Below are 133456 nucleotides of genomic sequence, written 5' to 3' on the forward strand. Positions count from 1 at the left end.
TATATTAACAACCTCCCACCTGTCGAAATCGACATGTTTAATTTAGAGGTTTGGTGCGCATATTGCTCTGAGTGCATTTTGGGGTCGCTGGTAAATGACAGATTATTCACATTTGCGTGAGCCTATGTAATCCGATTCCGCTCCAGTTCATTCTGTGCAAACCTCATGTCGTCATACTGTAGCCTACTGTAGGAGCGCTTCAGCCTCGCGCAGGCATGACGAAACGCCCGCAGAATCATCCAACCCAGATGCACTTTGCACGGCTGTGGATAATGACGACAGCTGTAACAGAGTCACATCATGTTCAAATAACTACATCATGTAACAATACGTAGCCTGTTTATTTGTTTTCTATTGCTTTTTTTAAAAGAATTATTATTATCAAAATTTCTATTATCATAATTATTTTTTTTTTTATCAGTAGTAGTGGTAGTTGTAGTAGTACTACTATAGGCTATCACTTTACATCACATGTGTTTTTTTCAATTTATTGGAAGCATCCAACTCAATATAAGTAATAATATTTCACATTCCACAATCAAAAAGGAGCAGGGAGAGAAAAAATCTACCTCCTCAAAATGAAAATAAAAATAATAAATAGCTTAACATAAAGTACAAGTAGTAATAGTAGGCTAGGTAGGTCTAGTAGTATTATTAGTACTCTATAACGGTATTGCTGGTCTGTTATCTTGTCTATTTTTCTTTCATCGATTCTGAATCAACTTTTATTACATTCTAATATGTCCTTTTCCTTTTTTCTTTTGTTTTAAATGTTGTTGTAATGTGTATTTCTTCGCCTGACCGCACGTGAATCACTTTGAACTGCCTCTGTGTTGAAAAGGTGTTAAAGAAAAAAAACTTCCCTTGTCGAGTCGTAAATGGTTGATACTTACGCTCTTTTTATTCTTTTAATTTTATAAATTGTTATTTATTATTATCATTTCTTATGACATCTGTAACTGAGGCTGAAGATAATGACGATGATGATGATGTGACTCTCATCGTAGCACTCGCTGTCTCCTCGTCGCCTCCATCGACTCGCTCGTCGCTCGACTCGCTCACTGTACACCAAACTCGCTGCGCTCTGACCACTGCAACTTTTGCAGAGACTCCTCACTCCACAGACATGTCGCACAATAGCTGAAGTGAACCCGTCACCGCGGCTCATCATTCTGAGCCTCCGGAAAAGCAGCCCTGCAGGTGGGATTTTGGATCGCGCAGCCTCCTCCTCTGTCGCTCCCCCTCGCATCGGAACCTAGGATTGAAAAACGCCTGGATATGAATTATGAGCATTTCCCTCACTAATGAACTGGGCCAGTAATGCAGGAGACTGCTGCGACTCTCTCTCATCAGTGTTTCAAGATGGCAGATTTTCATTGAGTTTTGAACAGAAATCTCGCTTTATTCTTTTGCCATGAATAACAGAAACCCTTGCACCGATGGCCCCTGTATACGAAGGTAAGATGCTTCTGAAAATGGGCTGTTTTTTCTCTCTCTCCTTGTGCGGAGCTCTGTCACTGAGCCTATACTGTATCAATTGTGATACGGATTGAATTGCGGCTGATACGGAAAGAGATGCGTTGCACCTTCCCCTGTTTCTGTCAGAAACATTAAACATAGGCTATAGGCTGTTTACATTATATTGTCCACACCAGAGGTATAGGCTGTCAAATTGCCCGCAGCTCTGTGCATTAGTGCTGTCGGTCACAGTTACAGAGTAAATACTCGGATTGAGCTGCCGGTGTGTGTCCGTTAACATAGCGCCGATAAGGCAGCAAACCCTCCCGAATAAGGTCAAAGACAAGCGTTTGTTTCCTAAAGCATCTGGTCTACGTGTTGTAAATGTTGTGTTGTGTCCTCGTGTTTGTTCCTGGTACAAATTATCGCTCTGCTTAAAGACGGGATGAAAGAAAGGTCGGAGACCGATCGGTGCGAGTCTCGCCTCTGTTCACTCTCATTCTGTCCGATTATAACACAGCGATCTTAACAGCGACTGACTTTAGATCACTGATCGATCGATTCCAATGCTTTTTATTTATTCTTCTTCCGGAAACCAAAGGCAAGCTTATAAATACGGCGTGTATTCGCTATCGCTGCAGTATTGCTGTGACTAATCCAATTGAGAGAATGCTACCGCACGCTTGTTTGCTGTCATACATGCTTTTTTCTTCTTCTTCTTCTTCTTCTTTTAATCTAAGAGAGTTATTCACAGATAAACAATTTGTTTGCTTTGCAATGTCCTTGCAAGGTGGGTTATACATGTTAAACAGTGCAAGCTGCTCACACTACGATCCGTGCATGATCGGGGGTCTGTGGATATGGTACAAGTGCAACTACACTAATAGTAGCAATCAATGAAATACTGTGATACATCAAGGACGTTAGTGTAATTCGATTTGATGTAATGTTTTGTGAGATTTTGACTTAATTTCTCTGTGGTAATGCACTTAGTTACTGTAGAGAGGCTTTTCTGTCATACAATGAGACAGATAACCTTTAACAGCATGTCCAAAGGAAACAGAGCTTTACATGCTCATCAGAAGCGTTTGCAAATTGATTTGTAGCACAAAGCAAATGATGACCCTTGATGTTTCCAATATTTATTTTCCAGCAGCCTCATGTTTGATATCCTCTCGTCTACTCTATAGTCCCTCTGCTGGTGTTAAAGGGAACCCCTTCTCTACTGTTGAAAACTACCATTGAGAAAAATAACTATTGAAAAGTAATACTACACGTTTTAAAGTGGCATTATACAAAGATCTCATGCAAAAGTGGGCTCTAATATGGATATTTAGGTTATATAATAGGCTGCTATAGAAGATACACTATCATGAACAGCAATACGTTTGCTACAAACTCCCCACTAAGTGCTGTCATGTCACTACAATATTGTAGAGATTTTTCCTGAGGGGTGTTGAAGTTCTCAGGCATAGCCGAGACGACGGCGTTTCAACATGAAAAGGAAAGTTGAAATAAGACTCCTATGCAAAAGGTAATTAGTGTAAATTACATTCCCCGGCTTTTCCCCATCGCCACGGAGAGGAGGAGAAAGGAAAGAGAAAGAGGCGACGGGGGGAATTAATTACCTTGCCCGTCCTCTTCCGTGTTGGAGGGGCCTGTTATGTAGAGCAGTCATGGAAATGACCGAAGTCTACGGGGGGAAAATAGGTTTGGGGGGGGAGCCTTCACGTAAACTGAGACCGGCAATTATGGTGATCACTCACCCTTTGGTACAGGACAACTAATAACTTAAATCTATGTGATTAACTATTGCTTTTGATAGTTTAAAGTTGAGCTTTACAGTAGACCTGGTTTCACATGCATAATCACTTATTTGGACTTATTTGTTTAAACACAGTGGAGATTTTCGGTAATGTTTATGAAGCTTGTTGTGGTCATTCTTGTGTCCTTTTTCCTTCTTCTTTTTTTTACGTGTTTGCCTTTGGTCCGTCTTGGCCCAGACAGAAAGCCATAAGGCGGGCCAGGGCAGCGGCCTGATCACCCTGGGAGCCTGGTCTCATAACCCAAACTGACACCTTGATGGATGTCTGATGAACGGAGCAGGTCCAGCAGCCCCCAGCTGTGGAAAAGCTAATATTCACACACCGCCAAACCCTGCCTGCCCCTCTTCCCTGGCTGGATATTGGTGTTGTGGTGTGCTCATGCCTGCGTGAGCATTTGTCTCTATCTGCGTATGTCATGCACACATGTGGCTTCACCCATTTGTATGGCAGGCCTGCAAGAGGATTAGGCAGCTGCGAGGCCGGGCACCAGGCAGGGAGGCAACTTCATTTGCAGATCTGCCTCTCACAGGTCAGCCAGTACTATTCCAGAGAGGATTCTTTCATTCACGCCAGGAAAAACGGACAGAGTATGACTCAGAGGCTGCTGCTGACGATGATAGCGGTGACAGGCGCTACAGCATCACAAGGCAGATTAATGTTTTATCCATCCACGCGGCCATTATGTGTTAATGCGACGTTGAACAACCTCGCGGTTTCCAGGCATGGGGAATGAACCTTGTCTTGTTTGAGGGGAAGTTACTCCTCTGAGGACAGAAGGACAGACTTTCTCAGAAACTGCCCTCAACTCTCTCCGTCCTGTGCCCCCCCCCCCCCCCCCCCCCCCCCCCCCACACACACACACACACACACACACTTGTTTGGACCCGCTTGATTGATATCTTCCTCACAGGCTACGACCCAGGCTCAGGCTCCAAGGTTGCAGCTTTTTAAAACTTTGATTAGAATTGCAGGAAGAACCCAGGGGGCCTTTGGGGGCCGCTGCCGGTGGCAGAGTCAGGGGAACCGAGGAGGGTCTCTCTTCCTGGCTGTTATGACAAGCAGGGTGGTGTGTTTAGCTCTTCAGCGTCCACGTCGGAGAAAGAGAGAGGCCCGGGGGGGGAGGTTAGCTAAACAGTTGAAAAGAGATGCGGCGATATTTTAAATAGCTCACAGGAAAGAACGGTCATCACTCAAATCCTGTACTGAAGGTGCAAATCCTTGTAGGTGACATTGAAAGTGTTTATCTCCTGTTTTTGGCTGTCACTCAGCGGCGGTTTTGATCTGTTTGTTGACCTGATGCGTGGCGCCATGACTTGTTTGGAAGGCGGTTTGCTCAGAAAGGGGTTATGAAAATGGATAAGCTGTCTTTACAAGTATCGCTTTTGCATTATTCAAAGCTTCCGATCTGAAAAGGAAGACAAATCCAGTGTTCAGGGATCCTTTGTCCTATTGATTTGTTGAAGCATTTAGTAGAAGAAGCTGAAGCTTTGGAGGGAGATAGAATGTGAGTTTTGTGTGAGATGAGGTGTGTGCGTGTAGCTCTCAGCTGAAGACAAGGGAATATGTGAGCTCTCTGATGTGCTGAAATAGTTCACAGGTGTGAACAGAGGGTTTTTGGAAACAGATGACGGGGGGGGGGGGGGGGGGGGGGGGGATGTCAGCCTGAACTGAAATGACAGGTTAGTAGAGGCCAGTCTGACACAGGAGGCCCAGCCTTGAATATGAGCACAATACTTCTGGCTATGTCAGCAGGTTCAACTTTTCATATACTCTTTTTAGTAAATTTCTCTGGAGTGAAACTGCCTCTAGTACTCCAGCACATTATTCTTCTGGCTCTTTTTTTCCTCTTCTTCTTCTTCTTTCTTTTAGCTTGGAGGAAATTCAATTGAGATGCAAGGGGACTTTGCAATTCTCATTTTCTCTTCAGTCAGTAAGCCTCCTGTTTTACTGCTTCTGCCATATGTTTCAGACCTCTCTCGGAAACAACTCTGAAAGCCAGGCTCCGCAGTCCTTGAAGCGGGAGACCACATCAATTGCTGACATGAGTTGGTTTTTATCGAAGGGGGTGGCTGGCTGGGATGGAGCCTCAACCCTGTCGACTGCTTACACAAGGCATTTCCATGTTGGTTGTCATGCATGTGTGAAGGCCTCTTTTTCTCCCTGCACTGTTGTTTCACACTGTGTATGGTGTCAGCCTGTGTGGAGCAGCTGCCTCTGACTGCTCTGACTAGCAGTGTAACGACTCCAGGCTCTGTTAAGTAAGGAAACTAGTGTTTGCTCTCTGGCCTGTAATGTAAAAGTTGATATTGATTTAAGTTGCAAATATGTGATATCTGCATTTAAAATGACAGCACTTGAATGTCGTGAACCGGTAGAGCGGGTTGTCCTTTAATCACAAGGTTGGCGGATCGATTCCAGGCCCTGCATGTTGCTCAGTTTCCTTGATCGAGTTGCTGAACCCAAAGTTGCTCCTCTGCTCCTAAATGCTTAGGATGGGTTTAAGGCAGAGGTAAAATATCATGCATATCATGATTTCAGGTTTTGGATTTGTAGCGTTTTGGAAACCTCGTTCTCAGTAGGTTGCCACATTACCTAAAAAAACCTTCTTGTATTTGAGTATCAGCAGAAGAGACAGAAATAGATGAACGTCCCTCTTAAATCTAGATAACCTCCTCTTGCTAAAAGTAATGTAATAAGCGCTCTACAGCGAGGATGAGAGTAGCATCTGCTGAAACGTGCTGAGAGTCCCTGCACCTTATGACACATCCATTGCTTTGATCTGCTATGAGAGCCACGGTTCAAACAAAGGTTCACTTTTACTGCTTCTCAACACAGCCCAGAGTGAATGAGGCCTTTTGTTAACTTAGCCCTGCTAAGCAATAATTACGCCGGGAATCCTTTAGCATAAAGGGCACTTTATATGCTGAGGGTGTCACTTTTTATTTTTTTTTAAATATACAGTATATTTAAGTGAGTCATTTTTCACAGAGCAGCACGAGCGTGGTCTGCATTTTACTCGCATGCCATGTATCGCTTGCTCACTTTGCAATCATCATTCGCCAATGACCCCTCCAATTCCCACCCCCACAGCGTTTCCACGCCCCACCCCCACATCCATCCCTTATCTGTCCTTCCATCCCACTCTGTTTGTTGATAAGCCGAGAGGCCATTGGCCAGCACACATGGTGCCCATGTGACACTTCAGCAACAGCCTGATGGCCAGATTGGAAGCCCCATGAATGTATGTGTGTGTGTGTGTGTGTGTGTGTGTGTGTGTGTGTGTGTGTGCGTGTAATTGGAGGCTGGTTTGAGAAGATGTCTAACTACTGTAGCTTTTTTGTTTTCCCTAATCATGACTCCTCCCACCCTAAAACCCTCCAACTCCCCCACCTCTTCCTGCCTGCCCCCCCCCCCCCAGTTGTCTTATTGCCATCACTAACCCCCCCAAACCAAACCACCAGCTTGTTTGTGGCACACATTGTCCCAGGTCTTAATCCTATTGTTTGTCATAGTGTCCCCCCCCCATACTAGTCCATTTGACATCGCACCCTCTGGAAGAGAGCTGCCGCTGTTGGCTGCATTTATCACCGGCTATTTTGGCCTTTCAACTTGACACGTCACATTGCACATGCACTCGCCAAGCTGGTAGCAAAAAAACAAAAAAGTTGAACAAAGCCTTGAATGTGGTGGAAAGACAGCAGCCGAATGTTGAGGGCAACTGCCACACTCACAGCCACTTCATTGAAACAAAAGATCCTAACCGTCTCTATTACACGAAGCTCGGAGTGAAAAATGGTTTGCAGTTTTTAATCAAGCCTTTCGACACACTTGTCTTCCGAGTGAAGGAGACAGGGAGGGAGGGTGAGGATGGAGAGTGTGTAGGGGCAGATATTGAAATAAACTGTGAAGGACGGAATCATCCAGATTAGGGCACTGAGGTTGGCGTTTTTAGGGTATATGCTGTCGTATTCCGGGACGTAGACGTGGCTCTGCCATGTCCAGCCAACGCGGACTAACTTCCGATGCCAGCCCCATCACCACTCCTGGCTCCGGCCCCTCTCGGTCATGGAAGGGAAGTGGAGCGATGGGTGGCTGCTGGCGGCCCCTTCACAGATGGCTGCAGGTACAGCGCTACGCTTGGCTGATAACCAAAGGACTTCAAAGCTCAGTCGACTAGCGCTCAGGCCCATTTCTTTCCAGAGCCAGGAGGCAAAAGGCACAGAACAGAGAAAGGGGGACCGGGTTGGTCAAAAGAGTCAACAGGCGTGGAAATGAGCAGCTTTAGCCTTCTCCTTTTTCTCCGCTTGCTTTCTATGCAGTATGTTCTTTCTCGCCTACAGTCGTCTTCCATTTATCCTCTTCTTTCTCAATCTTGCCGTTGTATTTTCTTTTTCTCTACATGCTGTGATATTCTCATTATTCTATTACTGTGAAAGCAGTTGTGATGACACATCCCCACGCTAGCCAGAAATGGAAATAAAAAGTGACGGTCACTGTTACAGATAGCCGCCCCTCCCTCTCAAGTGATGTCTTTTTGTCTTAATTTGGTTCCGGCCGGGCATTCTCTTAGGAATCCCGTATTGTCTGTGAAAATATTAGCTTCACGATACGATAAACTAGCAAGTCACACATCCAGACGAGCTGGAAGTGTCGAAATGTGTTGAGAGGTTTTAAGAGTTATAGTCATGAAATGTAATAGAATTGTCTCTATATCTATTTGATATTCACAGAGAAAATGATTTCTTGGTTACCACTGAAGGCAGGATACCATCCTTTTATGAGCTTTTAAAGGATAATGTAGAAGGAGAGAAAGAGGGAGGGAGAGCGAGTGAGAGAGATGTTAAAAAGTCATTGATTCAATTACACTATCTTGTGGCTCCTCTAATACCACTCCAGTACTGGCATGAGAAAATGCTGAATGTCCTAGCTGTAAGACATATTTCCTCACAGCTGCATAACCATCTCTGAAGACATTTAGTAACATTTAGTTGGAGCATAGGTGAACGATAATGGTTTGGTTTTGGCAGTTTGGACCTTTTTTATTAGAAAATGCAATATTTAGAAAGATTTGAAGACATGGTTATGCCTATTATTTTATTCGGAAATTCCAACCAAGCGCTTTTTTCAGCCATTGTATTTTAGTGCACTTAAAGTTGAAGCATGCACTGTTTGTTTAGCTTTGAAGAACTTTAGTGCTCACAAAACAGAAGCAAATGTGATATTTAGCCCTATTCCAGAAAATGTTCCTCATAAACTCCTCGTTTAAGAATGTTCTATTATAAAGTTTAAGCATGTATTCATGCTAAGCTCGACTAAACATAATAATTATTATTATAAATAGCATGTTATTATTATAAATAACAGTGCCTGTTTATGTTTCTGGGCCTTAGTGTGTTGCAGTATAAAAAACAGGCTGCACACCTTTTAGATCCACTTCAAAGCTTCAAAGCCCCAGGCACCATCATGGCCAACCAGCAGCTCAGCCTGGGAGCCTTTTGAACCGACCCCTCAAATCAGCCTGAGAGACAGACGCCCAACCCGATGTCCCCCCTAAAGCCTTTAGCCCTGAACCCTCAGGGACCTAACTGACGTCATCTGGTAAATGGTTGAGTGTGAGAGGCTGCAAGGGTTTGAAATGGTATCAATCCTAAAACATGTTACGTTTTCACTCCCTGATTGAACGTCTTCCAGGCTCTTGCCTTACGAGACGAGAGGTATTAGTCAAATAATCTATTTACTCGGTTTTGTCAAAAAAGCTTCAACCAGCAAAGTTAAAAGAAAATGTTGATGATTAAACCAGGTGTGTAATAGTCTCTGCTTGTATTCCTCTGAATCATGTGTTCAATTCTTAATGTTAATATTTCTGTGTAAATTGAATATGCCAGGCCAAACACCCATATGCCGTCCTCTTTGTTTACCTCTTTTTAAGTCTCTGGGCTTCCCCTGGCAACCCCGAGTTTAACGTCACAACGCTGTGAATTGTGGGTAATTCCATCGGGCAAAGTCTGCAGCAATGCAGACTTACGGAAAGTGTGCATGGAGGGCTCAAAATGTCTTCGAGAACCCTCAAGAACTCGACAATTTGACAGTGGGACAGCCCTAGTCCTCATGGACTTTGCGGGACCTCAAAAGTCTGTGAGTCAGTGAGTGTGGACTTTGGGCCAGATAGTGAGAATGGCAGAGAGATGAGAGAGGGAGGGACAGAGATTGAACAAGTAAGGGAGGGAGGCAGTGGAGCTGGTGTGGGGAGATGAATACCCTCTTGTGGGGGCCCATGGGCCTCAGGGGCACTGCCAGAGGTCAGGGGAGCTTGGGAGGCGGGACGGTTAGGAGGTGTGGGGGGTCAGTGGTCTAAGAGGGATTTCGGTGGTGGTCTTGGGGTTATATCTCACCCCTTGTCTCCTTTAACCTGTCTCCTCCTTACATCTGCGATCAACGGCCTCCTGCGAAGCGCCCACCCCTCGGCTCCCATGACGGAGCCCAGCAGCTGCTAACACACAAACATGTTCCCACCCCTCCATCACTTTTAGAGAAGTTGGCCCAGAAAAAGGACAGAAGTTGACCTTTAGCTATGTGGACCTGTTCCTCTACTGCTTCAGAGGCGTCCAGGCCTGGAAAGTAGATTTTTTTTTTTACCTCATTAGGTCTCTGTGGGACAGAGACAGCGTGTGAGGAGGAGGCCTGCATTCATAAGCATTAAACATAAAGTCGTTTGGACACAAACATGGCAGCGTTAAGTGGCATCCATCTCAGTAACATAAACTCATTCAGATCCTTTCAACATTTGAATAGCCTGCAAAAACATACCCCGGACCAGGCTAACGCACCACTAGCATTTCTATCTTTATTCACAGTAAAGCATCTTAAAGGAAGACGAATCATTATTTACTGGCTTCCCGCAGGTCATCCTTTCCATCTGTTAAAATCCCTCTCAGCTCAGCTGGGAGTTTAGAAACAGCTCAGACCACAGGAACAAAGTTCTTATGGTAGATGGATCTTGTTTCATGTAATTAACTAAACAAAGTTTGTATCATTAAGATTATAGTCGTGAAAACCAACAACTCTTCTTCTCCTCCTGAAGGGGTTTACCTTTTATGCAAGCCAATTCAAATGTGTACTCCTCATACGCTCCATGTGTGGGTGTTAAACTGATGGTCAGAATAGCCATTTCCTGCCTGGTTTTGGCTGCTATTTGCGACTGCGAGGACGCTGTAAATATAATCGTCTAAAGCCATGATTTTCACGCTGAATCAGACGCAGAGGGCTGAGTTGGCTCGCCATATTTATTACCTCAGCTCTATGGCCAAAAAGACTCAACCCCCATGTTTACGACACACTGTCAGTTGGATTAAGGACACATATGCTTTGCTAAATTGGTATGTGAGCATGTGTTTGTGTGTGTTTTGCTATAATCTTTTAAAAGCTGTTTGAATATATAGCATGGTGGGCCTCCTTACTTTGTCAAAGACAGAACGAGAGGAGCTGCAGAAGGAGAGAGGGTTAAAAAGAAGATGATGAAGGGAGATTAGGAGATTATAACAATTTGTCAAGCGTGTATGTGGATGAGTCACCTGCAGTATGAAGACAGGAGTGCATGTTGAGGCATTTTAGCTGGAGAAAAAAAAGCATCTGTTGTCTAAATTAGTCTGATCTGTGGCCTTAATAAGCCCTGAGCAGCAACTTCACACCCCCCACTGAAATACCACACAGTCCTGTCGCCTGGGGAGGCATGTGCACCATCTCCAGCTTGTATTCGATAGCATTGGGTGGTGGAGTATACTGGGGGAGACAGGGGAGCAGAAGGCCAACTGCATGTGGGGGTTATAAAGAGCTCTGATGTGAAATGGATAGAAGTTGCCGGTTTCCTCCTCTGTCTGCCGTCTTTGAGGCGGTAAAAAGTGGGCTTCATGCACCAGCGTCAGCACTAATCATTATCAAACACACTGACTGGCCTGTGTGCCACAACTTGTCATTCAAAAATACCCTGAGCCATCCTGGTTTCAAGCTGACAATTTGCAAGTAACTGAGAGCTGAAAATAACAGCTAGGCATTGGTAGAGTTTTACCAGCTGTGCGTAAAACAAACAAGGAAACAGTAAGAAATCTGCAAAGCATTTTCTTTCATGAATATCTTTTCCTAGCAACTCTAGACTAAAGTAGACATCCCTATAAGTTTGTTGTTTGAGTACAGCTCTGTTTTGGAAATACAGGAAGTGGTGGCACTGCCTATGTGTGATTGGTCCTCAGGCGCCTGGTCAGGTTGGACTGGTTCCTCTGTTCCAGTTCATCGCAGGGTTTCAAAGGAGTTAGCATCAGTTCCATCCCTCCGGGTGTGTGTGTGTGTGTGTGTGTGTGTGTGTGTGTGTGTGTGTTTTGGGGTGATGGTTTTATGCATGTTGTTACAACACAGCTACGGTTTTAGAGCTTTGACAAATAGTTGAGGAGGTCTTAAGAAGCACTGATAGTCATTAAGTTAAACACATGTGAACACACACATGTGGAGTCTCAGAAATGCAGAGTTGCACATCTGTGTGGATACGCGCCTGCTGACACGTGCACACACATCTGCACCCATGCAGAGAGCTGTGTGTGCGGTGTTGGGTGCCTGCCTGGTGGAGCAGGACGGGCATTATTGCAGCTGTATCTGTTTCTGAATATTAATGCAGAAACAAACTATGATCCCCTATTTCAAGAACACACCCAAAAAGTATGCTGCTCCATGGAACGAGGCAGAGGGGGCAGGGTGGAGCAACGATGCCGTCTCCTCGAAACACCGTCTACGGCAGTGCTCCCTCCAACTGACATCTTTCCCTGCAACTGTCTCAGTCTGTGCCTTCAGTTTTTCATGCCTGCTGCTGTTTGACTTTTCTTACTTTGCACTCCAAATCAATAGTTTACGAACTGCAAATTCTGCTCCAAAAATATAGTCAAGAGAGAAAACTGATGAACTCATTTAACACTTTGAATTTGATAACCATATAAGTGGAGTTATAACAAATCTAAACTGCACAAATATTAGGCAACCCATACACAAGTAACTAGGGATCATGCAAAATTAAAATTGTGGTGGATTATTCCATTTTTTTAAACATTTTTAAAAATTCCTGTTTGCCAGTTCATTGTTTTTGTCAGAGACTATAATCCTATTTTTTTTGTCCAGGGAGAGGTTAGATCCTTTGGAAATAAAATCTCGGAAATCTCATCCAACCTCATTCTACTCCCGTAGCTAACAGGAAGCTAGCTCCCCGTTTTTTGTGTTTGCAGGCATGTGTGTCCAAGTGTGAACATCAGCCTCATTGTATTTCATTTTGTATTTTGGCTTTTGTCCTTCACTCGCTGAAGCGCCATCCTTTCAAAACCTCAGGTTGCGGTACATTGCGAGGGCAGCAAACAAGGCCGCCATTCACATTCACACTAAAAACCTCATAATTTGTCTGTACACTGTAGCGCAACACAGTCGGCACGCAACTAAATCCATACTGCACCGGCCCCTCTCAAATCAATTTGCCATTGTGCAGTCTTCCCACATTGTACTCATCTGTGTGTCCTCCCCCATTGCTGTGTGTGTGTTGGGGTTACTGTTTCTTGCCTGCAGTTCTCATATGTTGATCTCATTATAGTACATTGTGTCCAGCTGTCATTGTTGCTCCTAATGACATAAGAGGAAGCGTGGTGTGGCGGGGCGTTTCTCGCTGTGTGTATACGATAAGCATTCTGGAGAACGGCTGCTTATCAGGTGCGTGTCCCTGCATGGCCCTGCGCTGTGGTTGTAACTGTAGTCAAAGCAGCTCGGCACGATGCAGACAGTGGATGTCAATGGTAGTGCAGTCGCGCCGCGAGTTAACAGGTGCGGGTGGGTTATGGTTGGTTACGTTTTCAAGCCACCTTGTTCTCATTTTATGCCGACATACGCAAGAACTCTGCGCAGAACAAATCGTTTTTTCTGTTCCACATTCTGCTGCAGCAAGGGCATTTATTACAAGGCCTCTCTCTATCTGTCTGTCTATCTTTCTTTTCTTTCTCGGTGGGGAGGAAGTTGGGTGCTGTGCTTTGTATACTTGCTACACTCGTGATTTGATTAATAAGAAATCCAGCTCAAGTAGAGCCACTCTGCTACCCCTTCCTCCTCCTCCTCCTCCTCCTCCTCCTCATCTCCTGTTCCTCTCCTCCACCCAGTGCTTTGGTTCACCGCCTGGTTAGGCTGACCTGGCAGTATAAACAAGGCAAATGTTTTTCTCACTCCAGCCATTTTATGACCACACTTACAGCGTTAATGGCAGCCTCCTTATCTACCGACAGTTACCCAGGGGACCCAGCTTTTGCAGCTTTACTTTAGATTAGAAATGTTAATATTTCAACTCAAACTACACAAGTTGTCATTGCTTAGTTTATAAAAGAGAGTTCATAACCACCACCTCAACGGATGTGAACGTGTGTGGCCGCACGCACCCCTTTGTGTTAGTGTTCCTGTGTGCTTGTGTGCGTCTCTTCTTGCTTATGTATCTATGCATGGGCATTTGAGCAAGTGGTGGCCGAACATGTTATCTCACAGCTAACACAACATGTTGTATCTTTGACTGTTTGCTTCCAGGAAGGGGAGAGTTGAGGGAGTGTCACGTTTACAGCAGGCATGTTGCCGTTTTACGAGCTGAGAAGTCCTGTATGTCTGTCAAACGGCATTCACATTTTCCTCTTACGCTGTCAGTATGCTAGACGGACATTTGCCCTCTTTTGTGTGTTTGTAAGAGAGCCGAGAGACATGGCGTGCTCATTCCAACTGGTCAAATACTGTGGTCAGGAGGAGCATAAAGGCTGATGGAGCAGCAGCCAGCATGACAGTATCTTCCTGTGAGCTGGTCTGATGCATTATTCTATAAATAAGCAGTGATGAGAAGAGCTAAAAAGGCAGACAGGAAGGTAAATAGTGGTGGGGGTGAAAGAAAGAGAGCGAGAGAGACTATGCAGTGTCAAGCTCCAGCTCCCCGACTGAGGGCAGAACTCAGGCAGGAGGCAGCAACTCAACTCTAGGCTGCTCTGTGTGGACAATATGTTCCTCTTCAGTGGCGAGTTCCCTGTTGTGTTTAACCCCAAAGACACTGTCCCAGTTTGTTCATTAGTGGTTCTGTTAGCCATGATGTTTATCTATATATGTAGATGCATATACAGATAGGTGACAAGTAAGATAAGCGAGTTGAGTTCATCAAACTTCCAAAAGAGGGAATGTCTTTGGAAATATCACGTTCCTTCTGAGGATTTCCTTGGAGAATCTATAACAGGGTGAATTGAAGCACCTACCACTTTCCTAAGACACATTACATTGGTCTTTGTCCTCCATCTGTATGTGTCAGGGTGTTCATAAAAGCAATGAAGGTGCGGCAAGTATAGTGCTCCAACACCCAAACAGCAGCGAAGGGTGAGATAATGCTTTGTCTAGACAGTCAGAAGTCATTTCATTAGCCAGCGATTTGGGCCTCTCCCTCCCTCACCTTCCAGGCCTGCAGACACTTGGATGTCCAGTAAAGAGACAGGGTCATCAGAGCGTCTCGGTCTGTGTCAGCAGCCATTAGGCCTCAGGAAGTAGTCCAAATATATCCAGGCCAGGGATCATCGACCAGACAGACCTGACTAGGTGATGTCTGGGGTATATATTCCAATTTATAAGCCTGTTTTTTTGTATTTATTTTTTTCTCTCAACCTTAAATCGTTTTTAAATAATGATTTGTAAAAAGCACAGGGCTTTGAGAAGAGGCATGGTTGACTTGAATGATAAGCAGGTTTTTGTATTAAAAGACTATTTGTAATTACAAAGGACTCTTTGGTAGGTTTGGTGGTGACTAAAGGCGTCCTCATCAATACTCTGTGTCATGTTGTCAGCGGAGTATAAATGACGGGCTTAATAAAAGAGAGCAAACAGAGGCAGGTCACAGGCTAGAATGTGAGGGCCACTCGTGGCCCCGCTCTCCACGCTCTGTTGTCCTTCCCTCCGTTTTCAGTCCATCTCTCGCCCTCGGATGCCATGCAGAACGGCCCTGATCCTCCCAAAAAGAAGATTAACGAAGCCCTGACAGAGAAGTAATCTCTCTGAAAACATTGACTCCTACCATTTCAACACGCTGCCTCTAAACATTGGAAAATGCCTCTCTGGTATGCTTAATTGCAGTATGCGGGACACACAGTGTGCCTTTAGGTATGCTAAATGGAAAGCCTTGGCTACTGAAGGCATTCCAACATTGTAAATGTGCAACAATGGACCTTTACAATTTTATACTTGGCAGGTTCAGAAATTCAAATAAACTTCAAGAGGAAATTTTCAAGGGAAGGTCTTTAGCGCTGTGTTGTTTCTGACAATGGTAGAGAGGGGTTTGGTTGTTTATTTTCTGATCATAAATATGTTTGAACTTCAGTTTGGATGAAGAGTGATTCATGAGGACTGGAGCGGCTTTCCCAATGAAGTATAATTGTTCACATTGTTGCCTGTGTATGTTGTCATGAGATAAAATTCCAGCCGTTTGACCTCTTACTTTTGGTCTATTTAATTACTTATCTGGGTTCTGCACAGGGCTCTAAACTGCGACGCTGTTTGTGCAGCCTTGAGTTTTGTGGCAAAAACCAGCTGTGCAGAATGTCTTTATAAGTCAGAGCTGAATTTCAAGAATGTCCTATTCATTTCCAAACATTTTTGTCAGCTTTGTTTTAGAGGCTTCACCAGTTTAGGGGAACATGTGTGGCCTTCAGTTCATTGCACCGTGTAGGCAATGTCAAGTGAACTCTTTGACCAAAGTGCTGAAACTAACAGAGAGTCAATGAGTGACTAAGATCAGGGTTGGGGAGGAATTCATGTGATGCTAATGCAAAGAGCAGCACGCCTCGATCTGGCCTTGTACAACCCAGAGCTATCCATAATCCTGCTGGCAGATATTTAATGCTGGAATTTTCCATAAAAGGAACAAGCCAGCTCTGTGTCTGTCCATCCATCTTTGTGTCCATCAGTCTGTGCCTGTGATTATCCTGTCAGGCTCTCCATCACACACTGTTGACGATGCTCTATGACACAACCCATCATTCAAATTATTTTTAGTGTAACGTCCAGGCACAGGAATTGGTAATCCAAGGAGTGACATCTGGCCTTCAGGGCTTATGTGATTAGCAGAGAGCCTTGCCCCTAATAGCCTAGCGGACGATCTTCATTACCTCTCTGGACTAGCCTACAGGACTGGTCATGAAGTGACTATGCGTGGGCACTAAAAAAAACGAAAAAACTTGATGATTGTTCAGATTACATATGTGCAGATGTCATAGTGAGGCTTAAATAAGTCTTTCAGGAAGCATGGAGGTGCTATGCTACATCAGCTACTGCACAACACCCACCAAGCTTACAGTGAGCCCTCATAATGTGCACTGCATCTTCAATCCTGCAGCATTAGGGCTAAGACCAGATGACCACGCAGATAACTAGTAAGTCCAAGCAAGGCCACAGAGCGACGAAAGAAAAATCTAAAAAAGGAAGAGGGAGAGAGGTTAGGAGGGTTAAAATAAAACAAATGAGGCAAAGTATAGTGGAGGACTGCCAACTTCCTACTGAATTAATCATCATCACCACTCAAAGGGCTAATAATGACAAAGTGACCAGGCATGTCCCCTCCTCTTCGCTTTCTGTCTGCAGAAGAGAGCCCACAATTATGGAAGTCCTCCCGTCTTGGAGGGAAATGCTTCTCTAATTATCTTTGAACAGAACAAAACTTCCCAGCTTTCAAGTAGTCTATTAAACACACAAAAGCAGCATGTTTTTCCTTAACAGCAAACGGTTTGCATGCATGGATTCTTCTAGCGTTTGTGTGCGCATTGCGACCGTGGTGTTCTTTGTATCCTGCATCAGTTGATCAACAGCGAGGCCTAATTGTGTGGGCGTTGTTAAGGCCAGGTGGAAGCTCTTAGTTTGTTAGCAGTAAACTAATTTTGGGGTTCTGGAAACTGTTTAAACACAGCATTACTACAAGACTTGTATAATCTTCCTTGTGCTGTAATAATCATGTCAATGTTACAAACAAGCCTGTTTGCAAAGCGAGAGATAAAGAAAGGGACTATTTTTGGGCCGTTGTTTGCTTGGAGAAGCTTTTGCTTATTCTGAGGCAGCCTGTTCCCAGGAGTTCAGAGCACAGCCTCGCTGCAGTTTTGCTTTTGTTTTGTTGTCTTCGGGATCTGTAGTTGAGAGGGAGTTCAGTGCCCCTCTCCTGTTCTCATAGTTACTTGACCGAAATGTCTTCCTCCACCTTCCCTAAAATGAGTAATTGTGTACCAATAAATGCAAGTGCTGGGTTGTGTGGAGGGGAAGGAAATTGCAATCACTCAGACTTTTTTGTGCGCCTGTTTTTGTGTACTGTTTTGTGTTGCTCCGCTTTCTCTGTGGAGTGACCCATGAAAGGGTGCTCTTTTAGTATTCACTCAGCCTATTTACTTTGCTGCAGATGGGAACAGTGGGGAAATGGCATTTCCTCAGCATGAACCAGTGGTTTGAACAACTCAATCTAAACCTGCTTATCTTTCTGCTAAACATTCTGGCCTTTATTTATGTTACATAACAATATCAGAAACAGCATAACATCGTGTAAAAAGAAAAAAACAATCCCTTTCCCAGCAGTTTTATTGATGCAGAGATAATAGTGCTTTGAATAGAAATACTTTAATGCCAAAGCAGCAAATGCTTAATGACATTTTGAAGGTAATTTAATGCTTGTTAGTTTACTATGATGTTAAAGAGTTCAAGAGGTTAACATGCTGACGCATCAGCATTTACGCTTGGTGTTTTAACGACCTGCTCTGACCCGAGCTGTCTTTATTTAAAGCTACTGGCTACCACTCGTGTTTCAGACACTCTCAATATCCTAACCTCTCACTTTCATCCCCCTCCTGTCCTCTTTGCTCCTCCCCTCTGCCCCCCCTCTCGTCACAGGTATGGCCTCGCAAGTGCAAGCGTTCTCCCCTCACACTCTCCAATCAAGTGCCTTCTTTAGCGTGAAGAAACTGAAGGTGGAGCAGAGTTGTAACTGGGATATGACAGGGTACGGCACCCACAGCAAAGTCTACAGCCACAACAGCAGCAAGAACTTGTCGGCCGCCATTGGCCCCCTCGGCATCAACAGCTCCCTGCAGGTCGCCAGCTCCACACTGCCCTACGAGCAGGCGCTCATCTTCCCAGCCAGCGCGGCCCACATTGTGGTCGCCTCAGCCAGCAGCACTTCGGGGGCCGTGGGGTCTCTGCTGGGCAGCGGGGGTGGAGGCAGCAGCAGCAACAGCAGCGGTGGTGGAGGCGGCGGCGGTGGCAGTGGTGTGGGTGGAGTGGTCGGTGTTCACAACCTGACACGCCGCAGCACGGTCAGTCTCCTCGACACCTACCAGCGATGCGGGCTTAAACGCAAAAGTGAGGAGCTTGACAACAACAGCAGTGTGCAGATCATTGAGGAGCACGGCCCACCGATGATCCAGAACGGTGCAGCCAGTGGAGCCACGGTGGCTACGGTGGCCACCGCCACCTCCACCGCAACGTCCAAGAACAGCGGCTCCAACAGTGAGGGGGACTACCAGCTGGTGCAGCATGAGGTGCTCTGCTCCATGACCAACACCTACGAAGTGCTGGAGTTCTTGGGACGGGGAACCTTTGGACAGGTGGTCAAGTGCTGGAAGAGGGGCACCAACGAGATCGTGGCCATCAAGATCTTGAAAAACCACCCGTCGTATGCACGGCAGGGTCAGATCGAGGTTAGCATCCTGGCACGTCTCAGCACAGAGAGTGCAGATGACTACAACTTTGTGAGGGCCTACGAGTGCTTCCAGCACAAGAACCACACGTGCCTGGTGTTTGAGATGCTGGAGCAGAACCTGTACGACTTCCTCAAGCAGAACAAGTTCAGCCCCCTGCCGCTCAAATACATCAGACCCGTTCTACAGCAGGTGGCCACAGCGCTAATGAAACTGAAGAGCCTGGGGCTGATCCACGCTGACCTGAAGCCGGAGAACATCATGCTCGTGGACCCGTCTCGACAGCCCTACAGGGTCAAAGTCATTGACTTTGGCTCAGCCAGCCATGTGTCAAAAGCTGTCTGCTCCACTTATCTACAGTCCAGATACTACAGGTAAGAGCTCCAGCTTTGAAATGATAATTGTATTGTTGTGAAATGGATATGAGAAACTTGATTTAGGCATTTTATGTAACATTGTTGATGAATAGAGGAAATGGCACAAAGAGAAAGAGATATGTCCCTCTGTTTGTTCCTGTTCATTTTGTTTGGATGATCATTGTGCTTTCTGCATCTTGTTTGATTTATCCCAGCTTTATTAGGAATGTTTCCCTGGTTGAGCTGATTATTTGGCCAAACACCCAGATTTGCTGCCAGCCTTATGAGCTGCTGCTGATTCTGCCTTTCCTGTTAGCTTATTTACCCCCGTAGTTAACCCCCCTTCCAATGTGGGATAGAGCAGTAAAACTCAAAGGCTTGCTGTGTAGCCAGCTGCTTATTGTGTTTAGTGTGATAAAACAAGCATGTTGTGGTGTTACTTTGAAGATTATCAAAGGCCTGTTTAGTTCCTCCAGAACTTGGTGAAACTCTGGTAAAGATATGACGGGCCGCAGGAAATATTTGAAGCGATGATTTGTTTTAGTGTCATGGAGAGGTTCTGGGGAAGAAAGTGCTTTCTCCTGATTTTGAAAAACTTTCATTGAAGAAGGGCACCAATCGTGTGGGATGGCAGCCTGCCCTGGACCCTCAGCCCCCCATCACCATAGCTGGCTCCCATTTCCCCCGGGATAGAGATGAGGGGTCAGCCTGAGTTCTCCTGTAATATGTGCCTGTAATCCACACCAGCGGGCCCTGCATTAGAACCAGATGAGTCTCTGGGAAGGCCTTTTTTTTCTTGTCCCAGTACTTCTTGAACAGACGTTTTTCGCCCATACCAAACAGCATGTTTAAGCTTCAGTGGAGGCAGCATGGGGGGAACAGTGCGCGGAATCAAACAGTGTCCATGTTCGTACTGAGATGAGCTTTGTTTGGTGCTCAGGCCTGGTGCTGAGGCCGGGGCCGAGGGAGAACAGGTGTGTGTGTGAGCCATCATACCACACATGTAAAAAACACACATACACCTATAGACGAATGCCAGGTGGTGGCTCTGCAACTGTGCATGGTGTAGATTCTGTCGAGAGAAGTTCAGTGGATTCTTAGTTTGGTTTTGTCATCTTTACTTTTTATCACTGGTGTTTTAAATGTGCTACACTGAAGATCCTTGTTTCCTGTTAAAACAGGAAGCTGGCAAGATTAACAGTATAGATAACTTTGAGTGAACAGTAATGGGATTTAAACTGCTGCGTTCGGGAAAAAAAGAAATCCTCAGATCCTGATCTTTTATCACATCTGACAGGAGTATTATTTTATCTGAGCTATAGTGTTTATCGAACTGTATTTTATATACACTTCTCCCAACTGTCTCTTAAAACTACAATATATCAAGGTCCCTCCATGGGAACGGGATTGTTTGTGCCAACAGGGCAGTGCTGTTGTATCCGTTTAAGTAGCTCATCCTGAAGTAAACACCACTAGTAACTGTTGTTGCTCCTGGGCTGCAGGTCAACATGCAAGCCATAAAGTGTTTCTGTTTGTTTTCTCGGGGAGTGACGAGTGGAGGGGAGCGGAGAGATCATCCCTTCATTTCCTCTTGGCAGCGGAGGAGGCGAAAGAAAGACTGACATTGACCAGAAAATTACCCACCAGCCACCTACACCAGTTTCTGGCATTGGGAGCGGTGTGTGTGTGTGTGTGTGTGTGTGTGTGTGTCACAGGGTTTTCTGCACCGCATAATGTTGTGCACGTACAGCATGTCAACAACAAGAGTGTGTTTGATTTACCAGGTCTCATTGTGAGGAATGAGGCAAGTCTTACAACTCAATTCAAAGAATGAGCTCATGGGAGAGGAGCACTCCGGGTGTCTCAGCATCGCATGCCGCTTGGGCAACAAACAAACTTGGGCTGCGGGTAGAGTTCATGGTGAGTTCAAAAGCTTAGAGGTGAACATCAAACCATCTTTGAGGATTTCAGATGAGAAGATTGCAGGATAGTTTCTGTTTCTGCAGACGGTACGTTTACAGGGTAGAGATTACATACAGGTGGGATTTGCCAGCTCCAACCTGCTGGCTCTGTGTTACTCTATATCCCCCACGATAGCAAAAACATCCCCCCTTTGTCTTCTTTGATTTTTGTTAAATCAAATATTGGACTCTTGTCTTGGTGCGCTTAAGTTTTTCTCGTGAGCCTTGTTTTTGGTTGATGAAATAAAAATGACATGCGATATGGTAAGGACGAATTGTGATTGTCATTCTAGGCCTATTGCAGACATTATACATACAAAGCTGTTATCACTCGCTTTGGTCGCTTACATCCATGTGGTGGGAATTTTGATATCCCTCACACATGGCTGTTTGCATTTTGGGTGCCATGGATAGCGTTGCATGTGCTGTAAGACTCTTGCAAATGACTTATGGATTTTCCACAAGGTTGACTCATGCAAATTAAACACCAGGATTCAAGGTAAACAAGTGATGTGCTATTTGCAAGAACAGCTCTCAGGGCGCTTAGAGTTTCAACTTTGTTCGCTTCAGTGCTTAGCGAATACTGGCTCATGTAGCTGAGCTCATCTATCCTTGTCAAATAGGCCTGTCTGTAGCACTTCTACACTCGGTGCCAATGTACTCGAGTACAGCCTTCCACACTATGATTTGAATGTATTTTTACCTTACCTACCTGTGTGTTCTGTTACGGTGTCTCTTTATCCTGTTCTTTATCATTGTGAGGCGTTTACGTCCTCAATACATCAACTTGTGACCCACCCCTGGTCCCACTTCTTTTATCCTCCCCTCCTTTCCTGCCACCCTGCTTGCATCTTGCCTATAGCTAATGATGTCACAGGTAAGCCGGCTAGTCAAGCCTACCCCGTGCCAGATAAAGGGATTATTGTCTTGTCCCAGTTGGGCATGTTTGTCCTATTTATCTCATCAGGTAAAGGCCATGAGATGGGTGTCATGCAGCAAGACATTATTTAAGTTTATGTTGAGTTTCCTGAGGCAGTGCAGCTGGCAGGAGCCGGGCTTGTGGTGGCTGCTGGTAGAGGCAGTGATGTGAGGAGAACTTGCTCTCTCCTGGACCGTGAAAAGGCCTTGTCTTTATTGTAAAGGGACGTTATGTATCCAGTAGAGCTCTGCATGGTTGTGTAACTGAAGCTGGTGATTGGTCCGTACCTGTGACTTTCAGACACGTCTACAAGCTAAGCCTAACCGGAGCCTAATCTGAACCCAAACCAATATTATACTAAAAAGGTTGGTTCATGCTAATCACAAAAAACAACTTTGGGAAACTGACAATCCTTCTATCACACCTACTTTGCATGGCTCCTGGCCAAGGTGTGTAGAGGTGAGAAATTATGCAGAGCTCTTTTCATTGTTACTTTTTGTGTGTGCTAATAGTGCGACACTATGAACAGCTTCTTGGAGAGACTGTCTAAAAGCGTGCACCAATATTTGAATAATTCATTATCGAGTCTAGCCCCTCTCTTTTCACCCCTCCTTCGAGTGTGGCTGTTCAGAACAGCCGAACAGATTTTGCCTTCATTCCCATAGTTTTTTTTTATGGCTTTTTGCCATTATCGGATGGACAGATATTAGACAGGAAAGAGGGGGGACAACATGCAGCACAGGGCCACGGATTTGAGCCCTTTTTCCGTACACATACAGACAGGCTTTCTCACAGTGGCAGTCTTCAGAGTCTTTTCTATTTGCGACAAGACGGAGGGAAAGAGCAATTTACTATAGTAATTAATCTTGATATTAACAACCCGGAAGCCTGAAGCTGTAATGCACATATTGCACATATGTCACCACCTGCCAGCCGGTACCTGCACACATCACAGACTTCAAACTTACATGTGTGAGAAGCCTACATGGTGCATACACTACAGCAGTAGAGGCTTAGGAATTGTCGGTGAAAGGAAAATGAGTCAACATTGTCTGAAAGGGAGGAAAGAGCTTGTTGATGTCCCCAGCGATCTGAAGTGGCCAATGTCTGTGTTCTCTCGACGCTTATCAGTGTGCAGCGAAAGGCCTCTGGCAGAAGAGATCTTAATGCATTCAGATGGAAACTTCACAAAAAGCTCAGATTATGGAACTCTTCGCACTTTACTTTTAGAGCCTGTGTCTTTTTTATTCATGTTGGCAGTAAAAATGGGTGCAGCTGATGCTACAGCAGGATCTCCGACACCGCCGGGCTTATGTCGAAGCCTTAATAACTGATGAAATATGTATCCGTCTCCATCAGGGGTGGTGCAGTCGCTGCTCGGGAGTTGAGGCGGCTGAGTGTAAGACGAGCCCCTGCTCCACCTGTCTATCTATCTCTCTATCTGTTGTTAGCGTTGCACAACCAGACAGACAGGGCAGGCGTTCCAGCACATTTACCCTGACTCCGTGCGAAACATCTAAGTTTTTTTTTTAATGAATGAGGTTGCTTTTAGTTACTGTTCTGTGAAGCGTGTGTTTCAAGTGTGTGTGCCACAGATGGAGAAAAAGGTAGGTAAACGCCAGGATCGGGTTGCCACAGAGGAAAGATGGATTAGAAAAGGACGGAAAGGCAGATGCGCTCAGCGGCAGCTGCGCCGTTAGTACTGTAGGAGTTGTTTATGTGAAGATCCACGAGAAAGTATCTTCCACTGGAAGAGAAATGGGAGAAGAGGGTTGAGGGACGGAGGTGGGTGGGGGGTGTAGAAGGTCGTTGTTTTGCATTCCTCACCAGCACCTGGAACAGGGCTCTTTCCCCCCCAAGCCATGGCAGATTATTACTAATGCAGATGAGCTTTCATTAAGTTCAGCCTGACTGGGTGGCTGCTGTGGCACGTTGTGACTTTTATGATGACTTTCTGGTTGGTTTCGTTTTCTTTTAAATGTAGCTTTATATTTCCATCGTGTGACCACTCAGGGCCTGGGCCATCCTGTTGTTGTTGACAGTAATTGCAGAAATCATAGGCCTATACTAAAAGAAATACCCCTAAAATGGTAATTACTGCTCCCTGCATTCACTTCTGTGCTCTTTATGACAGTCATAACACCTTAGTATGCATGACAGAATCCTAATAACCTGTTTCTCATTTATAATTTGCCTCTGGGCAGCTCTTCCATAGTGTCTCAGCGGAGCAGTCGGCAAGCAGGAGACATGTAGCGGCTAAGCTAATTAACTGCTGGTTGTCAAGCATATGCATTGGAACATATACAGTAGTCAAGCGCTTACAGTCATTTTGGCAAATAACAAATGAGAATTATTTAACTCTTAAGGAAAAAATTAACTTGGTACCTAGCTCATGGATGCACCAATCAATACACTCTGACAGGCTACCCTGGGTGTGTGTGTGTGTGTGTGTGTGTGTGTGTGTGTGTGTGTGTGTGTGTGTGTGTGGCTCCTGTGTGTGGTGCATGTGTTTGTGCACCCCTGCTAGTGTGGGACTGTGTGCTCCTACGATAAGACAGAGCTTTCTGAGTTTCACCACATCGTTTCATCCTGGCTACTTGTCTTTGTTCTCCTCCGCAGTTCAATTTCCATACATTTCCCAGGATATTAAGCTGACGGAAATTAAGCTGCCTTGATAAAACACAGTGAGCTGCCCACTTAAGCTCAGGGAGGCTGCTCTATATTGATTGGCTCATTTGAAACATAGGATTTTTCCTCACCTGAGCTTTTGAGGTGGGTAGCAAATGTATGGAGATAACTTGCTCAACCTTAAAGGTGTTTGTCGAGTCGCTGCATAACAGCGCAGGCTAACGGAGAAAATGGAGTGGAAGGTCATTAAAATGTCCAGACTCAACCGTGGGGTTACGACCGCAGAACAATGGAAAAAAAATTCTCACTTGAGTCTGAAAATCATTAACTGAACAGGTGAAATTTCCCTCAGCACTAGTCGTATATTAATTTTCCTGCTTGCCACAGATTTGTCTTTCTTTTCCGAAGTCAAGCACCAGTGGGATGGAAGGGTGATGGCTGCCATCAGCGGCTGACTGGCACAGGTGCCCCCAGGTTTAAATAAATCATGAGACCCCCTGCTGATCCCCCCCTTCCACCATTCCTGTATGCCCGCCATCCCTCCGCAGGGAGCTCCAGAAAGGGGGTAGCCCCCACCGCTGCGTGCTGCCTGGGCTCTTTCCCGCCCTCCTTCCCTTTCTCTTCTTTCCCACCTCCCCTCACCTTCCCTTCAAACCCCCCTCACCTCTTCCATCCACTTGCATGAATATTTAAAAGCTAGCACCAGGATGGAAAATATGCAACAAGGGCGATGAAGACTTGCGAAAGGAAAAAAAAAGAAATTCACGGGGAGGTCATGAGAGTATTGATGAAATTCAGAGTTGTCCAATCACAGAGGGAGAGAGTTATAAAGACAGAGAAAAACAGCGATTGTCGGAAAGAGAGACAGACAGAGGGCAGGAGGGACACTAAAGAGAAACTGATCCAAACTGTAGCTGTCCAGCTGGGGAGGGCATTGGGGGGATTGGCGAGGCCCGGCAGGGACCTGCAATTGGCTCCATGCTGGCTGTGTGTGTGTGTGTGTGTGTGTGTGTGTGTTTATAGGTGTGTGTGTGTATTTGGACTGACTGCCACTTTGACAGAGAATGCCTGGTGTGCAGAGGCCCATGCAGGCTCCCATGAAGTTTTCAACAGAACAAAACAGATGCATTTGTTTTCTCAATTGGAGGAATTTGCTAATGTGCATATACAAGGGTAAATAGTTTGGCTAATTTGCAGCAGGCAAGTGGGCAGAGCTCTCCATCGCTCAGCCAACCAGCTGGGGCTCCTGTGTAGAGGGAAAAAAGAGGCTTTGATGACCCCCCCCCCCCCCCCCCCCATCTCTCTCTCTCTCTTCATTTAGTATCATCCCTGGCTCCACACAATAACTTGATTTTCCTCTAACTGCCATTTTAACGATTCTATCCGCTTGCTTTTATGTCCCGCCTCTCCCTCCCCTTTGAAGGTGTTGATTGTGTTTGATAGAAGACACTCGATATCCCAGTTAAACATAGCTCATATTCATGGTGACAGTTGTCGCTCTATAAAAATGTTGCTATTTTTCATTGCAGAAGGCTGAATTAAATGAGGCTCTGTTCTTACCACGCAGGCTATTTTCAGCACCACTCATAAAGTCATAAAGCAACATCGCCATGTGACTTTCAGATTCCAATTATTAACGCCTGACTTTTTTCACATTTATGGTTTTCCAGACAGGATCAGAAATGTTTTATAAAATAGATTTTGCTTTAGTGAAAGGGGAATTGTGAAAAGAAAAATGTATAAAATGAAACTACAGTCTAAGTCATGGCAACAATAAAATAGTGTCTCAGGTTTGAAGATACATAACACAGCCCTGACGTTTTTTAACCATTTAAGAAATGTATGGGTCAAAAAAAGAGCGAGGGAAGTGTATCAAATGACATTTATCAACACAAAGGATCTGATGTCGCTATCTGTTATCATTGTACAGTCGTCTGGGGTGAAGTCTTTCATTGCAATCTTGTTTAGATATCATAAGAAAAGGCTGTTTCCACAGAAATCATCAGCATCGTCATTCTTTTATTGACCTTGTGTCTCAGTGAACTCCTCACATATGGACGTCTCCAGGGTTTTTGAGGATGAGCCAGAGCAGCTTTTCATAGAAATTGCTTTTTTTGGAATATAAAGGCCACTCAAGATTCTGTTCAAGCCGTATGCTAGTCATAAAACAGGTCTGAAGCAAATCCTATTTCACCCAAGCTTGATAAATAATTTAAAATGACTAATAGTGCCTTGTGACAGAGAATGTATCGCTGTGGTGTATCAGATTGCGGCGGTTTTGGCCTGAGGTGTAATTTGTTTGGAAAAATAATTACTCCTGTATTGGATCCTGGTTAAATATTAAAAGGGTTAGCATTAGGAATGGGGCAGGATATAAGGGTGTTTTAGTCGACTTCTGTGCAAACCCGTTGCTTTCGACATCACGGATGTATACATGCAGCCACAAATGGGGAAAAACTGCTATATTTACTTTTATATTGAAACTGCTACATTGCTAAATTTCACAAGAAAGAGAGACGCAAACTAATGAACTTCTCCTGTGTGCTTTGCCACCGAGCTTTGAAGACTAATCCCAGTGTTTTATGAGCGGGGAGCGTCGGATTGTCTGTTGAGTTCAGCTGGTTATTGAGTGCACAAGCTGGGAGGCACCAAAGAGCATTAAGACGCTATATATCAGCCCACAGAGGAAACCAGTAAAAAAAAAAAAAAAAACATGTTTCTGGGAGATTTTAGATAACGAAAAGAAGAAAAAGCAGAAACAAAAAGAACTGAAAAAGAAACAAAAGAAGAATAGGCAAATTAATCACTTTAAATGTGAACAGTAGCTTCTCATCCGTACCGGACAATTTGGCGTGCACGCATGCATGTGACTGGCTGATAACACACAGAGGTTATGTCCTGTCCCGATACACACAACCTGTTCACATCCTCAAACCACCGAATGGCCCCACAGGATCGACTCTTTTACAGCATGTTGGAGAAGGTATTTGCATAATACACACACACATATACAGTAAACACATGCTCAGGGTTTCTCCCCCGACCTGCTATCACTGAGCGGAGAGAACACGGCATCGCAGTGTGTGTTATCAGCATGGACTGGACATAACTCACATCACCCCTTTAAACGCGGCAGTGACGTCAGGGAGGCAGCGTCACCGCCACACAGCCTTTCATTACAGCCAGAATCTATATATCATCAAACAGATGGCTTCTCTTTTAACAAGGACAGTGTTGTTGTCTACGCACAAACCGGTGCCTCTGCAGACGGGACAACTGAGGCAGGGTCTGGAAAGATGAGATCTGGCTTCACCTTATTAAAAGCTCTTACTATAACTGTGTGCTCCAGGTCTCGTCTTTCCAGATCCTGCCACAGTGTTGCCCTTGTACGCAGCGAAAGGGAATTAAATGCATCCCCCCATCTGTGGTTCTATTTATGATGACATTTACATATACATACTGGCTTCAAGCAGACTCTATTTGCCATCAACATTCATACCATCCCTGAAGCAGAATTTCATTGTTCATTCACCAACACTACACTTTGACTAATCAACAGCAACTGAGGCTTACATAGTGGATACAAAATGTTTTTTGTATGTATTACATTGAAGGCTTGAATACCTTATGCAGAAATCAAGGTTCAGTATAGACATCTTACACAAATCCATTAACCCCAGATCCTGCACGAGCGGCTTTCAACACGCAAATGAACTACAGCATAATACTCTCATTTGAGTGGGAAGTGCATCTAAAACATCCTTGCACCTTTTAAAAAGTGTATACAGACCTTTAGTCTGTTCTGTGTGTTTCTTTGACAACATGAATGAGGAACATTAACACACATCATTTCACGTGACTTCTAAAAAAGAGTCTTTCTCTGTTGCGGGCCGTCGCCATAGCAACCAACACTCTTGTTCCAAAATTGTTTGTGTGCTTCTGAAGGTGCAACACCTGAATTAGACCGGGGCTGTTTTGATCTGCCTGCCTGCCCCAACCAACAGCTGTGTACTTTAGGGACGGGGAGGGCCCTTGAGCCACACTCTCATCTCGTTGCTATTGTTTGCCCAGGTGGGCCAGGGAGCCACCCCCCCCCCATCTCTCTTCGCTGCCCAGCTCGTTCCCTCTCTCACTCTCGATCTCTTCCTCTTTCTCCCTCGCTTCTTTCTGTCTTTGTTCCACAGGGACCTGTGGTCCAACTGAAGCTCTCGGTTACACAAAGAAACCAAATTGGCTTTCATCTGCAGCCTGTTACCAGCTGTGTGCATTGTGCGTATGTGCTCCCTCTCAGCGCAGAAAAGAAGTATAGATTTTACCCATGACAATGTTATTATTATTGGCTTTGAGTCATAGCTCTTCTCGCAGAAAGGTTTTCTTTCTTCTTGCAACTCCCGAGTAGATTTCTAATTTTTCTGATTCAAGTCTTTGGTGTGACTTTGCTGTTAAATTTGCTCCCAGAAGCCCATTCTCCACTTCCATCCTGGGTCAATATGTGTGCCAAGCTCTTGACATAACACACATAGGTGCTGGAGGAGCACAACCCCCCCCCCCCAAAGGCCCAAAGTCCCACACCAGCCCTGCTGTTCAATGTCACCATGGTGACAATAAGGCTTCAAGTCAGACACCAAGATGTGGTTTTTAGGTGTGCTCGTTCACCGTCCCTGCCGAGTGTGTTTGAGAGAGTAAGGAAGAGGTAGAGATGATCTTTTTAGCATAGCAAGACATTTCTGGCCTTGTACACAGCAGTAGAACAGCTGAGAAAACAGCAGGGTACTTTCATTAGTGATCCCTGCCCCTATTCCCCCTTTCCCCTCTTTGCTTCTTTTTACATCTTTCCGTCCACCGTCATCCTCCCTTAACCTCCCACCCTCCCTCTCCCCTCCTGTTTCTGTCCATCCCTCCCTTCCTCTCTCCATTTCCTTTATCCTGACCTCTGTCCCTCACGCATATCTGCCTGGCATTTCAATCATCCCATCCAGAGGACATATAGGATCACAAAGCTTCATCCCTCTCAGCTGGCCATAAGGGAACAGAGCTCCCATATGTGCCAGTGTTCTATTTCCTCATACAGTCGTTGGGTGTTTGAGCAGAAGCTTTGCATGAGCACGTTTCTGAACATTCAACAAATCCTGGACTAGTGAGAAGCTTTGAAAATATAGGATACTGAAATCGTTTCATACACATGCACAGAATATGTTATATGGCACAGAGGAGCTGTGGAAAAAAGTGTGAATATGGGTAAATACAGCTCTTGAGTAAACAGGTGGTTAAGGGAAAGGAGGTCAGGTACTTATTGTGCCCTTCTTTGTGAGTGCGTGTGTGTGTGTGTGTGTGTGTGTGTGCGCTAACAGGTGTCTTACAGTCAAGTATCTGTACCCACAAGCATCACAGACACCCTTGCTGTGACAGAGTTAAGGCTGCTGCTCTTGAATCAGTCAAAGGCAAGCGTTGCCGCAGGAGGAACGAGTTTAACAGACTCCTTGAACTCATGTGCTCGGGTCTCTCGCTCTCTTTGAATGCACACTGCAGCTTAAATCAATCATAACTACAGCACCTGTTCTTCAGAAATGCCGGCATCAGTTTAAAAGAAGGCCTTGTTTGTTTGTTAATCCGTGTTTTGTTTACCCTTTCTTCGCGGGAGCAGGGGGGAAGGGGGAGAATGGATGACAAAGGGCAGTGAATCATAAATGAGTCGAGGAGAGTGTTTTTGCACTGCAGAGGCTCAGTGGGACGGCACCAGCTACCTGTCACATTTATATCTTCTCTTTGTTTTCAGCCTGAAAAAAAAAAGCTTCTCTTTCTCCTTTGCAAGCCCTACCAAGTCATGATTTATGTAAAGGAGCCGTTTTGTAGGTCAAATTGCATAAAGCTGACTGCTGAAGCATCTGAGGAGAAGTCATAACAGCCCTTTTGAATATACTGCAGACAGCTGAAGCAGGGCAGACCCTGGACCAGAGCAAATCATTGGTCACGAATGTTGAGCCTGCGTACAACAGACGATGACCCTCAGTCTGCTCCCACCACATGAGCCCAGCTTTTTTTGAAAAGGTTTATTTTACAGCACGTTCAGCACAATGTGCTTTAAGAATATATCAGGATTTATAGGTTGTATCTGCTCGAAAGAGAGCGAAGCAACTGTGTTCGTTGAAACATTCTCCAAGTAAGTACAGCAGCGTGCTGCGACACACCTCCCGCCTCCTTTCTCGTTGTTAAGCCGGGAGTGAGGAGTGCTATTTGCATTACAAGGTTCCTGTGGAGCAGAATAAAACACAGACAGAGCTGTGAGCAAAACGAACACTCTCAGGGTGGCCCTGCGCTAATTGCAACTGGGGTGCATTTACTGATTATAGTTAAGTGGTCCAAAATGGTCCCCTGCTCTCTGTTACATTGACCCTCTCCCTCCCCTGGTGGATGCGGTCAATAGCGGGCCTGTTGAGATGCCTTTCCACTGAGGGAAGAAAACAGGGTCCAATCATGCTCTGCATCCGTGCTTCATCTCGGAGCACACGGGGAAATTTGGAGGGAGGCAGCGCTGATTTTAAATCAGAGTTTATAACAAGGTGAACAATGGAGTGAGGACAGCAGGAAGCAGCAGGCTGCTTTTTAAAAAAAATAATTGACAAACATAGATGCTAAATTGGATCTCCCTTAAGTGTGAACGATGACTGAAAAAAGATTCAACACATTTTTTGTTCTTAAACAAGCTGCAAACATTTTTTTTTGTGAGCGCATGTGCAGCTCATGACTATTTATGTTGCCTGCAAAAACATGCAAGTGTGGTTAAAATGGAAATTAATGGCATGCAAAGTGGAATGTAAATGTAGCTGCAGAAAGAGGAGGGGGGTGGGGGGGGATTAAATCCTCGCTAAAGACTCTCGAAGGTTGCATGCATTGACGGGACCAGGTCAGTGTTTCGTATTCCCTCTCCTCCCTGCTGCCTGCGCCGTAACAGGAGGCCCCGCAGTGGGAGAGCAGGCCGGGGGTGATATAACAGCCACTGGATCACACAGGCTTTGATCTCCCCTCTGGGTTCCTGAGCGTCTATGGGATAGACTTTAGGCCTACTGATGAGGAGGTGGAGATCTCATACCCCCTCTAGTGCCGGCTCGCTAGCAGGTCTCTCTTTTTTAACCACACCGAGCATTTATTTAGGCCTGGGTGTCAGTGTGATGTTTCTTCTTGGTAGTACTGGTGAATTTGTTTGCAATTTTCTTTATTTTCATGCATAAATATATATATAGAGTGATGCTAAAGTTCACTGACTGGCTTTTCTTGAAACATTTGGTTGAGCTAAAGAGGCCATCTCTTTCTCTCCTGAGGAGTTATTTCCTTCTAAATGTTTTTCTCAGAGGGGGTTGGAGTCTTACAGCAGGTCTAGTGTTTTACATAACCCCAACATAGTGATGTAATCCACCCCCCCCCCGAATGCTGGTGTCAAAAACACTGCGCTGTGTCCCTCCAGCCGTTCAGTCTGCCCTGTGTCATAATCTCTCTCATGCCTGGCCTGATCCCGCTCCAATTTATGTAATTAACTGATGTCACTGCTCTGGATTGCTTGCAAACACAGTATCACAGCCCCGATTTCCCTAAAAGTAACAGATCCTTGAGGAACCTGTGGTCTATTAAGGCTGTTATTCACATAGCTTACAGTTATATGAGGGGGGATATTAAATGGACGAAAATAACAAGCCCCATTACATAAACATGGAGAAGTAATTGGGGTAGAAAAATAAGTTTATTTTATTATAAGAAATAGCAAAATTACTATGTGCCAATTAGAGGGTGAGTGCTTTATGAGTTTGGCTTGCTGATGTAGAGGGATTTGTGTGTGTGTGTGTGTGTGTGTGTGTGTGTAAATGGGTGCATAGAGTGAGAAAGGGGTTAGCATTGTGTGACTAATAGAACACACAACCTGTGCTTTTAGAGCACAAATACTAACTAGAGCACGTAACAGCCAGGCTCTGCTTCACAAAAACAACACAAAAAATCCTCCGATCATAGCTGGGTGGGACTCCTTTTGTTTGTGTACTTGGCCGCCTGTTTGCACTCCTGTATGCACATCTGTGCGTACAAGCACAAACAAACATCCAACTGTGCTGGATGATTAGATTTCCAGGGCATGGTCAGTGGCTCGTATGAGCTCATGCATCTTTACAGTGCGAGGGAAGGCAGACGTTCTGGCAAACAAGCAGACCTGACCTACAAACAGTCAGACAGACGTATAGACAGACGCTTAAGCCAGATAGACCACCAGGAAGACGGAGAGACAGGCTGGCAATCTAGCAGATTGGTAAGAAGCAGACAAACGGACCTACAGACAGATAGAGGGCAGGGTCTGGCTGCAGGGAGACACAGGCCCTTTGAATGAACATTTAGGTTAGACAGACTGGGTGAGTGTGTCAGGCTTTGCGACTGCCCTCAGACATAGATCAAACATAGAACCAGCCATCCAGGACACGTAACTTTGCTCAAGGCCCAGTGTCGGCCCTCCTTACTGGGGCGGGGGCTCTGCCTCAAGCCCCTGAATGGAAGGAGAGCCAAGGACGTCTTCTGAAGTTTCCATGGTTGCATATCTCAGCTAGATCCAGCCTTGTTTGTTTCGCCTGCAAACATGCTCCACTGCACCGACCCACATTAATGAAGCGCTCGCAGACTTAACCCTTGGGTGGCCAGCTAGACGGCCAAACTAGCACACATTTGCATGGCACAGACGGTGCCATTTATTCTGTGTTCTCATTTCATCGCCGGCGTGACATTTAGGCTAACATGTGATGGGAAATAAGCTTGGTTTGTGTTTCCTGTGTCCCATGCACCATGCCTGATGATAATGAGGGGGAAAAGGCCAGAGGAGAGGGGTGGGGTCAATATGCTAATAGTGGGTGTACATTTTGATGCCTCTCCACCAGCATGGAGTGGTTTGGAGAGACAGGCTATCATTCTCCACCTCCTTTCCCCTCATTATCCCCCCGCGTCTCTCTCCATCTCTGTCCTCCCCCATCCCCTGCTTTCTGCTCTCATCTCTCTCCATGCCCTTCACTATCTACTTTCCTCCATTTCTCCCCCCTTGCTCCATCTCCCTCCTGGTGCTCCTCCCCTGCAACCTCCCACCCCCCTCCGCCAAACGCCTCCCTCCCAGAATATGAGATACATTTGTTTTCCTCCGCCAGGCAACGAGAGTGGGACGCGTGGCGCGCAAAGTGCTGATGTGTTGGTTTCTGGGTAATTATAACATCCCTCGGTCTCCAAGAAAACTCCAAACTAATGTTTAATTTGGCTCTGCGCTCAAAGGAAGCCCTCCTTTGTTATTGCCGTGGCAATTAGCTGGAGCTAGGGCCCAGGCATTTCCTGTGATTGTTGTGATTTGCATAGAGAGCGAATCAGAGAGAGTATCAAGACCCTATACCCCTCTTCTCTCACTGCCATTACAGCCACCCACTCCTCCTTTCCTACCACTTTCACCCCTCCCTCTATCCCCCTTGCTATGCTGAATCTCCATCAGTGGCCTAGCAACCGAAACTTCAACCCCTGTGTCTGATACCTCTGTACACTGTGGCCGATTGACAGTGGGGGAATTGACTAACTGGAGAGCACCAAAACAATTATTTAATTTTTTTTTTTCCCAAGACGAAAGTGTCAGAGGGTCCCGTGTCTCTTCCCTGCTCGATCCCTGATGGTTATCCTCGAGTTTTAGCCGAGAGCTCCTCATTACCTGGCTGTTCGTAAAACCAAGCTGGTAGCATTCCGCAGAGGACGGCGCTAATGGAAGTTGTTAATTGAAGGTGTAAACATACTGCGTGTGTATAAAGATGTCACGCCGGCTCCGTGCATACTGGACACACATGCATGCATGCAGTGTTTTGAATGTGGTGCAGCAGCATGGAGGCCCATGTGTAGTTAATGAGATTATCAGTCAAAAAGTAAACAGTAGATGTTGGTGAACGTGCTATTTGTGTCCTGAGGGGAAACCATTAACTAGCATCGCTGCATCACAGTGGCTGTTTGGTTCTCTGCTCTGTCCAGATAAGAAACCCACCAACTGTTTAATCTCAGAGTGAATGCAGCTGCCATCTTTTTATGACAGCATCGGTACCGCGTGTCACCGCTCTGAATGATTCACAATTGGCATGCATTATTTTATTAGCGCTCATGTCATATTTGTTATTGCTGAGTACTTTTGAGTCACTGGATTTTAGTGTGTCTAACCTAACCTTAATTAACTCCTACACAACAGTCCACCTTTGCAGCTTTGCTAAGCTTTCGTTTCATTAGAATACCTGAATGAATTTGCATCGCCTTATCAGCACCTGCCTCCGTGTCTACGCTTACTATAATAGTTCCGCTGTGTGGTATGATAGCCGCATTGGCTCCGCTGCTTCTCTCTTGCGCTCTCATCACATTATTAGAACTGGTATTTTCCCATTTGTGGGTTTTGGTGCTGAGAGCTGTGGCTTCAGGGAGTCTGTTTAGTGGAAAGAGAGAGAGAGAGAGAGAGAGAGAGAGAGAGGAAAAAAAAGGAGATGAGAGAAAGCAAATGGTAGGCAAGGAGCTAATGGCGAGATAGAGGGTAAGCTGTAGGGGCTGTTAAACCTGAGGAGTGGCTAATCCATGAGACGGCACTCTGAGCTCATCTGTTCTGGACTGGTGTGGCATGGTCGGCGAGTGGCACATCCTGGGCCCCAGCAGTCAGACACAGCCTCCTGATCTATATTTCAAAGCCGAGAGTAGAGAGGAATTCAGTAATGAGCTCCCATCTTCCTTTTGGTAGAGGAAGACTCTCTTTGTGGAACTAATTGAAAGTGGCATGTGGAGCGCCGGGGAGCTCTTTGGGGGCTGTGCCACGTTTCAAGGGATGTGGAGAGATAAGCCTGCACGGCGCTGTGGCTTTTGTGTCACAGGTCTGAAATAAACAGGTCTCTTCGAGGAGAATGATGCACTTTACGTCGGCGATTGTGTGTGTGTGTGTGTGTGGCGGGGGGGGGGTTGTTTTTGGGTTGTTGATGTGTGTGTGTGTGTGTGTGTGTGTAGTCTGTTTTTGTCTACAACAACCTGTGTCCATTGCTGAAATTACACCCCCACACGCATTCAGCATCTCTCCTTCTCCCCCTCCCCTTTAATAAATCTAGTTTTCTGTGTCAGCTCATCAGAGATACGGTGTGTGTGTGTGTGTGTGTGTGTGTGTGCAGACACGTGTGTGTTGTTTGGGCTCTCTGAGCGCAGTGGAGGAGCGGCTCTGACGGGAGATGGGCTTTCTCTATTACAGATGTGGAAATGGCCCGAGACGTATGCAGTTAGACTGATAGACTGCTTGGCATTTACTGAAATGATGAAACAGAGCCCCGGCCTTAACTATTTACAGACACACACATATCCATGAACACTAATACACCCACCCAAGTGCACACTCACATTCAGAGACATGCCAGTTGGGGATATTTTACTGGGCTTGTCAGGTGTGTATATTCTGCCTTTTTTTGTCCAATTGGCCTGCTGTATATTGTTTTATTCTCATTTTCATGGAGTCAATGTGAAACTCGTGAGCAGAATGGACAGGCACATGTCGCTGAGACTTCTTCATCAGTTTTTTTTCTCCTAAATGAAGCTTTGCACATGTGCTTGTTCGCTCTTGTTAGAGGAAATAACTTGTTAAAGTACATTCTGATGCTGATATCTAATTAGACATGACTCAACTATCAGTCGACTCATTCTCACCTTTAATTGATAGTTAAATGACATTCACCCTCGTACGTCACTGCTGATCAGGTATACCGAAAGAGGAGGAACTGATAGAGACAGGGTGTCTCATACCTTTATTTATTGCATTATGAGGTCTGTTTCATATGTCGACTGCTGTTGCTGTTCGCTGGTAACAAGATAGCCTCGCAGTCACAGATGAAGTCATTAGATTATGTAGGCTGTCTGCTGACATGTATTTTTACCCTTGTCGACATGGCACACCTTAAAAGAAACCGCCGCTACAGGAGAATAAAACCATATTCGATAGCAGCAGAATTCAAAAGACCTCATTAACATTCCGGCAGCTCTTTGTCGTCTTGATCCACCGGTGTTTTGCGGCCTCAGCCACTTCTATACAACCTCATCATGTAAACCGTGTATGAGCCGATGGGAGTGAGGGCAGGACAAGTTCTCCTTTCTCGTCCATTTGAGCCACTGATGCAGGGGTGAAAGAAAGATATGTTCTGTTTTTAGGGTGTGTAAGATGGCGAGCAGCAGAAGGAGGGAGGAGGGGGTGCTGATGGTGAAAGTGGAGCCAGGGAGGCAGGGAGCAGCCCAGCTCGGTGCCCAGCTGTGAAGCTGCCCCTGGGGCTTTTGGAGGCTGTGGAATGTGGCTGATGTGAGTCTGGGTTTGGGCTGGAGATAGCGAAGGCCCGGGGCATGCAGCTGTGAGCAGTGATGTCTGGGAGAAGGGTGTGTGTGTGTGTGTGTGTGTGTGTGTGCACATTCATACCTACATGTTCAAAGAAGGAGAAGAGAGAGGACACAGAGAGACAATTTGCGGTGTTATGTGTTTTTGCCTCTGTGTGTACTCCAGCTTTCAGCCATGTTTGTATTTACACATGCAATGTTGTTTGTGACCCTCTATCTGCCACAGCTGAGGCCTCATCTCAGGGAAAGGAAGGACATTCGGACTCATTTCCTGTTTGAGGGTTCAGGGCACGCTTTTTCGCCTCGCTCACCAGAGACGTCTGGAATGTGAGACAGAACCAGATTACAACAAGCTACCTCCCTCAAGGATTGGTCGCTTTGCCAGTCAGCTGAGAGCAGCTTTGTTCAGAGGGAGCCTGTCAGGCGGAGATGACAGCTAGCTTTTGTTCTGGAGATTTCCTGTCCTGTTCTGGGCAAAGGGTCGGTTAAAGTGCATAGAGGAGCCGTAGCACCACTCCCTTACCCCCCCCCCCCCCCCGTCTCCTCCTCACGCCTTCCCTTTTTTCCCGCCACTCGAATCCCCCACTGGTCATATCTCCCACCCACCGACCAATAACAGTGCCCTGTGAGTCTGGGAGAGGTGATCTGATTGGCTGTGTCGGGGGTGTCTGGGAGGTCAGAGCTGTGTTCGTTTCACACTGTGTCCTTTTGGACTCCCTCCAGCAGCACCCTCAGAGCACTCACACATCCAGCGGAAGAATGAAAGTGGAGAAAGGGGAGGGAAAGGAGGAAAGAGGGAGACAAATAGACGAGAAGGAGAGAATTCCTCTGTACACAGCCTTCAGTGCGATATGATTTCTTGCCTAAGAAATTGTAAATGTGTCATGTTTAGCACTGGTTTAAAATTCACATTGACTCCAGCAGGCTCCTCCGGTGCTGCTGCTCCACAGTCATGCGCTAAAACTGTCTGTTGCCTCCAACTCGACAACAAAAAGAAATATTCAGAGCCAGAATACCTTTGTTGTGAGTGTGCATGTGTGTGTGTGTGTGTGTGTGTGTGTGTGTGTGTGTGTGTGTGTGTGTGTGTTCAGTGAGAGGGGATGGTCTTCCCTCTGGGCAAGGTAAGCCTAGACAGGAAAACACCTGGCTGGTTCAGGAAGGCAACCATCAGTTACAGAGCTGTCACAGGACATGCATATCTGTGTGGAATGTTTTTTATCGCATGCAGACCATGATGAAAGCATATTTGTTATCTGCTCTGTGGTATTTCTTGTCATGGAAAAAATATCTCAGCATCCTTGAAAGAGCTGAACTATCATGTCTGTCATTAGAGTCCCAAGAGCAACAGTCTCCAATCTTCAGTGGTGCTATCACTTCTTTTCAGACTTTATCGTTTGGCTCGTAAACATGACCTTTTCTCCCTGTCTCTATCTTAGTTTATAGCTTTTTAACTTGAGGGCAAAATAGAAACCAATGACTAAGAGGAATTTGACTTGCCAAGGCTCCACAAAAACACAAGGTGCTTTCCATTCATTACTCTGTTTTCGGCTGAGGGTATGTTTCATGGTCGTTTGATCAAGAAATAATCAAGACATCACCTTGAGCTGTGGGAAATTATGATGCACATATTTCACTATTTTATGACATTTTATAAACTAAATAATTAATGAGTTGATAAAAAAACGGATTAATTGATAATGAAAATGATCTCTAATTTCAGTTCTAATTCTTATCAAGCTAATCAGAGCCAGCAAAACCTGTTTCCAGTGTTTAACTCGTTGATTGGAGGTACTATATTAACCCTCAATTGTCTTTACAATTGCACATTGAATCTTGATAAGTCCACCACAGTGATACTTACAAGGCAAAGCCATGACAATACATTTATGTCACTCCCTTGCTTAATCAGACACATCAATGTATCTAATTCCCCCCCCCCTCTCTGTGCCTACACGGTGGACATAGCAATGTGATAGCCAGAATAGATCAATCCGAGTCAAATTACATTTTAGATAGAGTCAAAGCTGTCTGCTTTCTCCTTGAGTGAGGCCACAGCAGCAGAAATAACATTGCCTTTTTTGTCCACAATAATTGAATCTTCAAGTATGGCTACATGAAAAGGATAATGCCGTATTGATTGTTGCTGTACAGTAATTGTTTTCCCTCAATGCACAACGTATGGCATATTAAACGCCAAGCATGCCTTCATTGTTTGTCATGGTAGACCGTAAAGGGGACGGGCGAATATGATCACTCTCTATGTGACAGAGGCGAGGAAAAACAATGCATGGGTATTGTCATAGAGAGGTGATTAACTGTGACTCCACTTACAAATGACTGCAGGGCACTGTTGCTTGGCCAAATTAATTACCTGTCAATGTGACTGATTGTTTTTCAACTGAAGACATCTCTTATTATTATTGTCTGCTCTAAAAATGGAGTTGAAACTGCATTTCACCATGCATTGGCAACATAAACATTAGCAGAGTTAGAAGCCAAATGACGTATTGTGCACCTGTGTCTGATTCATATGTGGCTCAGATAGAGAAATGCTTTATGAGAAAGATCATCTGACTCTAATTAATGTATGCATGCACATTAATGTGTCTGATACAAATGCACACATCTGTCCCCTTCTTGACATGGGTTTTTCTCGTCCAAGACTGATCCTGACATGAGCAACTGCTGCTCTCACTTGCAAGTCTGAAAACACAACACACACATCTCTAAATGTCCTCTTAGCAAGAAGACGGTCTTCTGACGAGGCTATGAGCGAAAGGCCTATTCGTCCAAATTCCTCACGAAAGCCTTAATAGTCCTGCTGTTGTTTGTCTACGTGATGACATTTCTAATTCTTGTCAGGAAAGAATGCAGCATGACAAACGGCGTTAAGAGTGTCTGAAGGCCCAGCAAGCAGGCGGCATGCTGGGGCAGATCGAGGGACACGAGTCTGAGGAGGGAAGATCGAAGGCTCCACCTTTCCCAAAGGACACTCCGGAGGGAATTAGTGTGTTTGGGGATCTATTTATTTTCTTGTATGCTTATGTGATCGCTGTCATGCGCGCAGGATGTTAATCGCGACAAAGGGACAGGGTGGGTCAGTCTGATCTGACCACATTTGGGTGACAGTCAGTCTGTCCTATCCACTCTCTAATTAACCATGAGTCTGCTGCACTCCAGGGACTCACACACACGTACACCACAAAGAACAGAGAGCCGCACAGATAGACCGGCAGACACTGAGGCAAGCACATAAAGACGGTTAAGGCTGGGGAATCTCATCCTGGAGGACTATCCCTGTGTTAAATTTTAGAGAGAGGTGGGGAGCCGCTCTATAGGACCTGTGTGAGCTTTAGTTACAGCTCTCTGAGGCCCTGTAGCTTGTTGTGAGGCAGCGCAGCCTTGGGCACCGAGAATTCATGTCACACAGAGTAGAATTTGATTATGCAGGAGATGGTATTACTGCCCGACTGGGTGGGAGGAAGGAAGACGGTAGTCAAACAAGATATGGTGATAGAGAGTGGGAAGGGTGAATGGGGGGGATGGGTGGAGGTAGAGAAGTGCAGCGCATGCCGTACTGTATGTCAGTGCATGCCGGGGTGGGGGTACGATGGAGGGGAATTTTGCAGTCTGCCTTGCAAATCTCTCCCCCATGTGCTCTTTCACTTGCCCCAGAAATAAGGAACTAGTCAACCAGAGCAGCGTTTGTGATTGAAACTGTGCTGGTGCGTGTGTGTGTGTTTTGCACGTGTGTTTGTGTGTCTTGAATGGCAGGGAGACGTATGTCATTACGGTAGGACGGCGCCCCCGTGGCTCCTCGCTATATGTTCTCGGGCGCCACATTTCAAATGGATTTTCGGTGTCTGTTGTTTTACCACATACCCAGTATGTACGGCTCCGCCAGCCAACCACATTGATTGTGGCCCCCAACCCCCCCTTTTCTCTCCCCCACTATCAATAGATCTTTGTCTCAGTCCCCCTAAATCAACAGAATGGGACATATCAATGCAGAGTCTTGCGATTTCTTGCTCTGGACTGTATTGGACTAAAGCAACTACTGGAGGAAGCTAGACAATAAAACGACTATAAAGCCCATCAACCAGACAGCAGAAAATACAGACAAACCGCAAGAGAGGGAGACAGACAGACAGTCCGTCAAGCAAGCAGATGAGATTGTGATTGGTTTGGCCAGCAGTTTACATAACTGTCATGCTGGGCTCTTTGACTGAAAGGCTGTGACAGAACAACACGATAGATATATACAGTCTGTTCTGCAGTTTCAGCCTGGGCTGTGGGCTGCCCTGCTGCGGCTTGCCCTGTGCTGGACAGGATTTAAGTCCAGCTCAACGAATCCCTCGTACACTCTAATCTGCTGAAGTGATCAAGGCTTTGGTTTTAGCATCCCTCTGCCACGAGCGGACCCAATCTCATCAGCCCGACTGACGGAGGCGTCTGCGGAGTGCGTCCCGCTGCCCGCTATATGCGGCTTTCGTGTCTGTTTTGGTGAACGTCTCGGCCGAGGCGGCAGGCTTGCCAGCTGGTTGACTGAGTGACTGCATGTTAGAATGTGTTACATCGTCTGTCTGCATTTCTGCCATTAGTTTAGCTTCACCCACTCGTGGCCAGCTCTCTGTGTGACCCACATATTTCCTCTGAGCTTGTTGACAGTGGGGAGTATAGAGACTAACAGAGAATGAGGGTGTGATGGCTTCATTCTGAAGGGGTCAGCACCAGATTTAATATTTTCCAAGAAAACATGTCTCTCTTGTGAAATATAATTGTTTTGCCAGAATGTGTTATCCATACCTATTTTTAAGTAATTGTTTAGAGATTTCACTAAAGTCTGATTATCATGGAGCAAGGCTGCACATGCCTGAGGGTTGGGTCAGTGGCTGGTAGACTGGCCTAATACTGTCTGACTGTCAGTCTAATACCCTAATAGGGCTGGAGAGACTTGAGGCTCCCTCTCTGCGTCCCCTACATCTTCTCTGCAGGCTGTCTGCTGAGCGGAGAGCATCACTGTATGACAGATACCCATCATTTACTGATCGCAAATCCTTCCCGGCACTCTTCCCTTTGACAAGAGAGGCAGAGGGGACAGAATATGTGTGTGTGTGTGTGTGTGTGTGTGTGTGTGTGTGTGTGTAGGTAGGGTGGCTGGGTGTTGATGGAGAGGGCATCCATCTTCCATTGTCGTGCCCACACCAACATCTCCATCTTTCCCTGCCTCATCTCCTTTCTGTCGTTTCTCCCTCTCCTTCCACCTCCAATCCGTTGAAAGAGGTTTGTCCCTTTGACCCCTGCACCAGGCGATGGGGGTTGGGGGTACAGAGGGTACTGCGGGGAGCGGTGGACAGCCCGCTGGCTGCAGGTGGAAATGAGATGTATTACTTATAGGATCAGCCGCCTGCTGGAAAATAATAATAACCACAAGAAAGGGGTAATTACCAACCAGGAGCAATGAACCGCTGCATAGACGTCTAAACGTACAACTGAACTGCGTTGTAGCTACGCTTCATTGTTTGGTTTTTGTAGTTGTTAGCGTTGCTAATGGAAACTTTTGCAAGCAGAGGGAGAAGAAAGAGAGAGGGCGGGTGTAAAGGGGTACCACACTGCTGGGGGGAGAAAGTCTCCATAGCAGCAAATGTATTGCTGGGCCAATAAAACATGTGTTTGATGCTCTGTGTTACCTAACAGTAAATCTGATACGTTATCTAACACTGCTATGAACACAGCACCATTTAAAAAAAACAGCATAGGGTGATGCCATGTGAGAGAATGTGACATATCCCGTGTGCTAATATTGACTGTGCCACGCTTCGACAACAGGGCTCCATGTGCCATGCGTACCGCGGTGACAGGGGTGGCCCTCTGCCCACTGAAGAGTTAAATGTGCGATGGTGAGACTGGGAGAGTGAACAGCTACAACCTTTGAGCATTAAAATGCTATCTAGCTCTCAGTTACAGTTTACTCCCTCTGTACTTCAGGTTGTGTTCAATCAGCACAAGCATACAAGCAGCTGTCATATTTCATTAGCCTGCTATGATGCATTTGAGGTGCTGCAATCACAGCTTTTGTTTGAATTGAGATTGCTCATATGTGTCTGCAAGTTTCTCCGTTGCTTTTTGCATTAACAGTCCCATTGACCAGTTTTTGGTGATATCGACCCCTCCCTTTGTAAGAAACACCCTCTCTCCTTCTTTCCTTCCATAGGCCTTCACGTGCCTTGTTGTAATGCATTGCTAGAGCAACAGGGATACTTTAACAAGTAATACAGTGACAGCCTCGTCAGCGCTTTCACTGTGCCTTTTTCTGAGAGCGAGAGAAAGGGGAAAAAAGTGTGAGCAAGGCCTGTTTTCAGGACCTTGAGCACCAGGAATGTCGCCCCTGCTAAGAGAGTGAGACAACATTTCTCAAGGACTTTGTAAAAAAAAAAAATGTACCTTGTCCAGATACAACCCTCCTCCTTTCCACCCCTAAACCACCTGGACCACACAGTCTCTAAATTTGAATGCAGTCTACAGCCCCTGCCTAGATAAATGTGCTTACATGATTACTGCCATGCTTTGCTTGTGTGCAGTGCGGCATTTTCTGATGCGATGGGAGCAGGTGGAGCGGTTGGAGAGGTGTAGTGTGTACTGTACGTATGTGTGTGTCTCGGGTTGGGGCGGGCTCCCGCGAGCCACAGGTGCACGGTAGGGGATGTAGCTCTGCACATTGATTTCACAGTCAGCGACCACCGTGCAATATATCTACAAAAGTGTTTCTCTATGGTGCGTCTTCAAAGAGGTTTTGGAGGAACTTTTGAGGGCATGAATATGTAGATGAGTTGCCCGCGGGAGGAAGGGAGTCATTCACAGCACCAACCCGAGCCTTTTACATTAGGCAAGGAAGTGTGGGATGGAGAGAGGGGAAGAGGCAAAGAGAAGGAAGGAAAGGGACAGAGGACAAGCAGACAGAGGGGACAAAAGTTAATGGCAGGCTCTTTTCTCATGAAGTGCTTTTTCCTTTTAGCACTGGACGACTGTCTCTCTCTCTAACCAGCACTATGTCAAAACACTGCTCTCAAAATACCCAGCATACGATCTTATTTACCTTCGGTATACATGCTGCTCTTTACGTATAACTCCCTGCCTGCCTGTTGAATAAAACATAGTTGCATTATGAAGTCTTCGAAACAGAAAGGAAAGAGATCAAACCCATTACCTCTGACTGGCTGACCCCTGTATGTGTGTGTGTGTGTGTGTGTGTGTGTGTGTGTGTGTGTGTGTGTGTGTGTGTGTGTGTTTCGAAATGCTGCGGGGGTCCAGGGATCCATCAGTCTCCCGTCTGGAGCCAAGCTAAGGGAAGGTCAGCCTGATGGATACATCCTGACATGCACACAGCCTGTGATGTCAGCAATGTGGGCGTCTGCGCCTATGCGTCCGCATCGTGTGTTCATGTGTGTGTGTGTGTGTGTGTGTGTGTGTGTGTGTGTGTGTGTGTGTGTGTGTGTGTGTGTGGGCTGGCAGGCCAGCCAAGCGAAGGCACAGTTCAACAGAGCAGAGGGCGGACAGGCGAGCAGGGGAGGGGGCGCTAGCCTGGCCTCGGCGCCCTAGTTTTAGGGGTTTGAAGGGGTTTTTGCTGGCAGTGGGGCTTTAAGGAGGGGGTGGATGGTGAGGCTGGGTGAGGTGTAGGGGTTGGCTGCGATGGCAGAGGGGACGGGTGAAGGGGCTGAGGTGTAGGGGTGGGCTGGGGTGGCAGAAGAAAGGCTCCATTCATGAGTCGTGCCATCTCTGGCTCCCAAGGGGTCTGGGGCTCATCAATGACCAGGCCAGCTGGGAGGATGTCAGCATGCAGACTCTCTCCCTCCCTCTCTCTCCCTCTCTCTGCCTCCCTCACCCTCACCCATCTCACCCTCCCTCTTTCTTTTGTCAGGGGCCAGTGCTGTCAGAGCCACTAGCCCTAACACTGAGGCCTCTCATGCAGTTGGGTCCCCATTGAGATCCGGAGAAAGCCTCTGGCTAGCCGGTGGTTTGCACACCGTCTGTGCTCTATTTGACATCTATGGTCTGCGGCGAGACGCTCACCACCAACCGAGGAGGAGCACTGTCTGTGGTAGTCATGCCAACTGGAGATGAGCTAGGTGGGGTGCAGCTAAAAGGGTGATAAATTGGCATTGTCAGCTGAATGTAGCACGCTCAGATGGTGTATCCAAGCACCTTGATTATAGAGATTACCAGGAGGCAAGGATGTAGTTTATAGCCATACTAGTGGCTCTATGGATGGTAATGTGATCCCCCGGTTTTCCTACAGTGCCACCATGAGGTTCACATTTGTGGCTCAGACTGACATGTCACAACAACTATTAGAGGGCTTGCCATGGAATTTGGTCACTTTTGTAATTGGTTATTTTTGACCAAGTACTTAATAACATGCCAAACTAATGGTCACCTGACGTTACGGTGACCATTTTACCTGCTCGACATCAGCACAGTAGCCTCGCCCGAATTTTAGCATGCTAATAAAGTTTGCCTAACTATAGCATGGCTATGGACTCTTAATAATGTTGTTCTGTCTTTGACCCATGAAAATCACTGATGGACAAAAGAGTAATTTCCTATGAAACATTACTCTTCTGGTGTCCTTTTTTGATTTTAAACAATTAAGTTAAGTCTTGATATACCCCAGAATTCCTTTAACCAAATAGTCAAAAACAAACAAAAATGTGACAACTTAACATCTGGCTGCTTTGTGTGCTGTTTTTTAAACTTTCAATAGAGATTAACTATGACATCCCCTCTAGCATCGAAAACTGAAATGGCCCTATCTGCATAAATTGTCATTCTCATGTGCTCTGCTACTTTACGAAGGAAAGGGGGACAGGAAAGGAGCAAGGTTTGTGAGCTGCGCAGATGTGTGTGCTGTTTATCACTGCCAGTGAAAGGCCTGCCTCAGCAGCAGCTGTGGGGCGCTTTGCATGCGATGGCAGCAGTGCATTGGTAGGGGCAGATTTGCATTTGTGGTTTCATATCATGAGCTACGACGTTACTCCCTCTCTCTTCCTTCCTCTCTTCATTTGCTCTCTCTCTCTCTCTCTCTCTCTCCCTCTCTCTCTCTCTTTCTCTCTCTGACTTTTGCTGAACGGGAGGAGCTTTCTATGAGAGGCAGAGGAGCCATGAGAACAGCCTAAGTGGAGCATTGGAGCATAACTCAGGAAGGCTCAGGCTGAAACGGATCCAAGCATAACATCAACACTAGCAAATGTCACCATCACACTCAAGGGCAAAGTCCATGTGGTCATGGCACACAGCTATACACACATGAATAGAAACATTGCACTAAAGCCGAATACCTAATTCTGCTCTAATGAAAGTACATTCTGTCCGTTATGAAAGCCACCTTTCTTTGACATTTAGTGTGAATTACATACCATGATGGTGACTCATGTTTGAAGTGACTTATTAGTTCAGTGTCTTGGTAAAAAAAGAAAAAAAGGGAAAAGTTGAAGGTGCTGGGGTCCGCATGTGTCCGCTGGAGTCACCGTGATCTGGAGGACCATCTGATGAAAGGGTTTCCTGTGGCTTTCATCTCCACAATGTGTTTTGATGGGGATCATTTTCTCGCAGCTGAGTCAAAAAACAGCTTCATGTTGTGAGAACAGCCTGTGCATTCTGCAGCTCACAATGGCTCGTACACATTTTGGTTTTCCCAAAGTCAAGAGAACGCATACTCACACAAATAATGCATGTTTAGTGTTTTTGTGTAGGAATGAGTCCTATTTAGATGACAAATGCAGCACAGAACTGCTGGGCTGCTGCAGTACATTGGTTTCATTATATCGTTTGAAATATCACATAGGTAGAAAACACAATATATGTGATGATGATGGAGTGCTGCTTGTTTCTATTATCAACGTCTACACAGACAGCGTGACAAGCAATGAGTTGAAAGTACCAACAGTGATATTTGAATATATAAATAGAACACAATCTTCACAAACGTCTCTATCGTACTGTGTATGTCAAGGAGATGTTGTCATTAAACTGTTATTAAAATGATTTGGCTTCTGTCTCTGAAGACTTTAAATTGACCAACTCCAAAGGAATTCTGGATAACAAGATGGTTAAGTGTGTTTATTAGCGTGTGCATTCCTCTGGTTTGATTGAGCACATCTCCTGCTTGAAGAGCACTCCTATAGTTTACTCATATGTTTGCCTCTCTGTGTGGTGGTCTACCTGTCCACATGTGCGTACAGCTGTTTTTGTTCCCTCTCCCTTATGGCCACTGTGAAAGTGCAGCTATTCTAGCAGGCTGTTATGAGGAGGATCATGCTGACCCCAGCCCTGGTCTCCATCTCTTTCCTACCTTCGGCAGACCTCGCTCTTCCCCGTAGCCTCATAGCAGGCTCCTTCATTCCTCTTTGGCAGCCTCTTGATCGACGTCTCGGCTCATTGTGTGTGAAGGTGTCTTTGTATTGGTGTGTAATGGTGCCCTAAGATACTGTTGCTAGCGTGTTGTATTGGCTTCTGTTCCACTGCTGCCCTCCAGACCCCAATAACCACCTTTTGTGACAGGAGCTCTTCACTGAGCTCCTCGCTGCTCCCCCTCACTTGCTTTATTTGTCTTGAACTCTCTCCGTCTTGTTCCGGTATTATTTTTCTTATCCAGCATCTCATCGTCTATCCTCGTGGCGTCTCCTGCCTTTCTATATTAGAACCATCTCAGTATACAATGACTCGCCTGTACCCTCTTTTCATTTTTGCTTTTTTTGTCAGCGAGCAATGAATAGAGGGCACAGAGCTACAGTTGGAAATTAGCTTTTAAGTATGCGAGGTATGTTCATTAATTCTCCTCCAAACCCCCCCCCCCCCGAACAGGCGTATAAAGTCCTTTAGCGGACCCCATGCTGTTTTCCATACTCTCCGTTTCCCTGGTACCTACAGTTCCAACGGGACCGTTTCTCTCTCTGTGACCCTGCCAGAGACCGCCCCGGCTTAGGGGGGAGCGCTAGTCTAGTTACCATGGTCACAGCAATCAGCATTGTCAACTCAGCCATGAATGATAAACTTTCCAAGATTAGCCTTAAGATCCTGTGATCTGTGTGTCATGCTGTTAATATGTTATTAATACATAGAGAAGGATTTCCGTTTCAGCAGTTCAGTCTGGATTGAAAGTTATAGAGTGGCTAAGTCTCACCAATAGGTAAGGTGTAAGACCAAAAGCGTCTCCCATATGTTGATGACAGCCAGACAACCTCTTGAAAGGGCTTTGGATTGTTAGAGAGCAGAGTCACTGTGTTCTTGGTTATTTTAAGCCCCATCAGAGACGTGAGCTCACAAGAAGTGTATTAGTCTTTCTGACAGGATATAAAACATGTTGAATGGAAATTGGCAATTGTTTCGGACTGCGGTGCTGCTCAAATAACTGAAGCAATATTTCTTCTTCTTTTATCAAATCATAGATATTTATCTCCTCTTCCACTGAAATGGTCTCTTTGTGCATTACTGTTAAGAGTGTATGTATGACTAGGAAAAAGCCAGTGTCTAGGAATTAAGCGCTGGCATTATTAACTGAAATGCAGCCCACTAAAAGCCCGTATGAAGCTCATTGCATGCTCCACAGAATCTTTATGTTTTTTTTATTTTAGCTGTTTTTTTAATGGCATAATTGCTTCCACATTGCTTTGTGGCTGTGGACCGGGGGACTCAGTAAACATACCGTTCTACCTCTAGCAGAGCTCCTGCATGTTTATCAATCAGTTATCTGCCATGTGGCACCTTGAAAAACTGCTTAAACAAGTGATATGATAAAAATGACGACCTACTGCACAAGGCTACATTGAGTGATCAATGTTAAGATATCATAACAGCCTTCAGACATTGAAGATTAATGGATTGATTGATTGTCTGTCTTGGTGTGGAAAAGTGTGTGTGCGTGCAAAACAAAATGTAATCATCTGAGTGTTTGTTGTCCAATTTGATCATATTGGCTTTGGAAACTCTGCAGCTCACTCCTACATCAGATTATTTCATCTTCTGACCTGTGTGTACTGCGCTGGGCTTATTTGTCTGAGTCCTTGTCAGTCACAGCACAGCTGTGCTCGGTGGGGCCTTATACATTTATGTCTGATTTCTAACAATACGGTGTGTTTTCTCCATCCACAGGGCACCGGAGATCATCCTGGGCCTGCCGTTCTGTGAGGCCATAGACATGTGGTCCCTGGGCTGTGTGATAGCCGAGCTCTTCCTGGGATGGCCCCTCTACCCCGGAGCCTCAGAGTTTGATCAGGTAACCTATGATGATCGCTCGGACCTCCAAGCTGTCTCCTGACCTCTGTGCCACTCATAATTGTGTGTGCTCAAATAATCACGACTCTGACTTCATGTGCGGTTGCATTTACGTATATGTATATGCATTTGCTCCGCAAGTTAGCGCTTGTGAGTGTGTTTGGGAGGGTGGGGTGCTTCTCCAATCCCCCTGACAGCCCCTGATGATTCTTGCGCAGCCTCCCTGTTTATCTGAACAGATGCCACAGAGCCACTTGTCCAATTAGCGCAGGCCCTGTGCTCCAGAGCAAGACATTGCCGCGTTCCCCCTTCTCTATCAGTCAGACGAGGCTCAGTGGGAAAACCTTGAGCAAGTTGTGCTCCATCACTGAACAAGCCCGCCTGATATTTCACAAGCCCGAAAACTTTGCAAAGTGTCTCATTTACAAGTCTCAAATCAATCTGAGACTCTTGAGTTGAGGTCATGTTTGGGTGCAATGCATATCGCAGCCATTTAAGTCTGGAGTAGTTAATTTCAGCAAAGATCTTACATCTGCCGAAAGAACATGAATCCTAAAGTTTTAGCCTTTTTTTTTGGTCATTGGTGGTATTCACCGTGCTCCCCAATTCAATACAACTTATAGCTCAATCATGCATATGATGTGAAAAGTCTCACGTGCATTTTTTATCTTCTGTCTTTCAGATTCGGTATATCTCACAGACACAGGGTCTGCCTGCAGAGTATCTGTTGAGTGCGGGGACAAAAACCACCAGGTTCTTCAACAGAGACCCCGACTCCACCTATCCTCTCTGGAGACTTAAGGTACAGCTGGAATGATAGAGATGCATGCGCACAAACACACAAATGCCTTCCGGTAAAGCATCAAGAACATCCTTCTAACAGCAGGTGATATTTTTGCCAGCAATACCTGTCATTAATATTTGACGACACTCTGGCACACTCTTGTGTGAGGCCTTGACGACCCTGGCTATAAAGAAAGTCAGAGAGTAATGAGAGCAAAGTGGATCTCTGTGGGAGGATTTGTCAAATGGAGGCCCGGCCTGATGAATCCGGCTCAGAGGGTGTCTGCTCCAACCCCTTCCACTGTCCCTCCATGTAGGCCACTCAATGAGGAGGTCCGCTCCTTTCCTTTTTACCCTCATTAACTTAAATTGAACTTTTGTTCTGCAGGGTAGTGATGTCTTTACAGTGTCTGATCCGGCTGAGCCTAGGATTTTCCTTTTCTTCTAAGAGCCTAGTGCGTTTGCTTCCTATGAATCCCATTAACACACCATGTTAATTGCCCTTTAAATGAAGTCATATAGCAACATAGAGTACATAGTGAATGCTCTCGGGTCAGCTGTCCATGAGCTTTTAGCAGTTGTCAGGTAAAAGGTGTGCAACCTTTTCATGTTTTTGCTCAAATTTAAGAATTTCTCAGTCAAAAAATGCATGATGTATGTTTCGTGCTTTGGAGGCCTTTTTTCTAACACATTGAATAAGGGGCTCTTTGAGGTCCTGAAGATAAGAGGTGACAGCAGCATTGTAGGGAAGACACCGACCCGACACCACTGCTGTAACTAGTCTCTTTGCTTTGTGGAAAATCAAACGTCAAGGCATCCTGACCACTTTTTTTCCATCCCGAAGAGTGATTGCTCAGCTTTAATTTGACCTTGCCATGTGTTTCCACGTAACAGCAGCTGCATCGCTTTGCTGACTGTAATTAAAAATATCATGTGTTCAGTGAGCTGGCTTCTAAAGTCAACCTTTGAAAAAGAGTGATCGCCTGTGTTCAAGTGTTTAAGTGAAAGTGTGTCCATGTGCACTTGTGTGAAAAGCGTGTGTGCAGTTTACATTCTGCATGTCATCTCAGTGATATAGCGTGGGCCTCCACATGCCCCCCCCCCCCATCTTCCCTGGCTGTTAGATGAGTGTTTGTGTGCTACCCCAGGGTTGCTCGGAGGGCAAGCCGAGTCCTGCTGCACATCAACAACAAGAGGCTGTAATGAGCCAAATGTAAATAGTGCGTTTCCAGAGGGGAAGTGTGATGTGGATTTGAGAGGAACATCTGCTTCTTGTCTCCCGCAGACTCCAGAGGACCACGAGGGTGAAACGGGGATCAAGTCCAAGGAAGCTCGCAAGTACATCTTCAACTGCCTGGATGATATGGCGCAGGTATGCTGATTCAGTAACACAAAGCATGACTCTCTCCCCCACGAATCGTACCAATAGATATATTATTTGCCTTTGCTCTGTCTTTTGCTTGAATGACAACCACCTGTCTCGCATTTGAAGCTTCAACTGATGAGTCTACCCAGGTCCCAGGTCAGTTTGATCCATCACATCCCGAGAATTATCCATCAAATATTTGAAATCTTTTAAAATATTTATGCTGCCAAGGCCTGATCTCCAGATGCAGTGTAGCTCTGCTTCTATATGGAAGTTTACAAAGTGAAAGAAAAGCAGCTGTTCACTGGAACCCCTCCTCAAATCTGCCTCTGCTCTTCATTTTGCTTAACCGCTGTCAAATAAGCTACAGACATTTATGCTGAGCATGTGGTAAGGGTGGTTAATGTATATATATATATATATATATATATACAGTTTGCTTTCTTATTTAAACTGGAGTGAGTGTTGTGGCTATGTTTTCACTTTGTATGTCTATAGTACATGTACAGTAAGTATGTAGACGACAAGGGAACAAAATATTTTACTCTCGCACACACACCAGTTTTTCAGACCAGCTCAGTGGGACCCGCACCATGTTGTGTCTTCATGACTCAGCTGGTTAGCCCCTCTCTCCCTGCAGTCCTACATGTCGCCTGTGGGAATCTGCTTGTTAAGAAGCTCATGTTTAACCCCAGGAAGTGACTTACATTACAACGAGACTTCTATATGGAAAAGCCCTGCTACTGAATGCGGCTACATCTAATGTCACTTTCCTCGATGACTCAGCGTGAAATTGGTCTCTCCGCGGTGGGAAAGTTCACATGTAGCCATTACATTTTGATAGGACGTGCCTGACAGGGAGATGATATTAAGTGTTGTTTTGTTCACCCTTACTTGGCCAAATACCGGTTCTGCCGACAGATATGGCAGCGTGGTGGAAAATTACACTGTTTTTCCCAGGGCCCCTTCGAATCTGTGACAGTACTCTCATGTCATCATGCACCTCGATCCTTCCTCTGATCCTCTGATAATGACGAGCCAAGGGATAAGACTTAAGCAGGTGAATTATTTCTTTTTGAAAATGGCCGACTTGGTGCCCAACCAGGAGCAGCTTCTGGAGACTGTCCATGTGGATAAGTAGTGACTTAAGTGATGGAGACAATTATGGTTGTCCAGTAGTGCCCAGGGCCGTTGTCAGGCCTGTCTGGAATAACATGCTGTCGGCTAGGACATGATAGTATCGCTGCCCGGGCTTGTTGAGTTTACAGCGCACACACACACACACACACACACACACACACACACACACACACACACACACACACACGCAGTTTAATGAAACCAACCTGCACTGGTATGATATCCCCTGGGTCATCTCTGTCTCCTACGCTTCAAGCTCTGTGTCCCATCTTTCTCTCACTGCAGCAGCCTGATTCAGCTTACCACAAAGGCGATACAGCAGAGCTGCACAAGCTTAATGTGGGAGAAAACTGCCTATTTTGCCCCATCTCACTATCCTCGGCCATATAAACAAGTCAGCATTGTGGACATCTGTCTCCGCGTGTATAATGGATGATGTAGCTGAAGGCCCTGAAAGACAGAGAGGCTGGGTGCCAGGAAGAGATAATGAACCTCCTCTCAGTCGTGGGAAATGTGGGGAGGCTTTAGTCACAAGTATATCTAATTTGAGTAAATCAGAGACCAACTTAGAGCAAATGCAGGATCCTGCTTGAGGCCTGATGTAGATGGAAGGAAGGCCTCCTCGAAAAATGCATTTGCTTTGATCTGCAATCCTTCAATATCTCGGTTGATAGGAGTGAAGCCATGGCAGCATGGCCTTTACCATGTCTTTTTTTTTTTTTTACAACATACACTTGCAAATACACTTTCACTCTCTTCTGCTATGCTCTTCCCACTGAATAATAAAGTTTATGGGTAAATCTGCACACGTCGTAGTGCTGTGCAGAAGACAGGCCTGCATCCTGCATGCTGAGCTCCACACCTCCTGAGGCGTAGCCCGGTCTGTCTCACTGCTCGACATCTGCCATCCCTACCCTTACTCCAGAGTGGCATGTCAGTGCTCCCCACGGCACAGATGTGGCTCCATAAAGAGCCGTCGACATACAAAACACGCAAGGCTGACCATATTTGTTGTAGCCCCTTGTCTTTATGTTTTTTTAGTGGCCTTTTTTTGATTTTCATTCAAGATTAGAGAATGTCAAATGTTCTCTTTTGCTGTTATTGAAAGAAAACGAAGCATGAAAATACATTTTCTATCGAGTAAATTCACATATCTTAATTTAATGGGCGATAGGAAAATTCCTTTTCTGGCTTCCGCTTCGAGCCTTCGAGTCTGATTATTGTGGCACCCCTCAGCCAACTCCCACCTGCTACCCATGAGCAACCAAACTGTGTACATTTCCCAAAGTCATCTCTTCCACTAGCAGAGGACGACGTGATTATGTCTCACCTCATTCTGCAGATTATTCCTTTATCACAGCCAGCGGAGGTGGCAAGCAGAGAGGAATGGTTACAGAGCCTGAATAACCTGCATAGAGAAAGAGAATTGAATCAGATTTGCAGTGTTGACTGGCAGCACATCTGATAGCCCCTGGAGCAGGCCTACAGATAAGCGCTGCGTCTTTATTAAAAACAGCCCCGCTACCTCTGCATGGCAGTCACAATAAACAAGGCTGCCTGTCTGCTGCTTCTGTCCCCGTCTCTGTCCTTGCACTGCCTGACAATCTGCTTGTTCGCTTAAACCCAGACTAGCTATATCACGACCTTGTCCCACTTCCTTCACTACCTCACCCCACATGTAAAAGCAAACCCAGTCCCCAGAGTTAGTCCCCTGCCTAACAAATCAATTCCTGCTAGTTTTGTGGGTTTTCATTAGAGCAAAGAATCTGCAGAAATGTGCTGCTTTGCCCCGTGTTCATCCATAACCCAAGCTGCAATACAGACGAATCGACACAATGTTCCAAGGCAGCTTCCCAGAACTGCTTCAAAACCCTATTTAAGTTAAGTTGTCTCGTGTCAGCTCTCTAAGAAGCTCTCACAAAATGGTGTCCTTTAAGAACGTTTTTATTTTTATTTTTTAAGGACTAGCCAATGGCAACATTTATTGGGTTCATGTTTTTGTTTGTTTTCACATCTCAGGAATAGATAAAAATCTCAGCGACGGCGCCAGGAGGTATTTCAAGTGGTGCTAGAAATACCAGCGCAAATGTTTATAATGTCACTAAGGTGCAAGGTTATCACCGGGTTCTGTGACACTCACACTGACACCCTAACTGATGAGGCCTTGTGAGTATTAATAGGCCCCTCTATGGGAATAAGTTGTGGGAGAGATTTTTTTTCTCTGTCGTCTGCGGAAACATGAGAGTCCTTGAATACTCAATCAGGCCCTGTGCTAACATGCTTGTGTGTCCGTTTTCGTGCCTCCAGGTGAACATGACGTCGGATCTGGAGGGGACCGAAATGCTGGCAGAGAAGGCCGACAGGAGGGAGTTCATCGACTTGTTAACCAAGATGCTGACCATTGACGCGGACAAGAGGATCACCCCAATCGAAACGCTCAACCACCCCTTTGTTACTATGACACACCTCCTCGATTTCCCGCACAGCACACAGTACGTACCGAACGGGCCTTGTTGTTGTTGTTCATATAATTATCATTCAAACATCTGCCGCTGTCACAATGCGCAGCACTCATTCCTGCTCCCTCCCTCTCTGTCCCTGCAGTGTGAAGTCGTGCTTCCAAAACATGGAGATCTGTAAGCGCCGTGTCAACATGTACGACACAGTCAACCAGAGCAAGACGCCCTTTATCACCCACGTGGCCCCCAGCACCTCCACCAACCTCACCATGACCTTCAACAACCAGCTGAACACTGTGCACAGCCAGGTAAAACCTCACTCATCAGTATGTTGGGCAACCACTGACAGAGAGAACTTTTATGCCGTCGGATGCAAGTATGTTAATTATTTTAGCTATGGTTTACGGCATTTCCATTGAAAAACATGGCATGAGAAATGTAGTGTGGAATATTTATCAAGCAAATGTATATATATATATATATCACAATGGATAATTAATGCCGAGCTGCCTCAGGCCACAAAACCAATGATGCGTCTTGCTTACAAACCCGGTGAACTGCTGTCTTCACCAAATAATTGTATTTTAAACGCCCAACTGTCAGTAGTTAAACAGCTCAGCAGCCCAAAAGCGGCCGTTTGTGTCTTTGTTCTATTTTTCTCTGTCCGTTCTTCCTGTCTGTCTGCATGTTTCCATGCTTACTTGCCTGCCTTTCTGCCTTGGTGCATGTATATCTGTCTGCCTGCATTTCTGTCTGTGCCCCGGGTCCTGTGGGATTGTCACAAAGTGCTGATTACACACATGACAAGCCCCACTTCCTGCTTGCCTTGCATTCTGGGGCTTTCAGGCCTTAAGAATCCCTTTACCAGGCTTCCTCTCCCTTTCCCTCCTCTCACTCCTGTCCTCCGCTGTCTTCTCCTCTTTCCTCCCATTTCCCGGGGTTGAGCCTGTGGTGCTTTACCGCTTCGTTCCCGTACGGTCTGTGAATCGAAACTGCTGACTTTTGGCTTATACCGGAATCACCGAGCTTCGTGTTGCAAGGTTCTCCAGATTGTGCTTTGTTACAACTCCTGCTCTCTCTCCCCCACCCCTCTCTTTAGTAAACAAAGTTCTTTATCACCAACTATATCGAGCCAGCTCACACTGTGTAGCATGCGACAAAAACCCCATCTTGCTGTGATTTAAATGGATTAACATTCCCTCAGCTTGTCTTTTCTGCTCGTGGCTCTCAGGGCATATAAACAGACTTAAGTTAGTGATTTATTCAGCTCGATTCATTTGCAAGGCTGGAATGCATCTTTGGCTTGTATTTTGCTGCTTCCGTGCTTGTTTATGATGAATGCCACAGTGCCATATTGATTATGTTCCCTCCCCTGGTGTTTATCGAACACGCTAAAGAGAGCAAATGAAAAATGAAAGCGCTGTCTCTCTATTTCCCTCCGCCCCTATGTGCGCTTAATGAAAGGGCTAAAATTAGACGGTGTCTCGCGGAGCAAATACTACTTACGAGATGAGCAAACGGTGTCTCTTAAAAGCATTTGTTTGTATCTAGGATGTTCCCAGGCAATCTGAGTATTCCACATGTCTTATTAATGGTCAAGACATGCTGGAGTTACCTAAGCTTACACAATTATATAATGACTGCTGGCTGGGAAATATTACTCCTGTCAGGCATATTGATTTGGGGGCTAGACAGTGAAGCTGTGACATGAAATGTCAAGTTTTGCTGCAGCTCATTATATTGGCTCATTATAACTCAGTTACATTTACATTTAAACAGTCTTAGTAATGTGATCTCCTTATGCCTTTAACACTCATCATTTAAGCGCGATAATACGGAAGATGTTTATGCTGCTGTGTGGTTTGTTGTAGCTAAATTGTGTACTGAGACATAATCATTTCATGTTCAGTATATTGTCACCAGAAGTCTAGACATTTTTACCCAGTAAATGCTGTAAATGATACCCGATTATCAAAATCTCGGTCTAAATGTGCTCTGGTGGCATTTTGCTCATTGATGGTTGATTATTCTACGGATTGTAGCATTGATTGCATCTCTCCTAACATTCTTTCCCTCCCTCTAATTAATCAAATCAACAGTCCGCATATTTTAAGACACTTTCAAATCAGTCGTCCAATTTCCTTATCCTTCCATTGGCTCTGATCTCTTATCTTGATCTGGAGGTTGTTTTGCATCTTTGTGTGTGTATTGTTTTTTTTTTTAGAATACTGTTATCGTTCTGTTTTTTTTATTTTTATTTACCGTGCCTGCTGTTCAACCCTCCCTCCCTGGAGCACTTCCACTTCCCTGTTGTTCCCATCAGTACCTCCACTCTCATGATTTTTATTTTGGTCCCATCATTCCTTTAGGCCACCAACCTGGTTCCCTCCTCCACCAACAATGCCACCCTTTCCTTTGCAAGTCCTGATGTCTCCATACTAAACTACCAATCTGCACTCTACCAGCCCTCCGCTGCCTCTATGGCAGCCGTGGCCCAGAGGAGCATGCCCCTGCAGCCGGGGCCTCCTCAGCTCTGCGCTGCTCGGCCCGACCCCTTCCAGCAGGCGCTCATCGTCTGCCCACCTGGCTTCCAAGGTAAGGACGTTTGACCAGTCAGTATGCATTAGTGTGAGTAAACAGAGTGGAATTTGTGGTCTGTGCAAAACCTAAAATCCCGGCCATGAGCGCCTGCACTAGAACATGACATATGGATTAAACACGACTAGACATTTATGTAATACAATACATACAGCTCTGGAGTCAGTTTTAGTTCTATCTCAGACAGTCTATGCACAGACAGTCACTTTTTGTCATTTCGTTTTGCAGTTTTGGTCTTGCACCATACAGGTAGAGTCAATCGTACCATAAAAACTGTCATTCCATGATAACTTGATGAGGCAATTAGTCATTGGAAAGGAAATTGAATATGTTTGTGTAAGGCTTACTCACCCCCGTTTGTCTCCTCTGTGTTTGCGCTGGGAGGGCAGAAAAGCTCTAAGGCATTATTCTGTTTGTTTATTTATTCTTTTTATGGAATGGGTGATAAAAAATCCATTATTAGAAGCTGTTTTTATACTATTGCCATGACTACTGTTTGTGTTTTTCTAAGTGCCGTTTCTATATTCGAACACAGAGCAGAGGGGTTTTGACATCTGTTGAATGCACATAAATCAGTGTGCAAATAAATCATGTTGTGTGATCTCTCGCTCTTAATGCTGCAGAAATGCATGATGTGTTTTTATTTTTATCAGTGACTGTGTTTTGTTGACATCCTCTGTACATGGGCTTTATTTGTGCACAGGGCTGCAGGCGTCCCCTTCCAAGCACACCAGTTACTCTGTGCGGATGGAGAATGCTGTTCCCATAGTGACGCAGGCCCCTGGTGCCCAGCCTCTGCAGATTCAACCTGGCCTGCTTACACAGGTAGAGTATCACAGAGAATGAACTAATAGAGTTTTTTGGCTCTGAAGACTAACAGTACCTTTCCGACTTGGAACTGCCCGCATTCAAACAAAGCTCTCTGCATTCTTTTTTTCATAAGCCTTCACTAAGAATAGTATCTATCGATGGAGGCTGGAAATCACTCAATGTTCCTGCCCCTGCCCCTGCTGGCAGCTGTTTTTTTCCTGAGCGCATTCAGGCCAAGCTCTCCTGTGCATTGCTTCCTGCCTCTCTCTCTCTCTCTCTCCTCTTACTCTCTCTCCCCCTCGCTCGCTCTTTCTGCTGTCCCGCTCTCCTGGAGGCTGAGGCTGCCATGGTCTGATGCACACAAAGGCAAGAGCCTTTCACACAGAGAAGGCCTTCACTGGAGCCTGCACAGTGGGGCCGAAGCTTTAGCTGCTAATATACAGTTGTTGGAAGTAACAGGGAGTGACTATGCATCACTCTCTCTGCACACACACACACACACACACACACACACACACACACACACACACACACACACACACACACACACACACACTGTAGACCACTTCCATCACCACACCACCTCTATCCCTATGGAAATTTCCATGACGGCTTTAAATATCCCTGTGAATCCAGGGAGTTTGAAGCGCTCCCTTATCTCCAGTTAATCATGCAGTAGGCAGGCAGACAGGCAGCGAAGCTCTGTGTGTGTGTGTGTGTGTGTGTGTGTGTGTGTGTGTGTGTGTGTGTACGTGTGTGTCTGTGTGTGTGCGCCTGTGTTTCTATGGTGGGTTAATCTGTCAGATACCAAATGGTGATTAGCTCCAGGGCTGCTTCCAAGTCAGGCGCTCCAAATTACAGGCCTCGGAGGATCCTGGGAGGTCAGGGGAAGCTTGGATGAGGCTCTGCATGACCAGAGAATTCACAACATCACCAGATCCATAGATATGATGGCTCAGTCAGAGGCAAAACGAATTAAAGCGTCTCCGTGTCTTTAAGGGAAATGTAAATTTCATGACCTGTTATATCAAGTGTGGCTCGCACATTGCTGCCCTGCTCTGCACGTACTTACCTCTGTCGGCACACATGTTAAACAAAGACATGCAAGAGTTAACGCAAGCAGATGGTTTATATAGGCCAGCGAGCAGCACACCTAATAACTAGGTTTGTGGTGTATTTATTCCTTTACGGTGGGAGGTCCCATGGGCGCGGACGAGTTGTCGGTCGCATTCTCCCGACCTGCGCCTTCACCCACCCACTGCTCACTGCTACCCATGCGCCCTTTGCCCACTTTGGACCCATGCAAGTTTAGCCCTGAGCACCCTGGGCGAGCAGATAGGGGGTAGAAGGAAGGAGGCTCTAAGCAGGGAGGCAGGGAGACCAGCAGGACCTTTATCTGGAGCAGGAATGCAGAAAATGTGGAAACAATTGGGGAGTGAGAGCTGGGGCTTTCAAAGCCCCGAGGTGACAAAGGGTTTTCACCCGGGGAGTGTAGGTCGAGGTGGGAGGCGGTGGGCCGCTGATAGTGATGGTGTACTCTGAGAAGAAAGAAATGGCCTCTTAACTGGGTTACCATTTCAGGGCAGACAGGCTGGTTACACAACGCAGACGCCGAGTGAGAGAGGCACGTAGAGTGCCGGGAATGGAGATAGAGCGAGCAGGAGGAGCGGGAGATGGATGGATGTATTACAGTCTCTTAATGGCATGTTGATAAAAGGCCTTGGATGTGGTCTTAGATGTAAAGACCATCTCCAGCTCCACAATGTTCCATTAGAGATGTCAGTCATCAGTGCACAGACAAGGCAGCACCGCTGGCCTGCAGATGCCCCCTGCAGCACTTCAACCACAGGCTTGTTGGTTTGGACTTTGCAACCTGCCTCAGACAAAAACAATTCCACTTCCACAAGCCTGCAGCCGGAATACAGAGCAGAACAGCTACTTTGTATCAGAATATAATGGAAACAGACAGCGCACAGCAAATATGTGAATACAAAGATAAAGGTTAAGATAAAGTTAAAAGATGAAGGTAAAAATAAAGTTACCGTAGCAAATACACAGATTATCTGCTTTGCATTTTGTATGGTGCCTCTCTGTCTCTGTCTCTCTCTCTCTCTCTCTCTCTCTCTCTCTCTCTCTCTCTCTCTCTCTCTCTCTCTCTCTCTCTCTCTCTCTCTTTGCCTGTCTGTCTGTGTGTCTTTCTCTTCCTCTATTTAAACGTGTGTGTGCTGCAGCACATACTGATGCTGTTGTAAATAGATGTGCAAATGGTATTAAAGGAACAATTCATTAGCCCTGACATTAAAGTGCTAATCAATAGAACTGCATTAAACTATTAGGGTTACACACGCAGTAACACACAAACACGTTCAGGCATGCATGCACGCACGCTCATCTTGGCACATCTTGGGGCACATAATGCCGGATACTCCTCCTGTTCTGCATCAGAAATACAAAGTAGCCTCTTTCACAGCAGCTTGAATAGGCCTACGAATTTAATTAGAACACAGGTTGATTTGACTCAAGTCAAACACATAATCACACTAACACACACACACACACACACACACACACACACACATACACTCACTCATATGAAAGCAGACAAAGAAAAGAGCTGCTGTACATCTTTATTAATTCCTGGTCTTATCTCCTTTGTCGATGGATGTCTCCTTGAAGCTGGCGAAGTTCATTTTACATGCCCAGTAGCTGGTTTAGACCAGCTGTTATGCACTTTGGAAAAGATACTGTAATTTATCACAACACCCTCAAAACTAATCAATGAGCTCAATGAGTTCCCTTTGTCCCTTCATTTATTATGCTTAAATGAAAAGACTCAATCATGGGTGACTTTGCAGTCCCTGAAAGACTTCAGAAAACAAATTAATAAAATGCATTGCTTGGTTGTTTTGTTACACAGCAGCTGACTGTTTTCCCTGTATCTCCTCTCTCTGTCCTTTCAACACTTCTGGTCTTCTCCCCCCCCTCCCTCTTTGTTTTTCCCCCACTCTGTGTTCTCTTCCCTCAGCAGGCCTGGCCCAGCGGCACCCAGCAGATCCTGCTGCCTCCAGCCTGGCAGCAGCTCACCCACACCTCAGTCCAGCATGCCACTGTCATCCCCGACTCCATGAGCAGCACACAGCCTCTTGCCAACTGGAGGTGAACAACACTGCTTTCTTTCTTGTAACTGCTCCCAGCCAGGCTTAACTTGATGTCAGAATATTGTGGCCTACTATTGTGGACTACAGTTTTTGAATCCACCTATCTTCTCCCAAGGATTTAGCTGGATAAATAAATCTAACTGGTTGACATGTGTCACTTTAAAGCTTCAAGAACAAAGCACTTTTATGAAATCAAGTTTATACACGTAACATTCGGGGCAAGACTGTAGGTCAGGGCAGACAAATTGATTTCAAAGGCCAGCAGTGGTTTTATGGCTTTTATAGGTCAAAACGTGCTATAGGAAGATGGTGTAGCATAAGACTGATTGACCGTGGAGCCTGCATCTCCCTGACAGCTTGTCCTTTATTGTCAATGAATCACAGTCACACACGTGAACACCGGTGCTTTTATAAGAGCAGATTTACCTCAGGGAGATGGGATATATGTACATGTAGAGACATCAGGTCTAGTATAGCCTGTCACGGCAATGACTCGATAAATGGATGGCTAGATGGCAGAAGCCGATCTGCAGGGATAAGGACGATGCAGGTATATATTGTGTTGCGGAGGACTGCTGGGGCCATGTATGCACAAATTCATTCGGCTCTGTCCATCTGTGACCAGACGCTCACCTCCCTGTCCCTCCCCTCCTTTACTGTCCAGTGGCAGCTCTGTTGTCCTCAGAGAGACGATTGGGAAAGTGTCGCACTTCCTCTGCAGAGCTATCGCTCCACAGCTGCTGGTGTCAGCTCCTCTGCCCTCCCTCTTCGCTCTCTCCGCTCACTTGTTCCCTCTCCTGCTTTCGTTCTCTTTTGAAAAGTTATCTGCTGCCACCCGCTGGCTTCTGTGGGAAATACTTGTCCCTGTCTTTCTTTTTTCTCACCAACGTTGGGTTTGATTATCCTGATATACCAATGTATTTTTCAGCGTGTCTTATTGTTGTGGTCACGTGAAACTGTGTTATGTTACAGGAATCCCCATCCACATGGCAGCCATTACAATCCCATCATGCAGCAGCCAGCCTTGTTGGCTGGCCACGTCACGCTCCCAACCAACCAGACGCTCAATGTGGGAGTGGCACACGTTATGAGGCAGCCCTCGACCAATAACAACTCCACTTCCAAAAAGAACAAACAGCACCAGATGTCTGCCAGGTACTGATTCTAGACTTATTGTAAATCATCCTAATGGCCTCTAAAGATAATCACATTAAGGTCATGATGTCTCACAGCTTTTGATCTACAGTGTCTGTGTATTTTTCCCCAATGTGACCCTCAACCCTCTTCTCTGTCTTTCAATAAGGAACATGTCTGCCTACGAGGTGTCGTCCTCTCAGGCGGTGCTGTCTCCACAGCGCTCCAAGCGGGTGAAGGAGAACACACCTCCGCGTTGCGCCGTGCTACAGAACGGCTCGGCCTCCAACTGCCCGCCCCTGCAGGGCTGTGGGGGTGGCGGGTGGGGGGCTAGCGAAGCAGAGCAGGCTTCCAGCACCACCCGCGACCACCAGCACCAGCACCACGTCCCCAGACAGACCATCATCATCCCCGACACGCCCAGCCCTGCAGTCAGCATCATCACCATCAGCAGTGACACGGATGAGGAAGAAGACCACAAACAAAAGAAGAGGTCAGTTCTGGGTTTTAAGGGATTCATGTGGTTCTGTGTCGCTCGGTTGATACAAGCTCAGAAGTTTGCTTGTTATTGCTCATCCTCATACAGTGAATTGCCACTGAGGTAAAAGGCCTGCTGGTGTGTCTTCACTATATGAACCTTCACAACAAACACATCGCAGAGGGCCAAGACAGAAAAAAAAAGAGACCTCTTTTGAAACATGTCATGCGTCTGCTTTGACTTAGCAGGATAGAGACATGTTTTCACCAATACCAGTAAAACTATTGTAAATAAGTTATCTGTGTTTTCTAGTATCAGATGACTATAAAAGTAATTTGATCTGAAGTCATAGAATGCTAATGGGGCCATGCAAGGCCAGTGGTAATTACTGTGGCAGTGGTACTTTGTGACCATGGATCAAATCAATTGTATAACCGTGCACTCATCTGACAACAGAAAAGATGTGCCAAAGACAAGTCCTGTATGATGTCCTCTACTGAAACACAAACTAAGCAATCACAGTCGTAGGAGAAAAAAGAAAGAAAGCCAAGCAGCTAGCAATTGTAACAATAGATTTATATACTGAAAAAATAACTCAAAAGTATGTTTTGACGCACATCATAAGGTTCAGTACTTGGCAGCAGCATATAGTCTACAATTAAAGAGAGCACGTAGAATCTGATCATGAAAAATACAGAGAAAACATTTAAGCATTAAACCAGCATATATCATAGCATAACATTGATTGCGTTGAGTTTTGTTTAGTCACAGAAGTTGTTCTCTAAGTAACTTTCCTCCCTTCTGTTTCCTCCAGTTCCTCTTCAAAGCAGCGGAAGAATGTCATCAGTTGCGTGACGGTTCACGATTCACCCGGCTCCGACTGTTCCAGCAACAACAGCCCCTACACTGTGGAGTCCAGGCACCCCAACATCAACAGCTACGACACGAAGACCACCATCCTGGACAACTACAACAATGGGAACCCCCGCACCATCATCATTCCACCTCTCAAAACCCAGAGCAGTGAGGTCCCAAATGAGTGTGAGCGCCTGATGCCAGGTAAGAGACTGTGACAGATTCCTCCCAAAACCTGAAACACAGCCTCATGCATTAGCTAGTAACCATTCCGTTGTCATGTATTGGAGCTACTGCTTCCCAAATACCAAAACTTGTATCCTCTCCTGTGCAGAAGCAATGAACCATCAGAATGCAGCTTACAAGTTCAAATCCTCCAATGGAGTGGTGTCTGGCAATAATCACCTACACGGGGGCGTTATTGGAGGCGGGTCCTACCGACAGCAGCGCTCTGGGCTACACTCCCTCCAGCAGCAGCCTCTCAATCTCAGCCAGGTATGGTGAGCGGGTGAATAAGTGTGTATGATATGTTTAGAGGAATAGTGTATATTGTATGTACATTATGTATAGCTTATTTTGGGGGATAAGCTTTTTCAGGTTCTGTTTGACGAGACGATCGATACCACCCTCATTGTCTGTTTGGTAAACATTGGCCGGTCGCCTGGCTATGTCCAAACAAGATAATTTCCCAAAATGTCAAACTATGATTATAATAAATTGGCAAACTTACCCAATACATTTGTGAAAGTGTTTGTGACATTCAGCCGTCTTGTCATCTCCTCATCCAGGCCCAGCAGCATATGGTAGCTGAGCGAAATGGTCATCGGCGCCAGCAGGCCTACATCACCCCCACCATCGCCACTCAGGCCCCGTACTCTTTCCATCACAATAGCCCCTCTCACACGGGCAATGTCCACACGCACCTGGCTGCCACACACCTACCCAGCCAGCCCCACCTCTACACCTACACAGCCCCTGCTGCTCTGGGCTCCACCGGCACCGTGGCCCACCTGGTGGCGTCGCAGGGCTCAGCGCGCCACGCAGTCCAGCACGGAAGCTACCCGCCAAGCATCGTCCACCAGGTCCCGGTCAGCATGGGCCACCGCGTGCTGCCCTCGCCCACCTTGCATCACAGCCAGTACCAGGCCCAGTTTGCCCACCAGGCCTACATCAGCGCTTCGCCCGCCTCCGCTGTCTACACTGGATACCCTCTGAGCCCCACCAAGGTCAACCAGTACCCTTACCTCTAGAGAAGACACTGACTGACACTGGAGAGCCTGACCCAGCGCTGCTGCTCCCCCCCCCCTCGAAACCCTCTCGCCCCGAGCCCCGTCGGCATCCTAAACATCCTCTCCTCGACCTCAGACATAAACAGAGACAGAGGAACATGCAATCCTCATGAAACTGTCACGTATAACTTGAAGATATAACGACAGAGAGAAAAGAAGAAGAAAAAAGAATTCACAGCCTCTCTAGAAGGGAAAGATGGGGATGAATTTCAGAGGGGTACAGTTCAAGATGTTTTCTTTACATTTTTTTTTCTCCTGAAAGGGCCAGTTTTTTGCATTTATTTGTCTATTCTTCACTTTACTTTATGAGGAAAGTGATGTCTCATTAGTTTTACAGGGAAGTTTGAAACAGGCCTTTTGGAACAGTGGAGGCTTTCTGTTTCTTTTTTTCTTTCATTTCCCCCTCTTAAATTTGGGAAGAGACTGTTGAACAGGGGTTACTGACTGGAAGTTTGGAATCCCAAGACATTTGGGAGAAGGTGAAATACGGAAACCTGCTGCTCTTCAAAGAAAAAAAAATATTGATGGCCTTGAACTGTCTTAATATTTCCAAATCATTCATGGTGTGGGGAGAAAAGAGAGGCAACTCCCCCCACTCCACCTTCTCCAGCCGAGGAGGCTTCTGGAAATATAACCAACAGAAGACAACAAACTTTTTAGTGTATTTATAGATATTCTGTTCCTTTATGTTTCACCTTTATGACGATACTTCAGTTTTAGCTAGGTGTCTTAGTTGGGCCCCGTTCTTAGAATGTAGCAGTCTGCACCTACTTTGTTTTTTTTTTCCTGATACCAATAGATTTATTTGTTCCTCTTTTTTCAATGTGATTGCACAAAGTGGTTATAATAACATAGGCATGTACAACGTGATTGTCTGTGTGTGCTACTGTCAGCCATGCGTGTGTAGTCCACCTCCTTAAAACTCTCTTTCAGTCTTTAGGTTTTGACCATTGTTCCCTCGTAGTGCCTTACAGATATAACGACACAGTTTACTTGGCTTGGATCCTGAAAGCCACAAGAGACTATTGCGATATGTAGAGAGACATGTTTCCCTGGTTTGACACCCTAGTCGGGGCAGTTGTAGCTCTCTTCCAGGTGTAGGCTCAGCCCTTGCTGTTTCTTGTCCTTATTGACAGCGTACTATAGATGATGAAGATTAATGTCAGAGTTGATATCACGCTGAGCTATTTTATTATGTGTGCATGAGATAACTTGCCTGGGGTACTTACCAAAGTCATAGATAAATTCTTGTTACATTTTGTTCTGGATATTAATGTAAATATGAAAATGTACAGTATAGCTGTAGCCGTAAACCTCTATCACAGTGGCACCCAAATTGTGTCTTTAGTTTGGAATATATTTGTTTTGTTCTTTTTATAACCACACAAGGGAATTCATGCATCGTGACAACGGAGCAGAGATATTAGCTCGGTTTTCATGTACAGGGAATGAGTTACAGTACAATGTTTGAGACACAGTAGAGGTCGTTTTTTTAAGGTTTAAAGCTAGTCCGAGAGAAGGGCCTGACAGAAAGTTATTGTTGCCATGAAGGTGGGTCTGTGAGGCTCGGGATAGCCAGGCTGCAGAGGAGAGCGAGAGTATCGAGGGTTGTTCGAGAGAGATACTGTGTAGGCACGAGGGAAGGGGCTGTTTGAAGGCTTAGGGTCAGTTTAGGTAGGGACTGTGGAGGGCAGGGTGAAACTCTCTATCTTAAATGGGACTAAAATGGTAGCAAGTTGGCATTGAGCAGGTTGATAGTGACACTGAGCCCGGGTGGTTGGTAGTAGGCCGAAGGGGGCACTACTTTACCGGAATGCACACTTATAATTCTGACATGAATCCTTTTGTGGTCGTCGATTGTTGCTAATGTTGTAATTGCGAGTTATTTGTTGCGCTTGAGGTTTGGGTAGCATCTCAGAGCTGCAAGAACAGAACAGAAGGGAAATGCCACAGCATACACCTGGAAGGGCACCTTGTGGACAATTTGTTGCCACTGTCCATTTGTCTTCGAGCCGGGTACACCACAGACATCGCCACGCCAGCCGAACGGGATACCTGAACACTTAGAGAACCAATAGGGCTGTCACTTTGTGTGTTTGCTGCTTGATTTAACAGACATCTTTTTTTTTTTTTTCTTGTAGCCAATGATACAAATAATCTCCTCTGTTTATTTGTCCTCTTGAACGTAGGCAGATCAGTACTGCTGGTGGTTTAGTGAAAGCCTTCCCCTCTCCTTCATGGTTTGCCATAGTACTTGCATTTGAAGTGATTTTTTTTTGTTTTTTTAACTTAACATTATCTTGAACTTTTTGACATGGCTGTAGTACATATTGTGTTTATTTTTTAGAGATTGTTGCAATAATTTTTGTGGATGTGTCTTTTTATGATATGTCAGGCTCATTTCTATTTTGTAACCTGGAGGTTGATGTACAGTAATGTTTAGTATTCCGTGGAGGTGGGTGCACCTGTGTAAAGTGTTGCAACACTGCTGGTGATAGTAAGTGTTGAGTTGATGATAACCCAATGGGGCCCTTATAGATAGATGCTTTGGCTTGAGGGGGCAACAGCCAGGTTTGAAATACAACGATCTCTTAAAAAAAAGAAAAAAGAATCACTTGACGGGCCCGAGTGGTTTGTCATCCTGGTACTTTCCCCCCTTCAACTCTCCACTCCCCGTCAGCTCCAGCATGCAGGCCTGAGGTCCGGGTAGTTAAAGATGTGATTACATAGTACGTTGCTGGTTACATCATTCTTCTCTGTTCTGTTGTTGTCTTTTTATTTTATTTGATTTACTTAATTTCCTCTAGGTCATTGGGGCCTAAGCACACACATGCATAAGGGAGATATTTATCCATTGAAATCTGCTCCTCTGTTAAGAGACAGACTACTGAAACATTCCACTGTTTGAGGGAATCTGGCGTTACCCATGCTGCACTGCTGTCCTGTCCCCTCTCCTGTCAGCATGGGGATAGCGTTGTCACACTTGGTCTTTTTTTTCCCACTTCTCCCACCAAAGAATTCAACGGACCGATCATGTACAGCACAGCACAGTACAAGCAATCCTCCACAGCTTTGCTAGAGCAGCAGACAGGCAATAACTTTTGGTCTCATCTTTAAACGCTTCATGAGTAGTTTTGAGGACATGTCGTTTTACCCCCCCAAGCAAATGCATGTTCACAAGGACGATTTAACGTATTTAAAGCATACAGCACAGTAATCAATTTGTTTAGAATCTGGACGTTCAACTTTGGGAAGAGCTGTAGTCTGTTTTAAAGCTTGTTTGGTTACTCATTACTCCTCACACCTGTCTAGGTTGAATGAGCAACAATTTGTCAAACCTCTCTCCAAATTGATAAGCCAGTTGTTGTTGTTTTTTTTGTTTTTTTTATGTTGTTGATGTTGTAGCTTTATTGGTGTTGTAAACTAAAAAGTTTGTTTTACATTAGCGTGCCATGGAATAGAATGACCTGTAAAAATGAATTAATCAAAAATGTACCAACTATACCTTTAAAACCACGGTCACCCGCACAAAATGAATGTAATGTGTGACCTGCGACATCTGATATGGCTTTAGATCTTTCTCAGTGGGTGACCGTTATCATTTAATTTCTACACCGTAAGTGGCCATGCATGATGCAATAATTATAGATCTGATCTCCAGCAAAATCCCATGTAAGAGAAGTAATGTAAAACTACTACTATCCTCACGATTAGGGGATGTCAAATAATTGCTATTTTCTCAAATGAAAGATCCAATTAAGAGAGGCCCTGTATGCGTAACATTGTGGGAAATGACTTGATGTGTATGATACCTTTCTCTATTACTCTGTTTCACATAACCAATGTTTTGTGTTTTATAAAAAAAAGGGGAATCAGAAATGTGAGCATTAACGTAGATCGAGTGACCTTACAATTACCAAAATGTGCTTAAGTAGAGTGTAAAAATGTTTTGTGTTGTTGAGGTGAGCATAGCCTTCCCAGCTAGCGACTTTCCTGTTAGAGCACTGCCTTCCAAATAGCCAACAAAACCTCCAAAGGTTCATGGTGACATTTAAAAACTAAATAAGGCAGTGTCTCACTCTCTGTGAAGCCTGGCGTTCTCCTATAAAATACACTCAAACTTCCAGCTTTGCTCATGGTGTTATATCGATTCCTCCTCCTCCTGGAGCTGTGGAAACACTGGGAAACATTCCTGAGAGCGGGGGCGCACAGTGCCACACTAGTCTTCAGACAAACTCCTCTAAGGTGACTTGGAGAGCAGACAACCCGCAACATCGACCCGCACAAGCTTCAGTGTAAACCGTTTGGCAAAGTTGCAGCTGCCTCCCAAAGTACACGAGTCAGGGAGAGGTGTTAGGTGGATTAATCATGAGCTGATGTACTCTCTGTCGCCAGGTAATTCATAATGTAGCCACACGAGCATTCTTAAAGCCCTTTCGGATGAGAGTATAGGTTTTTGTTTTTTTTGTACTTTTCGTTGAGGAGATCTGCTCCTTTTGCTGGCTATTCCTTGGGGGAATTCAGGGTGAGGTGGTCAAGGTTTGATGCCATCACTGATAGAGGGTGTCAGGGGATCAAAATGAATGAAATTAAGAACCAAAACTGATTGAAATACGATTGTTTTCCTGCTATCTTAATTTATTCTAATTTATGTAAAACCAGGCAAGGATATGGATCCTTTTGTACCACTTTAAATCCCCCAAATTGCTGTGTTGTAAGATCTTTGGTCCTACTTTACATAACTGAAAATGTAGCTTTTCCCATCTTACTTTCAGAGAGATTTCTAGCCAAAGATAGTTATTTTTGTGGTGTTAATAAACGGAATCTAGAAGTGGTAGACCAAAGCTACATTCAAAGCCAGATTTGCCTGTTTACACTACAAAAATATTCATCTAAAGCTAGATGTCATGTCAAAGTCACAATTCCTTTTGGGTACATTCTCAAAATTGTAAATTGCTCAATTTCTGCACAACAATACTCATGCAAGTGATTTATCAGTTTATTTGCATTTTCTAAAGACCTAAGAGTGCATCAAACCCTGACCCCCTTTTATTTCCATTGCTGTATGGTTTCTCAATGGTGTAAAATCTCATTCTTTGTCGATAAAGCTAATGTGTGCTGCAGTATTTCCTAGTATACTTCTCTGTTAATTGTCTTTTCTTATTTACTTTTGTTTATTGGGGTGTGATGTCTCATTATTTCAATCTTCTGATCTGTAGCGTTCTATGTATACCCTGTTCCTTAGCCTAATATTATTAAGTATGTTATGAGAATGGATATTTTACTGGCTTTATAGAATGTTTAAATAAATATAATAATGACAATAAGAAGAAGGATTAATTAAACCTCCTAAGAAGTTGAGTACTTGCTACTAAGCGCTTGTGTTACCATTATGATGTTGTGTGCTTCTCTTAATCATTTTCGTTGTAGAAAAATGGAGTGAATTTATATTAGGCTTCGAAAAAACTAATGATAGCATTGTAAATTTTACAGGAGGATTTTAACAGACAAACAGCTTCGTCAAATAGAAGAATATAGTTATTTTAATTGTCCTCTTTACTAACTGTAGGGTGAGAAGGGGCTCGCGTTGTGGTGAACTATGTTATAGCTTGTTATTCACTGTTACTTTTGATCATTTTTTCGGTCTCCGAGGTGAATCGAGTTATTAATGAGAATTTGTATGCTCACATATGCATATTGTATATGTGTAGAAATGTAATCACACTTTGTCTTGGATTTACATTAAACTGTTAAGTCACGGCACCGGTCTCCTGTTTTCTACTCTGGTGTTTGCATGTGTGTGTGTGTGTGTGTGTGTGTGTGTGTGTGTGTGTGTGTGTGTGTGTGTGTGCGTGCGTGTGTGTGTGTGTGTGTGACAGTGCTTGAGGTTTGTTGTGAGTGCCTTAGCAACTCTTTCAATACATCAGAAAGGAAATAAAAATAGTCAATAATGCAAACATACTACACATTATAACTCCAAAAGGCTATGCACGCAGGTGTTTTCACCTATTGTACTTATACACCAGGTTGAAGTGGCCCCAAGCAAGAGATTGAATCCAGCAGTGGAAGAATGTTCTGTTCACGAGTGTAAGTCAAAATACAAATACCACTATCTAATAAATACTATGTAAAAATACAAAATTATTGAAAGTCATGCTACATTTTTGTATCAAATACCAAAGGCGCTCATGACAGAGACACACTTACCGTGAGTGCTATATATTATATTTTGGGATCGTTAATAGAAATGCATTCATTTTTAAGTAGCATTTTATTCTAATAATTAGTCGAGGTAAAACTCCTTTTATTTATTTTACAGTTGGGTTGTTACAATATTTTGCATAAACTCATCATACTGTATGTTTTTTTATGTAAAATATTAGTCTGGAAAGTAACTGTCAAATGTATGTCGTGGGGTAAAAAGTACAATGAAATATTTCCCTCTGGAATATAGGAGAGTAGGAATAAAGTAGCATAACCTGATACTAATCAAATAAAGTAGAACTTCTTCTAAACTAAACACTGTGGTTGAGTTAGTTACATTCCACCATAGGCTGGCAGCTCCAAGTTTTGAAAAGAGACATCGACATTTTAGGATTTTTTTCTGCATTATGCCATGGCGCACACAGTACCAGCTACAGGTTCATCACATCATTGAAAGCCAAAATGATTTAACATCAGTGAACGTTAGTCTTACTATTCTACCACCAGGTGGCGGTGTGCACCAGACTGTTGACGTCCATTATACTGGCACTGACGTGATTGGGTTGAGCTGAACATCTCCATTTATTTTCAACCAGAAACCCTTCCTAAGCACGGTGTTTGCATCATATACTTAAACCGTGCAGGCTATTTGAGATTTGGGGCTTTTACTTCCTGACTGAAATCATGCAGACGAAGTGTGCATCATTGTTGTGTCTCGTCAGAAACGTTCTTAAATAGACTTATAAATGCTGATGGTATTGTAAAGTAATAGGCACAGGACCCGATAACCACTCGGCTGCACCAACAATGAAGTGGTGCCACTTTGATTTCTTTGGGTAAACTCTATTCAGCCAATAAAAAGGCTGGCATTAATATGGCCATCCGTGGCTATACCTTGATAAGTGCATCATCGCATGAGGCAACGTTGCCGTGGAAGCCGCAGACGCCAGTCGACGAGGACCAACCTAATTTTAAAAGCCCACTTTGACATAAATGAGCCGCAGCCAATGAGAGCCGGTTCGATAAATTATAAACTAATCAGATCAGCCAGGGGGCGGGACTAACCCAATCCTCGGGACGGGAGAAGGTAACTGTTACCAAAAGAGTGTCAGATGAAAACCAGCTACGAGCTCGTGCACACTACGTTTACACTGAAATAACTTCAGACGCAGGCAGGTGGTTACATGAAGGTTTAATGACGAAGCCTCACAACGAATTTAATTTCATCCACGGATATTTGTCGTAACCCAGACAAAGGAATTAATAGAGTTGGAGCTCCTTTTTTTTTTTGGTAAGTCTGAATGCGTAGCAGTGAGCGTGCTGACAGGAATGGCTGGAGGAAAAGGGGGAAAATATCCTGTTATCTGTGCACTCAAAGCTAGCTGTGGGAAACACGACCAAAGTGTGTGAGCTAACCCGTATGTAGCATTGTACTGTAGCACTGAAATGAGAGATATAACCTGCTTCATCTGTCGAGCCTCACCAGCCACATGACCGTGAAACTTGCAAGTAATGAGACGGGATGTAGGACAAGAGGCTGAATGTGTCATGATGAGAGAGAAGGGAAGCTAGCCGTGCAGTCTGTGCTGCTGCTGCTCTTATTCACCACGTTTATATGTGTAATAAGAGTTAGTTAGGTTGTTTAGTTCATCGAATGGGATAATAATACTTACTTTGTGTTTATTTGACTAATATTATTAACGTTAATGACTGGCCATGTGCTTCAAATGTGTTGGGTTGCTTTCACAATGTTAAAACAAACCCCCAAAATGTGTTTGTTTTTTATGCCATTCTACTTCTGTCGAAAGATGCATATTCTGTTAAGAGTATTGAGTGAGAACGCAGTAAAACAGGATAAATATATTTTTTTTCAAATCCATAACAAACATATTTAATTTTAGCATCCAAATTATACCATTCAATCAATTGTTGAAGAAAGGCTGAGTGCACTGCATTGATTAGGCAACATGTAGATAATAATATAATAAAATATATCAATGTCTATTTTCCTCTGAATCATTCATTTTCAATTCCAGAAGCATGACCTTCCGGCTGACCCGTTTGTCCCTGTTATTACAGGCTTTACTGGTGTTCATTAATGTGCGCATTGAGAGTGTAACCATAAATAGAGTGAGTGTGATTATGGGGTTCTTCAGTCGTTGTTTCCAGTTAATGGCTGATTAATGAGTGCTCAAGCAGTAAGAGAAAATGTTGTCACACTGTTGCTCTTTTGTTTTCAACAGTCAGTCTTCACTGAGCACATGTTATGGAAGGAGGGGCCTTAAACTGAACCAGGAGACCAAACCAGGCAGCCCTGAAGTAACCCAAACCTCAATCGTCTCTCTGGGAATGAATCTCCTCTTCTTAATTGGATGAAATGCCTTGACCACACCCCCCGCCGCACCATGGCAGGTTTAGTCTCCTCTGTGGGTTTGGTGGTGATGCTCGAGGCTCTCATGCACGCCTGTGGCCGGCGTGCAGCGTTTCTGGGGATGACGGTGTTGGTGACGGTGATCGCAGCTGACTCACCTGTTGCAGGTAAGACAACACCTCTTTTCGCTGACTCGCACAACACGATCCACTAATTTTGTACCTCGCGTTGCATAAACTGTCACAGCATCTTGTACAGCATTCAGTTAGCTTAGAAGCATTGACGAGTAATAGAGACCAAGTCCATTTCAAGTTGCACAAATAAAACATTAATGTTTCAAATTTTAGTATAAGAGGTGGCAAATAAACAAATGTTAAAAAATAGTGACTATAGTAAACATTTGCGGTACAGTAAGGCCCACATATTGTAACACTACCCAACACTTTATGGTGTATCACTTAATCTAACTGAATAGCTACATAGATTGCACTTGATTGAAAGTAAAAATGGATGCTACGTAAAACTGCTGAGTGTGTGTGTGTGTGTGTGTGTGTGTGTGTGTGTGTGTGTGTGTGTGTGTGTGTGGCATCCAGGATCCATCCAACAACGGCGTAATCAAGATCTTTGTCTTGATGGATTAGTTTCTGCTTTCTCTTGTCCTGAGAACTGGGTTAGAGAAACATCAGAAGCTTACAGCCATCCGTCCGTTCTCCACACTGCTTGTCCAATGCAGAGAAACAGCAAATTGCTAAATTGAACCATCTTCCTTTTAATGTTTTTCTTGAACCTTTATTTACCCTGGGTAGGTTGCTTATTTTCAGCAATAATTGACATGTTTACACACTCCCACATCAAGGAGACGCTTAGAACAACCGCAGTCTTGTTTGTGGGCTTCTGAGCAGCTGCGCTGGTGGTGTGATTATGTGCCTTGCTCAAGGCCAATGTAACCAGCGACCTTCCAGTCATAAGATTGGCGTCTTAACCCTTCAGGCCACTGTTACCAACTCTTCTGCCTAAAGCTTGTCATCCCCGTAATACAAAGACATCATAGATGACACACAGCCTGCAGTTTGTTTTGCGAAGTCGACGTCGGGTAGTTCACCTCAACATGAACAAACTCATGTCTTGATTTTCATGTAAACAAAGTCAGGGCTGCTGCGTCCTCTTGGATAGCGGACGTTCATAATTAAGACGCTTTTGATTCTGGATTTTCATAAGAGGTGAATTGGCTCGATCCCCACAGCACACAGTCTGTAGCGTTAAAGCACTTTCCAGTAATTAGGGAAAGAGAAAGGGTCTAAATCTATCCGCTTGATGGGTGTTTTCCTCAGGCTTACTTTTATACATAGTGACATGATCCACACACCCATCCCCCCCGACCCACTACACACATTGCCCCGTGAAAGGAACACATATTAAGAGCAACCAAAAACTCATGATATCACATATAATAGGATTATGTAGTAAATACCAGGAAGAAAGCTTTGTGCAGGAAATCCGGAATTAGTAAATCTTAAATTCTTACAATGAACAGCCACAGCTTTTTTTAAGTTGACAACCATCGATGTGGGCAACCAACTGTCTGCAGTTGACCGCTGATCCATTTGTCAGGCCCAAATAAAGCAGCCCAAGTCACATTTCTGATTTTGTTTGACTAGTGACTGAGTGTAGGAAAAATACAGCTACGCCATAGTTTATACTTTTGCACAAGTGGGAAGTTTCGATCATTTTCTCAAAGGTATATTGCCTCCTGTTTCTGCCATTTTGCATTGTGATGCATGCATATATATTGATTTCCCAAGTTTTGTCTTTATCTGTCGATGACTGTAGCATGAGACGTAGGATAACGACTTCACTTCTTCATTCTTCTCCTGGCTTATTTAGTCGGCGACTAAAACGTGTGCTGATGAGTTTTGTATTCAGAAAATGTCTCAGCCTGTGTAGTTGAATGGGCACACATTTAGTTCCTTAAATTGTTGTTGGAGTTATGCTCCATCTCTTATGAGAACCTGTCTTTTGCTAAAGCAGAGAGGCTGGTTTTATTGATATTTCCACATGGCTTTGATGACCATACTAAGATTAATGCAACATTTTTATGATCATGTCATAGACAGTTTTCCTTTGGAAGACTGCAAACCACAAGAGAATACATTTATCAGCTATGGTTAAGAAACTGTGTGTCTTTTTAAGCACTTTCTATTATAGCTGCTCAATAACAACATCAATTTAAGAATAATAATTAAAAGAAATACACTAAAACAAACATTTTTCAATAAGAGCCCGTTGTTTATCAAGTCTTACTTACAACAGCTACACTTCAGGAAGTGCTACCCTGAGCCTTCCACTTAGCGCTTATTGTTTTCATACTAGCTTGTTGCACTTATTGTATTCGTATTACTCATAGTACTAACTGTTTTTCTTTGTTTCTGCACTGTACTTTGGCTCTGAGTTATGCTCTGCTTCATGCTCTTAGATGCTTGTTTGGAAAAGGAAATGTACTTATGACTTCTGGTGACTAGTAGTTCTTTTGATTACCAATGTTGATGCACTTATTGTAAGTCGCTTTGGATAAAAGCGTCTGCTAAATGACTGTAATGTAATGTAATGTAATCTTGCAACTTTACCACATGTGTGTCAACACACAGTTCTTTACGATATGATGGCCCATATACTTCACCACTACGTCTCACTGTTGACTTTTACAAGCCAACTAAGCAGAACAGTTTTTTTCAAGCTTTTTTAACGTCCATTTTCACAGATTTTTAAAAACATCCCTAAACATTAACAGAATGTCCCGGCTTAGCTTACTTCACTTAATGAAAGCACTATTATCAGCGCTGTGACAGACGACTTTTTGATAGACCTTAATTGTCTTTATGATGAATGCTTCCTTTGGTAGTTATATGTGCTACTTGTATGTCACAGTCAAGTTACGGTAGAATTCAGTATATTAGTTATTGTATGACAGGAGGTGCTTATAATGAATTCATGCACAGAATGACAACTGTGTTTCCGTGATGTAATTCAAAAGTGAAGTCACCAGTCGCACAGCACATGTTATAGTTTCTAGGTCAAATAGACGACATACGTATAATTGTTCCTCCAATTCCGACATCATAGTAATTTTCCGCTTTCATACTTCCGTACTTCTCTTGATCGTCTGCTCAATTTCAGTGAAAAACTCTCTCTCTCTCTTTTCTCTCTCTCTCTCTTTTTTCTCTCTCTTTCTCTCTCTGTCTCTCTTTCTCTCTGGCTGTCTCTCTCTCTCTCTCTCTCTCTCTTTTCTCTCTCTCTCTCTCTCTGTCTCTCTTTCTCTCTGGCTGTCTCTCTCTCTCTCTCTCTCTCTTTTCTCTCTCTCTGTCTCTCTTTCTCTTTGTCTGTCTCTCTCTCTCTGTCTGTCTCTCTTTCTCTCTGTCTGTCTCTCTCTCTCTTTTCTCTCTCTCTGTCTCTCTTTCTCTTTGTCTGTCTCTCTCTCTCTCTCTCTCTCCCTCTCTCTCTGCACTGCAGTGGTTGGCAAGTTCAACACAGCAAGCTGCAGGCCGGCCAAGTTCTGGCTAATTACCAGAGCAGTCCGCTGCCATGTGAAACTTGATCTGTGTGGGATGACAATATGGCCATTCATTATTCATTAGAGCTGGAAGCCATGTTGCAGATCAATAGGTAGAACAACCAATCAGAAGTCAAGCTGTGGGTACTTCTGCTCTCACCGGGCCCACAGCTTCACCAGAAAGGTCTGTTTGGAAAGCAGCTTGGTGGCTGACCCCGCCTTTCTGTTCTCCGGTCTCTCCCGGCGTTGTTTGGCAGTGTGGTGGTCAATGAAAGCAGACGGACACATTTTACAAACAGCTTCTCAACGTTATTCCTCCACATGATTGCCAGTGTTCTAATTATCTCTTCTAATAGTTATACGTTATTACACACTCAGCTATTCTGAGGTAGTCTCATTCACCTTAATCATACTGGTAGATGGTGAACGGACCATAGTTGCCGGGGGGGGGGGGGGGGGGGGGGGGTATACATCTGGTAGTGATTTAGTGTCCCCTTTCTGTTTTACCAAGGCAAGTTTCCACTGACGTTTAAGCATCCTACAAGTGTCCAAACCTAGCATGAATTATATGGACAACAAATCTTATTTAGTCAAGTACTTCAACAACTTACCAGTGATTTTTTTTTTTGTGTGTTTCATTTTTGTCGTACATAATTACTAGTTATTTATAAGTTTGACGTCATTGTTTGTTAACTGCTTGAACCATGATATTTTGATTTATACTTGATTATTAGACAAGTGGAAATAACCAATTGTTGCATTGTTAAGATGTTATTTATTATATTGTTTTATATTAATTTGCTTTATATTTTTGACCCATCGCATAACATTTTATGGTGTCGGACGTTATCGGTACACAATTGTTTTGTTTTTGGACTGCAACTTCTTAGAAACCGAAACATTAAGAAGTGATTCGCTCACCTCTGCACAGATATTTCTCTTCTCCTGCTCGCATACATAAGAGAGCTTAACCTGACTCGGTAGTCGTGTGCTTGTGCTGGGAGGATTCAGGAAGAGTAGAGGAGGGTGTTGAGTGACACGGTCCTCTGGGTCTCTCTGGTTACAAGTCTTTGCCTTCCTGTCTTTCAAAGAACATCAGGACTGCAGAAAGTGACGGCGTGTACCCAAATATTGTGTGTACGTCTGCTTTCCCTGTGTTGATAGTAGCGCAGGGCTTTTCTGACACATTGGCGTCCATCAAAATGCACTATTTCATAAATTGGGCACACCATCGTAGCCGTGGATTCTGGGGGTTAGTCTGTTGCGGAGCTTTAATGAACTTGACATTGTGAAGGAAAGTCAGCTCTCCTTCTAGCTAACTTGTAGCTAACTGTACCTTTAACTCAGTTTCTCTCACTCATTTTCCCTCTGTCTCTCTCTCTCTCTCTCTCTCTCTCTCTCTCTCTCTCTCTCTCCCTCTGTCTCTCTCTCTCTCTCTCTCTCTCTCTCTCTCTTTCTCCCTCTGTCTCTCTCTCTCTCTCTCTCTCTCTCTCTCTGTCTCTCTCTCTCTCTCTCTGTCTCTCTCTCCCTCTGTCTCTCTCAATTGTACTCTTGTACTACTCCCCTCCCCCTTAACCTGCTCCCCCTTTTTTTTTACTCTCCCCTTTCTCTTATCTTAGAAATTATTCCCTCAGGAAAACAAAACAAGGGTCGTATGAATATTTGATGAAGTGCGGGCATGACCTCGGTCCGTTCTCTTTCCACATGCTCATTTTTGGCCAAATCGGAGCCCTAAATTATTCCAACTAAACTGTTTCCAACTACAAACCTATATGTTGTGCTTTACCTTTTATTGACCTTTTAAGATAACGGGCAAGATTTGGATTAGCTTTCAAACTTGGATTACATTCACAGCTTTGACTTTATTACTTCAATCTGTTCTTTAATCTTTCACTGTTTGATGTGGGATGAATTCAACAAGTAAGTGCACCGGGAAAGCAACTAGTGTTGATTTGTAATAAATGCAGCCTTTTATAAAGTTGTATTCTCTGCTTCAGCTTTGTCAGAGAGCTTGATCTGGTTGACCTCCGCTGATTAAAACAATGGAATCTTTCCCATCTTAAAAGCTTCCCCGATAAACCGAACGTCAACACGGCCATATCTTGATTGTTCGACTGCACTCAGCCTACGCAGCGCCTGCCAACTGAAAAGAGCCAGTCACGCAAGGGGCTTAGCCGAAAACAGAACCATGTGTGGGGTTCTAGTTAGCTCGCATTAATACCAAAAGACCCTTTCTTCTCTCTCTCCTCTTTTTTCAAATTACACAACCATTAAATAACTTCTTTTTTTCTGGCAAACATAGGAAATGATATCATTAAAGGGCTCTGTAATTGCTATCTCAGGTTTCTCGACACACATAGGAATGAATGTGTGTGTGCTCGTTTGCATTATTCTGTGTGGCGAGCACACGTCTGTGTGTCACAGCTGCTTGGCTCGTTCCTTTTTATTTGCCTGCTATAGAATCCATATTCTGATAATAAAGCTCCAGAAATCAATACTGAACAATTCTGTTTAACCTCGTGTCTTTATGGTGTGTTCCTCTGTTCATGTGCAGTTTGTTTGTACTGAGATCCATACGGCATGTATCTCGCTTTGAAGCATTAAAAGAATATCATACTCATGTATTCACCAGGCCGTTCATATCTGGGCTTCACCCAGCCACTTGCGTTAAAGCAGACGGAGACAGAAACACATTTGTCGTCCTTTTTTGTCAAGTTCTGCAAAATGCTGCCGTGAACATCATAGTCAAAATATTTCATTATGTTGAAGGGCATCGTTTCAGTTTAGCCTTGTTCCCTTCCTCTATGTGGTCTGGTGGAGTAAAGGAGACCACGGGAAGGTATCTTCAATGATTCAATTCCAGACGTCTGCAGACGGGCGTTATCAGGTTCACTCCTGTTTCCAGTACAGTACTCATGAGAGGACTGCACAGCCAACACCACATCTTATCTTCCTTTGAGGATTACGTTTTGTTTGTCTTCATTGTTTCAGGCTTTCTTCGAGTCGCCCTTCTTTGTGATCAAACTTCTGTTGACATTTAGGATACAGACAACAAAAAGTCGCCCTTAAATGCATAAATATATATAAGCAGTGTTAACTATTTTCAGTTTATAACTGTATTTAAAACTATATGAAAAATGTATTAAAAAAGTTCTGGGAACATAATTCCCAAATCTTGCGTAAAACTTTAATACATAAACATCCAAACATTGATATTCATGTTCATGCAAGTCCCAAAACACTATGAATACGATATAAACAAGAAGGAGCTGCACTGCAATGAAGGCAAAGCATTTGTTGCCTGAGATGTAACTAAACATATTTTAGGCTACACAATACAATCCCCTACTGCGACTGACCTTTCAGACACAAACTGAACATTCTGTAAAGGTTAAATTCATTAAGAAAAAGTCAAATTAAGCTCGGAAACCTGCCACTGATGGCAACAATTCACAAATCAAAAAAATGTATTTTGCCATCTCAATTTGCATGTAAGCAGGTTTATTCAGACCCGCTGTGCCTCTGCAGAGCCATTCTTAACAGTCAGACACATACAAAGGTTACTGGAGAGATGCGATGATCCAATATATGATCGCATAAGATTGAGCCAATATCCATCCAGCGTAAGTGGGTTAGTGCTTTTTCAGATGCATGACGTCGTGTCTGCCTTCAACGCGGTCTCTCTACCGTCGCTATACGCTGTTCTTTCCTTCTTCTTTTTTTATTTTACAAAAACACTTTGAACATCAGATCGGCCAACAGCAGTAATAATCCCTCTCTTGTTAGAATCCTTTTTATGTGATTGCTGGCAGGGATCCAAGCCTGCAACCAAATGTATAACAGAAGCAGAGTAAACCTAACAAGCCACAAGAAGGACACCGTCTGCCTAAATATGGAAACATTGTTATAGATGGAAATGTGTTAATAATACGTTACTCTACCAGCTTGTAGAAAACAGCAGAGGTAAAAACAATATGTAATGCTTCCACTTACACGTGACTGATCAACTGATAATAACTCTAATAACACAATAAGACAACCATAAGATAATAATAAATGAGATAATTGTTAAGGTAACAATAAGATAACCACCTGTTTATAAGCCACATATAGCAGAAGGCCCAGAGTAAAATGACCAGAGACTTGTAGGATTCTCATCTTGTCAATTTGGCCCAATGCAAATGTAGTTCAGTGCACGTACAAGGCAGCTATTCATTGGACCAAGTCGAGCCTAAAAGACACATCCTGGTCTGATGAATGGAAATGGAATCTCATTAGCCTGAGATGTGTCATGTAATGAATAAATGAGAACTCACTGCATTAATTCTTCAGTGTTCTCAGAGCTATGAGACTGGGCCATATTCTTTCCTTCATGTGTTTTACGAGGAGATGACGCAGGCTGTTATAACTTTTTCTGTGAGCAGACAGGATCGTATTTTTTATTTAAGCTGTTTTTATGAGTCTTTATAAACCACATTGATTTTTAGTCACATATTCCAGAAAGAGACAAGGTGACTGACTGGCAGAGCGAGATTAGAAGGAGAGAAGAAAAACTGTCCAGTTTTACGTGAGCAGAGCCCTCGACATCAGCGCTCCGGTGACCTGATATTTAAAGGTGTCCCTCTGCAGGGGTCTCATTGCTCAGTCTCACAATGAGCGGCCAGCCGAGTGTGACGCACTCGTGTTTCGAGGGACAGGTGGCAGCGCCGCTTAGTCCTGAAGGCCCTTTGTCAATTTCTGCTTACTGTAACGTCGGTCCGGTCTGCGCCCGGCTGCTGTCTGTCATTGCCTGAGAGGAGCCTTCGAGTTAGAAGACCTTTCCTGCTTAATTATTAAGATTAACCATTTACCGTATAAAATATGGACGTACTCAGTCGGAGGTTTCTGAAGGGCCCGTTTTGAATTTTTAGAGTGGGTGGCTCCAGCCGTCAGAGAGACAGCTAGCGACCTGTTACGGTACCCACCTGTCACTCAAAGCAGCCATGGCCCTGAATCATGCCCGGCTTTGAGCCTCGGTATCATTGAAACGGGTGAGTTGTATAACAATTCAACTCCTATACAGTTGTTATGAACGGGGAAATTAAATGCAAAGACCGAAAACGTTTTACCAGGCCGTAAACGTGTTTCTTTCTGCTGTAAAATTGGGCTTTTTAACATGGGGGGGGGGGGGGGGGGTTGTTGTCACTTCCCCATTGGCTTCATTGCTGTTGGAGAATAACCGTTCAGGTCTTTGTTAAATCTAAATTCAGCATTGGCTCAACACGACTTTGGATTTTATTTTACTGTTTTTTGTTTTTATTTTACATGACGTTATTACCATAGCTATATTATTAACCTCACAAAGCTGTGATTTAACTATAGCAATTACTCCAAGCACTGCTTCATTGTGAAAGAGAGCATTGATTTTTTTTTTTGCTTCCACTATATTTTCTCTGTATTTCTTGTCCTTGTCTTTAACTACCATCATCATTTTCACGTTAGTCATGATCAGTCCAATGATCAGAGTTATAATATAATAGTCTCTGTCTTAATTAGCTAGATGTCTCGTCCTGCGTCCATGCATGTTGAATTGTCCTACATGTGACTATAAATGAGTTGGTTTGTCACTGTAGGGGTGTGCTGAGATGAGGTGACATTTTGGGGTCATGCTCCACAGCGTGACCTCAAACATGCACACGTTCTTCACACAAACATGGCCTCCTGCAGAGCTTGTCCACACAAGTCTGTTCTTTTATACATCCGCAGCACCTAACATGTTTACTTACATATAACATAATGTATGTTTCAGTGAACAGAGAACCACACTCACAATGACCTCTCACTTCACTTATGATTATGATTCCAGTTTAAACCTGACGGAGAACAGCACACCAAATGTTGTGGCTTCTCCTTTCCATGCTCTTGGGCATTGGGTCTGCTCAGAGTAACCAAAGAGTTTGGTCCGTGCTCTTGTGTGTGTGTGTGTGTGTGTGTGTGTGTGTGTGTGTGTGTGTGTGTGTGTGTGTGTGTGTGTGTGTGTGTCTGCCCAGCTGCGTGATGCATCACTGGGCGGTCAGACACTTGGCACAGCAGACAGAGAGCTGTGTGGAGGATGCGCAGCGCAGACCAGCTTTCAGAGGAGAAAGTCTTGGCTTTCCTTTATAACGGACTCTGTTATAATAGCATGCCGACTCAATTAAGGTACCAGTGGTAGGTTGTAATTAAGTTGGGAGTTTTCTCCGGGGCCGAGCCAGAGGCAGTCCTGTTGTATGAAGCGATGCAGTAAATTGAAGATGACTCTACAGAAGTGTATTCTTGTTATTGTTGTTGATGCTTTTTTTTTTATAAATGATCTGTTCTGTGCTCCCAGCGGTAAAAATAGTCTTCTCCCTCAGCTGATTCTGCATCTATTTTCAAGTGTGTGTGATTCTGCAGAGGCTCTACAAAGACCAGCAGCTGCTGAGTCACCGTGTCGAGAGTTTTGGTGGCTTGCTTCTGGCGATGGAAATAACGGCGCCATTGAAGTCTCGCTCCGTTCAAGACATGCGGCCCGCGTTGAGCTTGAGCAACAGAATTGTTGTGTGTTTTTCGCCTTGATGTGGTCTGTTTGGGCTTGTAAACTCTCTATGCATACATTATGGTTCCTTTTGATTATCTATAACACAAAGAAGCATCTCCTTTAATGTGAGGGGAAGGTTTCTCTCATCAGAACCATACACATTTCTGTTGGGCTTTGAATATTAAACTTGTTTAGGCGTATAAAGAGGCTACACTGCTACAGCCTACGTGGAACTGTTGAAAAGTGAATTACCGTGCATTATCTAACAACTGTTTTGTTCCTTTCCCTTCAGCTTATCTAGCCTTCCTTAGATACTATAAGATCTATGTAGTGTAATCAAGGAAGGCACTTCCAAAATTAAATTATGCATGATACTATGTTATGCAATATGGAGAGACAGGCTTTTGGCACTCAAATTAAGTCGGAAATGTATTGCATAAGCCAAACAATTTGCCATTTTCACTAATGTCACCCTTAAGGATGTTAATGCTGTGTGTAAGAAGGAGAGTTCCTTCCTGATGAGCTGAAAACTAACTGCCCCATCCATCACTCCAAGGTCAGGCACCGTAAAGAAGGGTTGGACGTTCTCCCAGAGTGCATCACTAAAAAGCTCAGGTCATCGAGGCGCTGAGCCAAAACGACCACTCATTAGTTTTGGAGCGTATGGTCAGTGCATGCATGTCAGCATATTCCCTTAGTTCAGAACTGGAACACAGTCATTGTCAGCTTTCATTGTGATTCCACATCGTAGCCTAGCGTTGTCTTCTATTTTCTTACTCCCTCATCTTATTGACATGTTTCTCAGGGTTAATGGTTGCATTTTGAAGCCACTGTAGCAGATGTGAAGCGGTAAATGTCAGCTGATGTACGGTAAAATGAGCGGGGCTGAATAACTAGTGTTTACCGGGAAACTAACCGCACTGTTTTTATAGATCTCAAATTTCACTTTGTATCAATAGTTGTTGTTTGTAAATCATCTGTCGATATAGTATTGATTTGTATCTAAATATAGGCCACGGTTACATATAACATTGTAGACCCACCACAGGTTCCTCCTACACGTTGAATGAAGTGTCTTACTGTACTATACAGTCTATTCATCACTCGGTGACCTCCGCTCCAGAGGGGATCAGTCTCAGAATGACTTTAGTGATGAATGGTAATCCTTTAAAACGTCCTTGTGAACAGCTCCAAACTTTTTTATTTCCTCACATATCAATTTTAATTCTGGTCATTCAAGGCCCACGGAGCTTAACACAGTTTCTATCTGAAATGATAAACTGACGTCGTTGTGACAAGTGATGACATTTTGGACCGACATGGATGCAAACTGCACATGATTGGTTGGCAGAGGCATACAACCTTGAGGCGTTTCATTTCATTTCAGTCATCCGGGTATCAGATCATAACATGTTAATGGTGTTCACGTGTGTAAAGGCAACTACTCATCATCATGAGTATTCCCCTCGAGATTTTCACTTTCAGTAATAATCAAGTTGGTCCCCATATTGGTGATTAAAAGAAATCAGATTGAGTGATAGTTAATAGAAGCAGCATTTGAATCCCTCATCCCTGTAATGGACTTTGTTTGAAGTCAGTGATGAATCTTTCTTTCATTCAATACTAAACTGAAGCATTCTCTTTGTTCCTCTGCAGATGAGTCTCTGTTGGTCTCCACAAACCAGCCCGTGGGATTTCCTGGACATGGTCCAACAGGGTTCAAACCATCAGCCTTACCAGCCTCATCTTATCCTGCCTTTGAGGAACCAGACTCACCTGGTGCCCCCCCATCCATTTCTGAACCAAACCGTGTAGTTAGGACTGTGGACATGACACATTTTCAGTGGGGACGTGTTGCTTTTGAAAACTCCAAATCCTTCGCAGCAAGTGAACTCCCTGCAGAAGAACCGCATCCTCTGGCCACTCCATCACTAAGCCCCTCTGAACCGATATTGAGGTCTAGTCCACAATTGGAGGCCGCGAAATTCTTCACAGACTGGAAGCTGGCCAGGACAACGTCGTCCACGCGATCTCTCTCTCTCTCTCCAACTCCTACAAGATCCCAGCTGCAGCCTCAGTCAAACACATCCATGGCGTCATTAAGCCCCTCTACTTTAACGACACCTCAACTAGATCCTAATTCTGAGCAGCAAACAATCAACAAGCAGCAGGGTGGTGCATCAGAGCAAACGGAGGCAATCGTGACCTCATTTCCTGCTCAGCCTCTTGAGCCCCCTAAACTGTCTTTCACTGACTTTGCAGCAGATGAATCTTTTAGTAGAATCCTGGATGTGAACCAGCTGAGCCCCAGCAGCGCCCTCTTGAAGGACAACAAACCAACACCTGACATCAACATTCTACCGAACCCAGATGAGATTCTGGCCCCTGGCTACGATGTGCCTTTCATCGCCCCCCACCCTACATCGCCTTCATCTGAACCCACTGAGGTCCCTCTAGAGGACTTCTACCCTACCAACACCATGGATGTGGACTGGGGATCTGGAGACTACTTGGAGACAATGTCATTCCTAAATGCAGATGGAGAGGACTACTCTCTGGTCACCAAGGTGCCCTCTGACTCGTATGATCTGGAGGACTATACGGAAAGCTATGACACATCCTTCCCTTCCAGAGTGGGCGTATCCCCTTCGTCTTTGCAACCTCGTCATGTCTCACGTTCTCCCAGCCTCACCACAGCCTACAGCGCCACTGTCCAACTTAAATCCGTCGATCCTTCCTCTTTGTCCTCTACAATTCATAATACACTGGACCCGACTCCCACAGCTAACAGTGATATACCCGACGCGTCAGACGTAGATTGGCCCGACACTTTCACAATTCAACCGACAGATGTTCTCTTGCCTGACATGAACAGCATGGAGTATTACGTCACTCAGTTGACCAAGGAGAACAACGGTTCGGACACCGGAGCTGAACACAGAGGGAACGTTACTGTGGTGTCCATCAGTGCTACAGACATCACACCCACAGGCAGCGCCACCAATGATACCACACTGACTGAGGACGAGTCCTCCAGTGATCCATCAGGGTTTGAGCCTAAAGATGAGTCAACCCCAGTAGTAACAACAGAGGAGAGTCCTCAGCTGGTCAACGCCTCTGAGCCTTTTCTGGATCCGTCCATAGTCCCATCACACTTCTTTGATCCGTCGTCTTCCACCTGGGGCGGTCAATTGTCCACCACAGTTTGGTCTGCACACACTCTAACTGTTGGCCTGGACAGCACTGTGCTAACAGAAGCTACGCTACCCAGTGCCACGCCTTTGCTGCCAGATGATGTCATATTTTCCTCCTCGTTGACAGATGTCCATTGGTTTCTTACAGAGTCCTTCCCATCGAGTACCATACGCACCACTCCTGTCTTAACTGCAACCATAGCCTTCTCCCCTGTTTCCACCGAACCTGCTGCCGACACCACGGCTGGTGTGACAGAATTGACATCCCAAGACCCTACTGTCACAACTGAACAAACTCTCAATATAACTTTAGTTTCAACTGAACCCACATCTAACATCACTACGGGTCCTCCGGGCGTGTTGGGTGATCAGGGGGTGACTGAAGATCGAGTTGACATCCCAGCCACAATGACTTTGATCCCAACTAGCAGTGAAGCTAATACAGACTCTGCTGTACCCAAAACCACAGCTGCCACCTCTACTTCCCATCAAGCCACAACTAGGACTACTGCCACCACTGAAGCCTCAACTAGTGTCAACATCATCTCCACCACCAGTGGAAGGACCACAGCAACAGCACCAACGTCAAGACCGTACCTCTGCAACCTTGACAGGCCTGCTTATTTAGTCAAAATTGGTATGTTGGACATTTAATTATGCGTTGTGTTATATTCCCAAAATGAAAAATGTTATCCACATGTATGATGTCTCCAAATTGTGATGGAAAAATAGGATTTTTGAATTAAAATACAACTATAATGGAATAGGCCATGATAACATGCTTGTGCTTTTTTCTTAAGGTTTTCCTTCCGGGGCCACTGTTGGATATGCCAAATCTCAAGTGAGAGACATACTGAAAGGGGAATTCAACAAGTCTATGGAGCTGCAGGTAAATTTGAGATATTCTATTAATTTTAAGGTAATACTCGACAAGATGTTAGTTTTCTTTTGGCGATAAAGAAGGACCTTTAAGGGCAACATGGGCACAATTTGGTGTAAAAGAGATCCTATGAGAATATAAAGTGATTCTGAGGTGGATGGTCGGGTAAAGGTCCCCACATACAATATGTGTGTATGTTGTTTTCTGGTGTGTAGGTTGTATGAATGTACTGTATTTGTGTGAGTGTGTACATTACAGTGGTGCAGATGAACCACAAGGCCAGACCACTTCCTGAGTATTTTATCAGCGGTTCTGTGATAAACAAACCGCAGGAGTAGTCACATCAAGATCCACAAGACCACGGTGACCTTTCAAAAACACCAGCTGCTCATTAAACACAAGTCCTTTAACTGTGAGGGATTTGACTCACTTTGAGTCATATAAAGTCATATAAATTCTTGCTTCGTCTCTGAAGGTTGTGGACCCCCCACCAAAGTTTGTGTTTCGGGTGGTGTCTGGTCCAGTTGTGTACACGGCCATATCCGTCATCAACGCTCTGCGAAGGTCTGGACGCCGGTTCCTGTCTCTGACTCCCAACTGGACGACACCAGACCGCAAATATCAAGTCCACACAGGTAAACGACCTCTCAACAAGCTGTCGAGATTTTTAATTCTCTGTGATAACCTTCAGTTTTCAAACCTGATCTAAAACTCCACTTGTCTTCACTCCACGCAGTGCTGCAGTTTGTTCCCGGTCACATAGATGTGCGGTTCTGCAACTTCAGTGAGAGCATTGAGAAAGGTTTGACCATGGCCTTTGCAGAAGTGCGTCGGCGCTCAAAGGAGTCGACCAACTTCACGGTGCATGTGAGTGGGACCAGGAAGCAGGGAGGCTTGATCAGCCTCAGCCTTCACTGAGATGATTTCATTAGGATGCGTTTCATCGATGCTGAATGACCCAGTGACCATAATCTTGAGCCCTCTGAATAGTAGCCCTTGTCTGCCACAGCATCTTAAAAAGCTAGTTTATTAAGATTATTGTTTGCTATGAAGCCGAAATTACTAGTTTGGTTTGACAAAGTGAGATTCATGCTAAATATATCAATCCATCCATTTTCCATCACTGTCCCCGTCCGTATTCTTTATTTCTTGTTGGATCTCATCCTCATAAGATGCCCAGAGAACCTCAGTTGGCTCCTTTCATCACAAAAGAGAGTCTATTCTACTACAAGCTTCCTTTTGATGTCCGAGCACCCTGTGGGTACAGACACTTTGCAAAGGAAGCTCATTTTTGCCAGCTTTATCCACAATCTTAGTCTTTCAGGTCACGACACAGATGTTATGACCACAGGCACCTTACAGCTCAGCTCCTTCCTTACTCTGACTATCCTCACTAATAATCCTTCCCACCTCATTGTCCATTTTACCATCACTCATGAACAAGACGCCAGAAAACATCACTTGGCTCCTCGTACTTGAGTATTAAAGAAGCTTACTGTTTGTTAATAAAGAGCTTATTTGGCTATGTGGTTAGTTGGCTTCGGTAGAGTTTTGTGTAATCCTATTACACTGATGCCTGTATTATAGTCTTTTAGTTGTAATAAATGTAAGTATTAAATCAAGCTTTTTTATTTTTTTGCAGCGTGGAAATGTTTTATGGACGACTAACATGCTGTGCCCCGGGCCACGCTGCCCAATTTTGTGTTCTACTTTCCGATCAGTGAAAGCAATGGTTTTCACTTTGTTTTAACTCTTACAGAGGCTAGCAAGCTTTTCCACAAACAACATCAACATCACATTGATAAAATGTTTCATACATTCTGTAGTGCAAACATCTGGCCGCTGAACAGTACATCTCTGTCTAATTGTGTTTTAGATCGTGAACGTCACCGTGGCTGCTCCTAAATATCAGGAACAAAGGCCGGTGAGGCAGCCCGTGGACTTGACCTTCACAGTGCGCGGTTCAAGGGGTTATCTGGTGGGGTCGGAGGTCAGCAACGCTCTGATGAAGCTCACAATGGTGGAATTCAGCTACTACATGGGCTTTCCTGTACTGCAGATCGCTGAGCGTGAGTGACACCGAGTTGTCTCTCTTTATTTGAACTGTTTCCACTCCCTCATGTGTCATATTTACTGTAATAGCTGGTGCTTTGTGATAGTTTTCTGTTTAGAATCAACAACAATGAACTTGCGTAAACCCTTACCCTGCTTAAACCTCATTTTGTCCTTTCTCTAACAGCTTTCCATTATCCAGAGTTGAACACCAGCCAGTTGCTTCGCTCCTCCTGGGTTAGAACAGGTACCTGGTTTCAGTGCATGGCGTGATGAAAAGCTGCTACAGCTACTTCAATTTGAGACCCTGTGCTGATTCTCTAAATGGTGTTTCTTGTCTTTGTCGTGCACTCAGTGCTCCTGGGTGTGCTGGACCAGAAAGCGGGTGAGAGGACCTTCCAAGCCAACATGGAGCGCCGGGTGGCCATGTTGCTCGAGGAGGCAACGGGATCAATCAGACGGGTTAAGAGAGCTACCCTCATAGGCAACAGCAGTGTTCAGGTACTGAATCTATTGATTTAATCAATACTGTACTCAGTGGTTATTCTCACAGCTGCATAGCCTTTGGTGAAGATAAAATATTTAGTGCAAAATATATGAAGCCTCACTAGGCGCCTCAGGGTACATAATTTCACAACTTCACTTCATTTTAAAACTCAACATTAGGCTGTTATTGATTATGGTAGTGTCCTCTTGAAGGTATACAAAATAAATACTAATTTAATTTCTTGTTTATTACCTAATAAAACTTTCCAAACTCTTTTGCGGGAAGTTTGTTAAAGGATTACTCCCTAAATCTTGAAAAAGCTTCCTTCCTTGAGCTTTTTATATCATTATTCCCCGATGAAAGCTCCCACTACCTTGCCTTGAGTACTGAGAGCTCATTATGTGAGTGCTGCAGTGTTAGTAACCACTGAAAGCCCCACTGCTTTACTAATCAGGCACTCGCTTTTGTGGGTTTGCCCCGCACCTGCTCGGCCCATCTCTGAGGGGACAGGATGGTGCTCTGTCTCCATGGCAACAGCATCCCATTCAGCCCGGGGGGGGGGCAAGCCACTCAAAGACCACAACCTCATGAGTCCTTGTTCTTTTTCCTCTTCCTCGTTTCTCCAGCCCTGTTACTTGATGTCTCCTGTGTGTGCCACAGAGCTGCTAAGAGCAGATCAATTATTAACTGTTTCTCTTTCTCTGTGTCCGTCTCCTGCAGTCGGGATGATTAAGAGCGCGTCTACTCTCTGTTGTTGAGAGGTTAGACATTACGGAGGTAGAGATACAGAGACATGGGAGGGTAGAAGATTTAGAAATCAGAGGAAGAGGTCGGGCCAAACGCTCAGATAAAAGAGACTTGTTATGGGAGACGAGAGATGCATATTTGAGCTGACCTCATAAAGTCTGAGCACACATGGTGGTCTTTAAACACGGGGGGCTGTCAGAGTGATGAGTATCATTTGTGGCCTAGTAGCAGCCTCACTCTTCCTGACCTTTCTGCATCGTTGTCTCCATAAAACCCACAGAGCAATTTAGGAAAACGAACGACCATATCGATGGCGAGAATTTAGTACTCGCCTCTGTGCTAGTCTTTAATTTTAGACTTTGGCATCCCTTCTATCTTTCAAATATGAATGTGTTATACATAGAAGCCTCACGTGTTTGTGTTCTTTGTAGCCCCTTTTTTTTTTTGCATTTCAAAGACACTCATCTTTGAGTGTCTGTTGAATATAATGAGAGTGAGGTGACTCAGACTGAGCGTCTATGCTTCAGAAGAATCCTTTATCTCGCTCGCTTGCACACACACATACACACACACACACACATACACACGCACACAGACACTATCTTAAACAGATGCCGTAGACAGAGTTTGATAGAATCAATGTGGTGTTGTCACCTTTGAGAATAGCTTATGAGTCTGCCTAGACGGGTAAAAGAGGAGGTTGAATCGGGGTCGTGCAATAACACACATTCACCGGCCGTCTTTCCACTCTAATAAGCATGCATGGACTGGATTAGACCCTGGATGAGAGAGCCGGCCCAGCCGTTTTTCTGTGTCAGCCCAGGCATGACCTGCGCTTTACTCTTTCCAGTAATGCAGACAGCAGACTGTGCTGCGCCTCAGGGCACCCGGAGGGAGACCGCACACACACACACACACACAGACGTATTAGACAACATGGAAAAATATTCAAACAATGGATACTCTCATGGGGATACAGAACGCGAGTCGATATATATCACGCGTGTGCTATTTCTTTATATTTTTCTGTGTGTGCGTGTTTTTGTCAATGCATGCAGATAGTTTTTGTATATAAAGATAATAGACAAAATAATGGAAACACCTCATGTAAGATGCCATGCAGCAATTGTAATTACAGCTACACAGACAAGTTAAGTTAAAGGGGCCTACAACACATACAAATACATCTAATATAATTCAAATATTGAATTATTTCTGTGCCTGAAGACATAAAGTATGTGAGTTGGCACCTATATTTCAAAATGAGTGACGGATCAGAGAGAATCCTTGAATATGGAGTTTCACTTGTTTTATCAGAGGCTTATAGAACAACTTTCAATACATCATATGGCAGCTAAGGTAGCCAAATATTTGGGGCCTGAATTTTGGTTTCTGCAAAATACCAAAAGTGATTAACGTTACAGAATGCCATAGAAAATGAAGCAGCACACCCAGCATTAAAAAATCATCTGTTTTATTAAAATGGGGACACTTCGCTCATTAGAGCCTTCATCAGACTTTACATTTTTAATGTCGAGAGCCTCATCTTCCATGAATCCTGTGTTCATTTTCGGAAACCACTTTTTCCAGTTGCTTCAGCACTGTCTGTAAGCCACAAACTCTGCAGAGGGAAAATATTTATTTTATATTCATTTTATGACAACAAATGGAAACATCAAAATGACAACACGTTGCACACCTGGACTTGAATTGAAGCTGACACTAGTGTTTGTGTGTGTGTGTGTGTGTGTGTGTGTGTGTGTGTGTGTCTGTGTGTGTGTGTGTGTGTGTGTGTGTGTGTGTGTGTGTGTGTGTGTGTGTGTTCTCAAAGTTAGAAGTAAATGGAAAGCAATAACTAATAATTCAGACCCTCAACAACATAATTGGTAAAAAGCTCAAACAAAGAGGATTTCCAGCTTGTGTCCCTGAGCAACGTGAGTGAGTAGTGAGGTTTATTGAGTGACCTTCAGCCTTTTTCCTCCATCTGGATGTTAATGTTTGGAAAAAAGAAATAAGATGTCACGATGTCTGCCAACTGTTTAATAGAGTTGTGGACATCTGTGTAGTTGTAAGACAGCCAACAGGTATATGGGGCTTTTGCACCATTTCCACACAATGTGTCCCCACATGAACCAACATACTAATGCCCCAAACAAATGAGTTTTTACTCATCAACTGTCAGATTCAAGCCTCCTGAACATCACTTTTATCACAAAATATTCATACTCCAGTAGCTCAATGCTAATGATAACAATAATAATATCAATAATAACGATCCATTTTATTTGTTAAGCGCTTTAAAGGGTACTTTACATGGTAAAAACAGCAACAGAAAGGACTCAGGACTTGGATAACTGTGTTCAGAGATGGATTAAAGTTGCTCTATTGACATCTTATTAGTTCAGAAGTCTGTTATTTTATAAATGTCCATGAGTTTAAAGGCATTTCTTTACATCTCTCTGACTCTAAACAGCTAAAAACAATAGTTAGACGAATGACACACTGTGTTCCCCCCCCCTAGGTTGTAAGTGCGAGCCGGCTGGTGGGTGCGGACCACCCCTTGGAGATAGTGTATTTTGTGGAGGGTCCTAGTGGTCAGAGGACGCCTGCAGCTCAAACAGCCAACCTACTCAACAGCCTGGACGTTCAAAGGGCGGCCATCGTCTTGGGATATCGTGTCCAGGGCATTTTGGCACAGCGTGAGTACCACTTGCATATTGGATAACTGACATTCAAGGGCAGCAGAGTGATGTAGTGAATAACAAGATGGCCCCTGACATGGACAAACTAAATTTGAGCTCCCATCTCTACAAGTATGCACGTTGTGTCCTAGAGCAAGACACGGAGTCACTGCCATTATCCTGGGTGCTGGTATGGCATCGAAATAATGTTCTTTTACCTGTGGATGTAGACACAAAGGGTTGACTTTGTTGTGTTGTTGTTGTATGTCTTTGAACACACTGCACTGCAGGGATTATTTTACTCCTTGTTCATGTGAATTGCACTCGATAAAGAAACTTTTCAAGGTCTAGTTGCACCTAACTGAGTTGAGCTGAAAAGGTGTTGGAACAGAGCGACACAAAAACAAAGAGAGACTGGATTGTTCTCAAGCTCCTAATAAGTAATAAAAAAAGAATACAAGCTAGCTGCTGACTCTATGTGTTCCTGTGTATGTTTATAGTAACATTTGAGCTAATTACCTTCCTTTTGTACACGCTGTACCAAAAGCTTGTCTTCCTCATTAAGAATCCAAACAAGGCATGAGTGCCTAATGAAAGCCCCTCAAGGGAGTTCTGCCTCTGTGCCGACTGTGTTCTCTTACGCTACTTTCCCAGGGGATGCAATGAGTGTTAATTAAAACTAATGAAGGTCTGCATTAAAGATTACAGCAGCGAGAAAAGAGCCAACCATGCTGCATGTGTAGCTTAGCATTCTCAGGGTGTTTGTGAACGTGCTTTAAGGCAACAGAGGGATATGCTTGAAACATCGAACCACATACGCAAATGAAACGACTCAATATATTTGTGTCTGAAGCCCGAACTTCAAACTAAACCGTCACTCGCTCCCTCTCTTTGTCTGTAGCCGTAGAGAAGGCGGCGGCGTCGCCCTCCGACGCCGAGAACACCAACACGTGGATCGTCGTCGGGGTCGTGATTCCCCTCATCGTCGTCATCGTCATCATTTCCATCCTGTACTGGAAACTGTGTCGAACAGACAAGCTGGAGTTCCAGCCAGACGCCATGACCTCCATCCAGCAGAGACAGAAGGTAGAGTCGGATCAGCGTCGCACAGAATCTGACTTCACCTCTGACTTCATTCTGTCTTGTGTTTTAAAAGTCTTTTCAGATCTACAATTAATTTTTTTAGTGACACATTTGAAATATTAAAGTTGACAGTAATTAGCACAACAGTCACCCTTGAAGTGTACCGGCTGATGTCTGTATTGCAGGTGTTACATTAGGCTGTAGTGATGCTCTGGTCATACTGGGGTCAAAAATTGACAAAGCAGCGTTCCGAATAAATTATTGATTTAAATATAAGATTATATAAATAAGATGAATGTATATTACTTACTTCCTTACAGAAACATTGCGTACAATAGTTCAACTTTACAGGTGGTTGATAAACACATATTGATTAACACACTATTAGGTTGAGTTATGCAAGGCAGTCGATGTGGAAAGCCAGAATTAAAGGCCACTTTTAAATTCAGATGAACTTCTAATTAATTAGGTGTATCAGTCATTGCCAAGAGTGTGCTGGAGGACTGTGCAGAATCTGGACCTCATCATGTCTTCTTTTAGATGGGTTAGTAAAACTTTTATGAGCGAGACTTATTAGAGGAGATGAGCTGGTTTAGAAGTCGTGATGCTGCTAGTTAATTTAATGGGCCTTGGCTGCTCTTTTATGTTATTCAAATCTTTTTGGATGTTTTCTTACATCCTCTTTCACTTAAAGCGCCAACAACCCTGCCCTTCAGCTCCCTCTCGTCCCATCTTATTTTCAGTTGTGACAATTGAAACACTTGTCCTTCCTTTCTGCCTTCACTTGAAATAGAAATAATGCCATTCGTGTTGCCTCTCGCTTATTAAAAGTAGTATTAAAAGTTTCATTTGCCCTGAAGTTAATTTCCTCTGCTCTGAGGTCCCTCATACAGAACATCCTGATGTCAAAATGTTTTAATACATCAATAAAATGACTGAGAACACATCAGTTCACTTTGAGAGAAACAGGGTCAAGTTTACCAGAGAATCAAAAACCAACAAAGGGTTTTATGACACTGAATAAAGTGCGCATTCAACACACTGTATACAAAATATCAGTGCTAATGTATCGTGATGCTTGAAAGCAGTACCAGTGCCTAAAGCAAGCCCAGGGCTTTAAAAGCCAAGCTGGAGTGTTTTATGTTCCAAGTTCCTAATTTGTGATGCAGTTTAAAAGTGTTTTTTTTTATTTTTGATAGTTACATTAATGAGAAGGAGACATGAAAGATTTATTTTTTTTGTATGGTGAGTTACAACTGGCCTGTTATGGAGGTTTGTTTATGTATTTTTCAGCTTCCTGACTCATCGCTCTGTCTGTGTCTGGCTTTCATTTCCCTCCACTTACATCTTTTATATTGAGTCGAGCTGTGAACTTAACTCTCCAGATTGGGCGAATGCAACTCATCTAATGTGCTGAAGTAACTGTCACTTAACCCGCCCTCTCTGCTTAACACAATCACCTGTCACTCAACACCATTCCCCCTCTCTCAGTCTACTGCCTCCTTCAGAGAATCAAGGACCTCTCTTCAGCAGACTCTCCCCCCAACTAAAAAGGATATAGGTTTTAGTGAGGAGGAAGAGGGGGAGTATGAGGAAGAAGAAGAGGAGTGTGACGAAGAAGAGGAGGAGGAGGAGGAGGAGGAGGTTAAAAGAGGGAAGGTACAAAGCAGTGTCTGGTGGTTTCTAGAAGAGGTAGACAGGACCTAGTCTATGTAGTTGTAGTTGTTTAAATATGTCACAGTTATGTGAAGAACAACACAGTAATTAATAGTTTATAGTCTTTGTTTTGAATTTTGGATAAGTCAGACAGAGTAAATAGCATCACTAGAAATATTCATGCTATCCACCATTGCTTCTGCTCAGACACCAGTAGCTCTTCCCAAGAGCAAACGGACACTGAGCAGTGAGGAGGAAGAAGAGGAGGAGGAGGAAGAGGAAGAAGAAGAAGAGGAAGAAGTGGAGGAGGAGGAGGAGGAGGAAGAAGACAAAGATGAGGAAAAAGAGAAATTGCAAAAGAAAGGAGTTAAAGGAGAAGAAAAAAAAAGACAAGAGAGCAAAACAATGACAATGAAAACAGGGGAGACGAAGAAAGAAGACAGAATGAAAATGTTAACGAAAGGGAGGAGAGCCACGGACGAGGTATACTGTTCAGTAGACAGAGATGTTTAGACGTTAGGATCCTGCTTTACCCGGTTAGGATGTCCAGACACAGAAAACCCAGTATCACAGATTACGGTGGATTTTGCTGTGGATTACCAGATGACTGTGTTGTGAAGTAGTAGATTAATAGACCTTGTTTTGCATGTATCAACTGTTTGTTGTGAGTGATTCCCCAATATACCATCAGACCAGGCTGAGTATTAGTTAGTGAGCAGATGGGGGATGTCACTAGCTGTCAGTCTCAGTGTTAATTCTAATGAAACAGCTTTTACTATTTCAGCTGCAGCTTTCAGAGAGTGGCCTTGTTTATGTGCCGCGGAGAGCAGCAAGCACAAACATATTCTCTCTCTCTCAGGATTAGCAGTTTCATACTGGCAAGCATCACACTAGATTAGCAGCTTTATGCCAATGAGCCTCTTCTAAGCCCGACATTTTGCATCAATAATGTCGGTGAGTGTACTTATAAGTCAGAGAATTACCAGGAGCCATGTCATGTCGCTCCTCTCGACATGTTGGGGCGCCAGACCAGAGTTTCACAAACTGCAAGCACACACAGTGAGATCTGACATCCTCTGTTTACCCTTTTGCTGTCGGAAAGTCCCGAGGGCTTTAGACTCAAATAGTCTCACTGCTTCCATCTTCAGCCTCCATCCCCCACCGCCTCAAAGGAGAGCGAGCAGCTCAGTGTTTCCCCACATCTCTCCCTGTCCCTCTTTTTCATATTCTTTCTTTTTATTAATTAACATCTGTCAGAGCCTCCCTTCTGGACATTCATTCATCGGTCATTCAGTCCAATTATGTCTCATGGAAGTAGGGCTGGGTGACAATTCCAGCTGTATATTTTTGACCTATGTGACGTAAGGTCACACTTAAATACACTTTTTAAAGATTGGATGGATGGATGGAATGGACTTACAGGTTAATGTCATGATGCCAAAGTGTCATATTGAAATGATTCCACTTAAAAATGATGAATACTACATTACTAAATATGTTCCTGTCATTAAGTATATAATAACAGTATTGTTAATCATTTCACACACCCTATCTTCCCACTTTATTACCTTTTCCTATGTCCTAAAACTGAATATTCCTTCTCCTCTGCCTCTGTCCTCAGTTGCAGGCTCCCAGTGTGAAAGGATTTGACTTTGCCAAGCTGCACCTTGGCCAGCACAGTAAGGATGATGTCATGGTGATCCAGGAGCCCGCCCCATCGGGGCCCGGCCCTGGGCCCCTCCCCCTGTCCCTTAAAGATGGCCTCAGTCCGTCTGAGAACGGGGAGATCCCCACGCCCATGTCCAAAAGCTCCACCAAGGCGTCCCGCAGCGGTCGAAGACGAGAAAGGTCAGTGCTGCTCGCGGTACGGGGCAACTTAGACTCTAACAGACCAATAGTGAGTCGAAATAAATGTGAAGAAATGAGAACATTAAATGACATTAGGTTATGTCTGTATGTGTTATGCTGTCATAGATTACACAACAACAGTTAAATAATTAGCACCAGCAGTCCATTGTCACCAGATTACTCATCATTCTTCTCTTATTTCCCCCACCACCTCATCAAAACACTAGAACTGTGTTTTGTTTTTTTAATCCTCTATGTTATGAAGATACTAAGATATTTATTATATGTTTTTGTTTTTTCATCACATCACTCTGATTTTCCACCCACCTCAGTTGGGACAGTCAGTCAATCTGACAAAAAGCTTTTGACAGATCCTGCGATCAATTATTGATGCTCTGGACATTTAGGTTCTTCGTTCCCTCTGGCAGTCTGTCTATTTTTCTTACAGTATATCAATTTAAGGTGTAAACCCTTCTGCTCTGCTGTTAGAAGATTGATTTTGCCCTACTTTAGGTAGTTTAAATTAATATACACATACTATATTTACTTGAAATTTACAGTTCTTGTTATATTTGTAATTACAACGTTAATGAATATGTGGATCATGACCAACATCTCCCAGAACGCTACCTGCTCTAGTTATATGTAATGGACATAATATAAAACACATTAGCACAGCAGATATTTCTTAATGCATGAACTTCTGTCTTCATTAATAATGTCCATTACACCGGCCTTGTTTCTGAGTGGGGGGATTGAAATTGGTTGTTTCTCCTCACTTGACAGCCAGCCAGGACAAATTCATCAGGAATTTAATAATTCCGTCAGTGGAAATACTTTTTAGCATGTGGCACTACAAGCTTCAAATCATATTAGCATTTCTTAGAAGTCTCCTCAGCTTTTATCTTTCTGGAAAAGCACTATTTTCGATTTATGCATGGCATTTCAGCATGCTAGTGTGTTCTTGGGCTTCTATTATTTATGTAAGTGTGTGTGTGTGTGTGTGTGTGTGTGTGTGTGTGTGTGTGTGTGTGTGTGTGTGTGTGTGTTCCCTCTAGGATCTCGCCGTCTGACGGTGACTCTGTGGTAAGTGACCGTTCCAGCGAGCGGGAATCAACTGAAGAGAACCTGAGAGCTCACGCCACGCCCAACGACAGCAAGCACAACCGTAAGGTTCCCATCAATGTTTTAAATGGCAAGTAGCCTTGGCAACACTCACATCACTCCTCCAAACACAGGGGGGGAGGGGGGGATTGGGCGGACACAAAGAGACCAACTCCAGCTGGCATGATTTGATTGACAAGAGGGCCAGAATGAGGACAGGGGAGGCTTTAAAGGGGTTGAGAAAAGAGGAAGACAGAGAAAAAGTGCAGCGTCAACCCAAGCAGTGACATAAAGATTACAGAGGGGAACGGTGAAGGTAAAAGAAACACAGGGTAGGAACTCTATCCGGTGGTCCATAGAAGTCCTGAGAGGGGAAAAATAGCTGAAGTTACTCTATCTGACAGCCTGTTGATAGATTGGAGCCTGCAATGCCGGTCAGAGACTACGTGCTGGAGCCAGAGGCATTCAGGCAGACAGAGTCCAGCCTGACTCACCCACAGAGGAATGGTCTCTGTTTTGTTATTGATAAATCTCCGCCTGGGACTGTATATGCTCTGCTGCAATGTTTAGAAGACGGTTGTATATGAGACACTCAGTATTATGTCTTTCTGCTCATTCAGCCCGTGTTCACCAGAAGCAGCTCCTTCCCTTCTTCTCTTTGATTAATGAACCTCACAAGAGAAGCTTTTATCAGCTACACGAATGCATTCTCCAAACTTGCTGTTCCCTCCCTGTTGTCCTTTTTATTTCTAAAAGTTTAAACAGCTCTCATGGTGGCACTCCTCAATTCCCCAGGCTGTTTCTAATTTGTATTGTCAATATACAGCAACCACTTCTATCTTAGGTGCTTTTATTTGATCTTTTTCTCCTCAATAAATCTATCTTTCCTTTCTATTGCGGTTTGCAGGCAAGAATAGAATTGGTAAGAGTCTGTCCTCTTTCCGTCTGTGTCTCCATAGACCTCAGGCTTGACCTCCAGCAGCTGTGTCTGTGTGTTGTCTGTTTGTTTCTGTGGTAGTTTTGTGCTCAGCCTTGCTCTCACCATCCATCACTGTCCGCTGAGCTGTCAGTCACAGTGTCGAGAGAATCAACTTCACAAACAAAGGCAACGCCATTGTTTGAAAAGAGGTTTAGCTTTTGGAAATAGAAATCAGAGTTCATTTGTATGTCGCCACCGGAAACATTTGCTCCACACGTTTGTTCCAAGCGATATTTTAAATGTAGTCAATTAGATAAAAGGGTAAATGTTTTCGTACAGATCTTAACGCAGTAGTCATCTGAGTACATTAGCATTTAGACTTGCAATGACTCCACTGAGCTGAGTTATGACCTCTTGCTTTCCTTCCTCAGGTCCTCCTCCTATGAATGGTACAAATGAGCAGCTGTCCTCAGCCTCCATCTTTGAACATGTTGATCGGATGTCTCGTGCCACAGATGCAAGCAGGAGACTCCCGAACAAAATCCAGCTTATCGCCATGCAGCCCATGCCTGTCCCACCACTGCACAGCCCCCCCATCAATGGCAAACTGTCTGACACCAACCAAATCAACAAAGAGGTTGGCTCTTCTCACTCCCCTGCTTGGCAAAAACTGATCCACTGATTAGCAAATAGATTCATTCAAAAGTATAAAGCTGATTGATTCTTTAAAATATTAAAGACAATCTGCTAATGTGAAAGGACGATTTAAGAATGTTCTTGATGCTGGTGGGGCTTTATTCTAGGATTCAAGGATCATTTATTGTCATTATGCAACACAGGAATGCACAAGGAAATGCAGTTGCAGCCCATTTGCAACACGAGAAGAACATGCCAAACAAAACAAAAACAGTAACGCATTCTGCTCTAAAGAAACTTATTTCTAGAAAATTCATCAAACTAGTGCAACACAATTTGAACAATGCACAAGACTCATTGTGAATCATCCCCCAAAGGACTGGCAACACTGTCATCTGCTCCTGTTCAATGTTCTTCTTTAATACAAAGGCAAATTACAAATTACCAAATTGGCTCCTTGGGAGGGACAGAGGAATCAATGATTTGAATTACTTTTATCAGTTTAATACAGAAGACCTTATAGGAGCAGATGACAGCATTGCAAGTCCTTTAGAATATTTAATATACTGGTTAAAATATTATTCCTGATCTGATGCTGCTGTGGTTCTTGTGATTTGTCACTAAAGATGTGTACTGTATGTGCATGAAATAATGTCATCCTGCTTGTTGAAGTCTTCACTCATCTGCAGCTGGTCTAATCTGTGCATATTTGAAAGATGGTGTCTAATGAGGTAATTGTTTCAGATCCAGGTAGCATTGAGGCACAAGTCAGAGATCGAGCACCATCGTAACAAGATACGCCTGCGTGCCAAGAGGAAGGGCCACTACGACTTCCCTGCTATGGACGACGTGACGAGTGGCCTCGGAGATGCGAAGGACCAGGATCGCATCTATCAGAAAGCACAGATACAGATCGATAAGATCCTGGACCCGGATGCCCAGATGCCCCCCGTCTTCATGGATTCCAAGAAAAGGTTTGGGTCATTGCACTTGTTTGGTTTTGTGGTGGACAAGTTGATATGTGTATGTGGGTTTTGTAGGGCTGGCTACATCTGACATCTACTCTGGTTTTAAAGGAACAGTTCACCCCAAAATCAAAAACACATATTTGTCCTCTGACGTTTATTCTTCAATTGTTTTGGTGTGATTTGCCTAGCTTTGGAGATATTCGCTGTGGAGATGTCGACCATCTTTCAAATATTATGGGACTACATGGCACTTGGCTTGCGGTGCTCTAAGTGCCAAAAAAATACATTTGAAATTGTTTTATTTTGAAACTCAACAGCAATGTCTCTTTCCTGAAATCATTGACTCGTTACTCAAAATTATCCACAGACCTGCTTGTGAGCAGTTTCATGTAGGAACTATTTTATTTATTCAGAAATACACCCATAAACGACATCACTGTGCAGAAGGAAGCTTACCCATCCTCTCCTAGCACCACTGGTCTAGCTAACGTTACAGCTCAGCTGAAGAAGTCGCTATTAGTGTTTACATCTCCGGCTGCCATGAGCACGAGCCTCTCATCAATGAGTAGGTGCACACTTCTTACTGCGCGATGATATGGTTGGCGGGTGTAGTTCAGTAAAAAGAAAATAGTTACAAGTACTGTATGGTACTTGGCTTTGAGAACCACAAGCCAAGTACCATACAGTCAGAAGGCAGACGTCTCTACGGCCAATATCTCCCAAACTCACACCGAAACAATCTAGATTGATGCATAGCACTACAGGTGAGAGGAAAAACATTTGTTTTTGATTTTGGGGTGAAAATCAAAAATCAAAAACATGTCCATTTAAGTAAATTAAAAAGTACTGATGAATACATTAATGAACATTTCTTCACTTTCTCAGTGGTCGTGGGCGGCGCTCTCCCAAACAGAGAATGAAGGAGCAGCTGAATGGAGGCCTCATGGAGGCAGACAAAGACCACCTCATCACCGAAGACAGTGACGCTGTTTACCGAAAGTGTCCTGGAGTCAACAATGTGGCCTACGTGGTGAGTAGTACAGGAGAAATATGTACACTCTTACAAATACCATATATCCTCTAACTGTCTGTAAACGTGTCGTGTTTATTCCAGTCGGACCCTGACCAAGGCCCAGGATCCCCTCACAGGAGCCCCTCCCCCACCGATGACGTCTTCCTGGGTCCCGCTTCCTCTCCTCCAGGCCATGCCCCTCCCCCACCCCCCTACATGCCTCCACAGCCTTCCATTGAGGAGGCGCGGCAGCAGATGCACTCCCTGCTGGACGACGCCTTTGCCCTCGTGTCGCCCACCTCTCAGGGCAGCTCAGCAGGGATCACTCTCCCCGGGGTCAACACCAACCCGCCTGTCTCCAGCCCTCCAGGCCGTGGCCCCAGACCTTGGGGTCCCTCTTACCCATCTCTCGGTCCTTTCCCTGGTGTAAGTAGCCATCAACATCAAATCATGCTGCTTTCACATTGTGTTAGCAGCAAATGGTTCTCCTTTGCGTCTATGCTTTTGCCGGTATATGTTCCTGCAAAATGTATTCTGTCACTAATCTGGGCCCAGACTAAAGCGGGATCGGCTCCCTGTTACAGCAGAACAGCAAAACAGTGAAGAGACGCATGTAAAATCCTAAGTATTCACTATCTCCTCCCTTTCTCAAGCGTTTTCCAGCTCATTCGCAGCGTGAGCCCTATAGCTTCATGTTTAATCGTGTCCTCTTAGCAAACTAATCAGTTAAGTATTCCTCCATCTGTCGCCCCCAGTGAAGCTGCGACCTTACAACCCCCGTCAGCTATCTGCAACTCCTAAGACTCTACAGGAATGTTATCTGCATGTGCTTGATCTGCATTAGCGCCTGTTAGTGTAGTGTAAGCTTGTATTTGTTTTTGTACTTATACTATATATTTGACTTTAAAAAAAACGCCATCAGTATTTTACAGACAGTCCAAACTCTCATTGGAAAAATAGAAGTATCATGTTTCCCGGTTATGATATGATGTGTTATAGTAGTAACACTTAACACATTCCTATCGTGCCTATAGCTTCATTCTCACTATGGTAGCTGAACTTCTCCCTCGCGTTCTTAAAATGTCTACTTAAATGCATCTCACAGCTATCATCAGCCATTAATCACTACTCTTTCTCCGAGAGTCCAACACCAGCGTTCACCCAGGGGACAGATGCAGAGAGAAACTCAACAGTGAGCAGCGGAGCCATAAAAAGCTATTTGCTGGTTCTGCTTTTGCAGGTTCAGTGCTTTAATATGCTGCCAAAGGTCAGCTGTTAAAAAAAAAAAAAGAAGGCTACCCAACAAAACCATGCCTGGTAAAAGCAACAATGTGTTTGAAGGGAGTCCCACTGCCCAAATATATACTGCACACAGCAACAGACACAGCACTGCTTTGCATTTATAAGAAATATCAACACCCTCTGTGAGCTGTCTTTGCATTAATTGCAGTATTTGTATCATCTTTGTCTTGATACAAAGCTGTGACATATAAACATTTTAATATTTCATTAGTTGATTGTACCTGATTGTCTTCGTCGTGACCATTGTTGCTCACTTCCTCCTAAGCACTGTGTGTCTCTCCCTGTCTTCCTCAGAGGTTCACTGAGCTGAGCTTGTCCCCTCCTCCTGTCCAAGGCCTGACGCCCAGGTTAGTAGAGCGGTCGATGAAAATTGAGTATTCGTGTATGAATTAATAAATAATATGCCTCTTTGATGTTCACCTCTTCCACCACTTTACCAGTGGGAATGTTTTCCTTTAGGTGGACCTCACGAATAGCGAAGGAGGAGTTCTATTTATTTTATTGCATTAATGGATCAGGTCCAAACAGTCTCTGAACTGGCTCCCCAAAGACCAACGTATCATCAGCAGCTGTCAGCCACACGTGGTTGTTTAGCTGTGAAACAGTTAAACCTTATACACCCGTAGGTCCCCCATTTGGACGCAGAGTACATCAAAACTTAGAGAGTTTTGTGTTAAAAGTAACTGGCAGAGAACCCACGAAGAACGAATATAGTGATGTTATAGTTCTGCAGAAACCTCAGCGTCCTGGGAACAACATGAACTAGGTCACTTCTACATGAGACAAACACATCTCCCATCAGCCAAGCAAACAAATAACAAAATATCATAAATCATACTCGATATGACTGGGACAGACCGGAGAAAACAGCTGCTACACTCCGTTAGCAACGTGCTACCTACGAACATGCCGCATGAAAAAGCACGAGCGCCTGACGGAGATTACGGACATAGTTTCCATTTCTCTCCCCGGTAAACCATCGCAGAGATATTCAGCTTCGAACACAAAAAGTCACACAGCTTTCATCGAATATTGTACTTACTTTTGGTCGAATCGCAGCGAAAAAATGGAATATCTCCGTACTTCCAACGCATGTTTGTCCAGCTGCTGGTGCTCCGTGTGAATCCGTTCGATTCGTGTCTCTCCGACACTCCTCGGATTCTTGAGAGGGTTGGAAGCTCAGCAAATCAGATTTCAGAGCTGGACCTTTTTGAGCTTTATTGGCTAATAGTGCTGTCAATCATCTAGTTTTCAATTCCAGGCAATTCTATTGGCTCCTACGGTTCGAAGGATGTCTCAATGGTGAAAATCGGAGAAGGGGGGGCTGAGATACAGCCCTGAACAGAGAGTCTGAAGCAGGATTTGACCTTAAACTAAATAACTAAAAAGGGCATAGAAAGAGCTTAAAACACTCAAAAAAGGTCCAATCTTCGGTCTATTGATTCAATGAACATCATGAGTGATACATAGAAGTGATATAGAGTGTTTTTGAATTTAAAAAATACTTTTTTATTCAAATATTGGAATATTTGATCAGTTTTCTAATTTGAAATGCTCTATATTTCATAAATGTTTCACTGTATCTATGTATAGCTGTGTATATAGAGCCTATATCAGTTGTTCTAAGAGCCCAGCATATTAAAAGTCTTGGATACCCATACTTTCCAAAAAACAATACCCTAAAAGTGCTGTTTTTCAAGATCGAGCTTTTGAGTTTTCCAAGTTCTGCTGTGTTCCATCCTTATCTTATGTGAACCAGTAACATGTATTCTGATAGTTCCATGATTTTTCTCATCTCAAAAATATATTAAAAAAAATTATTATTTTTTTTATTTTTTTATTTTTTTTTATACAATTAATTAGGTATTTCTTATCTTTATTCGAGCTGAGGCCTGCAAATAGGCCTCGTTTTTATTAAAGAGTGTGTGAACAGCATGAGACCAATTTGATGGTTATCTTTCGTGCCACATACAGAAGACACTGTGGAAGCTATTGATATGACGGTGTAGAGACTGCGACTGAGAAGAATTCCAATAAATCTGTCACAATACATGTTTCATTAAATCAAAGTGCATGTGTTTGTGTTTCAGACAGGGCCTTGGCTCCAGCTATCTGCCACCAGGAGAAGCTGCAGGGCAGTGTGAGCAGCTCCAGCCGGACAGCCTGTACTCCAGCAGGGGCCTCTACGCCGATGAGCTGCCCTCGTCTGCCCGACCGCGACCAGTAGGGGGAACTACAGGTACAAGTGCAAAACACAGGCAGACACAAACATGACTCCTGTTACTGTTTGGAGTCACATGTAAACAAAGCCCACGGCATGCATTCGTCTGAATCTCATTTCCACGGCTTACATCTTCATTTCAATACGAGAAATATATTTTCATTTGGAAAGACAACATTTGTCAACACTTGAAGGTTGATAAGCATATTTTTTGTCTGTAGACAGAGTTTATTTAGGATGACTTCTGGATGTAGGCCACAGCGCTGTTCCTTGATACAGACAAACACCTCCACCCCATAAACCTGTCAGACTGAAAGAGCCCTGTCTCTCTCTTAAATTATTAAAGCAGCTAGCGTGATGCTGCTGCCATCATGTGACTTACGCTAATAGAAATGGAATCTGGCATTTACTATAACAGAGTGCAGCACAGCAGAGACAGAGTGCTCCTCACACTGCGGTGATTGCATCAAAGTATGTTAAAGGGGCTGCTGAGGATTGAGTGTCACTGTAGCTCTGGTGTGTGTGTGTGTGTGTGTGTGTGTGTGTGTGTGTGTGTGTGTGTGTGTGTGTGTGTGTGTGTGTGTGTGTGTGTGTGTGTGTGTGTGTGTGTAGGCGCCCAGCTCCATCATCTTACACAGGTGGGATTGTCCAGCCGGATGAATGGTTACCCGGCTGGGGTCAGGGCGGCTCCAGGGCAGAACGGAGGCATTGGCTGGAACCACTACTACGGGGAAAACTTCTCCAGGGCAGAGCCTGAAAAAGACGCAGTGAGTGAATCGCAGATGTAATTCTTTCAGATATTGTCTGTGCATCTAAAGCCTAATATACAGTAGCGTTTTCTTCTGTGCCATATAGCCATATGTTTGCTCACCAAATGTATATCAATCCATGGCGGGAAATAGTCCCCAACAAATGCACTATTTCATCCGGTTTGAGGAATGTTTGCTAAAAACAACAGTGCCACAAGTTTTAGTAAATTTCCAGGCTTTTTATGAAATGAAACTATGTATTTGTGACCTCGTCTTAAAAATAGACCTCTTCAGTAGGAATGAATGGGCTGGAGGCTGGCTAGACAAGAGAAAGCTGAAAATATTAAGAGAGAGTTTTTGTCTTCTCTTTAATTCTCTCTCCTGTGTATGTTTATGGTTATGCTTATATTGTATGTGTCGCCCCTTCTCTCACAATCTCTAGTTCTGTCACTTGAAATGTTTCCTCTGTTTCCTTCTCAACTGTTTTTCCTCCGCTTCCTCCCTATCCTTCTCTTCGCCCTTCCTCTCCGCCTTCAGTTCCTGGACTGTCCTGACTACACGTCCTCCTCTGTCTTCCAGACGCCCAGAAGTGGCATCAGGGAGCCTTCCGCGCCCCCCGTCCACCTCGACAGCCCGGGGGTGGGATATCTGTCAGCCCCGCCTCCCCTGGATACATCTCCTCCCACCCACTCCTCTGCCTCCCTGATCAAGGCCATCAGGGAGGAGCTGCTGCGACTCTCCCAGAAGCAGGCGGCTGTGCCCAGCTACCACAGCTGAAGGCCCGGCCTCCAGTCTGCAGCTTTCACCAGTCACGCCACTGACCCCCTGACCCCCCGCCCGCCTGCTTCGTTTAATCTGAAACTACTTCCCGTGGAAGTCCCCGAGGGTGTACAGCAGAGAGATAGTCCTGCTGGACTGAAGTGAAGAGGTGGTTAATGGAGATTCCTAACTGAAGGACAGGATGGTTGATACAGAATCCGATCAACTGCAGTATGTCAAATCAGAGACAGTGTTGTGAAGTGAAGAACAACATGGACAGTAAATGCTGGACCCATGAGATGACGTGACGCGTGTCTGTCCTGGTCCCCTCTGTGGATCAGGGAATGATCATGCCACGTCCAGGACCTATTTGAGATGTTGCTGCATTTATTCAGACTCAGTATTCTGTGTTACTGTTTCATTCTCATGCTGCCTTCACTAAACAGTAATACCCCCTAAGACACATCTCATTTAAGGATTTTTAAACTTTTTTTTACATTACTTAAACTACCATACAGGTACTCTGTTGTGTTTTCCGATGCAGGCCCTTAACCTCTTCATCACCATCAGGTGCTACTTCATGTTTCCTGCCATGACGAGCCGTGCTATGCCTTGTCACTGTGATGACGTCGACCCGACCCGATCCGTTGTACAAGCCTCCAGTAAGGTTCAGACAGTAGGCAGCCATAGAGACTAGTGACACTCATTAACACTACCCAGTCGTTCCGGACTCACTGCAGCAGCACACTTAGTCTGATGTTGATATTCTGTGATCTCTTGACTTGCAGTACTTGCTTGGGGTTTTTTTTGTGGACAACTTGCATTCATGTCCCGTGTTTTTATTTGTGTTTAGTAGCTAACAGACGGCTAGACCAACATGAGAAAAATGGCCTTGAAATCACGTTCATTTTCAAACAGGACTTGTGAGGCAGGTGTTTGAGATGCAGCCACAGATGTGTTGCAAATAATAAGTGAAGATTTCCAGTGTGTACTTGACAATAAGGGTGTATTGTGTTCGGTTGTAGTTTGATGCACTGTATGCAGACTACTTGGTACAGCTCAGGTCGTTCAAAAGAGATTCATTGCGGACAAATCAGTGATCATTTGATTATGTGGAAGAACTGTTAATGAGGGGAAAGTCACAAAGACCAGTATTCTTTTTTATAACATTAACCTGTATTTACTATGTACTGAACCACCATCTCTGTTTAATGCAGTATTCAACCTTTTCTCTGCCTTTTCGTTTGCACAGGAAGGAAAAGTGTACTGTATTTGTTGTCATTCATGGTTTACTTCAACCAGTCATGTTTGCGTTTTTTATTTTTTAAATGTCTTTGGATTGTCCTTGCCTCATGTCATTGTGTTCCTCTTACATTTATCTTAGTCATCGTACTGTTTTTTTTGTTTTTTTTCTACATGCCCCTCCCCCGACATATTGTGATGTTTTGGGGCCTCAAGTGATATTTTATTTAAACAAAATAAAGGTGAAAACGATGAATTGTAAAGCAGGGCTTGAGAATATGTTTCAGTAGATTATAAAACATTTTGTCAGCGAGTTGAAACATTCCACAGATGTTACCCGAGCGAAGGTTATGAAGCAGCCTAAAATACAACAGCATTCAATTCTATAAAAGACGTAAATATTACATTCAGGCTGAGGACCTGCTGCCGCTTACGAGAGCACCAGGATGAAACTTCATTCAGGAAAGAAACAACAACAAATATTGTCATTGTACGGAGTCTCCTTTGAGATGCAGGGAGATGGTTTAGTGTCTGGTTTCCCGTCTCACCTCATGTGATCATGTTTTGTGTTACCAATCTCACACTGTATGCCTCCATCTGCTGGTTTTGTACTGTAACAACAGCCCATCCACCTGTGTTCATCTTTCATTCATTATGATACTATTTTAGTTTTTTTTGGTGTTGTTGTTTTTTTCATCTCTTTCTACATCTTGTATTTTGTAAAAATGATCTGTTGGCTGGCCCAACCTCATGTTTGATTGACGTTGCATGTTTAATTATTGTATTTCTTTTGTTCGTTTTTTGAGCATGCTGTTCCAAAAATTCTTGAAATACAAAAGAAACTTTCACTCGATTGTTGTCCTCAAGTTTTAAATTCATAACCACAAGTGGATTTGATGTGTCGGCACAAATTGAGTTCTCACACATTATCATTACGTGAGTAGACTTGATAGGGGCACCAGTGTATTCTCATTCTATTCCACCCTGAAGGTGAGATACATGTAGATTTGGAGTTGAATAGCTGAAACACATCATGCACGCTTCATCATATCTCACGTCATTCATTCTATACCAAAGCGCCCTCGCAGGTGTTGTACTTCCCTCAAACATCCAGAGGGTGTCAGTAGGTTACAAGAAAAACCAAATCCACTCGTTTCACAACAGAGACTGCTCCCCTGGCTGCTGATGATGTAACCACTTCCTGAAGGTGTTTCTGTGAGTCTGAAAAGAGCTTATTGTATCTACTCTTCATTATTATTGTGGCATTTGTGGAGGATTAATGGTTGATGATTCTGATATCCAATATAATATATTTGGTCTTTATATTACAGTACAAGCAATAGCTGGCAATAATCTATTCATATCGATGGATATAAATGGAGAGCAGCATGTGTACAGTGGTAAAGCGTGCACTATCACTGGAAACAATGCAGTGTTTTCCCTTCTGTTGAGGGTTTGTACTGTTGCTTCCACTTGTGCCAAAGGAGTACCTTCCTGGGCATATATTGAGTTGTGTCTCATCTCATCAGATGCGTCTCCCCTCTAATCCTATCAGGAGCCAAAGCCACCGAGTGAAGCAGCTAAACGGTCGGCAAAGCTCCCAAACTCCCTCTGCAGGGCTTGGACCGCACACAACTCAGCAAGTAATGGACGGTGCACACACTCGAATAGTCACTGCATTGATCTTTTCATGGGTCCGATTGTGTTTGTGTGTATATATATATATATATATATATATATATATATATATATATATATATATATATATGCAATAATTGATGACTACTCAGGCGATCACTTGCTGCTGCAGCTGTGTCTCCTTGGCTCTGATCTCCTGACAGTCCCAAGCTGTGTACCTCTGGTCTCTACCATGACTCTGTGTCCACAGGACAGCACTGCAGCTAGAGAGGCTATTCAACGTAGCTTCCACATGTTAAAAAGCCTGTAGCATGTCAGTGTATATTCAAAGTGATCATCTTTGATGTCAGTATTTATTATCCATATAAATGCTACTATTGTACTTTTTGTGTATGCATTATTGATTTGTCATTTGTTCCAAAACTTGTGTCAGATTTGACATGCCTGTATGTTTCTGTCCCTGTGGATGTATTCTTGTTGCTCTATTCATGCTGCTAGCTCAGTGTCTTTTTCTACTCTGTCTTGTCTCCTGCAGGGCTTAAGAGTGTCCCGTCCCGTTCTGTCTGGCTGCCTCTGGCCCTCCTTGTGGGGTCTAATACCCCCTTCCACACACACACACACACACACACACACACAGTAATCCTGTCTGTGTGTTGTCCCGTCCCAGCTCTGCTAGCTGAGTCCAGCCCGACCCAGCGTAGCACAACAAGAGCACACCCAGGAGTTAATCTGGATCATGACGGTAATTACTGACCGGGTGTCCGGCCTGTAGGAGGGTGCAGGGGAGCGAGCACTTGTCCACTAAGGGAGGAGTCTAATAGCCAATTCTTTCCACTGACCTTGGAGAAAACTATGAGGGAGGGAGGGAGGGAAGGAGGAGAGAAACAGAGAGAGAGAGAGAGAGAGGCAGAGCAGACCCAGCCATTAGCATACTGACAGAGTTCCAGCACTGCAGATCTCTCTCTCTCGCTCTCTCTCTCTGTTTTTTTTTTTTAGTCTGCCGGTGAGAGACAGGACGACGAGGAGAGCAGGGAGGAGGAAACAAATCCTTTGACACATGAGAAAAGAGGATAGCTGCCTTTTTCACTGATCCCAGCACAGATTCAGAAGCACTTGTGAGTAGACTGCTATCAGCTTGCCATTCACTGTCTGTGTTACATCTCAGGAATAGGAATTTCCTTATGCAATAGGAAGAGTTTCTCAACCGGAGCTGACAGGGATGTTTTCCCACAGTGTCTGTGATTGTAACCAAAGTGTTTGTTTTCTCCAGTAGGGCGACTGAGCTCAATGCAGTCTAGTTGCAGACATTTGTTTTGCTGTATGTACAGTATCTGTGTGTGTGTGTGTGTGTGTGTGTGTGTGTGTGTGTGTGTGTGTGTGTGTGTGTGTGTGTGTGTGTGTGTGTGTGTACACATGGCCACCATAGCACATGTTCCTCCAGCTGCCTGTCAGAAACAGACATTCCTGCGGTTTGATGAGGATGAATGAGCAAGTATTTTAGCGGCATGCGCCGATGGCGTCCTTTATGGCCATAACCCTCGTTGCAGTGGGAGGATGTGGTCACAGCCCTCCTTGTTTACCAGTGTGGCTTTTTTTTAATTATTATTATGCAACCCTCTGCATGCTGCGTCGTTACACAGCCTCGGAGCTGCTGCTTATGAATCAATGGCATCAGGAGGGGTCTGGCTAACAGAGACACTGCAGCAAGCCAGGCATCTCCTGCAGCATCCAGCTATGTGCCAACTGGCACCGCTGTCACCGAGCGATGTCACTGTTCTCACTTTCAGAGTCTCACTGTGTGTGTGTGTGTGTGTGTGTGTGTGTGTGTGTGTGTGTGTGTGTGTGTGTGTGTGTGTGTGTGTGTGTGTGTGTGTGTGTGTGTGAATCTTAACAGGGGGAGTGGTGCGGTCGCAGTTTACCCAAAACTCAACACATCCATCAACCAATATCTGATCAATCTTTTTCTCCTCTTTTTATGATCACAAGTCCACAAGTCCAGTGGTGATGATGTCACTGCAGCTCCTCTTACTGTCTAAACGCAGACCCCCGACTCTCTCCCTTCTCTCCCATCATCATCTCCCCTGCTCCCTCTCCCCAAGCCCTCCCAGTTAAGGTTATCTTAGCGCTGTAATTGGGTCATTTTCTCATTTCTCTGTGTGATATTGCCGTCAGGGGGGGCGACAAAAGGTTGTGAGGTAAGGGTTACGTTTTGAAGCGTGTGTGTGTGTGTGTGTGTGTGTGTGTGTGTGTGTGTGTGTGTGTGTGTGCCATGAGCAAACACGTCTGACGTAACGGAGAGGAGGCGTGGACCCCCAGCGTCGTCTGTTTTCACAACAGATGACCAAGCAGCTGTGGGAGGCAGGAGGGAAGGATGAGGGTGAACAAAGAATATGATAGTGTTTTGGGGTTTTTTGCCCAGTGGCTAGTGCTGCCCTGCTTGCTGCTGCATGACACAGAACCGTATTTTCTCTGCGGTTAGAACCAGAAGCAGCTGCTCGTGTTGCACCGTCACACTGCGGCGTGTCAGGTCAGGTGACTCTCGCTTACACAAACTCTTTTCTTTTTTCGCCATGTGGGACGATCCCTGTCCTCAAGGTTGTGATGCAGGTTATCTCCTGTCTCCCTGCGCACCAGGCTCCGGCGTATCAGAGTACACAGTGTGATATTGTGCCGCACTGTGCTGAGTAGGAGGCAGCGCTCATGTGATGTCCAAAGGGGAGGTGAATAGCTGTCATTCATAAGAGAGCGCCCGTTTGCTCGGCAGCTGCCCTCCGCTCTGCCTTCAGACACTGATCCTGCCAGTCAGCTGCTGCCCCCCCCCCCCATACATTAAACATGTTGATTGCACTGTGATAAGTGGTGTGGTGGAGTGCTCTTACAGTAGCTTATTGAGCTTGTTTCATGTTTTTTAGCCTCCATTTCTTCAGCAAACACAGAAAAGATTTTGTTTTCTCATGTCATCATATATGGGGTAAGATATTATACTGTACTGCTATACTCTGGATACCAGCACATGTTATTGAAATTCAATGCAGCCAGTAGAATCATTCTACTTTAATTTCGTCCTATTAAAACAACAAATATGGCAATGAGGTGTACAAAACGCACACTTTTATACAAAAGTGGCGCACTACGTGGAGTTCAGTGGCAGAGGTATTTTGTTCAACTTTATAAGGCTGCCCGGTGTGCTACAGCTGATCATCTGACTGCGTTAATCCCTGCTGGCAGACACTGGATCTCTCTGCTCGGCTGTCCTGCGGTCCACAGCCTCTGGATGTTTTCAGAGCCGTCAGCAGCAGAATGCAGCTCTGGACTCAGGATAAGTCAGCGCTATGCTAGTGCGAGTGTGTATGGGAGTGAAACCATTTCACCAAGTGCATTTCACCTGTTTCCTGCACCTGAACTGTATTTTTATATACTTGTAGAGCTTCAGTATTGCTGTTTTGTTTTTTGTATTTTTTTTGTATGTCCACACGATAATCAGCAGATAATCCTGTTAAACTATTATCTCTTTAATAGCTTTGTTTCGGACAGCAGATGGACACTGCAGGGGTGTATTTAGTGTGGTCTGACTGTTCCGTTGTATATCAGTGTGTCCACTATGAAACATAGTTAGAAACATTCTTCGCATCTCCCTCCATCTTCTTTTGCATTTCATCCAACAACTCGCTATACCCATCATGAGCAACTGCACCCGTCACACCTTGTTTATTCTCATGTGAAGCGGATTATCTTGGGTCAGTGCTTGGTTAATGACAACTTCATCCACTTTTAACAGCTTCTTACTGGCCTTCATGTTCCTCCTGAGCTGAGAGTTTAGACAACCTAATCAGCGGACATCAGCGAAATGCAGTGTGCTGTGGTCACAGTTAAGGATGCAGAGATGTCACTTTGTCAGTCCCGACACCGATACCTGGGCTTTGTGTATCGGCCAGTACCGAGTACCAGTCCGATGCCAGTATTTCATTAATAAGCTGTATGCCTCACTGTGTGGAAGTGACTAGGATCATTCCTTTATGTGTAAGTCAAGCTTGACTTAAACATTCCTAACTTTGTAAGACAAAATGTAACAAATAAAGACATGGAAATAAATGTACTGAATCGTTATTTAACATTAAAATAATAAATCGTACACCAGCAACTTTGTAAAGAATCTTCAAAATTCTAGGAATTACAATTCAAGTGTGAACCATTTTAATGTAGCAACAGCTTGGTCAGAGCAGAAAACAGGAATTGAATTTCAGTCTATGATGTATATAGAATTGAACTGACTTGATTGGCCTGATCCAGCTATTTGAGTCAGTATAGGCCCGACATCGGTGTCGGTGTATCCCTACATACCATGAAGGACCACTAACTAGAATAGAAAAGAAAACAAATGGTTGAAATCTTTGGAGCGAGCTTTGTTTTCAGTGCCCATGTCCTCTGACTGCAGCCCCAATATGTCCTCAGCTCATTTGTCTTTTCTGTCTGGTTTGATTGTCTCCTGCTTTTCTTTGTGAAAACATCATTTTTTGGGTTTGATTTTGGATATGAGGCAATTTTTAAACTAAACAAATTACAGTGGAAACAGGTCCTTTACTGTAGAGTTACTTTCTGGTATTTTGCAGTCAAAACAGTTTTGTGGTCAAGACGACCTCAAACAAGTTAAAGAATTTAGCAACCAGAAAACTTTATTGGTATCCCTCCAAACGGAGCTCTCCTCAGGCGACAGGTTGTATATATTTACCAAAATGAATATGAAATCATAGATTGAAATGATTTCCAACAAATTAAAACGGAAAATACAGAGCTTATCTTAACGCACCGATTTGATTTGATTTCCTTGCTACAAGTGACATGTCCATGAGCTCATCACTATGGGGACAGTCAGCCATTGTTGTTTTCATCCCCTCCCCCACTAAGTCAGCCATGGCTCTTGCCAGATGTCGGATGACTCTACAGGCCTTGAGTTAGGTGCTCCTCTTTCATCCTTAAGCGTGGCTGAATGTTGTTAGTCTTTGAGGAATTGACATTTGTTAAGGACACGAGGAAAGAGAACAAGACCTTTACACAACCGAGTTACTTAGTCTAATGAAGGGGAAATAAAGAACAACTATAACTACCGGTAACACTTTGAGAATGATCTTTTATTTTTAAGAAACCCACAATTTTCATCATTCTCCAAAAAATAACAGCTTGCTATTAAGCTAAATTGGTGCCTAATTATGAGCTGTATGCTCATTGAATTACACAGGAAACATATGGACACCATATGTGATTACGCTGCCGACTTCTGTATCAGATTTCTGTTGAAACGCACACGCAACAGCCACAGAAACACTGCTGATAATGTCAAACACTTCTGATTTAGAACGACACACGCAAGCAAAAAACACGAACCACAATTGTGACTGCACAATTCCTCATGTGTAAATGATTGTGCATGTCAGTAAACGAGTCAACAACGACAAACAAAACAAAGAGTTTTTTCTCTCAGAGGCCTTGGTGTTTCTAATAGACAAAGACACATCTGTTGAAGTTTAGATTGCAGTCTGTTGAAAAGACGCATTTCGAATAGATGTCCAACTTGTCAGATGAGTTGTCTGCTGCCCGCATGTCCTTTGTTTACACATTATCACACTAACCTGTTTCAGATGTGGGTGACTTATGGCAAGAAAGAGGTCAGAGGGCAATATGCCTTGAAGAGTGTGGTTTGGGCACATTTCTCTGCATATTCATTAAATAATGAAAACATTGACAAAGTTATGGATCATTTCATCTGACCTCCATTCTAACTCTGTAACATAAACTAGTTTAGGCCGTGTGGAATGAGAACAAGCAGCCAGTAGTTAGAGATAGCCTACATCTGAGAACTTTCTCAGTCGTCCAAAAGTCCTCTGCTCAGCGGTAGCCTAAATCCTCCACACCTTTGGCAGGACTCTCCAGGAATGACAAGCCGAGGTGCCACCTGGGGTTGATTCTTTACCAAAATCAGCCACACTTCCAAATCTGGCAGATATGGGACCAGAGCCACGTTGTTTGAAAGTCTGTATCACCATTGAATTTCCCCCCCTATCCTTAGCAAGGGCCCAACCTTAACCCCAACCCCAACCCGTTGACCTCACCCTCACCCCAATCAATTGTGGATGTGACCCTTAACCACAACCTAACCTCGCCACAAAGGGCAGCAATTCATGAAAGCAGAAAGACTCCGGCACAAAACCGGCTAAAGTTTGGTGCTAAAACACAGCGTGTTACACCAACATTCAAATCAGCTACCAGGGTTACACTGATTTTGGTATAAAAGGTTCTGTATTGAATTTCTGTAGCTTTTCTTGTTTATTTCAGAAGCACATTTGGTTGGATTTAAATCATTGTGAGCAGATTACTGAGTAGTTACTCAGTAATCATAGCCAAATTAAACAGCTAGAATGAATTAGTAATATTGCATGTTAAAATACTCATTAAAGTTGAACTACTACTCAATATTCTTATGTCAACAGTGGATCAGTGACTATCTGTAACATGAGAGACGTCGCTCACAGCAGCAAACCCACAGAGAATTATTAACCTACTCAGCGGTTTCCTGCAGCTCTATGGAGCAACATTCAGATCGTTAATTTACAGCAAACAACTGCCACTGTAAAGATATAGTGGAGCGATGTCTACCTGAGCAGTGAATGAAGTCATTCTCCCTTTGTGTGTGTGTGTGTGTGTGTGTGTGTGTGTGTGTGTGTGTGTGTGTGTGTGTGTGTGTGTGTGTGTGTGTGTGTTGTTAACCGAGCTTCTCTTTGCTTTGTTGACATAGTCGGCCCGTCCTTGCTTTTGGTGCATGTTAGTGGTTAACTCACGGCTACAACTCTGCACTGTTCTCTTACAGCTGATAATGCAGTGCCGACTGACAGCGTCAGTCTCATAGATCCCCCTCAGGTAAACACTGTTAGCTCTGTCAGCACGTTTGCCATAGTTTGTCCTGTGAGCAGCTAAAGAGCCAGACATTTTTCTCAGGAGAGGGAGGAGACCAAAATCAGAGCTAAAAGGAGAATTAATTTGAATGGTAGTTGCTTCATGTCTGCTGAATGTGTAAATAGGAACCAAGCACGCCATACTGACTTTATAAGACGATGATATGTCAGTGTTAATAGCTTGCTCCACTGCCCCCAAGTGGCCAAAAAAATACCAAAACATAACGCAGCTTTAATTACTTTAAGCTATTTGTTTCCTAGATATGTATGACGGAGTGTTTGTATTGATGTGTGTGTGTCGCATCATTATGAACATGTACTTGTACAGGTGAAGTGGTGTAGGTGTGTGATTGTGCTTGTGTGTGAAGCAGGTCAGCAGGGAGTGATGGTCAAGATGGGTAGAGAGGCAGAAAACAGGATATGGCAGCGCTGCAACTTTGAGAAGAGCGAGAAGGAGCGGGTTACACGCCTCAACACATACGCAGACCAGGGGGTGTGGGTCAGACACGGGGTCAGAAGTTCATAAATAGATGCAACACACATTTGGACATAAGATTCATGTCCACACAACAGAGAGGGGAGCGAATCCCAACTGGACTTAAGTCTTCACTGCAGCTGTCTCCCTGGTTCTTCTTCCCAATCCCACCAGGATCAACTTTCAGACAGGCGGCGTGTCAGTCACACAACAAGCAGTCACCAAACTCTCAGTAGTAACACTATCGTAATAATGATATTGATACATAGCAATAATACTCTGAATTGATACATGTATTGAACGTTAGAGATGAATGCCCCTGAAGTTGACTTCAATTGCAATATGTGAGGTTGTATTGTTGATGAGGGAATTTTTAGAATATGTAATATTTGTATCAAATTTGTATTGATCACTTGTCCTTACATGCAAAGGTACGTGTTTAAGTGACTTTTGAAAAGCAACCAAAGAATGTCAAAATTAAATCATTTTATTCTTTTAATTTATTGCCTTGGAATAGTAATCTATATACTGACTCTTTATCCAAATAAATGAATTCTTATATTCACCATGACGCTGACTTTTGTGTCCTTCTCTGGCTGAGAAGTTCACTTCTCTCATCTTGGACTTGGCTTCTTCATCACAACAGTACTAAACAAACCCTGTCTGTTACCTGGTAACCCTCCACAATGACACAACTCACCGGTGGACGCATGCATATATACGCTTGGCAGGGGACAGTGCTGTTGTGATAAATGACTGTAGTGATGAGAGACTCCCAATTGAAAACTGGATTAAAGAAAGCCTGTCTGACAGAGTGGGGATTCCAGCTGGGCACTCATGCAGGTTCAACAACAGGAGGGACAGTCAGGCGGAGGGCTGAGCGTGAGCAGCAGGGGATTGTACAGAGAATAATGTTCATCCCATTTTCATAATCCACATCTCTGTACTTGTTCTTCCATGAATTTGGTTGAGCTCCGGCCAACCTGCCACATGGATTGTGGGAATCTTCTTTTCCCCGAGATGTATTCTGTGTGAAGTCCTGCTGAGTGTGGTTGGATGCTCTGGGTGTGGTTGGGCTCCGTTTTATTCTTGGCTTCAGTGGATTTTTCCTCTGCAAGGGGACAATGGGTTCATCTGAGGCTTTAACACTTAGCTGCCTGCGCCTCTACAACCGTGTATCTGCTTGTCCCATATTCGCCTTCAAGGTTCTGACAGGGTGTCACGCTACTTCACTGAAACCTGTCTGTCTTTAGGCTACTCTCTTGTCTCTCTAAAGGGTTAGAGAAGAAGAGCAGACCGTTTCACACATTATAGTGAGGCCCATGCAGCCACAGCTCTTGTAAAAACATTCACAGGGAGACGAGCTGCTGACGGGGGCCACTGTCCGAGAGCGCATGGTTACCACTGTAAACTCTCACCGCAGTAAGGCTGACTACGGGATTTAGAGTTACCCAACTTTCTGCTCCACACCCTGACTGGATGACAAAATGATGGCATGCCTGCTCCAGAAGAGAAGAGTGTTGTTCTTTTGGGTGACATCCAGCTTGTATACGGGACTTAAGCACCGATATTATGTTCTCAATCGAGCTGCATGTCAGTTCAGTCTCTGTTTGACAGGTGAAGCATAAGAACGTCAACTAAAAGGAAAACTGTTACCGTTATGTACCGTGGGTTTCCCCACAGACTGACGTGCGTTTCCTTTACTCTCCTGTCGTGTCTCTTGATAAGCTCTGTGGTTTATTGGGGTGAGTGAGATAAAGACGTGAGGTCACAGATCAGAGCTGCAAACCAAATGTGATTTGCACACACACACACACACACACACACACACACACACACACACACACACACACACACACACACACACACATATCTTCAGAGGATGTGTGCTAAAATGATATTGTAGTAAATTGAAATGATAAAGAGACGGCATTACATGAGTTTGCCGTGATTAAGTTGTTCATTTGTATCTGATTGCAAAATATTGATAGTTTGTATAGTTCTGAACTGTCCTCTTGAAGATGATGAATATGATCGTCAAGAGTTTTCAAAGGTAAAAGACAAATTTAATTCTTACATGGATGTTTATTATCCCTAGGTGGATTTAATGGGACTGCTCTCACTTGAAACAGCTTTGTTTTATAGCCTCACTGAACCATGTTCTGTATTAAGGTATCCAGGCACACTGCAACTACCCAGATGTGGCAGAGGCCCCTCAGATCAAAGTATTATTTCATACCTTCGTGCCCCATGAGGAGCCAAGTCTGTAGAGTCTCATCAGGCCAAGAAGAAAAGCATACATGACATACACAATACAAGGCCTCTTCAGTGAGGTCATGCCTCAACTCTGGGATCATCAGAATAGCTGGACTCTGACGTGATTCTCTCTCTTCTCTTTGACTGTAATAGGAAGGCTACATTCCCTGCCGATCTGCTTTTCATTTCATGAACATAAATACATATACATATATAGATACAAAGCTATTTATGCTGTAATCCTGCCACAAGGTTTACATCTGAAACGTAGATGTGTGAAAAGCATTTATCTTCATTTAGAGCATGTTTTTCTTCTGGAGAAAGAAATGCTACCATTTAGGCCTTTCGAAGGTCTCAGGCTCTAAAATAGAATTTTCATAAATATTGTTCTCCATGACCAAATTTACATTGAGAGCCTCCTTCTGTGCTGACTGAATGAACTTGTGTCTAGCGTCACCATGAGGTTGACGTACGAGCTTTGTGAGTGAAATGTCTCGATCAGTGTGAAATTTGGCGCTGACATTCATCTTCCCCTCAGGGTGAAGTGTACTAACCTTGGATGATCCAATAGCTTTTCATGAAGTGCCATCATCCAGTCAAAATTTGTATTTGTTTTATGACCAAAACATCTGCAAAACCTATGACATTCCCATCAACCTCAAGTGTACTTTGTTTTTAGTGTTAATTAGCGCCATCATGTCAACACGCTAAACTAGGATGCTTAACCTCAGCATGTTAGCACTGCCATTGTGAGCGCTTTAGATTGGGCATTTAGCTCAAAGCACAGCTGATCCTACCGCATCACAGAGTCGCTGGATGGCTGTCGACACCCCCTGGAGGTCACCATCGCCGTGACTTTCTGAAGGAGTCTTCTTTGGTCTATTCAACCCTATAAAATGTCAACCACCCTTACTTCCAGTGGCTAGTTGAATGTTTTCTCTCATTTAGCCTCAGATAATCCCATCAGATCTCAGTAGCAGTATCAGTTGTAGGTCTTGAGAGGAAGGACTTAATGTCAGATTCTTTTAATAAGTGTCAGGAGAGCCTAGAGACCAAGGCTTTGTTCGTTTGATCCCAACTATGCTTGTGATAGAAGCTACAAAGCACACAAAACACAAGTGTTGGCAGTGGGATGAACGAATGGCTGTGAACGTCTTGTCAAGGAGCGACAAAGCCGAGCAAACAGCTGAACAAAAGCAGTTTTGTTCTTTCATAAGATAAGGAATTCAATTACTTGTTCTTCCTTTGATGAGATTTTGGTTTAAAACTCAATGTCATGTTTATTCAACACATGGTTTATGTAGATAATGCTTCTCCTCAGATTTCCTGATTGCCGTGTTTGCTTTGCCTTACTGCGGGCGGTAAAGGGCCGACAGTACTGTATAGCAGACGCATATAGTGTGTGTAAGGTTTCTGCATGTGTGGCTGTTTCTCAGAGTGCATGGAGTTAGCAGAATGCACAATAAATACAATGCTGCGTGTTTGTGTGTCTGTTTCGGTTGAGAGGTGTGGACAGGCCGCACAGAGATGAGCTCCCCGTTCTCCCAGTCTTTGTGTCCCAGTCCCACTCATTACAAGCGCTCTTTGTGCCAGCCCAGAGGTCACATGTCACAATATTTGAACAGCTGATAGTGTTTGCTCTTTTCCGGTCGACACAGATGGCAGAGATTTGGTTTGATAAGATGGAGTGTGAGAATTCGTAAAGGGCTGAGCAGTGAGAACAAGAGAACTAGATAATATGCTTTGGGACCGATGACTTGTCTTCACTTCCTTTACCGTGTCACTGTTTTAAAAATCAGCGTGATGTCAATATATATATATATATATATATATATTCATATAGATTTCAATATATTACGCCACATTACAGCACCACTACCACACACAGTACCAGTGTACAAGATCAAAATGCGGACCATCAAAAAGAGTGGCTGAGAATCTGCCCCAGGGTGAACAACTCATGTCTAAATGGAGCAAGATCAATTTGTCGCTATAAGACACCAGTAATGCTTCGTGTTAGAAAGCCTGTTAGGAGAGTCATTGACAGCTCCATTCAGGCTGTCACTTCTCACTCCACTGCTCCACTAACAGAGACCTGTCAATACTAGAGCTGGGAACATGACATCTGCACCTCGCCTGCATGACCATTGGGTGCAATGATGCAATGATGGAAGAAGTACTCAGATCCTTTACTTAAGTAAAAGTACAAAGACCACACTGTGAAAATACTCCACTACTAGATTATTAAAGGTTGGGCATATTTTAACTCCTTTTTATACTGTTGGGTAGTTTAATCTACAGCAATGCATTATATTATATAACATCATCATATGTTTGTAGTGTCGCTGTCCTGAACCACGTACCGTGTCTCTCACTTTTCATGAGTTTTTTAGCTCTGTGACAATACATTTTCCAGATGATCCAAGACATATTCTATAATTATTCCATAATTCAAAATGTTCACTGAACAGGAAGGGCATGAAAAATTGTAATCTGAAAAGTATTTAAAGCTGTCAGACAAATGTAGTGGAGTAAAAAGTACAATATTTACCTCTGCGATGTAATGCAGTAGAAGTTTAAAGTTGCATAAAATGCAGGTACAAGTACACAAGTAACTCCAATTTGTACTTAAGTACAATACTCGAGTAAATGTACTAAAACACATTCCACCACTTGTTGGGTATATGGTGCATCAGTAAAAACACTGAAATGTGCAATGTTAATACAAGCAGTGCTATGAGTATACGCGTAGAGAGCGTCCGTGTGGTGGTAGTCACAGGATATTCAGTGTAAGGGCTACAATTTATCCATGTGTGCTTTAACTTTTAAATAACTTCAACCCTGCAGCCGCCTCCGTCTTGCAGACATGTCCTGTTGTGTTATTAAGTCCCTGAAACTGACTCGGAGCCTGAGGGCTGACAGCGGGAGGCTGCTCTGGAGACATGCAGCACACAGGGATCTGAGAAAGAAAGTCATCATAACAGCAACTAATACTGGCACAATCGCTGTGTAGTTTGAGCCTCTGAACATCGTACAGCTGATGGGCGGGCCTTTAATGTAGGTCGCAGCTATTGAAGACTGAAAAAGACCTGTTGATACGAGCTAAAGAAGGTAAAATACTGTGTCTGTCTCTTTAAAGCTAAAAGACAAGAGCTGCTATTGTTGTAACAGTTGGACTCCTGCAACAACAGCGATCATTGATAATTGGGGACACCAAATATGTTAATGTGTCTCTGTGTGTGTGTGTCCTTGTGTGTTTGTTTACAGTGTCACCGTAAAGACAGATTTGGTTTCTGTCCTTTGTGAACAGACTCATTGTGAAAGATGCAGAACGTGACCAATCATGGCCACTTTGTATCAAGTTCAAGAATGGACTGAAACCATGACCTCAGCCTGTCGATGACTTACTGAGTCAACGTATGACCGTATGAGTTGCAATTAAAATGCAAAGTGGCAGCTGAAAAGCCCAAAATGCTATGTCGGATAAACAGCACAGATCTTTTTTCACATCATGAGTCACGGCCATGTTACGGGTCAAGAAGATTTCAACTATGATGCAAAATGAGCAAACAGCACTTCAGCCCGGCTTATGTTGTTTTATGTGAAAAGCTCAAGTTTTTGATTACAGATGGACACAATCCCTCCTGCAGACCTCTCTGTGAGCTGCATATGTGGAGTGATTCTTACTGAGCCTTGAGGTCATTGTGTAAACCGCAGCTGAGCTCTGCATTGTCTCTGGCTGCAAAAGAAAGCTTTGCTCGGGACTGTGTTTACTGACTACTGATGGTCTGCTCAGGCTGGTAAGTACACAGCAGCTTCATATAGTCGCTGCGAGGGGAGGGATGGAGTGCATGGAAAATGGGGCAAAAGAGAGAGAGAGTAAGACAGAGAGGGCACCTTGGCAGTGCAGAGCAGTCTACAATTCAAATTCTGCTCTTGTCACAAGCACGCTCTGTTTGGAATCAGTATTTGCTTTGATAAGGAGACTGCTTAACTCCGCCCTCTTTGCCGTGCTTGGCAGGTAAAACTGACGGCACTTAACTTTGTAATGTGCAGAATTCACATTCAAAGATGCTGTATTTATATTAATGCATATTAGCCATTGTTGCAAAAGTACATGACTCATTATAAAGTGAATGAATAGGAATAATTATTTTAAAATAAAGTTTTTTCTCCGTAATCTGCAGATAGTTGTTTTTATATTTTCAATCAATATGACACAAACATGCCCCTCAGCTGTAATGAAGAGCATCTCACTCATGAATATGACATGATACAGATTTCCCTCAAGGGAAGCATGAGAGTTTGAGTTGAATCAGCCGAGTGTTACTATTACATAACTGGACCCGTGACGTCTAAAACAAGCCCGTTATCATAACCAATGAAGTTTTGTCATGAGGTTAATATGCAACATATGCTTCATGTCGGCCAGCTCTCTGTTGCTCTGTTGTTGGAAGTCAACTGAACCACCAAGTAAACAGTCATGTCTGGGTACACTATAACCTTGCGGTACGATGTAGTTCACCTTATTAAACATCTAATTCCTTGGATTTAGATGCAATTACCTGTTTCCATGCTCTGTTGTGTCTGGCATGTTTTTACTCTGCCAGCGTATTGACTTCAGGAAGGCAGGCTTGATGACTGATCCTATTAAATTAAGATTAGGTTACATTAAGATTACGGCCTGTAGAAGGGGACAACAGTATGAGTAAAACAGGAATGCAGCATACTTTACCAGCCATTAGAGTGAATGGAACAGTATGAGTTTAATCTTTAATGAGGGCCTAAATGAGCAGAGCTAACACCTTCACTGTAACTGCTTTTTCCTGTGCATGTGTGAGAAGACATTATGGGGTTTTAGGCCCCGCAGAACCAGAAAATGTGTGTATAGCCTGTATTTTCATGGGTGTTTATATATAAACACAGAAATGAGCTGAACGTTCTAGATGGTTTTCCAAACAGACAGAAGAAGTTTTGTTGCTGAGTCGTTCTCCCACCTAAAATGTGATATGTTTGGCAATATCGTAGTTAACGGGGCTCTGAATTCTCGTATTGGCCAGGGCAGGAAGAAAAGCTGGTTGCCATGGTAACTGATCATGTTTAAAGCCTTGTTTGTGCCAGCCCAAGGGTAAGTGCAGTGATCTGAAGCCAGCTGGCCGTCAGTGGTTAGCTGAGGTGAGTCCTTGGAACGCCGTTGTGAAAAGTGGCTTTAAATGCTCAAAAAGACAAAGTGGCAGCCGACAGTCACGCATTGTTTCACTGAATCTGAAAATGGAGCGCTGTTTCACATCTCATACACTGAGCGGTTTTGAACTGCTGTTCAGCTGCTGTTGTGCTGAAATCCTGCACGAACTCAGACCACTCAAGGCTGTCCGGCTCTTATTGTGTCCACTGTGAGACAGAGATTTAAGTTAATTACTGTCCGTACATCCTGTTTGTCTTCCAGATGAACCATGGAGAGATCCATTCTCCTGCTCATTACATTATAGAGGCTGTGATAGCAGAGTGCAGAAATACTTTCAGGAAAGTCTTTTAGCAAAAAGGAATCCTGTATAATCACCAAACTGAATAGTGAATGAGTTGGTTCAGCTAAAAATACACATCTCTTTACTTGCCCCTAGTGGTATCTTGCCATGCAAGATTTTTGTGTCCGTCTTAATATACAGTATATGTCTCTGATATTTCTGCTGCCAATGGAGGTGAACAGAATTTCATTAGTGGTGCAATATGAGTGGAACCAGCTTTTATTAAGCTGTCTGGATAATCAAGAGACACAGATTCTTGACGGATAGGTTGCTGTTTATTTCTAAGCCACACTAGCACCTTGGTTCTAAGGGTGGATTGGTTGATGTACAGTGTTACACAAGTACACAGTACACAACTAATACTGTAGTTGTGGAGAGTCTGAAATATCTCAACTTCAGTATTAGATGCGTTGCCATGGAAATATTTACAGGCATTTGCCTCTTCCTTGCAATAACTTTGGTGATCCCTTAAAGGGGACATGTTATGCTTATTTTCAGGTTCTTACTTCTACGTAGGGTTTCTACTAGAACATGTACATGCTTTAATGTTCAACAACTTTGTTTTTCTCATACTGTCTGAGTATACCTGTATGAAATGCTCTGTATAAAATGCTTTAACGTATTTCAATTGTGAAAGCACAAAAACATTTGCAATCCTCTGGCAGGTAAAATACAAAAACTAACTGCATGGATATTTACCAAGTGAGATTTGTTTTGTAATTTGGGTGAACTGGTCCTTTAAAATATAAACATTTTTTCTCCGTTGTGTCTAAGAATAAGCAACTAGCTTCTTAAATGGTGTAGTGTTTTATTTACCTTCACTGCTCAGCATGGGAACCACTCAGAGCCAATCCAATTCAGACTTCTACCTTTAACCCTTAAACACCCGGAGTCATTACGGTCACAGCCATACTTAGGCCAGTAGCGCCTGTGTTGCTGAGGGTCACGACGGGGTCGGGGACAAAGGGTCACAGCCTTTGACTTTTAACTTCTAGTAGGGTTGAACTTAAAGCCTTCCAGTCCAGCAGTGCAGGGACACAGTAAACAGCTAGCAGTGTGAGAAATGTGTCCAATGTGGCGCACCCTGACTACTGCTGTTCCAGTCCTCACAGAACCTTGGTTTGAGGTCTCCTAAACACATACAGTTGGATTTAGACTGGCTCGGACTGACCACAGACACAGCCAGACCTCCTGAAATCTGACCTCGTCTGTCTTTCTTCTCTCTCTGTCCCGCCTTGTGTTTTCACTCAGTAGCTTTTGTCCACTGGCTTTGGTTTCTCTGTCGGACCCCCTACCGGCACACCCACAACACCTCTCTTTCTCCTCACTTCTCCCTCTTCCCATCATGCTCAGGGGCAGCCTACTGGTGCTGATTTGCGTTGTGTTTGCACAAGGTTAAGAAATTAAATGTTCAAGTTACAGCACAAGCCGGATGCATGTTACCTAAAATACTGATGTGATTCTGGTAAGACCTTCTTTTAAATACCACTTGTTTTGGCTGAGATTCTTCTGCCTCAGTGATTTGTCTTTGCTGTGTGCTTACTGCGAATTCAGATAATATATTCATACATTTGTGAGCATTTATTTCTATTCAGTTAGTGCTACAGTTTGTGTATTTCTGTTTCATACATTAATGACTAAGCAGCAGGAAAACCCCTTTTCTCCGGAATTAATTATTACTATTATTAACAACTATTGGATGACTTATTTTCTACAGATATTTAGTCATCAGAAAATTAGAACTTTGATGATCCCCTGACTGTTTCTGGGGATCACCAAAAGGCTAAAGTTTGCTTTTATCCTTCAGCCTCAGTTGTACTTTGTGTTTAGTGCTAATTAGCAAATGTTAGCATGCTAACACTCTATACTATAGAGTCTATAGGATGGTGGAGAAGCATGTACCTGCTAAACATCAGCATGTTAGCATTGTCATTGTGAGCATGTTGCTGACATCAGCTGTCAGAGGGCAAGCAATTTGTCTTCACTAGTTTCCAGTGTGGTTACATGTGACATGAAGCTGATAAATTGCTGACTCATAAAAAGTCTTTACTCAAATATGATCTCAATGTCAGATTTCTGTTTGTATGTGCTTTGGAGAAAAGGAAAGACCCCAAACAGACCAATTTATTAGAAACATTAATCATCACAAGTGGAAAGCGTCAGATGCCTAAAGGAGTACCATGGCTCTGCAGTGGGACCTCTGCTCTGTCTCTCTCTCTCCTCCTCCTCCTCTGCAGCCCAGTGCCCACTGACCCGTAACCGGTTCCTGATGGCAGGCCGTGAACATGATGATACCGTCTATTAGCATCACTGCGCTCATCATTTCCCTTCACCATTTATAGTGCGAGGGCAGCGAGAGTATAAGTCTTGATGGGGTAATAACTGACTAACTCGGGTTCGTTCACTGCGGCCTATGTGCCCTCATGTTGGGTCAGTCCTGTCGGGGGAACTGTTCTGTTGCACCAAGACCGACTGTAGTATTTATGCATGTGAATGCTTCACTGACCTTTAATACTTGTAATTTTACATATTTATGTTATTATGTTTATATACTAAGTCTAGTATTATTACATTTTATGTATATATTTTTAATTAGAGTGAATATCAAATGTATGTGTGCTGTGCCTGCTGGGTGCAGAGGAACAGATGCTTTGGAGACAGCGGTGCATGTTTTATTAATGAAGCTCTCTGGCCAGTTACAGCATTAGAAGAAAAATGTCTGCACAAAGCATAGCTCTGGTTTCCTCTACGAAGGCTGAGCTGCATTTCTGACTGATTCAGACGGCCTCTGTACGACAGTAGATAAGAGACGAGAATAATCAAGAGCAACAGTGGATATTCAAGACGTCAAACAGTTACTTGTTTTAGATCCACAGTGGAAATATGTATTAGATCCTATTTGATGTTTTTTTGCATGGCAAAGAAGAAGAAGAATGTCGGTGTTGTTTTCATTGGAATCCCACATAATATTTTAGTTTTATTTATTCAAAAATGTTTTTAAAAACACGCCAGAGGAAGGTGTGTATTTCTTAATTGCTGTGTATAATTGGTGTGTATAATTGATGTGTATAATTGGTGTGTATAATTGGTGTGTATAATTGCTGTGTACTGAATATAATGACACACCCAAAGCTATGAGGTGTCTGGATTGTTGTCCAAAGTGAGAAAAGTGTCAAAATGTTCATCAGGAAATGAAGGTTACACACAAAAATATAGCCTCTCTACATTTTACTGTGACACAAAATGGGCAGAAAAAAAACAAACACTCAGTCACCACCACCAACTTTGAGAACTGCGTCGGGATTAGTGAGATATATTTTTGTGTTGCTCATTACCTTGCAAAGGCACCACATGACATCAGCTTTGAATAATCCAACATCGGATTCTTCCAGAACACGACCATTTCTCATCTCTGGCAGAGCTGGACCAATCCCAGACTGTTACACAACAGTCTGGACAACAAGCCTGCCCCATGATTACTCATGTCATCGCTGGGAATGAGCGTGAAATTAAAAGAGACCTACTTTCCCTCAAATGGGATGTAAAACGCCCAAGCTCTCTTTCTGAAGATGAAGATTTCACTGCTTCGATGAACATGGAAAGTTTCACTCAACAGCTTTCATTGCTGCAGTTCTTCTGCCAAGTTTGTCCTCAGCTTTCACGTCTGTAAAACGCTTGTAAAATGTATGACAGCAGGGCGCTTATCATTATGCAATTATGGAACTTCGGCTGCTCAGCACATGCCCGCATGGTGCTGTGTTGTTTTTTGTATCTTTATCACTGTCGAAGCTACGCGTAAAGTGGGTATTATTTACGTAATCTCTTAATTCAGGAAATACATTCCGGTCATTACTTGTTATCAGAGGGAACAGAAACAGCAGTCTGCTCTGGATTGTGTGTGTTTGTCTTTGCATGCAGTATGAATGTCACTGTGGGAATAGGAGCAGTGATGCATCGCTCTGGTTTCTGCAGCGCTATAAATAGCTCCCTGCGGCCCCTGTAGGAGAGGTTGAAGTGTCGTAGGCCTGCAGGTCAAGCGGCCGCATATCGGGGGCTCTTGTATGTCTTGTAACACTTGTGTGTTATTTCTGCATTCTGGCCCCTGGCAGTTTGGAGTCCTGGTGCACATCGCAGTGGAGAGCGAACAGTACCGGGACAGCTGAGCAAGAGCCTAGCCAGACATCTCAGACCGGCCCCGCCCATGAGTCAGTGAGTCAAGCAGGATCACCCTCAACCATCTAATAGCTCCACTTCAGCTCAACCCCACCTTAAAGAGACGCCCATTGTGTCTGTGTGTGCTTGCAGGCGGCCTTGAGTGAGGATCCCTGTGACATCACCCGCACCCCCCCTCTCCTCCTCTCTCCATCCCTCCCTCCTTCCCTTAATGCGTCAGACCAATCAGTGCGCAGGGAGATACGGTCACGTGAGAGTCCCCCCCATTAGTCTGTGTTACCATGACAACGAGCACTGGTCCAGGCAGCATCTTGCTGTGGTGAGAAGAAAGGGGGGAGAAGGCGGGAGGAGAGACAGAAACAGACGAGGACAGGGAGGGAGGAAGATAGAAAGAGAGCAAATCCCAGCCGGAGGAATACCTTGTGTCTGTCTTCCCTCTGTACAGTGAGTACTTTGCCTCCATTGTCCTCTTTCATCCTCTTCATCGTAGGTGAATGAGTGGAGATTTGATGCAGCCCATCGTCAGCTGTATTTGATAATGCGATATGGCAGGTGCCTTTGAAGTTTTCGGGGATGACATCATGTGCAATTCCTTTGTTATGTTGATGTGTGGAATGTGTGCAGCCTGCCTCACCTTAGGCAGACAACCCTTTGTCTGCATGCTTCAGTCAGCGTCCACTGATCCTCAGTGAATGGCTGATGACGATACCCTCTGTTAAGGAACAGAGGCGTGGTGGGGACCGGTGCTCAGCGCAATTGGAAGCGGTTTCATAATGTGGCGAAACTCCCTCTGATGTATTGTGAGCCGACAGAGAGCCATCCTGCTCCTGACTCCTGATCCCACTCAGTTTTTTCCCAGTCTGTTTTTTTGTCTTTAGCGCTACTCTTCCAAGTCTGTCTTCCTCTCTCTCTCTCTCTCTCTCTCTCTCTCTCTCTCTCTCTCTCTCTCTCTCTCTCTCTCTCTCTCTCTCTCTCTCTCTTTCTCTCATTTTCACACAAGCAGACCCGGTTGACATCCCGCGTCCGCTGAGGTTTGTTTAATTAGCAAATCCGTGGAAATCCAACTAGGACAGCTTGTTCTGATTGGAGACTTCATATGTGGAACGTCCTTGCGGTGGTGGAGACAGCAGGCTTTCCTGGCTGCAAGTCCTCTCACAGTCAAAATGCTGCTGCTTTGAATTAGCATAGGTTTGAACTTCATAATAGTATCGCAATAACATGTGAGAGATGTGATGCTATGTTAATGTTTTCAATTACATGAGATAGAGCTACATTGTTAGTAGGCACATAACCTTAACCGCAGTTACTTTTCTTCATCTTTCAACTCTGTGACTGACTGACTAATTCTTTTAATGATAACTTTAAGAAATCCTTGTTTTGAGTTGCAGGAAATTATAGAGCGAGTATACACTTACACAGGTATGCAGCAGTACAGAGCACAGAACACCATTTGCTACAAGAGGAAGTGAGAAGTTGAATGTTTTTTTAACCATCCGAAAAGAAAGCATTACATAACCCTCGTAATAAGCAAGTCTGGAGCTACTGGAGCTAATGATCATTTTATTTTTCGACAAAAGGCAGACATTGCCTTTGTGATCTAACCATAATAATCTAGTATCTAGCATTATATTGTGCCTAATTCAATACATATCACAATCTCTTCTCTTATCTATACTTCTGTTAAATATCCCTGTACTTTTTCCTCCAAATATGTAGGCAGGACAGATGTTTTGCGCAGAAGACTTTTTTAATGTCTTACCACGTGATACGGTCTGTTGACTGATCAGAAATAATATAGCACTGATCCTTCCACGTGGCTGACTTCAACTTGAAGTTTACACCTCTACATCTTTGTGAGAGATAACAACATGGCACACGTCACTGTGTGCCCTCAATAACCAGCCACACAGCCTATCTGTCCAGAGACACACCAGGTGAGAGGAAGGCGTCCGTCCATGCTTGAGAGGGAGAGACCGACTCTGTAATGTGTAGAGAGCTGATAGTAGTAGAAAGGTTCCTCCTTTCTCAGAACACAGATAAAAGCCTGTTTCTGATCAAAGTGGATGAACCTTGTCTAAAGTAGTCATATATTGAGATTCCTCTGTTTTTGCCTGGGATCCAGATGTTGGCAGTGATACATTTAAAGCATGCAGTGACTTTGATAGTTGAGTGGGTTCTACAAAGGGCCTGCATGTCATTGGCCTTTCCATTGAATCAGCCAAGACACTTAGGACAATCATGACAACTTTTAATAGGTTCTTTGCCTTTGCTGTCCGGATTGCTATGTCGTTGATTTGTAGGCTACAATATGTTTTCTGTAATATGAATATAAGTCTTGGATTGTGTCTTGATTGAGACAGAACAAAGCAGTGCATCAGTGATGCATATTTATGTCCGTGGGAAGTAACCAGAGACGCACTATGCTGTTTTCCATGTGATGTCTTGCCATTTCAAAAGCGATTGTTTGAAACTTATTGTGTTGTAATCTTAAGTGTTTTTTTTTTTTTCCACTAAGGCAACCTTCAGCCGCTCAGAAACCACAGCACAGTCCACATGTCTATGCTTTGTTAGAAAACAAACAAATGGGCTTTGGAATTCAGTTGGAATTATATTTT

General features: G+C 44.2%; 2 protein-coding genes across 6 annotated transcripts; both read left to right on the top strand.

Moving 5' to 3' along the window:
• The first annotated feature begins 1106 nt into the window (after positions 1-1106).
• Positions 1107-71390, top strand: hipk2 (homeodomain interacting protein kinase 2). Of its 3 annotated transcripts, XM_068722480.1 has the most exons (16): positions 1107-1458; positions 18234-19413; positions 49435-49558; positions 50240-50359; positions 51626-51712; positions 51833-51862; positions 55154-55338; positions 55451-55613; positions 57675-57900; positions 58607-58728; positions 61739-61869; positions 62844-63026; positions 63175-63498; positions 64298-64542; positions 64673-64833; positions 65127-71390. In XM_068722480.1, the coding sequence occupies exons 1-16, from the start codon at positions 1440-1442 to the stop codon at positions 65586-65588; spliced, it is 3762 nt and encodes a 1253-aa protein (XP_068578581.1). In that variant the 5' UTR covers positions 1107-1439; the 3' UTR covers positions 65589-71390. The 3 variants fall into 3 exon arrangements, with proteins under 3 accessions (XP_068578581.1, XP_068578582.1, XP_068578583.1); XM_068722481.1 differs by lacking the exon at positions 51833-51862; XM_068722482.1 differs by lacking the exon at positions 51833-51862 and having other exon boundaries at positions 57771-57900.
• A 1572-nt stretch (positions 71391-72962) lies between these two features.
• Positions 72963-110674, top strand: LOC137881514 (UPF0606 protein KIAA1549-like). Of its 3 annotated transcripts, none has more exons than XM_068723490.1 (22): positions 72963-73122; positions 74075-74369; positions 85944-88118; positions 88282-88370; positions 88837-88996; positions 89098-89228; positions 90238-90430; positions 90601-90660; positions 90769-90914; positions 94169-94346; positions 95230-95414; positions 98689-98915; positions 99974-100110; positions 100927-100941; positions 101370-101575; positions 102319-102548; positions 103428-103572; positions 103657-103980; positions 105151-105203; positions 106947-107095; positions 107690-107844; positions 108364-110674. In XM_068723490.1, the coding sequence occupies exons 2-22, from the start codon at positions 74204-74206 to the stop codon at positions 108601-108603; spliced, it is 5364 nt and encodes a 1787-aa protein (XP_068579591.1). In that variant the 5' UTR covers positions 72963-73122; positions 74075-74203; the 3' UTR covers positions 108604-110674. The 3 variants fall into 3 exon arrangements, with proteins under 3 accessions (XP_068579591.1, XP_068579593.1, XP_068579592.1); XM_068723492.1 differs by having other exon boundaries at positions 108406-110674; XM_068723491.1 differs by lacking the exon at positions 100927-100941.
• Positions 110675-133456: the final 22782 nt, after the last annotated feature.

The sequence above is a fragment of the Cebidichthys violaceus genome, unplaced genomic scaffold (genome assembly GCF_023349555.1).
Source record: "Cebidichthys violaceus isolate CVI_PGR_0920_01 unplaced genomic scaffold, fCebVio1.0.p SCAF_3, whole genome shotgun sequence".
Lineage (NCBI taxonomy): Eukaryota > Metazoa > Chordata > Actinopteri > Perciformes > Stichaeidae > Cebidichthys > Cebidichthys violaceus.

Bases quoted from the DNA above. Each gene is read 5' to 3' on its own strand.
- hipk2 (XM_068722480.1), top strand. The intron at 51,713-51,832 runs GTATGCTGATTC...TCGCATTTGAAG, and splicing joins GCCTGGATGATATGGCGCAG to CTTCAACTGATGAGTCTACC. The intron at 63,499-64,297 runs GTCAGTTCTGGG...TGTTTCCTCCAG, and splicing joins GACCACAAACAAAAGAAGAG to TTCCTCTTCAAAGCAGCGGA.
- LOC137881514 (XM_068723490.1), top strand. From the start codon at position 74,204: ATGAAATGCCTTGACCACACCCCCCGCCGCACCATGGCAGGTTTAGTC. The intron at 74,370-85,943 runs GTAAGACAACAC...GTTCCTCTGCAG, and splicing joins AGCTGACTCACCTGTTGCAG to ATGAGTCTCTGTTGGTCTCC. The intron at 105,204-106,946 runs GTTAGTAGAGCG...TTTGTGTTTCAG, and splicing joins GTCCAAGGCCTGACGCCCAG to ACAGGGCCTTGGCTCCAGCT.